The following is a 118486-nucleotide window of genomic DNA, read 5'->3' on the forward strand; positions in this document are numbered from 1 at the left end:
GGGGATAAAAATCCGCTACCCCATAAATTTCCCCTGCTATAAGCCAGACCAGTAATATACAGGTTTGCTGCATTAGGGGCACTGTATTCAGTATCTGCTTCTGTTGTTATTATAGTAGACTACACACACGTTATCACTGACTAGCATAGCAATGAACCAACTAAACAATTCAATCAATTGACTCATCACCAATAGAAATTGTTTACTACTTTCAAAAATAGTTTTCCTCAAATAGGGAAAATCCCTTTGCTTTACTATGCATATATTAGACGCCCTGCCTATAAAATACAATAAAACTACTTTCACCTTAAGACATTAATTTTCATGACAGTATACAATGATTAAAATTATAATTATTGTGTAAACCATTTTAAATATAATACAGTAATCCGGGGCTAAACAGCTGTTTTAAATATAATTATTAATACTTTAGTCTGTTGTTTAAAGTCATATTCCTCATCAGGCAATTTAATCATGGGTATAAAAAACAGGTAAAAATGTAGGAATACCATATATTGTAATGGTATCACTAAAAACCAAGAAACGAAGCTTGAAAACATATTTAACCCTCTACAAGCATACACAACATTAAAGGGGTCCACATTATCTAATTACAGTACCATAGATATTTTAGTTTTTCAGAACTCTATGAATTATACAGTGGTTTCACCTTTTTGTAATCACAAATTGATACAATTTTATTAAAAGAAGTAAATAATTTATTTATGGTTAGTTCAAATTTAATTTTATGAATATAATTTAAAACACTTCATGGAAGAATCATTTTGGGTTGGTTTCATTCTTAATTTAGTCACTTTTAAGGATAAGTATTATGAGGAGAGATTTAGGAGTGGGATGTTTTGAAATCTTAAATATTGTAAAACAACCTAGTGTAAAAGTTGCTGCGATTTTTTTATTTTGAAAGTGTTTAAGCTATTCAAAACCTACATAGGGAAATAGCTCATCCCCCTTATAATAATAATTGATATGCCAGTACTTAACATAAATTAATAACTTTAGTTTGATCTAGTATATCACTAGAATAACAATATTTGTAACAATATCATGCTAATACAATTGGATGTAGAAGCAAATTGTCAACGTAAATTGATTAGTTTGGATTTTACAATAGGAAATTAAATGTTACGTGTTTATGTTTGTGAAAAAGGTAATTATTTTATTTCAGATTGAAATGTATTCCATAAAGTAAGTACATAACTTGTAGTAATATTTGACAATATTAAAAATAATAATTGTATCAATATATTATCTTAATTTAATGCTAAATAATATTGTTAATTTACATTCTAAAATCAATATAGAGTGATATCATTTGAGTGGTATCTTCACCAATTAGTGTGTCTACAACCGTGCAATGAATCAAAACGTGAAATCATTTCAATAACACCAACAATTAATTGTAGTTAGTTTAGTTCTGAAATGAACAATTATCTTATATTACATGTTTTTACAAATAAGTACTTACAAATCATAGTCTTTCCGAATCTTGAGATTTGTTTTGTTTTCTCTCTTCTGTCAGTCATGAGCAGGTTCTAGTTCTTCTCTAGTTAGACTAGACTCAGATTCTACAGGCAGACTAACTATCGTTGGTGATAAGGATGCAATATTTCATCAAGGTTGATAAAAGTTCAACTCGCTTTTAGACTTCTCGGTTTCCGGTAATAGTGGAATGGTGGATTGCGAAGAATCAACACAAAACATTTATATTTTCCTGAATAAGCCTGTTCATTCATATTTATCTACCTGAATTAAATTAATTTAACAATATTGTACAGTTAATGTTTGTTATTAAATACCACGATTTGTGTATATTTTTCTTGAATCCAATATAATTCTACTCTAGATATCTTGTAGAAAAGGAATATTAAAATTACCCCTCCTGAGGCATACGTCAATACTCCGTTTACCTGTTTAGTTTTTCACCAAAATATAGCCAAAATATGTCAGATTTACTCCCTATTAAATAAAATATGGTTTATTGGGTACTCTTCTATGGCCAAATGTTAATAGTTTAGTATAAAACAAATTTGATCAAACTATATAGATATTTATAACTGAAACTATAGTTAACTATATCCACAAACCATGAAAATAAAACGGTCAATTGTTCTCTTAAAAATTGCCTCAGGATTTTAAATTTACATTTTCACCATATTCAACGTACACCAACGCTTAAATTTAGGCTACAAAATTATTTGTATTTTTGAGCTCTACAAAATAAACTGATTTTCCAGACTTCCCTTCTTCTTGTTAAGCCTGTAGATAGTTTTGACATTGTCGAGATTTTCATTATCAGGCACTGCTTTTGTATATTGATGCTGACGAAATTTTTCTTACTTATTTTTTAGAGTAAATTTAATAATAATTTTCATTTACTATTTGGTTGAAAGGCAAAGGTAAAACAGTGTGAACAAATACATAATTCTCTTAGTTGAGATACATTTGAATTTCATAAAATAGTTTATGGATAAAGAACTAATAACACAACGTGCGCAAAGGCACCTAATGGACATAAATGTATAAGGTATTATGATCTATGATGGAATATTCTAATCTAAACTCTTTAAGATATTTTTTGATTTGCAATATTTGACTATTTATAGTGATTTGAAGCAGATTGTAATTTTTATCATGAATGATTCAAATACTTTTCAAAATTAATAGCACAGTTAGTCAAAAATGCTTAAAAACAACGAGGGAAGCACCTAGTAAAAATATGCGGTTTTTTTAGAGTGAAAAATAATTGAGCACAAATTGTTCATTTTGATATTGTGTTGCTATTAACTTGTTTCCAAGGCAAAACGAATCCAATGAAATAACCTTTTACCTTTAAAAGATTATGTTCGTTTCACTCAATTATTAGGTGAATAAAACTTATAACTTATGATAAATTAAATTTATTGGTTGTAGATGTACACCTTAAGAGTGAATTACTTACCTTAATCAGGTTACAATTATCACCTTACCCTTCATTAGCTTACCTTATTATTATTAAATAAGGTAGGCTATTTTAAAATTCATTTTCATAAACTGTTCCGTCTCTTATTTACAACATGACTGTTGTTAAACATATACCTGGGGGATCAGCTGTTAACATTTAACTGGGGGATCAGCTGTTAAACATTTAACTGGGGGATCAGCTGTTAAATCACGATTCAAATGTTAACGTTATAAAGAAACAAAACACAAGAGGGGTGAAGCCCTAAAGAAATCACCTTTTCGTTAGCATTAGTCACTCTGCTACATAATAAGCTTTAAAACGTCACTTCAATCGTAAAGATCGGTCAAGTAGGACAACTGAAAAAGGGGTGTTGTAACATGTTAAATTTCGCCATGACATTTTTTTTTATAAGGAGCCGATTTAGCACCAATGCAATGTCACAAATGTAAATTTGTAAATCCCGCCAACGTTTGAGTCGGCGGCTTCCATTCGCACAGCGCCGGGCGCTCTGCGCATGCCCGACTGGACCTGCGCACAAGCGTCGTCCCCGGCCGTTGCACCACACGCAGCTCCAGCTCTTCGAGACAGTCGAGGCCAGGACACGAGAGAGAGCAGACTTCAAGTTACCTGACAGTCGAGTCAGGGAGTCGACCATACCCACTACGAGGGCACGAGACAGACGACTGTCAACCACGCACGGGTCTCCGAGGACCAAGTACGACGACTCTGTATAAGGTAGTCATCGCCTTGCTTTGAATCAGACATTTGTCATTCCGTTCGTTCAAGTCTAGTACACGATCAAGTTTCATTGAATATTCGGATAAAGTCAGCTTAATGTAAAACCTGCTTGTGCTAATTGTTCAGTATATTTATTCTTCAGTATATTGTTCAGTACATTTAGTACTGATCGAGAGTAAACATAATTGCAGACATACATTGACATTTTGCCTCTCACATAATTCGATACTTTTACATGTAGTTATAGTAATTGAACTCGATTGAACAATAATTACATTCAAAGGAATTTACCGTATCTCTTATCTCTTATCCTCAAACATTGGAGGAAACCATTTAGCTGTTGTAGTCTTATTTACTGTGTGTTGTGTGGTTTTAAATTATTTACTTAACGACTATAACCGAAGATATCTAACGTTTTGTGTGACGAATTATCTGTAGTGTAAACAGGTAAATACTGTGCGATATCAAGTGAAGTTCTATCTCAACTAAACGACTATAATCAAAGATATCTAACGTTTTGTGTGACAAATTATCGGTAGTGTAAACCGGTAGAAGCTGTGCGACATCAAGACGTGAGAGCTGATTGAATATTCGAGATACTAGCTTATTTGTGTAATCTGTGTAAATATCAGTGTAAACCATCCTTTCCCTGTGGTTCGCCCGCAGCATCCCCCGATCCTACCTGTGGTTCGCCCGCAGCAATTAGCTTTAGTTAGCTTTAGTTCCCTGTGGTTCGCCCGCAGCAATTAGCTTTAGTTAGCTTTAGTTCCCTGTGGTTCGCCCACGGCAATTAGTTGTAGTTAGCGATAAACCCCTGTGGTTCGCCCACGGCAATTAGTTTTAGTTAGCTTTAATTCCCTTTCCCTGTGGTTCGCCCGCAGCATCCTCCGATCCTATCTGTGGTTCGCCCGCAGCATCCTCCGATCCTATCTGTGGTTCGCCCACAGCAATTAGCTTTAGTTAGCTTTAGTTCCCTGTGGTTCGCCCACGGCAATTCGTTTTAGTTAGCGATAAACCCCTGTGGTTCGCCCACGGCAATTAGTTTTAGTTAGCTTTAATTCCCTTTCCCTGTGGTTCGCCCGCAGCATCCTCCGATCCTATCTGTGGTTCGCCCACAGCAATTAGCTTTAGTTAGCTTTAGTTCCCTGTGGTTCGCCCACGGCAATTCGTGTTAGTTAGCAATAAACCGCTGTGGTTCGCCCACGGCAATTAGTTTTAGTTAGCTTTAGTTCCCTGTGGTTCGCCCACAGCAACTAGTCTTAGTTAGCGATAATACCCTGTGGTTCGCCCACAGCAATTAGTTATACTTAGTTATAATAACCTTTCCCTGTGGTTCGCCCACAGCATTTAGCTTTACTTAGCGTTAGTTCCCTGTGGTTCGCCCACGGCATTTAGTTATAGTTAGCGATAAATCCCTGTGGTTCGCCCACGGAAATTAGCTGTAGTTAGCGATAATTCCCTGTGGTTCGCCCACAGCTCTTAGCAATAATATCCTATCCTTAACTGTGGTCCGCCCACAGCACTCCCCGATCCTTAACTGTGGTTCGCCCACAGCATGTGTAAATAGGTTACTAATATTTGTGTGCTTTATATAACTATATTTCAGGTGTTGCAGTATAGTAGTGACTATTATAATACGTGTGTGACCTGAATAACGGTATTTTAGGTGATTGTAGTTTCAGCGATTACTAGTGTGAGCGTGTTTTTATTTAACTGTATTGTAGGTGTTTGTGTGAAATAATCATATTTTGCAGCATAGCTTCTTCCCGTTCCCCAAGATCGACGCATCCGTCCTAACTGTGGTTCGCCCACAGCGATCCGTCCTAACTGTGGTTCGCCCACAGCAATCCGTCCCGAACTGTGGTTCGCCCACAGCACTCCGTCCCGAACTGTGGTTCGCCCACAGCACTCCGTCCCGAACTGTGGTTCGCCCGCAGCGCACCTTTCTTTCCATATAGAGAACAAATATGGCAATGATGATAACGAGGGTTCGATTGTTGGAGATTTTATATCTCATACCCTGTGTCTGAGCCATCCGTTCTCTTTTCAGGTTATTAGTCCGCCCTTTACTGTTGATTCGTTAGACATTTCGACCCCTGAAACCGCAACCCAGCGCGACTAGCTATCCGGCAACCGGGTCAAAACCGGACTCGCGTATTTTCCGAACGACTCCCCCGGAAATACGTCGTAGTGTTACATAGAAACCCCTTACTGTATTTAGTATACAGTATATAATGTAGAATATACAGTAGATACTGCAAAATAAGTTGAATATACGATTTTTTATTTTACAAAAAATGTATTTGTGTAGGGTACTAAAATTTGGCGACAACTTATATATTAACAATAGGACAGTTTGAAAAATATATTTAAACGTTACCTTTCTATATCTAGTGTAAAATATAAATACGTACTTCAATTTATTTTTAAAATGAAAAAAATAAGAAATCTTCGGGAAATTAAAACTACTGGCATAGTTTGGCCATTTATTTTATTTCATACAATACAATTGAAACAAATACAGTTATAAGGTTAAGATCTTGAAAATGCATCCAAAATATTTAAATATAACATCTATATCTAAGTCTAGTGTATAGTCTGATATGTAGTGAGTGCATCTGAAGGTGCACCTTATGATATGTATGCTGACTCGCCCCGACTGTAGGACGAACGGAACGCAAGTAACAAGAACAGTAACAGCACATCTACATGCACTTCGGACAGGTCTACACTCATAAATGCATCGGAAACTCAACTTGTATTCTATAAAATATGAAAACTTAACAATAATAAATGCTACACATTGTACTCATTAGTATATATAAATCTTACAACAGAGGTGTATTATAAAAATATCGCTCGAAGCCAAATCAACGTCAGATAAATCTATCGCACTAGGGAAGCTAGGAATAGAATGGGCAGAATATTAATGTCATCACAAATGAATCGAGAATACAAAAATAAACTGTTACATCACCAACAACGATTGGCAGACAGGTTGTCATGAGACTTACTCTATGTAGAATAAGCCTGAAAATAACCTAAAATATTTTCAGTTTTTCAACTATATATCGGTATTGCCCTTTTTAAATTCCCATTCTTTCAACCATCGTGTTTTACATTGAACAGGTCAATTTTATGTTGGTTTTCATTGTCGAACATTTCAAATTCTTTGAAAGTGGTTTTTAACTAGGGATGATATTTGTTAGGTACTTATAACAAATTTCTGACCCATTTCTGACAATAATAGTTAACGAAATCTAAAAAATATTTAGGCCCATACAGGTACTTTGAGGGACTTGAGGACGATTTACTACTAAAACGCCTCTAATTCAGTTTATACTAATATGTTGTAAAATAGATTTTTAAAATAACAAAATACAATAACTTATCGTTTGTTTTTAAAAACGATATTTAAATTGTAGATACTTAACCAGCTCTTCAACAACACCTTCTAATAATATTTTACAAAGCTTTATACTATATAACAGAAGTACAATTTGCAGCAAACTGTCAACATAAGCGGTGAGCAGCCTTAAAGTACTAAACTTTGTGCACATTATTTGAAACCTTACCTTAAAAACTTAACAAGTATAATATCACATAAGTTTTAAACCAGGTAAGCGATGAGATGTAAAATATCGTACTTTAGTCAACACGCTTATAGTCCTTAGTATAAAAGTGTAAAAAATGATACAATGAAGTATTTAAAAGCGGTTGATAGGATTTGAGAAAAAAATTTATAGAATAAAAGACGACACTTTTTGACATCCGTAACTTACGAAGAATGCTTTACCCCGAACAAGGACGTAGGCTTTCCTTTACCAGAACATGTAAAGCACAACGTGGATTAGACTGAACCAAGCGAAATGTAAGTAACTAAGGACAAAGGTATTCATAACCTAAACAGTTACAGAAATAACCAGTTAAAATCACTATTTTAAGTAGGCCTTGGGTAGGGAGTTACATTTAACATAAAACAGTGTATCGGCCTTAACGCTGTATACTGTTGACTAGGAGCTACTAGGTCTCTGGGACCCTCTGAAACAAAGCAAACAAATCAACAATGAAATTTTATATTTCTAACGTTTTAAAAAACGTGTGTAAAAGGTTTTATACTTTCCGAGATACAAATTCCCAAAACTGTGTCCATATTTTTGAATGACCATGTATACTGATACACATAAGAAAACTAAATATAAAATATTTTTTTTTTTTACTTGGTATTTTATAGTATAATATCACAATCATCAGGGCTATAACTACACGCCAATCTACCAGGTGGTGCTTGCAAAGAGCTATAATTAACTCTACCGCTCACAAACGGGAGGTGGTAAGCTGCTCCCCCGTGCCTGGGACGCCAGCGAGTGCGTCGTGCAAAATGCTTGTCTTGACTGTACTCTTCCATTCCTGACCTAATCTCTTAATCCACAGCCACCTCTAATACACTTAATCCCTTCCTTGCGGGTGTGAGTAAACTGTTCTCCCTCTCTATACTGTAAACTGTACTCTGTACTGTGTAAACTGTTCTCTGTTTGATTTATGTTCACTAAACTATTGAGTTACAGACTAGTTAGAGTTCAATTGTGTAATAGAATGTAAGTATAAGTTAAGGTAACAAATAAATTACAGCAACCCATTCTATTTTCCGAACACTATGCTACAATGATTGTCGTACCACTACGCAAATATAGTGCGTTATCAAATTTGGTTTTTGAGCCATGCCACACCGAAAGTACCATGCCCGCGGCGGGAGTTTGGGGTGATTTTCATCACAATTTGTTTTACATAATAATTACATCTTACCTAGGCAAGTTTGTAAAGTTTCTGTAACAAACTGTTTTTAGAAGTAATTTAATTTGTTTTAATAGGGTTGAGAATAAACTATCCACTTTCACTTGTGTTTTCAACGATATTTTTCGGTACACTACAAAGACTAATTACTTTTTAAATAAAAACATTCATTGGAATACTGAATTTCTTTAATCCAGTTAAGAAAGCTTCAAAACTAATGACATATTTTTACCTAGGCCTTAAATAAAAATTCCAAATTTACATTGATTGGACAGTTTTGGTTGTTGAAAATTGAAATTTATCAAACAATTACAAATAATGTTTGTTTGTTTACGTCGACAACATAAAAAATATGATAGGAAACATTAAATTTGCACCGTAAACATTCTTTTCGCATGGAAAACAATAATGCATATTTCTGGTGATAACATTATACGAAAATTGAACACAATTGATTTTGTGTGGTATGTCTTGTGGTAAAACGTCCGTGCGCGTACTCCCGCGGAAACAGCTGACATACTAGAGCACAATCTACAGCATAATCATGACCCCGACGAAAGCAAATATTCAGTCCAAGCGATATCAAATAGCTGCAAAAGAAAGCAACAGAACAGTTGATTGAGAAACCCGAGAAAATCATTAAATTGGAATTAGAATTAAGTAGTGGAAAGGAAACAGTCACTGAAAAAGATATCTCGAAGGCCAGGAAGAATATTTACAATGCGAGAAGAAAATCTTTGCCACCTCTACCTAAAACTTTACTTCAAACTCAACTGGCGCTGGATGGCATGAACATTGAAACCGACCGGTGTGAGAACTTTCTATGAGAAAACGATAAGGAAAATAAAATTGTGATATTTGGAACAGAGAGAAATATAGAAATGCTAAAAGACAGTGACTTTGCTAATGGATGGAACCTTCGACTATTGCTGTGACAATTTCAAGCAGATGTTTACCATTTTTGCAGTGAAGAATGGACACTACATCCCACTTCTGTTCACCCTTCTTCCTCATAAGAAGGAAACAACATATGAAGTTCTTTTTAAGAATATTCAATCTGCAATGGGTGACCACTGTACTTATCTTTGGTTGCAGATTTCATCTGACCCAGAGTTGGTAAGTTGTTTACAAATTTCCTTAATGGATCTAAAGTATTATGATCGTACCAACGGTAGTAGGACCGTAGATGCTGTGTTACTGTAAGTACGCGTGTATAGCCTTTAATTTCGGTATACTTAAAGGCAAAATTATTAATAACATTGATAAACACTATTGATTTTTATACCTACAAGATAATGAGCATACTATTATGATATAGGTACTCAGTATTTTGTTATAGAATATTTATATGTGTTTACCCTTTGTGAGTGAGCTGGTGTCATTCCAAGTATATTAAGATTAATAGTGTGCAAGACAAGCCACGGGAGAATGGAGGGAAACTGTACAGGAAGAGAAAAAACGAAGTAAGAAGTAAAAAAAACCAAGTTATTTGGCTGAAGGCAAATAACCCATTCTATTTTGACACAACCATTAGTGATGAAGCGATACACCAACTACAAGAAAGAAGCTCTTGACCAAACGGTGTAACGTTGGTGTAACGTTAAACCAAACGTTTAAACAAACGAAATGTCAAATACACATCTCTAATAACCATTTATCAATTCTTATTCTTAACTAAATAAATGAACTATCAGATAAATTTGTCATTCTTTAGAACTTAAATAATATCGGGCAAACAAACGGTGAATCTGTTGAAAGGGAAAATATTGTAGGTTGTTAGCTGCTTTAGCCATTGACAATCTTTAAATAATGCTTCGCTCATTTATGCGTCTAAAGTGTTACGGCAGACCACCCTAGTGTATCAGTTTATTTTAGTTAACTACACGGGAACATTACTTGACCAATGAGGGTCAAGAATTAAGAGAAAAAGTAAAATAATTTAAAAAAAGTTAAACAATTATTGTAATGCTTTGAACTTCAACTAACCATCTCTTTACCAATTTAAATGTTAACGATAGGTGCATTTAGTGATTGGTACAACGAGTCGTCGCATCTCTGTCAGTGGCAATGAGAGATTATACATAAACGAAAACATAACCTCTTCTGGAAATCGGGTTTAGTGATTATTAATAATTAAAAACCGGTCGTAGGTAAAGTATTCCAAGAAACTCGTGTAAATAGTATTATTTCTATATTGATACAGTAACTAGTATATGTTTTTAATAATGAGTTTTTATTTTTTCATTTAGTATTATTGATTATAAAGAGAGTTTAATTATGTTCAAGAGTTTATTATAATACTAAAAAAATATTATTATTTCTATATTGTTAACTAGTATATTTTATTTTGTATAATGAGTCTTCAATTTTTTAAAGTATATTATTGTTAACAAAGAGGGTTTAATTATTTTCAACGGTTTATTTCAATATATAAAAATATGATGTTTTTTATTGATAAGAAATCAATGTTTTTTAAGTTTGAGTTTTTGTATAGTTTGGATCTTTATTGATCATAAAGATCGTTTGATTATATTTATGATTGGTCTGAATGTATAGACTATTCGTTAATATTTCACAAGACAAGGAAATACAACATTTTACCATTTAAAAAAGTTTTCAATTATTTAATATATCCCTAAAACTCGTAAACTTTTGAACGTAAGTATTATAAGTGGGATGCTAATGTGTGCATTATTCAAGAGCAACACAAATTTGAGAACGCAATATTTGTTATTTCAGAAATTATACAATTTTAAGCAGTGTTCAATTTTTTTACTTTCTAAAGACTATCATTGGGCCATAGTGTTTGGAAAACTGAATGGGTTGCTGTAATTTATTTGTTACCTTAACTTATACTTACATTCTATTACACAATTGAACTCTAACTAGTCTGTAACTCAATAGTTTAGTGAACATAAATCAAATGTATGCAACAGCCAAGGGAGAACAGTTTACTCACACCCGCAAGGAAGGGCTTAAGAGATTAGGTCAGGAATGGAAGAGTACAGTCAAGACAAGCATTTTGCACGACGCACTCGCTGGCGTCCCAGGCACGGGGGAGCAGCTTACCTACGGCCCTCACAAACTACATTTGGAGTTTCAAAAATCACACAAATAAATCGGTAGCTCCAAATAACCCCATTGCATTAATTATTTTTCAGTAATGCAAATTATATAATTGGATTGTATCAATTTGTAAACATTGAAGTAAAACCCTCTAATCTTTTTACATTTTGGTAACATTTCTTTGTAACAGAAAATTATTCTAGTTTTAAGGATACATTTTAATAAAAGAAGCTCATTTCGTCCGCCTGATGGGAGAGTATAACGCTATACTGTATAACGAGTGTGGGCTCAATCACCTTAAAACAGCGACTACAATGTCTTAGCGCTTGAGGTGGTTGTAACCATTGGCAACGCTCTTGGAGGTGAGTCTCTTCTCACCCGCAGTACGCTCCATCTCGACCATCTTGACCTGGTCCGAGGCCACGGGGCCGATACACACCAGGGGGTCCTTGAAGTAGGAGCAAACCTGCAACACGAATAATCACTCGATAGGCTTAGTTTCAAGTCCATGTTTGATGGTGGTAAGATTATGATACGCCAACAGTTATGTCAATTTCCCCCCTTGGCTGGGTTGGTGTACACATCTGGTATGTTATATAATTTTTCGCATGAGGAGAAGATCAGGTTCAAGATACCGAAACGATGTGAAAGTCTTTATTTTAATAATTGTAACGGAAAATTTCCGTAAGCTAATAATTCCTAAAACTTATTTCTTAGCCTAATGTGGTATCTAAACATAATTAACAATTATAAAAAAAAATATTTAAGTATTCGGATGAACGTGGCTTCTTATTTTACACTAGAAATAGTGCAAGTAGAGCTCTTTGAAGATGTTCGACCGTTTGTTTTACAACATCGGACTGAAATACCTATGTGAATGTGAATACCCTTCTATCAACCTCCCTATACCTTTGGGAAATAAAGTTGATTTTAACAAGTATTCCTCAAAGAGATATTTTACTGGAAAGAGTGTATCAAAGAGGTACTGAGAGATTTGTGGACCGTACAGTCGGTCAGTATTCAATACAGGCATCCACGGGGAGTGCATTGACAGCTTCTCTGAATGACACTGTTCAAGACAGCTATACGGGGAAGAGAATCGAATTTACGCTATCCTGCAATTATTGTACCCTTTCCAACCACTCCTTTGAAATACTGTAATTGTATGCATTATAGCTGCGCAACTTAAAAATAAACAATAGTTGGATAAGTTTTATTATATGCACCAAATCCCTGCAAGAGCTCGATGACATCGTCAGAACGACTATGGAAAAAGGAATAAAACTCACCCGCTATTAAAATGGATTACACACAATGGATGGCTATTGACAAGTTAGGAAAAAGTTACACAAATAATATATTTTAGAGTTCTCTATTAATTTTAAAATTTATTTATTTGAATAGGTCTGTACTACCCAGTATTTCCCGCACTAAAAAAACAAAATTATTGTTCTGGAAAAGTCATAATCTACAGTTGCAGATTGCAAACTAAATATCAAAATATGGCCTGTTTTGCGCAAGGATTAATGAGTAGGCCCTACCTTGCGTGCTGCTTGGCGGTGTCTACGCTGGAACTGGCAACACAACCCCTTGTGGATATCACACTCACTGCTCATCATACAGTCTTCACCTATAAACACAACACATTAAACACAGCAACTGGCAACACAACCCCTTGTGGATATCACACTCACTGCTCATCATACAGTCTTCAGCTATAAACAACACATTAAACACAGCAACTGGCAACACAACCCCTTGTGGATATCACACTCACTGCTCATCATACAGTCTTCACCTATAAACAACACATTAAATACAGCAACTGACAACACAACCCCTTGTGGATATCACACTCACTGCTCATCATACATTCTTCACCTATAAACAACACATTAAATACAGCAACTGACAACACAACCCCTTGTGGATATCACACTCACTGCTCATCATACATTCTTCACCTATAAACAACACATTAAATACAGCAACTGACAACACAACCCCTTGTGGATATCACACTCACTGCTCATCATACATTCTTCACCTATAAACAACACATTAAATACAGCAACTGACAACACAACCCCTTGTGGATATCACACTCACTGCTCATCATACATTCTTCACCTATAAACAACACATTAAATACAGAAACTGACAACACAACCCCTTGTGGATATCACACTCACTGCTCATCATACATTCTTCACCTATAAACAACACATTAAATACAGCAACTGACAACACAACCCCTTGTGGATATCACACTCACTGCTCATCATACATTCTTCACCTATAAACAACACATTAAATACAGCAACTGACAACACAACCCCTTGTGGATATCACACTCACTGCTCATCATACATTCTTCACCTATAAACAACACATTAAATACAGCAACTGACAACACAACCCCTTGTGGATATCACACTCACTGCTCATCATACATTCTTCACCTATAAACAACACATTAAATACAGCAACTGACAACACAACCCCTTGTGGATATCACACTCACTGCTCATCATACATTCTTCACCTATAAACAACACATTAAATACAGAAACTGACAACACAACCCCTTGTGGATATCACACTCACTGCTCATCATACATTCTTCACCTATAAACAACACATTAAATACAGCAACTGGCAACACAACCCCTTGTGGATATCACACTCACTGCTCATCATACATTCTTCACCTATAAACAACACATTAAATACAGCAACTGACAACACAACCCCTTGTGGATATCACACTCACTGCTCATTATACATTCTTCACCTATAAACAACACATTAAATACAGCAACTGGCAACACAACCCCTTGTGGATATCACACTCACTGCTCATCATACAGTCTTCACCTATAAACAACACATTAAATACAGCAACTGGCAACACAACCCCTTGTGGATATCACACTCACTGCTCATCATACAGTCTTCACCTATAAACAACACATTAAATACAGCAACTGACAACACAACCCCTTGTGGATATCACACTCACTGCTCATCATACATTCTTCACCTATAAACAACACATTAAATACAGCAACTGACAACACAACCCCTTGTGGATATCACACTCCCCATGTAGCACAGATGGTTGGGCCAACGTTGGCCAACTGTGGAACAGTTGGTCGATGGTTGGTTGGAGCTTCCACAACCAACAAACCGTTGTCCAACTGTATATCTCGTAGTTGGGCCAACCAATATTTACAACTGTGGACCAACATTGGTTCATTGTTAATGAAATACATTAATATGCATTGCTGGGTATCATACATCAAGCCAACTGTTGTCCAACCGTTTTTCACTCCGCTGGACCAACAAAAGATACTTTTGTTGGACCAACGATGGTCCATAGTTGAGTTTACACGACTTTCATTCTCTGGGTCTAGCTTTCACAACATAATTATAATAAAATATCTGGTTTTACAATACCTTTATCAGTTCCAAAAGTTTCCAAAAGTTTTTGGAACTGATAAAGGTATTGTAAAACCAGATATTTTATATATTACAGTTCCGGGGCTACAACAATGAATTTTAATAATTATAATAATGCAAATATTTTTTAAATTAATATTCTTTAACTTATTTGCAACAATTTAAGGGGAAAGAGTAATTAATCATATAACAGTTAATTATAATAGCATTAATAATCTAACGGTAATTAATTAATCTATATTCAAATACCAGTATCCTCTCTAACTCAAAAAAAAAAAAAAATAACTACTTATGATGCCTTAACAGATTAACAGAATAATATTATACTGTGTAGTATCAAAAATGTTTGAAGTATTGCGACCATTGCAACTGTCGGCTACTCTTTCACCACTTGAAAACTCTCTAAATCAACAATCACAGATAGCTCAGTGGTAAGGTAGGCTCATAAGTCGAAGGACCCGGGTTCGAGACCCGTCTGGGCCAAAAAATTTTGTTCTAGCTTTTTTTCAAAATTTGTTTTTATGAACTATTAAATCAATTTACTCAACTAATAATTATGCTTTTTGTACTAAATCTTTATTATTTTGTGTGAAATAAAACGGTTGGGCCATTGTTGGACAATGGTTGGCTGGAAAACAGTTTAAAGAGGTGACATTTCTACCGTTGGCCAACTGTGTGGCTCCACAATTTACCAACGTTGGCCCAACCATCTGTGCTACATGGGTCACTGCTCATCAATCCTGTATCGAGGGAGCGGATGTTTACATGCTATTCAATTTATATTATGCTATTATATTATGGATTTGCAATTCGAGTGGTGAATGCAGATGAATGGGCTCGTTTCCCGGCGAAGAGGATAAGATAGAAGACGAAGGCTCGCCAATCACAACTCTACACGAGACATCAGCGACATCAGGGTTAGGAGCATCACATGAGCTTATCACTTAATAATTTCGTTTGGAACAATCAGATTTAGTGGAAATCAAAGGTAAATAACCTGGCTGATGTAGAAGAACATAAATCTCTAAGTAAATCATTACCTCTTCTATTGAGATGTCGGCCATCCCGGCATAAATGTGTGCATTAATCAACAAACTATTGAATGTACTACGCATGCTCGTTATATTTACCTTATTATTGAGTGTGCGCTTCATTTACAGCTAATACTTGTCAAGGGTTCAGTTATGTTGCCTAGAGCTTTGTAAAATCATGCTATCAAGGTTGGGGTTGCTTAACATTGTTAATTGTAGTTGATTACTGTATAATTTCATAGTGTTGTGACACGCTGTAAAGGGTATTTAGCTAATGTAACACTTTACAAATGGTAAGTAAAGATGATTAAATATTGTCATAATTATAGTTTATCTTCACTTGAAAATATTTTATCTTTTATGTGAATCCCACCAAAATAAACAGAGGCGAATAGTGCAAACTATTGACTTGACAAGGAATTGGCGTGGGGCGTTTGAAATGTTTGACAAACAGCAACACAAATACTCATTATCGGCTCCGGAATCAATCATACAATGCCTAATGGCTTAACAACATCGCGTCAAATTGCTCAACACTTGCAATCGTTGTTCTGCAATAATCGGCTTCAACATACGCTTCAAACAGTTATTCTTTCTGTTTTGTTCTTAGCTTATTTTGAAAATTTAATGTGTTCAAGTTTTTCTTAACATAAGTTTTCTGTTTGAAATAATTGTTTACAATTCACTATGTTCTATTTTCAAACAATTCACTATTTTCTTCTTAGGAGAGTGTTGGTTGGGTAGGGAACGTATTGGTTTTGTGTGTTGGAGCTGAGGGTTCAAAACACATCGTTTACAAATTACTCTTCGGTGCCCACAACGATATAAGGACTCAGTACAAATTTCAATAAAATAAAAGGGAAACAAATATTTTTGGGATTTTCATTTTGAGCATTCTCTATCATATCCGCTAACAGTGATAACGCATAGTTTGCAAACTCTAAGCGTCAAGTTTTTGGTTTACCCACAAATTATAACTATACATAGCAAAGATAGTTTTTGTTGAACCCGAAGTTCGAAGTTTCCAGTTTCTAAAACGACTATGAATGTTTTTACACCAATCCTAGTATTTGTTCGGTTACGGCTGCAAAGATTAATTTCATAGTTCTGACGTTTTGATAAACGAATGAAAAACCAAGATTCTATGAAAAATGTATATTGATAATTGATAGGTAATTGCTAAATTATAAGCGATGATTTAATTGGGGAATTACTTTAAAATATAAACCCCCTCTACAAGTACCAGATTTTAAATATCAAATTTCGAATTGACATAACCAGTGTGCTACCGAAACAATTTTGGGAATGTTTAAGCTGTTAAATCGTTACAATGATATAAGCTCGTTTATTGGTTAGTTTATCACAGAGTACAGTAGTAGGGTGGGTGGGTTAATTTAGGGAGTTTAACTACTGAGAAACAGTTGCAATGGCTTGCTGGCAATCGATAATAAGGCAGACAATCTGAAAACTTTTGGTTAAATGTTATTTGGGTGTGGCAATTCTTTTGCTGTTAATTTTCTTGTTGTAAAATAGGAATGTTCTTAAAAATGAAATAATTCAAGTTTTTCGATAGAAAATGGTTTCAATTTAATTATGTAACTACCTGAATCCATGTTAGATTTGTTATAATCCCCCTTTAGTCGTAAAAACATTTAAAAAACTTCCACAAAAATATAAAACGTATTGCCATTTTTACAGATTTCATTTTAGTTTGTGGCATGTTTTTCTACTCAAGAGTCTCGAAATATTGACATAAAACATATAATACATACAACATCCATACAACATATAATATACAACGTAAAGTTAGATAGACTATAAAGTATATTTGCTATTTCTAAAATTAAGAGGTTCATGAACTAGGATCCCTACTATAGTCTTTAAAAGTATATTGTTGTGGTCAGATATCGTAAAAAATACAATACAATTTGACATACATTTGATGTTTGGGAAAGGTAATGTGTGTCCTTTAATGATGTTATACCCTGTATCTTCATAGTATAATTATCAGAGTGGTATCATATACGAATCTAGGTGAAACAGCTGATAGTAGAAAAACAGGTTTAAGCCGGATTCACTCAAAGCAGTAATTTGATTGTTTCAATTATGTGTGTAGATAATAGATGCATGGATACTCACTGTATTGTTTGCGACTAGCTACAGCTGGCTGGCAGGACCGTGTGTCTCCAGTATGCATACAGACTAGGCCAGTCTCACACTCACTTATTGTATTATGTGTGTAGATAATAGATGCATGGATACTCACTGTATTGTTTGCGACTAGCTACAGCTGGCTGGCAGGACCGTGTGTCTCCAGTATGCATACAGACTAGGCCAGTCTCACACTCACTTATTGTATTATGTGTGTAGATAATAGATGCATGGATACTCACTGTATTGTTTGCGACTAGCTACAGCTGGCTGGCAGGACCGTGTGTCTCCAGTATGCATACAGACTAGGCCAGTCTCACACTCACTTATTGGATTATGTGTGTAGATAATAGATGCATGGATACTCACTGTATTGTTTGCGACTAGCTACAGCTGGCTGGCAGGACCGTGTGTCTCCAGTATGCATACAGACTAGGCCAGTCTCACACTCACTTATTGGATTATGTGTGTAGATAATAGATGCATGGATACTCACTGTATTATTTGCGACTAGCTACAGCTGGCTGGCAGGACCGTGTGTCTCCAGTATGCATACAGGAGTGAAAATTTAAAAACGTACGTTTTCAGGAAAAGCACTTTGCAAATTTGTTTCCCCTTTTTTCAAAACTTTTATTATTATTTTTTATTTTATTAACATTTGAAGTTTTATAAAATGTCCATGGTAACGCAATATCTTTGGTAGTTTTTTTTTTAAAGAGCATCTTTAGTGGAAAAACACAAAATTCTGTCACGACCATAACGGACGTTTAAATGAATATTAAAAATAGTTAATATTTTTTTTATAACTATGTTTTGCTACAAACTATTTTACTTTTATGACCATTATACAATAAAAAGGTCACTGAGCTTTTGGTATATTTGGTCTTTCTAGAAAAAAAGAAAAAACTCAAAAAATTGAAAAAAAGCCAATAAAATCTTTTTAAGTTTGTATAACTCCGAAAAAACTTACCAGAGACCCGATAAATCGTTATGTTTTATAGAGGTGTGCTTCTTTTGTGTATAAAACATTAAAATATGACGATATTTTAATTTTTGAATTTTTTATGATAGAAATCATAAACGTGATGGTCAGGGACAAGCGGTACGGTCGTGAATTGTCTGGAATAATCTAAATCTTTCTAAACAATCCTTCAATTATACTGTTAGATATAATAAAATTATGTGTTTCAATTGAACTAAACTGTTCAATTTACAATTATATTAAAGTTATTGTCACGACCAAACACACTATAATCCATAAGGCTGGATTGGTCGTGAAAAAAACCGCGATGGTCGTGAAACTTTGGTCGTGAAATTACGTGTTATTTGGCTCTGTTCTGGCGGTAGCCCTGCACCTCATGTTCGAGGATACAAAGTGAACTTCTAGGTTAATCTAGCAATTGAAATATCTTATAAACTAAAAATAACACCATGTCTACTTCATCGAATGACTACGTACGGTCATGGACACACCAAAATTACAAAAAACACAATCTTTCCTTTATTAATCTTGTAATTCCTCCTTTCAACTCGAAACGACCGGCACTACAATCCTGACGTACACCCCGAACTAGTCTCTAAAACCAACTGACTCCATCGACGCCAGGCTTGCCACTGTCGTGCCCCAAAGTTGAAAATTTTTCCCAAATGGTCGTGACGCCAAATCGAGGGACAGACTTATTTTGTCATGGTAGTCAGTTTGCAATTACAATAAAATTATAATATGCTCCTTTTTTGTAAGTTTAATAACCATTGATGACATAATAATATGGCTTTATATATTTCGGCATGAATAATTAGTCTAAAAACAGCGTGAAAGTTGGAAAATGTACCCTAGGGACACGTCATGGTCGTGAATTTCGAGACTTTAAAAATACGAAAAAAATACCTAGAACCTATTTAAAACCAAATAAATGTGTGTAACATGTTGCCCCCGTCCCAAAAAATATTAAAACACATAATAATAAACTACAAACCAGTATCTACGAAGTAAAAGGCTAGGGACATGAAAACGTACGTTTTTAAATTTTCACTCACAGACTAGGCCAGTCTCACACTCACTTATTGGATTATGTGTGTAGATAATAGATGCATCGATACTCACTGTATTGTTTGCGACTAGCTACAGCTGGCTGGCAGGACCGTGTGTCTCCAGTATGCATACAGACTAGGCCAGTCTCACACTCACTTATTGTATTATGTGTGTAGATCTAGACACGAGTGTAGGTAGTAGATGCATGGATACTCACTGTATTGTTTGCGACTAGCTACAGCTGGCTGGCAGGACCGTGTGTCTCCAGTATGCATACAGACTAGGCCAGTCTCACACTCACTTATTGGATTATGTGTGTAGATAATAGATGCATGGATACTCACTGTATTGTTTGCGACTAGCTACAGCTGGCTGGCAGGACCTTGTGTCTCCAGTATGCATACAGACTAGGCCAGTCTCACACTCACTTATTGGATTATGTGTGTAGATAATAGATGCATGGATACTCACTGTATTGTTTGCGACTAGCTACAGCTGGCTGGCAGGACCGTGTGTCTCCAGTATGCATACAGACTAGGCCAGTCTCACACTCACTTATTGGATTATGTGTGTAGATAATAGATGCATGGATACTCACTGTATTGTTTGCGACTAGCTACAGCTGGCTGGCAGGACCGTGTGTCTCCAGTATGCATACAGACTAGGCCAGTCTCACACTCACTGTCCCGCTGACAGAACTCGCCCAACCTCAGTCCAAACACGTACACACAGTGGCCGATATCTACAAACAGGTGAAAGGAGAAGTTTTAATTGCCAACATCCTCCAAAAATAGACAAATTATTTCCTTGGACACTACCTGATGACAATCTAATAATTCGACAAATGCTCTATGCTATTAAAAAAAACACCCTATTCTCCATGTATAGGCTACTACTATGAATTTTGTTAGTTCGAAAATAGTACTGACAATTACAAAATCCTTTTGTTAGTCAACTTTCTGACATTCTTGAACTTCTTCAACTAGTCTGCATTATCTTAAGTATTTTTAACACATAGCTTTTTCATCTATTTTAAGTTAATATTATCCATTCGTGCTTGAAATATTCAAAACCCCTCTAGCATACCACGTGTTAGACAATATATATCAGAGCTGACTGCCGAAACTATGTTACAAGTTGTCCTGAAATATTTGGGTGGAAAAAGTTCTCTCTGGGTGGGAAACCTCTCAAACATGTAAAGCGAAAGATAAATAGTTACGCCCTACAAATGTGAACATAATTTCTAAGAGTGAAACAGTTCTATAATGGCTAGATATGAGGAAACTGTTTACCTATAGTTTATTTAGTTATAAAACATTAACTAATCTTCCTTTGTTTAAATCAGTAAATGAAAAAAAAAAAATGGTATTGGTATTAACTATCTGTAAGGTGTGAACCCGTCGCATCTAAATATTAAATTAATTTATTGCCTTATATTATATAGATGTAATTATATAATATTTATTAATATACCTCTATTTATGAGCTCAGTGACCATATGCATTATTTAATTGATAATGTGTATCCTATCATATTTTACATCTATACATTTCCATCTTCTTATGCAGAAATTGTCGCATTATTTATAAAAACGAACACAAATTGTATGTTGTATCACACTTTGCCGAAAATAAGATAATTTGGTAACCTTCTTTTTCATTTTTACAATCTTTTTACACATCTTATCCCTTATAATGGACCTTAGATTGACGCCAAAGAGGAATTATGTTAAAGGAAGAGATTAGTATAAAACAGATTAGTATAAATAATTTATAAATTTTTTTTTGCATATGAACAAGATTACATTAATTCTATAAGTGCATTGTAAAACTTAACGACCATATTATTTTTCACTTAAACCCGAACTTCGTACCTTAGACAAATGTTTGTTGGAGGAAGCCAAACTTTGAACATTGGTCCAAACTTTGCTATTATAAAAGGGGAGGATGTAGCTTCTATGTTTTACTTTTACCTGACAATTGCTTCCGCTGTTTTAGTTGGGTTGGATAATAATGAACAAAATAAATCAGTTATCACTTAACTATTCTCAAATGTCAAATATGAACATTGTGAGTTAGCAATGTTTAAGATCTTTGTGCATAGAAATAGCACTTGTTGACCAATATCACACTGTTGGACTTGCAGGAATGTTGAAAATAACAAAGCATTTCCAATTTACAACTCAGGCGTCGCACGAGGATTCAAACGTTGTATATTAATGATATGCAAGAGTGCTGTGTCATGTTTTGGAGGAAACAGTTTGTTATTTCCAAAATGCGTCACTTTATCAGAGTAATAAGAATGTATTCAGCTCCAAGCCAATGTTTTGGACGACTTTCTCATTTGAAATCTTTACAATTAATCTTTTTCTACAATATTTTTTAAAATCAAGAATCAATATTATTCAAGCAATAATACTAGGCACCAATTCAGGATATACACACGGAAGTACAATATTTAAAAAAATAAAATGTAAAAAACATTTATCACTGCAGATTGACGAATATAGATTTTAACACTTGCTAAAACATTATACTCGAAATAGATCAGGTACACTATTGAAATTTGTCAAAATAAATTTAAAATAAATACTACAGTGAGGATTAAATATTTCGTTTTCTATGCATTTTTCCTACGCTGTATTTTGATATTTACTGAATATAAAGTCTGTATATTTCACCATACACGGATAAATGTTCACAGCATTTGGTTTTTTTGCTAAATACACAAACATTTAGGACGGATATAGGACATAAATATGTGAATTCGAAAGGTAAAACGACGAAGGAAGACAAGTTATGAGATTTTCTTGTAAATATCATTGATCGAAGCTCCACAGTCACGACATAGGGCAATGTTTGCGGTAGTCACTCGTCCCTGTAGTAGCATCAATGTTATCCATTTTTGTCTTACAGTACATTTAATTTTTGTAACTTTCTATAAAATATTATATATATATATATGTTTGAGAATAACAAATATTATATCAAGTTCAAAATTAAATTAATCATTTGATTGTTTTTTTAGACATAAAAACGTTTCCTACATTTCGTAATCTCGACGTTAAAAATATAGCTTTCTAGAAAAGGGATTCGAAAATTGCCCTGTTAAGGCATAAACGTGTTTAAAAACACGCCTGTTGAACAACCGAGCAAACCTACTGGGGCAAACCTACTGTTTGATGATATATTTTAATTCTTTATTATTTCTATATTTTTAATTCGAGCAGCGTTAATCGGTTTCGTGATAAATTTATTCGGGCTATCTTTCCCATAAACCCTAAATTTGTTTACATGTTTATTATGGTGATTTGGGAGAAATAAAGTTAATTCTAAATATTAACTCTATTCTGCTCTTTTCCTTATTAATTATCTTTTTTTATAATTTTTATCTAGATATGTAAGGTCATCAAAAAATATTCTGATTTTATGAGGGTTTATTATTGAGGTACAAAAAAACAAAAAACAAATGTATCTAAAAAAATTGCAATATTTTGGTTTAATGAAAATATATGGATTCCATATACATATCATAGTCATATGCATAGTTAACAACCAACCACGCAGTTATAAAGGAATAAACATGAATTAATTGAATAATAAACATGACCATAAAAAATAATTACAAAAACTAAGAAGGGAAAAGAGTAAACACGTGTGGGATTCAGAGGAGAGAGAGGAAAAAATGATCAGGAGACTAGGATATAAATGACCAGGAGACCAGGATATAAATGATCAGGAAACCAGGATATAAATGACCAGGAGAGCAGGATATAAATGATCAGGAGACCAGGATATGAATAATCAGGAGACCAGGATATAAATGACCAGGGTACCAGGATATAAATGACCAGGAGAGCAGGATATAAATGATCAGGAGACCAGGGTATAAATGTTCAGGATACCAGGATATAAATGATCAGGAGACCAGGATATCACTTCCCAAAATAAGGTTTACTGTTAGGAATACTGTAAACATGATAATTTAACATCGGGACATTTTCCCCGTTTAGGTTAACATACATGACTCAATTGAATAAATAGTCATGTAATATATATGTACGTATAACATAAGCTTTTAAAATCGGTCTGTTGCAATAAATTCAATAATTTCCATTTTAAAATGAACATTCAATATGGAATATCATTATAAACGTATTGTTTTATAATGTTTTATAAACATTCTCTAAACCAACTAATTTAATTAAACGATTCGAGTCAATTACGTTGCTGGAAAACTAAAACATTGGTTCAGCGTTATTCGTTTAAAAGTCCGTCTAACAGTGATGAAATATCAACAATGTATAAAGATGACGAAATACAATTACAACTCCTCGTTCTAGTCGTTCACGCGCAGTTAACGTGTAAACAGGTTCGTTTCATGATTTATATAAATTATTCAATCCAGAATTTCAATCGGAAGAAACATCTCTGACACAAACGCTAGGTATTATCTTCTCGATCACGGCTCCATCCATATTATCCTCTTCCCTAATACCTAATACTCACATCTTTATTAGTTTGGATCAGAAGATTATATAAAGTTATATTTTCTCACACTTTATACAGTTATATGTAACCTTCAAGTATTGTGAAACGTTTTATTATTGGAACTATGAAGTAATTAAGAAACAAAACGGGTTTTTGACGTTTTTGTTTGCTATAAACAGGTGGTAAACAGAGGCTCATTTCATACGGTTTATTATTCTCTCAGCAATTTTAAGGCAACTTGATATTAGACACTTTATGTGCGGTTTATTCTTAACTAGCATTACACATGTGTAGATTATAATTTAAATGTTGGGCTATTCTTTAAAGTGTTGATAAAATTTAGGTGTGTAAAAAGCTGATACACTATACAGTGTAGTTTGAAGCTGATATAATTGTTCTTGTTGATTTTTCCAACCCATCGCAGGCCTGTAGCATATAGCCTCCCGATGATATTCTCCAGTGGTCTGCTTTAAATGTGGGATATTATGCAAGTAATTAAATCATGAAACATAAAAAAAATAATGTAGACCTATATATTGTGATAATAATGCTAATAATGCAACATTTAAAAAGTTCAAAAAACATTTTAAAATTAAAACGAATTATACCTTTCCAAATAAACTAAGCAGTGCTCAAAATCATTTAGGTAATACCATTGACTACTGTAGGTATATATAGTCAATGGTAATACCCATTCACATTTGAGTGTATGATGTCTATAGGTTGATCATTTATTTAACATTTTCTTACCCCTTAGCCTCACATTTTGTGGGGCACCAAGGTCGGACCAAATAAAATGGACCCGTATATGTTATTGACGTAGATGCGACGTCGAAGCCGAAATGAAATTCTTCGCACGAGCGCTTCCCTCGTATGACGTTGATTTTGCACCAACGTAAAACTTGATATCTTGGCTTCCGATAAACCAATGAAGGTGGTGAAACACCAAATATATTGCTTCGGAACTTGCTGTGACTATAAACTCGATAGGAGTACTTTGTCTTCATTCTGTATCGTCGGTACAAAACTACTCTCACGGTTGGTTATATTTTATTTACTGTATTTACTCTCATATGTTCGAAAAGGGTATAGAATACGACAGATATGATAACAAATGCACAGAAAATTATGATCATAGAGGAATCGTGCAGGACTTTCAGATACTGAAATAATTCCCTAATAGCTATAGATTTTAAATAAGGTGAAAACAACAATGGAAACAAACAAACGGATGACTCTTGTGTATTGTATGCTCTGATCATCGCAGGGAGATTATATATTCTGTTTGGAAATATAACACGACTACTGTATTTACATCATGGGGATTGTTTGGTGGTTATTTGTCTCTAAGCGAATTTCCCTTACAGGGAATAAGATGTTACCGAAGGTCTGGTGGTAAGACCTGGTAGTATAATATAGTATATATACACATTATGTGTGTGTATGTGTTTGTCAGTTAGCATGATAACTCAAGCAAAGATGGTCCAATTTTGATCAAATTTGCTACAAACGTGTGAACCTGCGTTAATTCGGACTATGGGAATGGTGGTTTATGGGTCAAAATTGGGTTTTCCCATTTTTATCCCAAAAACATAAAATTTTGCATTTGATTTCTAAACCATTTTGTAAACATTTAAAAAAACAAATGATTTGATATATCGAAGAATTTTCTTATGCCTGACGCTTACGGAGAAAATTCCAAATAAGTGTAAATTGAAATCTCATGTTATTCTTATGGAGGAAAAGAATTAGTTTGGAGTTTGCTTGTCTTTCAATGTGAATAATGATAATGAAAATGAAATAAAATAATAATGAAAACATTTCTGACAAAAAGTTAATGACAGAGTATTTTAATAAGTTTTTTATTGAGAATCCAACTTCTCTAGCTCCGATACCCTGTGGGACTGGATCTATGCGAAGGCTGCGTTCTTTTTCCCCACAGGTGGCATCTTCAATGTTTCTAGCTCCAACCAACAAAGTCGAGGTGTTAAATGTCATCGGCTCGCTAAAGAGTAAGAACTCATGTGGGTGGGACGGTATCTCTCCAAATATTTTGAAATTTTGTGGTCATCAGTTGGCTTACCCTGTGTCTATTTTGATAAATCAGTCCCTAGAGCAAGGAAAATTCCCATCAAAACTCAAATTCGCAAATATATTCCCTCTTCAAAAAAAGAATGACAGCCACTTGCCAAATGACTTTCGGCCTGTTGCTTTGGTGTCGGCATTATCAAAGATCTATGAAAAGGTTGTTCTTAGTCGTCTCTCTAGTCATTTGTCAAGGTTTAATATCATAAGTCCACATCAATATGGTTTCCAAAAAGGGAAGTCCACTCTTTCTGCTCTTTATGACTTCACGAACCGGATATTGCGATCCCTGGATGAATCGCAGAAGACGATGGGGGTTTTCTGCGATTTATCCAAAGCTTTCGATTGTGTGGACCATTCGATCCTCTTGGATAAACTTTTTCATTATGGTGTCAGAGGCATTGCTCTGCAGTGGTTCCGCTCTTTCTTGTCTGGCCGTTATCAAAAGGTTTCCATAAATAGTTCCTCAGGTCCGATCTCATCGTCCTACATGCTTTCTCGGCGAGGGGTTCCCCAAGGATGCATTATCTCTCCTATTTTATTCCTATTGTACATCAATGATCTCCATTATGAAGGAAATGACTGTCACATGAATTTATTCGCTGACGATGTAGCACTTCTAATCAAGGCCCCAAATGCAACCAGCTTAGAGAACAGATTCACTTCGGTCATCAAGAGCTTAAATAGTTGGTTTGATTACAATGGTCTTCTCCTTAACAAAGACAAAACACAATGTCTCAATTTTGGTCTGATTGGTTCGTCTCAGAATAATCAAAGTAGTCCTGAAACGCAGCTCACTAATCCCTCATTGACCACAAAATTCCTAGGTGTCATTTTTGATTCCTCCATCAAATGGTATGGTCACGTGCAAAGTGTTGTTAACCGCACCAGTTCTGCTCTGTTTGCCATTCGAATTCTCAGTTCAACTTGTAGCAGGGAAGTTCTTGTGGACGTCTATCGTGGATATTGCGAAAGCATTTTGCGTTATGGCATTGCCGTTTGGGGAAGCTCTTCTGATTTGGAAAGAATACTTAAGCTCCAAAAAAAGATTCTGAGGCGCATTTTCGGTCTCTCCCATCGCCATCCTTGCAAGGAAGTGTTCAAAGATTCTGGCATCCTTACAGTACATTCGTTGTACATTCAGCAGGTCCTCATTTTGACCTTTGTCAACAGGGATCAATTTCAACATCTAGGGCATTTCCATGACCACCGGACGAGAAATGGAGGCATCCTCTGTTATCCGAGGCACAGAACTGCGGCCTTTGAGAGGAGTCCGTTTTACAGGGGGATCGAATTTTTTAACAAATTGCCTCAGGCAATAAAATCCCAAGACTCTTTGTCCCTATTTAAGAGGAACTTAAAATATTTTCTATGCTCAAATGCCGTTTATTCCGTCTCAGAATTTCTAAGCCTATAATGTGTATATATGTAGATTCTCATGTTGTATGTTTTAGTTTTAGTTTGTAAATATTGACGATGCATGATATTTGTTACATGTTATTGTATACAAATCTAATGTGCAAATAAACGATTTGATTTGATTTCAATTAAATGTATTTCAATTAAAAATGGTGATTTTTTTTATTTCATACTATGCTATCAACATTTCAATAAAAAAAACACACCATTAATTTTACCTTGCCGGTAGCAGCAAACCCGAGTTTTCATTAAAATTTATGTTATTTAAATAATTAAATAATGTGACAACTTTTAAGGGAATGTTTATTTAAAATCAAGCCAGGTAAACGGAAATTCGCTTGGTATGCAGGTTTGCTGTGGCGGGGGTATTTATTTTTCACGAATATTTTGGGCACTAAACGTTCTAAATGTGATTTTAAACCATAACCAACATCAAAATAAAAATCTCTTTATTGTCTTTCAGCTAAAGAAGCAATTAATTGACCTTGTCAAAAATAATATAGTAGGTAATATAACAGTAGGTATTGTATAAAATTGCATCTTATCGTTAAAACAAATAGACTTTTAACATAGACATGGAATACATAAAAAAACCTTGACCTTAAATTATTCAAACACTTGTATCTAAAACCTCCAAGGACAAGAACTTATCTACAGAGTAAAAACATTTTAATTTTAACCATGAATCAACGAAAGTTTTGAATCTTTTTTAGGAATTGTTTCTGCAGAAGGGGGTAGCTTATAACAAATTGTATAATTAAGATATTTGTAGCTATTTTGTGTAAGTGTAAGTCTTGTAAGTGGTAAGTTGAGATAATGGCTATTTCTTGTGTATGTGCATGAATGTCGGATCAGACACTATTACCAGTCTATATTCTCTTTTACGTATAGTAAGCAATTTAAAATGTATAAAGATACAGGTAAAAATCTAGAATTTGAGCCAATAAAACCCACCAACCATTAACCAAACCATCAGTGAAAGAATGTTTTCTGTATTGAAGATTTTTGTATTCAAAGACGAACATTGGCGTTTGGTAATAAACTTAATATTCTATCAAAACATTAAATCTAAGTGCAATTGACTTAAAAAAAGATTCGCTTATCGTAATCAACGAAAATAAATTGCATGCAAACGTAAAAAATGTGAAAATACTGTCCATTCTAATCAATAATTTCTCAGGTTAAAAAAAATGACAAAAGTATCTTTTTAAATTCCAGTGTCTGAGTTTTTACCGCAGTCTTTCATACAATTTAGATATCAGCATCCACGAAATCGCAGATTTGTACACCAAGACATTTTAGAGTTCTGAATAGATTTACTGTCCAGCTTGTTTAATGTCATCATAGAGTTTGTTGAGGATTGTGGTGCTAATATGTGAAGGCAAAAGCTCGAATGACACGGTTTATGGTGTTCAGCTTGGCGTCTCTGCATCTACTTTCATAATAATTGATGTGTCTGCTCTGCACTTTTAAGTACAGAACCAAAACTTAAGGATTATTAAAATCTGTAATACATCTATAAATATAATAATACTTTGACATAAGTTTTAATATAATATAAATAATAGTTGTTTTAGTGAAATTCTCAAATACTACTCTAACTGAGAGATTTTCTACGCAGCTAGTAAGTACAGATGCAACTCCTTGGTGTTTACACTATTTTTTAAATATCAGAAGATGATGCAAAGGCTTGAAATTCTAAGGAGTTTTCCAAGAATTGGAGACTAAAAAGACTAAGACGCTTAGAAGACATTCAAACAAAAATCCTTTCTTACTATGTCCATGGAAATCCATATCTCTTTGAGAAAAGATCACGTTGTATTCAATCATGTTGTATAAGAATACGTTGTATGGAACCAAACTGTAAACAACTTTGTTGTATGAAAACATGTTATATATGACTAATCTATATAAACCCACATCTTACAAGTCCCAGTTATTTAAAACTATGTGATATGAAACCACATGGTTTGAGGCATATGTACAAATGTATAACATATTGCACTGGTTTTGGAATTCTACGAAGGAGTAATTATTGCTCTCTAATCCAAGGTGTGATTATTTTTTACTTAATACAATCTGTAAGAGTTTAAAAAAATAGTCACCTATTTACAAAGCATAGCTGACGTTCCACCTAGCAAATACGTGACCCCGAAACAGTAATGGATAAATATGTAGCCTATCAGTTATAATAAGAGTTAATTCATGTATTTTCGTCATAAAAATAATATAGATTAATTCCATTAATCATGTGTCCTTTACCCGTACAATAAATCCAGGCGAGCATGAACTTAATATAACAGCAAACAAACAATATAGCCCAGGCAAATTAGACATATGCTCCCCAAAAAATCGTCTAAAGCTGGAAAGTGTTTTAATACCTTTTGGGGGTCCCAAATAAGACTCCTGTGAGTTTGGGACGGATTCTGACGTCTGCTTAAGTTTTGGGAGTCGAAAAACTATGAAAACTTTGCACATTTTTCAGTTTTTCGCTTATAACTCCTAAATAACGAATCCTAAGGAAAATGTTGTTCAAAGGTGTCTTTTAGTGCATTAAAATTCGCGTCGATTGATGTTAAATACGTCAAAATCGGCCGAGCCGTTTAGCCGCTGTAGCTTTTCAAAGTTGGGATATTTTCATCAACATGGCCAAAAGGTTAATTATTTGACCAGTTTTCGGCTTAAAACTCCTAAACGACGCATGCTATACAAAAATGCGCCTGTAGTTAGTTTGGAAAACACAAAATTCGGCGTAGAATTATGATTATGAATGACTAGATAGTGGTTTATTTTATGGTTATCATCCAGAGGTTTATCCAAGAATGTGTGAAGGGAAGGGTAGCAAGACCCCCTATGCAATTTTAAATCTAATATTGTTGAGGGGGTTACAACAATTCTAGGATTCGTCCTAAGCTCCCATTTATACGATCCCATCTCTGGACACTTCCGAATGATGTTAAGCGATTCTAATATAATAAGATATTACAACAAGAAATATTTTATTAAATATAGCAAAAATGTTATTTTTTAGCTTAATAAACGAAAGATGATAATAGGACGGATGTACATAGGTTTACTATGTTTTTAGCCTATTAAAAAAAAAAAAAACTACTGGGATTTTTCGTAGATTTTACCATATAACTTTTCTACTTCTCATCATTGGAATCTTAAGAGTAAGGATTCATTCTTTGCTCTTATTGGTCTTGCCACAAATGGTGACATTTGGTACCATCTTTTTCGTCAGATATCGAATTGAGATAATCGTGCCCCTGGCAAGTCTTTCAGACGGTAGTGTATTATATACCTGCATTTCATATGTAATGGAGCGAGAAAATGTAAACCTTTTCAACATGTACGCGATGGTCGAGATAGGTAGACGTAGTTGAGAAGTTCTTGTCGAACCGGTGGATTAGCCGTAGTGATGGGAGTTAACCCATTGACGTTAATTTTCCATACCTATCTCTCTGAATTAAGTACAATTTTAAATGAGCTCTAAAGGATTGGTGGATGAGCAGCCCCTTTTGTTAGAATCAAAGTCAAAATTAGTTGAAAGTGTCCTCTAGAAGAGACCAACCCTCACTTGATTTGGATATTTTCTGCTCCCAACCATTAGGGCCAACCTGCTTCTGCAACTCCGCCAAGCGTTGTAACCCGTCAGAACACACTGAGATCCACATTGATTGGAGTAAACAGCATGAGTAGTTTTAGGCTACACGAATAGTTAGATTTTCGACTCTTCTACATCACGCTTTCTTCATCAAACTGCGCTAGTTGGTATGGACCTATTTTTAATCCAAAGTATGATTCAAATTGAGGCTTGGATTTAATGTGGAATATCACGTGTTGACTGAGGGGGCAGATTCTTCTTTAACCTTTGCTGTTGCCATCACAGCTCACGATTAATGTCACCACTTCCTTTTATTCTGCACAGTTTATGGTCATTATAAGCTTGCCTATTTACGATTTTCTTGCAAGCTGTGCCTTTCCATTATGCTTTATACATATCTCGCATTGATCATATCATATGGGATAACTGCTGAGCTGATTGACATGAGCGAACTATTTTCAGTAAATGGGTCGTGACAATGGAACCATTTGATGAATTTCTTTTTGATCCCACCGTATCCGTGGAGTTTATATTGTCAACTTGCTGATAATATGTTGAAGATGTGATCCCACAATATACCTTAACTTGATGGGTAGCATTCACTGCGATGGGCCTGCCAGCGAACCATCGGGCTAGATCCCCATCATTGATTCCCCAATCTCGGAAAAAGCTCTCCACAGTAAGATGTTGCTCTCATGAGCACTTGTTCATAGGCCGTGCTGCACGATCCATGACGTCACACTAGTGGGTAGATTCACTGCCATATCCCCTATGTTTTTGGTAATTAGGCTGGTTGTTTGCCAGATTTCAATGGCAAGATTTTAAACTTGACAAGCATCTGATCTAGCGTTAACAATCAATAGTGGTTAAATGGTGAATCCGATCCTAATGAATTGGAAAACATTCTACGCAGACGTTTATGCTCTTCAAACTAACTACAGGAACATTTTTTCTATAGCATGCGTTAGAAGATGTAAGCCAAAAACTGAAAGATGAATACAGGGATAGATCGTATATAATGGGTGGTTGGGATGAACCCTAGAATTTTCGGAACCTCAGACAACAATATTAGACTTAAAATTACATAGGGGGTCTATCTAATAATTCATAATCCATTTAAGGACGGGATCTATGTTGTTACCAATTTTATTAAAATTTCCCAACTTTAACTTTAATACTTTTTTCAATGAAATGGCGTCCATACAAAGTAGGTAACAATCAATTGCCGTTATTGATTAGTAAAAAAAACATTATACGCAGAATTTTGTGTTTTCCAAACTAACTACAGGTGCATTTTTGTATAGCATCCGTCGTTTAGGAGTTTTAAGCCGAAAACTGGTCAAATAATCAACCTTTTGGCCATGTTGATGAAAATATCCCAACTTTGAAAAGCTACAGCGGCTAAACGGCTCGGCCGATTTTGACGTATTTAACATCAATCGACGCGGATTTTAATGCACTAAAAGACACCTTTGAACAACATTTTCCTTAGGACTCGTTATTTAGGAGTTATAAGCGAAAAACTGAAAAAAGTGCAAAATTTTCATAGTTTTTCGACTCCCAAAACCTAAGCAGACGTCAGAATCCGTCGCAAACTCACAGGAGTCTTATTTGGGACCCCCAAAAGGTATTAAAACACTTTCCAGCTTTAGACGATTTTTTGGGGAGCACACCCTATATTTGTTCTAATTTGCCTGGACTAATATGTTTCTGAATAAATTGTAATTTACAATATAACGATAGTATAAAACAGAATAAATTGAAATATAATTATATATTATTTAAAAGGACGATTTACGGTCCAAAATAATTTTAAAGGAAAACGCTCTTGATATTTGGGATCGACCTGAATAAAGATACGGATGTACACCATAGTATCATACTAGACAACAACAATATTCAATATGACTTACTGCTATCCAGGATGATGCAGACTTGTCCAGGACAACATTGGTCGTTGGCGACACACTCCAGGTCGTAGCAGTCTTGCTCGGTGTCCCTCTCAATCTCTTGCAGCTCTTGAAACGTCTCTCGAGGACTCTGTAACAGAAACAATCATTTGTATACATAGCGACACACTCCAGGTCGTAGCAGTCTTGCTCGGTGTCCCTCTCCATCTCTTGCAGCTCTTGAAACGTCTCTCGAGGACTCTGTAACAGAAACAACCATTTGTATACATAGCGACACACTCCAGGTCGTAGCAGTCTTGCTCGGTGTCCCTCTCCATCTCTTGCAGTTCTTGAAACGTCTCTCGAGGACTCTGTAACAGAAACAACCATTTGTATTCATAGCAACACACTCCAGGTCGTAGCAGTCTTGCTCGGTGTCCCTCTCAATCTCTTGCAGCTCTTGAAACGTCTCTCGAGGACTCTGTAACAGAAACAACCATTTGTATACATAGCGACACACTCCAGGTCGTAGCAGTCTTGCTCGGTGTCCCTCTCCATCTCTTGCAGCTCTTGAAACGTCTCTCGAGGACTCTGTAACAGAAACAACCATTTGTATTCATAGCGACACACTCCAGGTCGTAGCAGTCTTGCTCGGTGTCCCTCTCAATCTCTTGCAGATCTTGAAATGTCTCTTGGGGGCTTTGAACAAGAGGTGGTGACCGGGTGCCCGTTAGACCGATAGAATATCGTGTATATAATCAGATTATCTTTACAATACAGTTCTTTATATACTATTAAACAGCAATACTCGAAGTAACTAAAGTTTTATATCTACATTGGTGCAATTTTAAAGTTTAATTTTGGTTGCATTCCAATACTCAGAAAAAGGACTACTTGAGAACAAAGTCCATATAAAACTACCTAAGACCCACATTGAAAAATCGTTAAGCAAAAATTAATTACCTTTTTTGCTGAAATTGGTTTATAGAATGATTCAGATATTAATTTACCTCTTAAACCATGGTTTGTTCAGCTTCAATAGCTTTATGGAAGCTTATTCAATATCCGAAAAAAGGTAATTCTTTCTCTAAAAATGAGCACTAAGTTCGCCACCGCCCTTTGCTTCATAGAAAAATAGGCTGACTCGAGTCGTCAGACTTAAGTGACTTGGCGAAGTTTATTCAGCACCGGGCTCATTTCTCCTTTGATGTTTACTAAGCCGGATATTCTGACTTTTAAACTTTCACCTCAGTTTTGCAATTTTCATTTCATTTTCCTGCTATTCAAACTTTAAAGACGAGTAAAATTATGTTTTAAGTTCCAAATAGTGTTTTATACATTTAATGCCGATGTTAATATTATTAACTCGGGATTAACCGTGTATGACATTTCATAGAGATTGTTTTAAGTTATGAGGAAATAGAGTAGAATTAGTTCAACTCAGCAACAGCGTGCGTCGCTCAACAACACTGAACAAAAGTTGACGCTCGTTAATGGCCTGAAGATGGCCATCTGCAACCAGTCGAAACGTCTACGTCCAGCTCGCCAAGTAGTGACTAGACAATGTTATACCTTGAGGACACCGATGGTGGCATCAGTGTTGATAACTACACTGAACCTTATGATATTAATTCATTTAATATGATTGGGAAACATTTCAGTAATAAGTTTTCAAAATTGAAGGATTGTGTTTTAATTCAAACGAACCGTAATAATAAATGCGACAAAATGTTTTATTCAGTTATGGATAACTTTTACTAGTTTACTCGTACATACTATATGAATAGAAGAATGAGAAGAAGAAATTTAAAAAGAAATCAACCTAAAACTTGTGAGGAGAATTCTTACTTGAATCGGAGAAAAGTGGGTTGACCGTTGTTGATGAGTTTGGGGGAAATGTCTTTTGTACACTTTGGTCACATATAGTCCAAAGTTTTAACACATTGTTCCACCATGTATAGAGCAAACATGGGCCTTAGTGTTTGAAATAGTCGATGTTTCAGTTCGTACATACAATACAGTTTTTATAATTATTCAGTTCAAAGGTTTTAAGAGTTTGGTTATTATTTTATACTCATTGAGAGTCAACAGTTCTTCTAAAAATTGTTAGATTTTTATAATAGATGTTTAAATATTTCGCTTATAAAGAATGTCTTTATTTGATACACATTGTGAAAAAAATCAAATCATTTTTATCACTGACCACAATTTTTTATTTCATATCATTATATTTTGTGCATTTTACCGCCATTAGTACCTTTCTTGTAAGAGAACGGTCTAAACTATGATGTCGTTAATAGCTTACATCAACGATTAAGTAACCTATCGAGAAGGTACAAACTGTGAATTTCACCTTCAACTAAAACAGTTTACTGTTAAAACAAATAGTTCCTTGAAATTACATTCATGCGATTGAAAATTATTTTTTTATACATTTGTCTTGAATTATTATCCTTGTTTCATTGTTTTAAAATTCAAAGTTTAAAATTTATAGTTGTATGTAAGTCTGTAAATTAATAGTTAGATATCAGCTGTTTACCCGCTCCTTTGGTGAAATAAAAAAAAAAAAAACGTGGGCCAAACAGGAACCTGAAAATAAATTATGAAACATTTATTTTCATATAACGCAGAGTCATTCGAGGCAATGAGAAACAATTCCAAACCCTACTGTAACTATAGGAAAGTATTAATTTTAAAATATAAAACTATCAAGATTGCGGGGGAAATGGAATCCTGCGCAATTTCCTTTTGCCCTTCGGGCGGCGAGGGACGTTTAGTTCCCTGATTTACCACAGCACGTTCCATCACAAATCCACCTCGTTGCGTGGTTTTATCTTTGTCCATTTATCAACCAGGTGCATTTAAAATAGTGATGTGACGAGTCGGGTACTTTCCTGACTCGAGTGACTCAACTCGCCAACTGCCGTGAACTCGAGTTACGAGTCGAGTCAGACTCAACTCGAGACGTTCCGAGTTCGTGTGAGTTCGGCATTCTCCGTACGAGTTCGTTAGTTTTGCGAGTCGGCCGACTCGGTACCGGCCAATAGCGTTGAATCTATGCGAGTTGACTCGTAAAGCTGTGACGCTATTGGCCGAAAGCGAGTGCGAGTAAACTCGAGTCAACTCGTTACGTCCCGAGTTCGTTAAGGTTCGGCTTTCTCCGTATGAGTTCGGTTTCTTGACTCGGCTTTTGCGAGTCGGACTCGTAACGTTACGAGTTCGTGTAGCTTCGTCAATCTCCGTACGAGTTCGTAAAAGAACTCGAGTTGGAATTGAGTTGACTCGAGTTGACTCGACTCGGGTCTTGACTCGAGTCAACTCGACTCGCCAACTCAACTCGTCACATCACTAATTTAAAATGTTCCATCCTTAAAGCTTTTAATAGTTTTTACAACTTTGACGTGAAAGATTGATAGCTTTATGTACAAAGTGGGTTGCTGTAAAGAAAGGAAGCACTGATCTAATTTACTGGCCGTTACAACCAATTTCGTTGTGAGTTTGGATATTTATGGAATGAAAAGTGCTTTGTTCTATTTTGTTATTACAAATGATAGCTGGAATTTTCGCAGAATTATTTTTTAAACTTAATTTTGTACCGATTCAAATTCAAATCAAACAGAAAACGCGCGAAGGCAACGACCCAACAACGGCCAATCACGTGAGCGCGGAGTGATATCAACTTGTTGACTTGTGTGGACGTCTTTCTAACGGTCGCTTCACTTGGGAATCAGGCTCTGAGTCGCGATGATCGAAAATCTTTAAATTCTCCTTTTCAATTCGCAAAACTCACTTTTGGTAGTCGTAACGTGTATTTCGTCAACAAAATCAATTGTTCGATTTCCGGGGTGCATTGGTATTTGAACCGTGAAACAGCGTTTGCTAAATTACGAATTGATTAAAGAAATCGAGTCTTTAAGTTCGACGTTGACAGGCAAAATTTGTCAAATTTTGACCATTTTCGTGGAGCCAACCCCAAGTACAGTGTCGTAATTATATGTTTTAAGTGTCGTCAAAGTTGTCTTCTGTGTAAAGTAAATGTTCTGTGTAATTTGTATTTAATTGTGTAAGACGAGCCAATCTGTCCACATTCACATTTGTTAGATCATGTTTCTTGCAGGTTTCATGTCTTAGTATGTAATTTGGTCAGATTGCCTTAAAGTTAGCACCATTTACTTATTTTGAATATAAACTGTGATACATTTGTAGGTGTTATTGGATCAATAATTTGGGTAAATCTTTATATTAATTAAATTTCATATTGTAAATTTTGTATTTAACTTGAATTATATCATTGTCATCTGTCTGTCACGCCATATTGTTACAATTGTTCTTACTTAATATTTGATTTTAAAAACACTTCTAAACTATATAAAGAGATCTCTGAGAGTATTTGATTGTGTACAAATTCAGTTTGAATTAGAGCATTGTCCTGGTTGAAGGGTAGGTTTCAATACAGGCTATAAGGACAGGCTTCCATTAACGCCATAAAAAGTCATTTTATTAACCTAAATCAAACAATCGACTCAGTAGTCGATTTGGCCCAGTTTACCACTGAGCAACAAAGTGTGCTGTACACAGAACTACGAATAGCCCCTTTGCATAATAAGACCAACTGGCCAGTTGTTAATAAATACACTGATTTGGGAAGCCTAATAGCCTAAAAATAGATTAAATAAATCAAACCTAGGTTAGGTTCCCGAGGCTCTGCTGTCAGTATCTCAGTAAAGAAAGTCAAAAACCACAATCAATACTCTCCCCTATTCAATTGAAGTGTTAGTAGAGCAGGAATTTGAATTGTTATTGATTATTTGTGACATTTATGAATATTTAAAGTGACATTATACTGAGCTTATTCTTTCAACAATTTTATTAATTCTCCTGTGTTTGTCTTGGTCAAGGTATTCGGCTTAACCGAACAATTGCATAAAAAAAAAATAATATCAGTAAATTGAATATTATTATACAAATTATTACGTATTTGTTTAATCAGTGTTTGGTATTAACATTTCAGTAATACAGAATCATTGCCATTTCTTAATAAAGTTTCAACAAAGAGTACATTTTGCATTCAGAGTATTGGTATACATTTATTTACATTTTAAGAAGTGTTAAGTTTAAGATCATAGAAGGTATTTACAGGAGGACATATCAGACCTCTCACGGTCCATAAATCGGATTTCTGGGATATATAATTACCAGGGCTCAATACAACATCTTACTTCCACTGCCAGCTCTGTGATTTGTCCTCAGTTGTCTGATTAAATTAATTAAATTTCATTATCAAACCCCCACCAGGGGGCAACTTTTTATAACACTCACACCTGTATGGAATACCTAAATTGTATTACATAAAGGTGTGAGGTGATTTTATTTGATGGAATGATCAATTAAGTAAGGTAATAAGGTAGTTGTTATTCCTTACCCAAAATATAAGTAAAGATTATTTTATTTTTCTTTACAATTTATAAAAAAAAGTTGTAAAACATTATATTAGTTAATGTATGGTTAAAATATAACTACAAGTTAGACCAACCCCCACGGATTGACCAGTCATCGATAACTTCAGTCGTTGGACTGAAGTTTAGTCACAATACAAAACGCAAAATATTTTTGAAATAATCTGATTTGGATTTGAGTTACATAGTGATACTGTATTATTTTCCTTCAGTTTCTTTTCAGTAAAATGTTTTGGCGAAAGCTCACATTGATGTTTGCTTTAAAATACCGGTCAACGTAAACGTAACGTTTGTAAACGTTGAAAGATCTCCGAGTGATATTTGATGACTTCTTCAACTCCATTTTGAACATTGGTTACTTACTACAGTACTTCTTGTTGACGTGGTGAAAACCTTTCATTGTAAAATGTCAAACAGAATATATTGTAAACAATTGTTGGAATTGTTGTTACAATATGGAACTTAATTTGTGATATGTATCGGTAAATTATTCATCAAGGATCGATTCACTTAGATATATTAATATTTCGTATTGATCCAATTTGCCAAAGGTTTGTCAAAGATATATTATTTCAACAGTTGAACTTTTTCCCCTTCGTATCCTTTGTTCAGCAAAGTTCAGTGTTTTAACTATGATGTATTCTAAACATTGCAAAGATCCTTTGTTAGTACATTGAAAAAATGAGCGAAATGCAACTTACAGGAGTAGTCGATGATGCTCGTCTACAAGAGCAAAACGGAGAGCAAAAATGTATGTATTATCTCTTGTATTTGATATCAAAGTGTAATTTACAAAACAACATAACCAAGCCTGGAGATTAAACATGTAACAAGATTTTAAAACATATGCCTTGAACTGCTGACGGAGAAAGCTTCAATCTAGTTGAGACATAATTGAAATTCCAGGGGCTATGTCGATGACGGTGGGCTATGGTTCTACTTTTATTAAAGTAGTACGCATTATTAAAGTAAAATGGTACCTGTTGTAAAAACGGCTGCACTCTGAAGCTACCGTGGCCACCGTAGCCCATGTTGGTCAACATCTCTGGACTGAAGCGGTTAAAGAGACCACCCCAGGCGTGAGCTGGGGACAAGGACTGGGCGGCGACCATGAGTAGACCAGCGAGCACAAACATGGCTGTAACAACAATCACACATCAGCTGACATTGTCAGGCGTGAGCTTGAGACAAGGACTGGGCGGCGACCATGAGTAGACCAGCGAGCACAAACATGGCTGTAACAACAATCACACATCAGCTGACATTGTCAGGCATGAGCTTGAGACAAGGACTGGGCGGCGACCATGAGTAGACCAGCGAGCACAAACATGGCTGTAACAACAATCACACATCAGCTGACATTGTCAGGCGTGAGCTTGAGACAAGGACTGGGCGGCGACCATGAGTAGACCAGCGAGCACAAACATGGCTGTAACAACAATCACACATCAGCTGACATTGTCAGGCGTGAGCTTGAGACAAGGACTGGGCGGCGACCATGAGTAGACCAGCGAGCACAAACATGGCTGTAACAACAATCACACATCAGCTGACATTGTCAGGCATGAGCTTGAGACAAGGACTGGGCGGCGACCATGAGTAGACCAGCGAGCACAAACATGGCTGTAACAACAATCACACATCAGCTGACATTGTCAGGCGTGAGCTTGAGACAAGGACTGGGCGGCGACCATGAGTAGACCAGCGAGCACAAACATGGCTGTAACAACAATCACACATCAGCTGACATTGTCAGGCATGAGCTTGAGACAAGGACTGGGCGGCGACCATGAGTAGACCAGCGAGCACAAACATGGCTGTAACAACAATCACACATCAGCTGACATTGTCAGGCGTGAGCTTGAGACAAGGACTGGGCGGCGACCATGAGTAGACCAGCGAGCACAAACATGGCTGTAACAACAATCACACATCAGCTGACATTCTCTGTTAGTTTAATTTATAATTATTCTGCTAATCCTGTGAAAATAAATTAGTTCAATAATTCCTTTGTCTGTTAAAGTTTAACGGGCGAGTATTCCCGGCCTTATTTTCCACCTCGTAGATTTTTGTTAAAGAGATATAACTACAAATGATTTTACTAGAAATCGAAAAATTATAAAAGAAGTGTATACGTTTAGTTATGTACGTAATAATAGAAGAAATTCTCATACTAAATTAGGCTTCGTACACAAAAGCACAAGACTACCTTTGTAATTATGGTGGGTGGTTTTAACTAAGGCATTGCCAGTTTGTGGTTTAAATCTCAAGTGCACGTTCGAGCGTGACTTCACTCCATTAGCCACAATTTACTGTATAAACTCGCTGCTATTTATAAAACAGGTTGATACTTTTTTCCCGTCCACAGTATTATTGCTTGAGCACGAATAGATACAATAAGCTACCGTAGTAACATATTTGACATATACATAAAACATTTTATACTTGGATTTATCAACGGCCAATGGATGGAAACTAGACGAATAATGTTTGCATGGAAAATATTCGGTAGCTAAACGAAATAGACATAAATTAACATCCCAAATACAATATGCAGAGTTGTAGCCAATCGTTGAAAGCGAACATAAAGTGATTCAATTAATGCGGAAAAAGTATCCTAGAATGTCCATTGTTATTTATGCGTTATGCCCTGGAATGGTTTTGTGACCTTTCCTCTTCTGATGAATGTCAGACAGAGTTAGTGATACTCCAAACTAGTTTTCATTTTCAATCCAACTTTGTACCACAGCGAGCAAAAATTAATCAAAAGAATGTGTTAAGTTAATTGAAAAGAACTAAGGCCTCGTTCACACGTATCGACTTTCTGCCGTGCGCCGTGTACGGCACGACGTCGTGTTTATTTAATAGCATTGCTGTAAATGCAACTGTTCACACGTATCGTCCACGGCGCCGCACCGTCCACGGCGGCCGTGGACATCACGACCTTCTTCAAGCGACGACGCGGCGTCGCGCCGTACTCGACCTCTTGAACACCATGGCACAGACAATGGAATAAACCAATAAAGTAAAGTAAAGTAAAGTAATAAAACATTAAAATATTATATTGTTTGTGACCATGGTCTCTTATGGATGCGTTCACACAGGTCGACGCGGGGCCGTCCCGACTCGGTCTAGGGCATGCGCAGACATTGTTTATTTCAGTGTCTTCCTGGATTCGAGAGGTGTAGTACATCCATAAAAAAAGGCGGAATCTTCCACTTTTGTAAAAAAATTTAAAAATAACTTATGTGAACAGTTCACAAGTTCATAGTATTATTTGCTATAAAACATTAGTTTTTAAACAGTGAAGTCATGCCTTAAGATGGGCCACAAAGCTCGTTTGTAAAGATTAACCAGATTTATTTGGAAATGAAGTCAGCTTACATAGTTTGTATGATACATAAAATACACCTTTTAGCGCTAAACCTGAGAGTTCTGGCCTCGGGTACGATACGAGCGGCGAGTATGCTAAAAATAGCATACTTGTTTGGTTATCCATTTTGATAGACTGAAGAAATGTGGCAAGAAGTAATTTTCGCACGGCCCAAGTCGTGTTGTTCACGGCGCGGTTCAGGAATGCACGGCGCACGGCGAAAAGTCGATACGTGTGAACGAGGCCTATGAGATCGGTTGAAACTATAAAATAATATATATTTTAAAATATAAATTTTTAAGAGAAAAGAAAGCCAAAACAAGGCTATATAAAAACTTGTTCCAATTACATTAAGTCGGTCTAAAAGTTACAAGATTCGTTGTGGCTTAAACAAGGAGTTAATCTAAATGAGCAGTTGATGTATTTATAAAATGTTTTAAATTTAGTTACATGGTAATCAATAATATGACAATTATATCTGTTATTGAATGTTCCGTTTCCTAACATAAGTAATAAATATATCCTGAAATACTACAAAATGAAGCTTTCTCGTGACTCGTTTCTTGATATTTAACTTTTGACCTAAGGGATGAGCTTTTAACTGTACCTACAAATTTACATACATAAATTCTATTTTGATGAATCAGTATGATTCTCATTAACCAAGGTATGTCTTATTTACCAACTAGTAAAAGAGCCCGTTGTGGTTAAATACAACGGTCTCTAGTAAAATAATGGTTATGAAATCCATACACCACTTTACTCACTAATATTAATGGTACAGATTAAGCACATCTTTGATTAAATGTTGTTGTTAACAATTTTCATTTGGGTTTAAAGTGTGTTCCTTATGTTAAGAGTGTGATTCCAAAATGGTATGTGACACACTTGGAACACACTTTAAACCCAAATGAAAATGGTTAACAACAACAATCAAAGAAAAATCAATTCAATAACAATATAACAATAAGCTGTTAAAGTATTAACACATGTTTCGTATGATTAGATTATGCATACTGGTAAACTAATTATTGCCATATATAAAAATTAATGGGTTTTCTTTCCGAGTCGGGTTACCTCTTCTACCCGACCGATTTTCATAATTTTGGTCTTAAAAAAGCTATGCAAGCACATATTTGTCATCAAGCATTATCATTCATTCATCTAATGTATTACTCAACGAAAAATATAAATTTTATTTTTTCAAATTTTTACTTCAATTAAAGATGTATTCCAGCAGTTCTAAATACATTACCCTATATTTTGTGGTCTAAAAACCTTTAGTGAAATACCAGCTTTCATTTGAGCCATTGATTATTTAGATCGGATTACCTAAAACACACTTCTGAATCACGAATAAACAATAATTATAATCGTTTTAGAACTTATCTGCAATAAATTATAGGTAACTCTATTTTTATTTAACTTATTTTATATGTCTTGGTCTTAAAATACTTCTAGAAATAAAGGCTTTCATTTGAGATATTGATAGTTTTAATAATTTAAGTTCAAGATACTGTATCGCTCAATCAGAAAACGCAAATTATTTTATATTTTGGATATAGAATTTAGTTTTAGATTTATTTACTTAATTATAATTACAGTACGTTATCCTATTTGTTTTGACCTAAGAACCTTCAGTGAAAAACCAGCTTCCATTTCAATGATTGATTATTAAGATCGGACGTACCCAAAGCGTGCTGCTAAATCATGAACAACCCAAATTGTAAAAAAATGAGTATATTTATCATCGATTTATAGTCAAACGATATTGCTTGAAACCTCAACAGTAACTGTCTACTTTGATGGGTTTAGCCTAGTAAATCTTAAAAAATCAAACCTTCATAAATATTTGCAAATCTACATGAATTAGGCTTTTCAATAATCTATTGATTAATCAAATCGGTAAAGTAGAACTGTAGATTTAATTGTACAAAGTTTAACAACAACTTCATTAATTCAGAATTTTCTCACCACTATAAATTGGAAGGTTGCTTAACATGTTTGCAAATATCTTTGAAACGGTGAGGAAATCGACCAAAGTGGAAGGTGATATTCTGATAGAGAATAAAATTTTCTACAAACTACCATTATGCATTTCTTGAAAATACTCCATAAAGGCGGCCTAAAGTTGGCTACAAATATAAATTTGTAAATATAAACTTGGGGGAAAAAGGCGTTTTAAATGTATTTTTGTTTTTTATCATTTTTTCACCTCAAATATGTAATAAAATCCAACTTTCATAATTATTTGCAAATCTACACAAGTTATGCTTTCCAACGACCCATTAATTAATAAAATCGGTCGGGTAGAAGTCTAGATTTAGTTGTACAAAGTTTAACAAAAATATATCTAATTCGGTATTTTCTCACCACTATAAATTTGGAGATCACTTAGCTTATTGCCAAGAACTTTTGAATGGAGGGGAAATCGGCCAAAGTGAATGTAATATTCTGAAAGAGAATAAAATTTACTACAAACAACTACTATGCATTTCTTGAAAATACTTAATTAAGGCAGCCAAAATCTGGCTACAAATAGAAACTTGAAAACAGAAACTTGAAAAAAACAGTTTTTAATGTATTTTTGTTATTTTTACTTTTCCCCCAAAAATATTTAATAAAATCACACTTTCATAATTATTTGCAAATCTACATAAATTAGGCTTTCCAATGACTTATTAGTTAACAAAATCGGTCCAGTAGAAGTCTAAATTTAGCTGTACAAAGTTAAACAAAAATATCCCTAACTCAGTATTTTCTCGTTACTATATTTTCGGAGGTTGCTTAGCTTATTTGCAAATGACTTTTAAATGGTGAGGAAATCAACCAAAGTGGAAGGTGATATTCTGAAAGAGAATAAAATTTCCTACAAATTGATACCATACACTTCTTGGAAATACCAATAAAGACAGCCAAAAGTGGCACACAAATAAAAATGCGAAAAAACACCCTTTTTAATGTATTTCTTATGGAAAACATGTTTTTTTTTTACCATAAATCACCATAAATCATGGCAAAAACAAACTTTCATAATTATTTGCAAATCTACACGCATTAAGCTTTCCAACGACCCATTAATTAATAAAATTGGTCCAGTAGAACTCTAGATTTAGTTGTACAAAGATTTTTAAAACTGAATTATGTATAGAATAGATTTTCGACACATGTTCATATTTTTACCTTTCAAATTCTACAGCTAAAACAAATATGTTCATTTACGTAAATCGTGTTGCGTTAAATCAATTTGAGACGATATTATAATCAAATTGCTTATGAAGAACTTGAAAGGTAATTTGTCCCCAGAGGGTTGACGAAGATAAAACTTGACAGTCTTGTAACAAACCCTTGGTAAACTTATAAACTGGGACACTGCAGACTTGTGCATTGTGCATCTAAACAATACTCAACGTAAAGCTTAACTCTAGTCATTTAGTTTATCTGATTGGGAATTTTTACGAAAAGGAGAAGTAGATCAAGAACATGCTGAGCGCGTTCGTTTTTTATGTATCAATATCGTTATTATTTACTCTATTAAAAATCTTGATTTCTTTAGTAAATCCATTCCACACTACTAGCGTTGGTAAAATGGTAAAACCACCGAAAGGTTTTGATTAATTTTCTTAAATGTGACTTTAGTTAAGCTAAGAATAAAGCTTTTAAGTAATACACGTCATAATAATAATTCTCGAATAGGTATGATACAGTTTGTTTCAACGTAGTCCCCTAATAGTCTAGGCAACGAAGACCAAAGGTCAATAACCGATATTCTTGAAATATTGACAAAATGTCCAACAATTTGACACTTACTTTTAGCATGTTGTTTAAGGACCCTTCCCCCTACAACTGTACCAAATCTGGCTTACACATGAATTTTGACTAAATTTACTAACACTAATTATATATTATTCGATATTTAATTGTTAATATTTAATATCGATAGTTAGGAGTGATACAAAAGGTGGATCAAAGATTACAAAACAGACAATAGTTATTTGTGCAACTAGTGAGAAAAGTGAGCAATTAATTGACTCACTCGAGAGAAATCCTTACTCCCGAGCCGTAGGCGAGTGAGGAATGGTTTCTCGAGTGAGGCAATTGTACTTTGAACTCGAGTTGCAAATTATACTTTTCCTACAGTTACGATAAAACAGATAAATTGGCGAAGAAACATAACCTATTTTTACACAGAAGTGAACTTTTAATATAACATTTAACGTGAAGTGAAATACAACAGTACAACAGCTGACCAGCTGATTTACAGCCAGTGCTGCCAACGTATTTCGCGCGCATACGACGTTGCCTGCATGTTACGCGCTCACTATTTCGTGCCTTCACGTTGCAAATCTGGAGTGAGACAAAGTAGTTAGAGTGAGACAATGTAGTGAAAATTAAGATTGTCTCACTTATGAGCGAACTGGCCACTTTGCTTTCTCAAATCAGTGAGAGAACATGTACATTGTTAGGTAACTGTAGGAAAAAGAAGATTTTCTTACATTAGGCTAAATGATCAGATTTCAGGTTCTCTAGATACGTCAACCTTTGCCATTGAATGTAGTGCATATACGTGCCATGATATCGAAAGTTAACTAGTGACGTGTTAGGGTAGTTTAAGCAACATTAGGGCGGGCGGTCATTCGTGGAACCAGACATTTGCGTGAGGGCTTTTCGTGTTTTATTATAACAATCACGCAACCCTCTTATCGCTCATGCAACCCCGTTTCGATTTTAATTTCACCTTGGATTTATTACATAGACCTTCTTAAAGCTTAAAGTTAACTTAAGGAGCGATCTCATATAGCCAATAGTTGTAGAAGACAGTATTGATCGAAGGCCCACCTGCAAATTGATGGGTTTTGATCACATTCTGATCTGAAGAATTGGATATGTTCTTTGATCAAAATACATCTTTACAACCCAAGGGAAGAAGGGGAGTTTTATCAAGTTGGAGTCCAAACATAGTGTCGTGGTGTACAACCAATCGTGTGTAAAACGGAACCGGATACTAAAAATACTTAACAAAATAATCGATCGAATGTTACAATAAAGTATTATTTTAAAGTTTTAATCCCAAGTGGTGTTAAAATTAAATTGTAATTGTTCATACTCTGGCTTTCAGGATCTGTTTCGAAAATAAGAGACGAATCTCAATAATTTCGTAAAATGAAAACCAAATCGTTCCGAACTGGCAATTACGATGTCAAAAACACTTAAAAACACGAGTCTTAGGATATAATATACGGAATGAAAATTAACTCAATGTAATAACAATGTTTAACAGATTTGCATGAAAATAATTATTAAAATGCTCGAAGAAGCTAAAGAAGAGAAATCCAGTTGAGAGTAAACTCGAGAGGGCTGCTATTTACGGTTAATTTGTCCATATAGCGGCTCAGGGGGTGGCTCAAGGGGCACACAGCAGTACTAAACACCGTGGTCACAAATTAACTCGCCCTGAATAATATACAGGACTGCTACATTAGTTTAGGCGACATCTTTAAAACGTTCTGATAAAACCATTTCAATTTATTCATTTAAATTTTTTTTTGTAAATGTATTACAAAATATTAATTAAGACTCTTAACCTGAGTGGTGCTAAAATATAATGGTAGAATGGTCATATCGGTCAAACTTATTGGTAGATGTGTCATTTAAAATTGATCGTCAAAAGTGTTTTTTGTAAGTAGGTGTAACTGATCAAAGGATATTTGGTGACATGTTCGTAGAGACATTATACTAAGTTGTATTCTTACAAATTGCAGTTTAAACTATTTAATCCCTTTTACGAACTCCATTCATCCTTTACTCACACAACACATTTTCGTATTCATAGGCTCTATCAGTTAATTATTCGGCAAGCTAAATCCAACACAGATCAGGTGCTAGTACACTTTATATGGCCAAGGAAAGGAGTAAAATATAACAGGAAGTTCAGATTGATACACTTTTCATATTTATAATGTGTCAAAAATTGTGAAAATAAAAATACATTTTGGACATTGTTTTACCAATGCAAATGTTTAAATATTTGTATTTTTATTTTATAATATTCCCATATTAGTACCGTTGGGGAAGCGAGCTGATCTAGTGGTTAAAGCGCGGGACTCCGGTTCCTGGGGTCCCGGGTTCAAATCCCACCAAATCAACAATGGATTTGAACTAAGTGATAATGCCGTAGCCCCTAGGTCCAGCCTGAAGTAATGTGACAAACAATTCTGGACTCGTGCCTAGCGTCCAATGAAAACATACAAGTACCGTTGAGCAAAACCGGGTTCATCCGGATTTAATTTATAATGTAGCCATTAATGTGTCCAAAGAACAATTCAACATGTTTAATTATACTTACTTTTAGACGTTGAAATATTACATTAGCATCGAAACAAAACTTAATAATTTTGCAGTCGGAAGTTTACAGGGATGTGAATTTTTCCCGAGATCTTTTATTAAATTACAACATTCGCGATGAAGAGTTAATCAAACTGAGTAAAGTTATTTAATCTGGAGCCTTTTACTTTGTAACTAATCCCTTTTGTTTCTGGAGCTCCACAGAAGTTCCGACTTCCAAAATTGTTCAATATTGACAACGGTTTGAGTTGTATAAGTAACATTAGTAAGTGCGTGTGTACATATTTAACTTGTAGCCTAAAACAGAATAATCCCCAACATTGTTCTGTAATAACTTTCATTTTATGGAATTTCCATTTAAATGTATCTTGTTCACTCTACACAGTAGCCTATTATAAATGAAGTTATACAAAATTGTTTATCAGTGAATAACACACATACATGAGTGTTTTGGTTTATGTTTTCATCCCTAGTCCACAAATATATGGTTAAAATCGTAATTTGTAACCTGAATCGTGTTTTGGAATTATATTTAAGCTAATCAGTGCTAAACATAAAAGTCAAAAATGAATATATATAGACTGCAATTCATACTTTTTGATAATATCTGCCAATTAATAGTGAGTCAACTCTAAGCTGCCACTAGCTTCATCATAAGGAGGTATAATAGATAATATTAAGCGCTAGAGATCCATAAAGTGTTTGAACAGCCGCAAATAGTCAATAAAAACAAGCTTCAGTCTACCAAGAGTATTATAATATTATACTAGCTGCTGCTCCCCGTGCTTCGCAACGGGAAGATGTACTATTGACGATTCGTGTATATTGTGTACTAAATGAATAAAGGATAATTTGATTTGTTTTTATATGCTTTATCACCTAATCCAAACACTCGTTAAGTAGTTTGAATTTATAAACAAAAAACCACTAAATTTATACAAAAAGTATAACCTACATTGCAAGTGTCCTACTGTTTATGTGAAATTATATCGAAAATATTATTTTCATAACTTAAAAACTTTAATAAATCGAAAACAGAGCCTGGGTTGATACAGCAACAATTATAGAATCTTTTTTCCATAATCAACGACATAATTTTATACGACATAATAATACCTGCCACATCGGCTAGTTGTGTAAAATATTATACTTAATTTCTTTGGATCAGCTGTCTGAAATAAATTGTGAAACAAGCAATTTGAGAGTTCTGCTTTTTTACATTGAAATATCAACACAAAGGTAAACATTGTGAATTTTCTCATGCTTCCATGGAGACCAATTAATATTTACTTTTTAAACCCCTGCCTCAAAACTTTGGACATCCAAGGGGCGTAGCCCGAGAGGAACTCCAAGAAGTGAATAGGCCTACGATATTCCTAGATATATGGACCATTTATGTGCATAATTTTGGCTTAATCGGTTTAGTATTTTAGTCGTGTCAGCTGCCCAGACAGACAGACACCACCTCAATTTTATAATAGTATATGGTATATACTGTCTGGGGTAAAAGAGGCTATTAAGAAATTGAAACTTTAGCATCTTCCCTTCCTATGGGTAGGGGACGTTATGGATAGATAACTGATATACACCAACCAATAAAGGTATACAAAGTAACTGGATCGTTTTGGTTTTATGTAGGAAGGTAAGAGTTATGAGAGCGGAACCGTTACACTGCCAAGTACAATCCATGTATATGGCCTTCCTAGCTAAAATATGTGATTTACATCGTCTTTTATTCTCGTGTTACGTCCCTAAGATTTAACACCTCGAGCTATCTTATTTATTTGTTTTAAAGGTGAAACGTATTTGTTCAGATTGCATTACATTTTTCAGTCTTATTGGAAGAAAGCATTCTCGAGTAAGACAGTGAAATAAAATAAAATTTACAGTTAATATCTTATAATACATCTAAGTATCTCATTTAATTAATCATTTTAGATTTTGTTGACTTGGTCAAACACTTTTATTCTTACCAATTAGTTTTGTTGATGTAAGACACATATGTTAAATTACGTGAGTGTATGGCATATAAAGATTTTCAATGTAATGTTTAATCAGATAATACTTTGGCTTTTATATATTGTTGATATTTTGCTCATAATAAAACATATTTAACCTTCTTGATTATTATACACATTTAACTAGTAACCTTTGACACATTATTATGCTCAATGCTCGTGTCACTCTACGAGGAAACGATTCGGAGGATAATAAAGTAATAACAAGAGAATAACATAAGTTGAAGTAATACACTTGTTAAACCCAAGTTTATAACATACTTCAGAAGTCTCATAGAAACGTTTAAAATAGAAAGTGTAATAATTGAAAATAATTGTATAAAATGACAATTGTTATAGTATGGTTAAAATAATAGTGGACTATTTTTTGGCTGTTGGCTATTGGAAAAAAATAGTTATAGTTAATGTCAAAGTTTAAAAACTTGCGGTGCAATAGTTATAACTTAAAATAGAGGGTTACATAGTAGTGCTGCTCTTCTACATATTACGCAGAAAAGCTTATGAAATTACGGAGAAAACACAAAGAATAATGAAGATAATGTTTCGTAAGCAAATTCACGTCTCTAAACTCAAAAGAGCGTTCAGTGGCTGTGAGTGGTGGCACATTTGTTGTCACTAACCCCAACCGTCAACCCCCCACTCCCAGAGCTCATATCTTACATATTTTTCTTATGAAATACTTGTTTTGAACATCTTTAGGGTTGAAAAGTATACTGAAAATATAATTAATATTGGATTCTTTACTTTTTGTCAATTCTTTAACTGTTTTATTTTGCGAACATTTGGAATGCGTTGCTTGAAAGAAAAACTCGATTAAGTAAGCTAGTTTCTTAAACAAACAATTTTACTTCATCTGATCCGGAAGTTTGCGCTATTTCTATTTTATAAATGCCAATGATTGAACATCAGGTGAAGAAGCTGAATCTTACTAGTTCCTTAGACTTTTATTCAGTATGAGAAATAATGTATACATAAATCTCGCTTGGTATGGTTAATCTTATACAGTCTCTGACTCTATGATTCAAAATATAGATACTCGATCTATGGTTTTAAATGGCTTTGGTTTATAAGAGCAACGTGTTTGAATACTGTATTTGGATTCATTGTACAAAGGAAGAGTTATACTGTATAATATTCCAATGTTAATTTTAAACATCATAAAACGGAATGCATAATTTGAATTCCTATCAATTTATCAACAAAATATGAAAAGAAATTGACATCAAAAGCATAAACTTGGAATTAAAGTGAAAAGATTATTTCAATGGTTGCCAAACGTGTCATTCATAAAGGAAGTTATGCATTTGAACGATATCATGTGTTCAGAGGGACGTTCGGTGACAGAATGCTGATCATGTATTGAAATACATTGATTCAAGTGAATTAAGCTATAGAAAATATTGTTTTGGTCGTGCGTTTTATACATTTATTTTACATAATGAATAACGTTACCAGCAACTATACTGACGATTCAGATTCGGAAAATATTTTAAAGGATTTTTCATGTTTTCCAAATTAGTATCTCATCGATTCAACTATAATTATTGTTATTTAGTTTGCCTATTCAAAATTAAGCAAGTCTTAGAATTTAAGTTCTATGAAACAAGTGAAGGAAAGACAGACCTTATAGAACTCAAATTTATTATTAAATGTACAAAATAAAACGCAAAATGTAATACATGCGAGTAATGTGGTTTCGTTCTACATGAAACACAAACTGAACTTTAGACTGAACACATCTTGTTAGTTCATGTGAGGATTAATTATGTCAGGGACTGTTAGCTCCCCATGTAATCTGCTTAATTAGCTATGATGAGCTTTTGACTATTTTACGGTTTAACTTTGGCTTGCAAATACACACAGGTACCGAGGAAGATTTTACTAAATCACCTTGCCGAGGGTTATATTACCTTTCAACAGATGGTTTTTGTAGGATTCAATAGCCCGTTTGGATTTTTATTGGAAATAAAAGAGAGAGAGTTTCAGCTGTCCCTACGTTACCGTAGGCGGCACGGTATGACCAAGCCCGGGACCGATTTACTTTTTCATTTTGATGTCTCCAGATGCCAAAACACTATTCCTTAAAAATGTTATATATGTATATGTGTGTGTGTGTGTTCGTAAACGTGATATCTTGAGTAATTTTTTTTCAGTTTTTGATGAAATTTGGCTTGAACGTGTAGGGAGGGATAAACTTTAATGAGTTCGCGAACCAATGATTGGACAATGGGAGCAGGGTTTTATGGGGTAAAAATTGGGTTTTCCCATTTACAACCCTCAGCATAAAAAATTGTCTAATTTTTATCTTAACTATTTTGAAGAGCTTAAAAAATAATCAACTATACTGAAGTTTTGAAGGACAAAAAAAACTATATTGAAGTGTTATTGGACGGTTATGGATTACGGAGAAATTTCAAAAAGTTTTTAAATAATTATCATGTTATTCTTATGAAGAATAACTAAACCGTTGTAGTTTGCTTGTCTATACGTATACATTACATACGTATCGTATTTTGATGAATTTTTATTTTTTTTATACTAACTACCACTATTTTACTAAAACACACACTTCATCAACCTCCCTGTAGCAGAAAAGTTAGGTACTTATTAAACTTAATGTTATTTAAATAGATTTAAGTGAAATTCAAATTAAGTCAATTGAAATTTCCTAGTCTGCAGGTTTGCTCCTGCGGGGGTATTTATAACTACGATGAAAAGTCTAGTTAGTAAAATCTTTGGATCGTTTACAATTTACTCTACACCAATATTTTTATAGTTGCGACGAATTTTCTGCACTGGGAAAAAAAAATATTAAAAGTGCAGTCGGTCGCAACCGTTTGCCGGGATAGCTCAGCCTACTATGGCTGGGTAAAGTTCCAGGGTCTGCGACAAGGTCAGGGAAACCACTAGGCCAAAAGCCGGGTCTAACCGGTATAGGACTGGCTCATACACGGGCACTGTGAACAAGTCAAAAACAAGTCACCAAAACAAACGTGCAATAATCACTACCAGGCCTACGCCGATTCTCCACTCTCCTAGAGGGTCGTTGCTGACTACGCAACTCGGGCTTCGTCCTAACTATCCAATAGTTAAGCCCAGAGTGCCTAAAACACGGTGAGTTACACGACGACTTGCCAATAAAAACCACAACGCGTGTTATCACCAGGCGGGGTCTACTAGGCCACTATAATCCAATACACAACTCTAATGCCCAAGCTAAGAATCAAACAGTTCACTCAATAATCGTACCACATAACAATATACAAGTACACTATAGGTAGAGTGACTACACCACTAGTAGCTGGTCTCAATAAATACCAAGCCAAACAAGCGAAACTAGATGGCAATTGCACTATTAAAATATTGAGCTACTTAGTAGCAGATAAATAAATATTAAATACGTTCCAAACACTAGATAAATATATTATCTGATAGCCGGTACTCCGCTATCCAAGCTACCAAGATAACGTGTTGGACTACCAAACAAGCTGTTCAGGTTAAATTAAAATAATAAAATGAATAAACAATAACAACCCTACTACTGCTACTGCTACTACCAACTTTATGTTACTTAGCTGGGCTTCTGTTAATCGGCTAATAATATTAGCTACTAGCCTACTGGCCTCGTGCTTCCAACTACGCACGCTAAATCGTGCAGCCTAGGTTTGTCGGGCCTCAGAGTTATTAGTAATATAACTAACTCTAGGTACAACGCAAAATAATATCTACTACAGTCAATTAAATTATATTATTTGCGCTCTGGCACCTGCCCAGAACCGTCAGGAATACACTTTTTATTCCTGACACCTGTAAATAAATCCTAACTATCGTCAGGCTTTGACCAGCACGGTTACCACTCTAACTCTCTAACTCTCTTAAACCAAAATATAATAAAACGTCGTCCACTCACCCCAAGTGGGTCACTGTTTCACTACCCAACTTGAATGCCGACACTCACTCCTTGAGCACCAACCTCACACGACACCGATGTCACCACAGCACTCCTCTCTACGTACACCACTGGACGTCTCACTAGACACACGCTATCCTCACTCACTGGGATCCACGACTCGAATGTCCGTTCTCCGCTGTCCAGTAGTCCCGGGATACCCAAGCTTATCCGAACTGATAAGCCGGGTCAAAGAGCGCTAGCCAGGTTCGCCGTCGCCGCTTGCTTACCTCAACAGACGCGCGGCCCAAAAGCAAAAATATACCCCCCTAGGGAAAATAACTCGTTACACCCCCCACTTACATCGGGATGAAAAAAAAAGAAAACGGCCAAAAGAAAAAAAATCTTCGAACTCCGGCCAAAACAAAATACTCCGGCTCTTAACCCAATGATTCCCCTTTTACCACGGGTCTCAAAGCAAAACAAAAACAAAACTACTTGATGAAACAAAACATCAAAAGCATAGCAAGCACAAGCCATGCACACAAACGCTATCTAACCACCCACCATCATGCATAACCAAGAATAACTAGGATTCGGTTCTTTCATGGTAGGTCTTAAGGTCTTTAACATGGACGACGTGGGTCTCTCTCCTACCCTCGTCCTTTACCTCGTACATATTAGGGGCCACTCGCCTCACTACTGTACAAGGACCCTGAAACTTAGGGGCCAGCTTGCCCACTATAGCTTCAGCCGCTGACGACAAGACATGTAGTCTTCTCATTACTTGATCACCTCGATGGTATTGCACCTCACGTCGTCTAAGATTATAATATTTAGACTGGCGCTGGAAAGCTCTCCTCAAGTTCTGTCGACAACTATCGTACAACCTCTTAAACGCCCGCTCCCGGTCACTATATAGCTCGTCCACGGTTCTCTCACGGTCATCTCCAGGCTCCGGTCCTGTGGTCAAAGACGACCCGATTGCCCTAGGTAGCCTGAGATCCCTCCCAAAACACAGTTTGGCGGGTGAAAACCCAGTGGAGTCGTGAACGGCGGTGTTCATCGCGTACTGGAACTCGGCAACGAGTGCATCCCAAGTACGATGATTATCCTGAACAAACTGGGCTATCATAGTTTTGATAACCCGGTTAGACCGTTCAACCGGATTGGACTGCGGGCTGTAAGGGGCAGTCTGACGGAACTCGATTCCCCACTCTTTCGTCAGGTCTCGGAACACCTTAGAGACGAACTGGGTTCCATTGTCACTCATAAGAATCACAGGGGCGCCAAAACGCAGCAATAGCCCGTCCTTGAATGCACTAGCTACAGCCTTGGCCGTAGCTGACCGCAGGGGTCTTATTTCAACCCACTTGCTAAACAGGTCCTGGAAAACTGCAAGAAAACGATGCCCACCTTTGGATCTGGGGAATGGACCCATCAAGTCGACCGACACCGAATGCCAAGGCCCTTGAGGGTTTCGAAAGTACATTTGTCCCGCCGGTTTCTGCTGCAATACCTTAAACTCCTGGCACGTGGCACAGGACCTAACGTATTCTTTCACGGCACGACGCCAACCCGGCCAAAAATAGTTTTCCCCAACCCGGGCAATTGTTTTCTTAACTCCCAGGTGGCCCGCCATAGGAGAGTCATGATTCTCTACCAACACATCCTTAACCTTAGATGGTGGTACACAAGCCCTCCATACTACTCCGCCTTCATCGTTCTTATCTTTCCCAAGACGCCTGTATAACTCCCCATCCCTAATACAATAACTCGGGACACGTCTGGGATTGGACAACACACACTCTTTAGTGAGCTGGTACCATGTGCCATCTTCTGGCTGCAGACCCTCGGTCTCTAATTCGGCCTCTCGTGGGTCTCCTCCCATCACAGCTACGTCAGCCGGGGTATCGTCATCTTCACCACCCACGGGCTGACGGGAGAGAGCATCTGCAACACGATTCAACGTACCCTTACGGTACCGGATCTCGAAATCATGCTGTTGCAACTCCATAACCCAACGAGCAAGCCGACCGGACGGTTCTTGCAGCTTCATCAACCATCTCAATGCCACATGGTCCGTTATGGCCACGAAGCGATAACCCTCCAGATATGGTCGGAACTTCCGCACCGCCCAGACCAGAGCCAAACACTCCTTCTCGGTAGTCGTATATTTCCGCTCTTGGTCTGTTAATAGACGGCTCGCGTATGCAACTACGGCCTCTTTACCGGCCTGGTCTTGCGTCAAAGCCGCACCAAGGCCATCGTTTGAGGCATCTACCTGCAGCACGAACGTCTTCGAGAAATCCGGGCATGCCAAAACTGGTGTTGAGCTCAGGCGGTTCTTCATTGCTTCGAAAGCAATCTCCTGATCTGAGCCCCATTGCCATTTCTCCCCCTTCTTTAGCAACTTGGTCAAAGGCCTGACCAACGACGCAAATCCGTCAACAAATCTCCTGTACCAGCTGGCCAGCCCAAGAAAACTTCGAAGATTCCTCACGCTTCGCGGTGTAGGAAAGTCATTGATTGCCCTGACCTTCTCTGGATCGGTCGCGATTCCAGCATCACTGACTACGTGACCCAGGTATTTTAACCGGGTCTTACAAAAATGACACTTGTCAGGATTCAGGCGCAATCCCGCCCCTCTCAATCTGGCGAAGACGGTCCTCAACAATTCCAGATGTTTCTCAAAAGTTTCAGAAACCAAGACCAAGTCATCCAGATACGCAAATGCCGACGGTTCTAGGTCCGGGCCGATCACCTTGTCCAGCAAACGCTGAAACGTGGCCCCCGCCGAATGCAAACCAAAAGGCATCACTTTAAACTGAAATAAGCCAATCCCGGGCACCGTGAAGGCGGTAACCGGGCGACTCCGTTCATTGAGAGGCACCTGCCAATAGCCACGGTACAAATCGAGAGTACTTATGTACCGGGCCCGCCGAAGCTTTTCTAAAATGGCGTTTATCCTCGGCAGGGGGTAAGCGTCCGGCACGCTGGCCTCATTAACCTTTCGCAAGTCAAGGCACATCCTAAATTTGCCCGAGGCCTTTTTTACCAGCACGATCGGTGAGCTCCATGGAGACGAAGAAGGTTCTATAATCCCATCCTTCAACATAACATCCACCTCCCCATTAACCACAGCTTGCATAGCTGGATTTCTCGGGTAATGCCTCTGCTTCACCGGAACCACTCCCTCTTTCAGCCTAATAACGTGCTCCAAGAGATGGGTCCTCCCGGGCACATCGTCAAATTTTGACAGCTCTCCCTTCAAGAATATCGCCAACGACTGGCTTTGGGTTTCCGTCAACGGCTTTATCACTCCTTCGCCCTTGACGTCATCACAAGCGGGATCATAATCCACGCCACTACCAGCCAACGAAGTGTCAGATACGTCGGCTTCAGGAATAAGACGGGGATCTCCATCGTCAGGGCCTCTGGGGTCTTGGTCGCTAATTTCGACTGTATCTAGGCAGCCCACTTGACCAGAACAGTCCTCACCCACGCCCATTCTTATCACCTCCGTCACGACCGTCACAAGTCCGAGATGTCGTATGACATCCATACCCAAAATCATATCCGTGGTAAGAGTGGGAACGTACAAGGCGTCTCCAACCCACCGTCTTCCCGCAGCCTCCCCTGCCAATCGGAACGAATACTCGGCCCTAGACCGCGACCCATCTGCCATCCTTAGAGGAGAGGGTTTCTTAAAAGGTTCTACCCCCTGGCGTTGAAGATGATCGGCGACTTCTCGCCCAACCAGGTTAACTACGGACCCAGTGTCCAATAACGCCTTAAAAACGCTGCCCATCAGCACAACTTCAACAAAGGGCCTTGTCTCCGAAACCAGCCGGTTCTCGTCTACTCCACCAACCAGGCTGTCTAGTTTTCTGAGCCACTCGGACCACTCTTCTGAGGTCGTTCGTTTTGGGTGGCCTTGCCCAGTTGACCTCCTGATGTCTGAGCTGGCCTGCCGTTTCCCGCACGACATCCACACTGACTCACCGTCAAACCAGGTTTGCCACACCCATAACAGGAGACGGTCCTTGGTTTCCCACATTCTCGGGCAAAGTGACCAATCTCCTGGCACCTAAAACATTTCACCGTCCCCTTTGGACCCTCAGGCGCTCTAGCTGCTGTCACGGGCCGTTGACCGTGGACCCGATCCGACTTTAAAGCTACCCGCCCACGCGACTCGGCTTCCGGAGATGGTCTCCCGAAACTCCGCTTCTCGACGGCGGCAGTTTCGGCGTGCTTCTCCACCTTCTTTTTGGGTGTGTAGGCGGTTTCCAAAACCAGCGCTACGTTCGGAGAAGGAGGAGGTCTAAAGGCCGCCTTCTCTCTCAGATAGGCCTCGTAATCTTCGGCCAACTCAACCATCTCGGCCAGATTGCGGAAGTCCCGCCGTCGCACCATGAGTTTGTACTCTGGTCGCATGTTGTTGTAGATCAAGTCCAATCTACCATACTCGGACAACGTACCGCTACGCCTAAGCAAGGTACTTATAGCAACCACGTAGTCCCGGAAGTGCTCGCCTTCACCTTGTGTCCTTTTCCGGATCTCCTCATCCAAATTCCTCTGATAACCAGGTGGAAGGAACTGGATCTCAAATTGATGCCGAAAAGCTTCAAATGAATACAGGAGCTCCTTGCAATTCCTGTACCATAGAAGCGCTGAGCCTTGCAACAGCTCCGGCAGCGCTCTGAGCAGGTCCTCTGATGTTATAGAGTACGAGACCATCAGCTCTTCAAGGCGCTCCAGGAACGACACAGGGTCTCGTCGGCCATCAAACCTTAAACCCCACTTCCGTACCGTGTTGCATACTTTGGAGCAATCCTTTGGCTCCACCCTGCTGGCCTCATTTGAGAGCATATCCGAGCCTCGTGGCAGCTCCAAGCTAGAAGGCCGGGCTGGTCTCTCAGAAATATCATTGGGCCGCTGCCATCCCTCGGGTCTACTAGGTAACCCAAAGGTAGGCATTGGAGCAGCCACCACAGGGGACGTAGGGTTGGCGGGTCTTTCGAACCCATAGCCGACCCCATTACTCGGCGAGCCTCTCGCCTGTCGCACCACCGATGCCAGATGTTCTCTAAGAGTCCGGGTATCAGTCTCCAAAGACAACCCAAGGATCTCTTTAACCACCTCTAACTCCCTGCTAAGTCCCACTATCTCTGCTTGATTCGATTCCGCATTACCCAGTACCTGAGGTACGGTTCTCAGGGGGTCAGGAAGCTCCACAGTTGTAGTAGCGGGCGGTAAATATGTCGGTGCAGCAGCCCCAGCTGTACACAGCCTATCATCGCTGTACCGACGGGCATTCCGCTGCTTCCAAAACGACGAGAATCGCTGCCGTAATTCCGCAGAAGTACCAGTGGTCACCAAACCATACTGGTCCATCGTCCTCATGAGCTCCCCTTTCGAGAGGTCATAGATCCATCCCACGCGAACGTCCCGGGGCTGCGACCCCAAGGACAAAGTCGCTGGCGCGGAATAGGTCAACGAAGTTGTCACCGTCGTAGCCACTACCGAAGAAATTGTCGGCCAAACGGGCGAAGACGCCGGCCACAATGACGATGTCGTCATCACCGACAGTTCGGAGCTAACCCCAGAACTCGTCGTAGCAATAGCAGACGTAATAGGCGTACCGCCCAGCACAGACGTCGTACTCGTAGTCACAACCATATTTAAAATTCAAAACACCACGACAAATCCGCAAAAATAAGGGCGTAACCAATTAAAATATATTTAACACCGTTATAATAAATCAAACCGATTATAGGTGTGAAAGTCAAACCACAAATACACAATAAGGGTTCTCACTCAAATAATATTCGATGATATAGCTCAATTAATTAGCAAAATAATAAATCAAACCAATTATGGGTGTGAAAGTCAAACCACAAATACACAATAAGGGTTCTCACTCAAATAATATTCGATGATAAAGCTCAATTAATTAGCAAAATAATAAATCAAACCAATTATGGGTGTGAAAGTCAAACCACAAATACACAATAAGGGTTCTCACTCGAATAATATCCAATGATAAGGCTCAATTAATTAGCAAAATTAACATTACTAACTAATATCTATGTATACAACCACTAAATAAATTAGGGTTCACAACACACCACGCTGTAAAAGAAAACAGGTTAGGCCTACCCAACCGACTATAAAATCACAGCAGGTCTGCCTAAAACTCTGCTCAACAGCTCAGGTCCGCAGCCAATCTGCACAAGTCCGCAGCAAATCTGCACAAATAAAATTATTTTGTTCGGGCGCCGTTAATACGTCAGCAACTCAGCACCACTGCCAACCTCAGTCCCTGTTCGCAGGCGCCATCTTGCGACGAATTTTCTGCACTGGGAAAAAAAAATATTAAAAGTGCAGTCGGTCGCAACCGTTTGCCGGGATAGCTCAGCCTACTATGGCTGGGTAAAGTTCCAGGGTCTGCGACAAGGTCAGGGAAACCACTAGGCCAAAAGCCGGGTCTAACCGGTATAGGACTGGCTCATACACGGGCACTGTGAACAAGTCAAAAACAAGTCACCAAAACAAACGTGCAATAATCACTACCAGGCCTACGCCGATTCTCCACTCTCCTAGAGGGTCGTTGCTGACTACGCAACTCGGGCTTCGTCCTAACTATCCAATAGTTAAGCCCAGAGTGCCTAAAACACGGTGAGTTACACGACGACTTGCCAATAAAAACCACAACGCGTGTTATCACCAGGCGGGGTCTACTAGGCCACTATAATCCAATACACAACTCTAATGCCCAAGCTAAGAATCAAACAGTTCACTCAATAATCGTACCACATAACAATATACAAGTACACTATAGGTAGAGTGACTACACCACTAGTAGCTGGTCTCAATAAATACCAAGCCAAACAAGCGAAACTAGATGGCAATTGCACTATTAAAATATTGAGCTACTTAGTAGCAGATAAATAAATATTAAATACGTTCCAAACACTAGATAAATATATTATCTGATAGCCGGTACTCCGCTATCCAAGCTACCAAGATAACGTGTTGGACTACCAAACAAGCTGTTCAGGTTAAATTAAAATAATAAAACGAATAAACAATAACAACCCTACTACTGCTACTGCTACTACCAACTTTATGTTACTTAGCTGGGCTTCTGTTAATCGGCTAATAATATTAGCTACTAGCCTACTGGCCTCGTGCTTCCAACTACGCACGCTAAATCGTGCAGCCTAGGTTTGTCGGGCCTCAGAGTTATTAGTAATATAACTAACTCTAGGTACAACGCAAAATAATATCTACTACAGTCAATTAAATTATATTATTTGCGCTCTGGCACCTGCCCAGAACCGTCAGGAATACACTTTTTATTCCTGACACCTGTAAATAAATCCTAACTATCGTCAGGCTTTGACCAGCACGGTTACCACTCTAACTCTCTAACTCTCTTAAACCAAAATATAATAAAACGTCGTCCACTCACCCCAAGTGGGTCACTGTTTCACTACCCAACTTGAATGCCGACACTCACTCCTTGAGCACCAACCTCACACGACACCGATGTCACCACAGCACTCCTCTCTACGTACACCACTGGACGTCTCACTAGACACACGCTATCCTCACTCACTGGGATCCACGACTCGAATGTCCGTTCTCCGCTGTCCAGTAGTCCCGGGATACCCAAGCTTATCCGAACTGATAAGCCGGGTCAAAGAGCGCTAGCCAGGTTCGCCGTCGCCGCTTGCTTACCTCAACAGACGCGCGGCCCAAAAGCAAAAATATACCCCCCTAGGGAAAATAACTCGTTACATAGTTCTTTATATACATTCCAACTCTCTTGACACTAAAACATCTGTGGATACGGTAAGGTAGGTAAAGCATCTCTAACACCTTCTCCGTAAACAGCCTTATGTCAGTATTAACATTTAGAACATTTTAAATCTATAGATTTAATTTGCTTGGAACAAGCCTTACTAGGTTTATTAGTTTTGTTTATTTTCCCTATGAAAATCCTTTTTACTTTCCACCCGTGATTTAATTAAGAGTACAGTAGTTACCACCAAGCCATCAGCAATAGCGTGTCTTGTTAATTACAAGTGTAAATATAACAGTGTGTCAACTCTATCAATCCAAATGTTGGAGATACTCAGAGACATATGTTTGTAAACGACACACATTTATGTTACTTCAACTAATGAAGACATACGAGAATAGAAATTCAATACAAATATAATTTGTATAAATGCTATTTCTATAGATAACAAACCTTGCATTACCATACACAGTAAATAATTGCATTTACTTGCAATTTAAACAATACTGTTTTAACAAATAGCATTGTTAAAACCAGTCACCAGTCACCAGTCACCAGTCACCAGTCACCAGTCACCAGTCACCAGTCACCAGTCACCAGTCACCAGTCACCAGTCACCAGTCACCAGTCACCAGTCACCAGTCACCAGTTACCAGTCACCAGTCACCAGTCCCCAGTCACCGATCGCAGAAAAAGTTGATTTTGTTCATTGTTCATGAAACTAGTTATTTTCCTACAGTTACCTAACAATGTACATGTTCTCTCACTGATTTGAGAAAGCAAAGTGGCCAATTCGCTCATCAGTGAGACAATGTTAACATTGTCTCACTCTAATTACTTTGTCTCACTCCAGATTTGCAACGTGAAGGCACGAAATAGTGAGCGCGTAACATGCAGGCAACGTCGTATGCGCACAAAATACGTTGGCAGCACTGGCTGTAAATCAGCTGGTCAGCTGTTGTACTGTTGTATTTGTCACTTCACCTTCACATTAAATGTTATATTAAAAGTTCACTTCTGTGTAAAACTAGGTTATGTTTCTTCACCAATTTATTTGTTTTATGGTAACTGTAGGAAAAGTATAATGTGCAACTCGAGTGCAAAGTACAATTGCCTCACTCGAGAAACCATTCCTCACTCGCCTAAGGCTCGTGAGTAAGGTTTTCTCACTAGTTGCACAAATAACTATTGTGCAACTAGTGAGAAAAGTGAGCAATTGACTCACTCGAGAGAAATCCTTACTCACGAGCCGTAGGCGAGTAAGGAATGGTTTCTCGAGTGAGGCAATTGTACTTTAAACACGAGTTGCGCATTATACTTTTTCTACAGTTACCATAAAACAAATAAATTTGTGAAGAAACATAACCTATTTTTACACAGAAGTAAACTTTTAATATAACATTTAATGTGAAGGTGAAGTGACAAATACAACAGTACAACAGCTGACCAGCTGATTTACAGCCAGTGCTGCCAACGTATTTCGTGCGCATACGACGTTGCCTGCATGTTACGCGCTCACTATTTCGTGCCTTCACGTTGCAAATCTGGAGTGAGACAAAGTAATTAGAGTGAGACAATGTTAACATTGTCTCACTGATGAGCGAATTGGCCACTTTGCTTTCTCAAATCAGTGAGAGAACATGTACATTGTTAGGTAACTGTAGGAAAAGATAATTTTTAAGCTGGTGTTATCGTATTTTAGTTGAATTTTAAAATAACTACATAACTTGTACAAATTAAATTTGGTTCAAAATATTTTGAAAGCATCCTAAGAAATGTTGAGAATAGAAGAAGAAAGGATAGGAATATTCTTCAAACTAAAAATTTCAGAAACAACGTATACTTGAATTGGCAATTTCCATCATAACATCATACAGTGACACATTCGTGGTTATTCTATATTTAAAAACTCCTTTCTAAATAAGTTTTTTCTCTTGAATCATATATTTGTTATTGGCGTATAAGATGTTCAAATACATGAATTCTATTCAGAAATTACAAATTGGTTATAATATCAATGTGAACTGATACTATATTACATTATGGTTCTGAGGTAAAATTATAAACAAGAAAATTTTTTCTCTGAGGGTAGTCAATATCTAACGTGGGCCGCATAAAACAACAACGTTCGCAGATGCTGTTTCCAGCAGACATCATTATTTTGCATTTCCTGTTGGTTTTGAGACCTTCCTACTCAGTTTAGCCGATCATCTGTTTCAAAGGAACTTTCCGATCCACATAGGCTGCATGATAAATGTGTTCTTTTAAGTGTTTACATGCATAATATTTTAAATTGCCATAAGTCCCTTATATAATATGAAGTTTGAATTATAACTCTTGAAAATCTAATAGTTTAAGTTTGTAAAAAGAAATGCTTTTTTACAGTTTAGACTTATTTATTTACATGAGAGGATCAACTTGATTTGATATGTTTACTCGAAAGTTAATTCAGTGAATGACAACATGTTAAACGTCGAAGAACAAAATGCAGAATAACTAACTTAAGTTTCGTACTGACCACATTGTATCACCACATTGGTCACCCTGAATACGATAACTATAATATATCATTTTTATTTAATTAAAAATGAAGAAAAAGAGGTGAGTTTCATTATCACAATTGTCCTTGATCAAAAAATCTGTACTTGAATAAACACCGCTCTTCTAGGTTAGTGAATTTAATTTTAATAAACTCTTCGGCAAAACTGACTCTCATATAACATTTTAAATACAAAATTGATGTAAACATGATGCAGTATGAAACAAGCCTGATTCTGAGCTTTTCCGAAGCAAAGCCATGTAACACAAGCAAATCTGAAGTCGTAATCCACATTGAAGATTCGAATCAGGAGATCTCACATATTTTATAAATCAGATGATTCGATCAATCTATTTACCTTAGTACTCGTGACAATTGAATCGTAAATATTCACTGAATCGTTCGTTCTTTATGAGAAAATCCTGTTTTACAGCATTCGCACTATCTCCTATTTGCATTTTAACGAAGCACTTTAGTTTTTTATGTTTGAATTTCCAAATACCACTGTGCTGACGAGTTGGGTTTCTTCTCCGTTTAATATAATCCATTTAAAACTAACCGACAAACCTAGGATAAAACTTTAACGTTGGTTTTAACAACAAATGTTTGAGAATAATGTTACACTTTTAATAAATTCATCGGGGTCGGAATGAATAATGGAGTTCTTTAGCATTGCAATAAAAGCATTGTTCGAGGTAAAATAGGCATTTAATGTGGCTTAGTTAACAAATTAACAATTAACCCCTTCTGAGTAAATAATGCTATTCAACCCTGTGTATTTCACTTTTTATTAGAGAGTTTATAAAATCCTAACGTTCGTGACTCATTATGTAAAAGTGTAGTTATTTCAACTACATTTACATATGTTATAATCCTTCAAAATATTTAAGGGAAATCTGTTCATGGTTTTTAACAGATAAATATCACTTAACGTAGTTAACTACATTGTTATCCAGAATAGTAACAGTTTTATATAATTAAGGTTTTTCCTAACTACACTCATAAAATTCCTTAAAATAGTAAAAATCTCTATTCTGTAAACTAAATAGACTATTTTGTTAAATATGTGTTAAAAATAGTAGTTACCTCGTAACATAAAAAATTGCTATCCTCTGAGGTTTTATTACAATAAGTTAAGAAATAAAAAGTGTTTACATAAAATTAAATCAAAATATTAAATATCAAATATGTAAGATCATTCTATCAAAAGCTGTATCAACTATAAACTAACTCACGAAAACAACATGCTAAGATTGATTAGATGGTGTACTTATGTTAAACTCGACAGCGTACAACACATTACCGGTATATCTTGCTCCAAAATATTAAAAATTATAATTTTTATCCTTCTAAACCTCCAAATGACATGTTTAGACTCGGACCTTAAATGTATTGTTCTAAGCAGTACATAATAAACGGGGCTTTAAACATTTAAACTTTTAAACATTTAAACTGCTTTTCCACCATACTTACAGAACATACACAAATTACCACTTGAAGTTGGCTTTTCTGTTGGGACTTGCTAAATTGGTAGTTATATTTGTTCTTTCAAACTGGTCAAATCCTTTGATCAAAATTGTATAAGCCTTTAACAAATATTTTACAAATATTTACAAGGTTTTAAAAATACAATACGAACATTTCAAACTCAATATAAAATACCTCCGCCATCGCAGCAAACAAGCGAATTTTCCATTCACTAACCAAGCGAATTTCATATTATATATGAATTTGGGACCTCAAAAAGAAAAAGTCAATCGGTTCCGGGTCCAGGTCTTACCATGAGACCTATGGTAATAGCTGAATCGAGTATACCGGGATTGTGCCAGTTATGTGAGGGTTAAAAGGGGTCAGCCTGGCACGCACTGGGATTGCGCCAACGCTACCCCAGGTAGCCGGGTAATTGGGTAATCGGGTGGAAGATGAAATGTAACCTAACCCGATAATGAAGGGAGAAACTAAAGTTGAAATTGAAGTATTTTCTAAACTTGAAGAAATGCCGCATTGGCGTAATCCCGGAGGACCGGCTGAATCTCTATAGGAAATTCGCTGAAAAAACAACCGATTATCGTTGTCTATCAGTTTACAAGCATAACACAGTGGAACCTCAATGATAAGACCCCTCAAACGAGTCATCCTAGCATATATCATAGCATGTGTCATTTTCAAACATCCCTCATTTTGTAGTAGCTATAATCACATGATATTGCAACCTGCGATAAGAAGCCAACCTTGATAACCCCAATGAGAGACTTAGGCCCACTGTACACAATTTAAAACTCCTTTATCAAACGATTCCGATCCTTGAACATCTTTTTAAACATTTTCTAACCATTTGCTTTCACTCTTGTTTTATGTTACAAACAGCGCTACAAAAGATTTGATAAAGTGTAAAGAAAACATGTGCTTAGCGAATCTCTGGCGGGGACGATACATAAGGGGAATGTGTGTTTTTAATATTGTAAAAGGCTGCCTTCACACGCAACTCCTGGCAGTCATGAGGATTGTGGACGGTTGGATAAAACATTACATGCGGTAGACCTCAACTTTCTAGCAAGACCACAACACCAACCGTCATTTTTACAAAGACAAAACTATATTTTCTGTAAAATACTGTGTTTTGGGGAAAGTTCCTATACAAAAGATAAAACTTGAGTAATGTTCACAGTCACAATTGTATTAGAACCCCATGTTTATTATTTTCTCCGATAAAATGTGAAAATAGAAAATATATTCTGTGTTTTAAGCTTGTTTTTATAAAAGAAACATAGAAAATTATTAAAAATAATGTTCATCTTTTAAATTTAGATTTCCAATAGGTCAATTTAATTCCTGTAATTTCTATAATTAGGTTGACTTTGGGCTTGAAATGGATTCGAAGTAATTGTTCTGTAGCACAAGTACAATGATTTTACACTTAATGCGCCAGTGAAATATTTTTGGGTGTAAATAATTATTTTTTAATGGATTTTTTCAAAACAAAATTTATTTTCTAAATAAAAACAACTTTTGTGTCATTTAGTCTTGAAAATAACCCCTAAAATATATGAGGAGATCTTAGGGTTTACAATTTTGTCTAACACATATGTTAAATCGAACTAGGTAAACACGTTTCTAGTATTATTGTAACAATTCTATTTAAAAACAGGGATAAAAAATGATAGAGTTTTTTAAAACTTAAAACAGGGTTTTTTGTAACACCACCCATATTACAAGAAATGTAAAATCACTGTTTAATGGCAAAACAAGGTCATTTTTGGAAACCCTGTTTTTTTTATCTCATTACCGATCACCTGAAATGCATTTGATGTATAGTTATCTACGAGGTTTAGTGTTGTTGAGAATTTATTGTAAATTAGACTTAACATGCAGTTTAAAAAAATAAAAATAAGAGTAGGCTATGTATTTTAGTTCTTCATTTTTGTACAGATCCGGCTTTCTTAAAGTTTTCACCAGTCTATAAGTAGTTGATAATGGTACTGGCATTTCAAGTCTGTCATGGCATAAAACTAATGTTTTACGCATTTATCTAGAATTTGTACTCTTTAAGTTTGTGAAAACCCCATATTGAGAACTATTTGCAATACTTTCAAATCATAAATATGCAACAATGCTTATCAGCTGATCGGCAATGAAATAAAGAAAACAGGATACCAACACACGCTAACATGGTAAACATTGAACAGCTGAAATATTGAACATTGGATGTGTTTAGACGCTAACTGTATTACTTATGTTCAGTCAGTGGAAGTTAAAGGTATATTACTCAGATAAAACAACTGAAAACAACTTCCTGCAGCTTTTGAAAACTTTTCATTCGTATCATAAATACAGCGGGAAGGCAGCACAATGGGAAGAAGTTTTACATAAATTTCAGAAATATAAAAGCTCTTTATAACTTATATGTATGCGAGTTTAGACATCAATTGCGGTTTACCAGCATAATTTAAGTGTTTATGTCTCAACTGTCAAAGATATATTTATAAAAAAACCTATATTTAAAAATTATCAAATACAACTATTTGTGTGATGGCTTTTAACGACACAAAAAATATGTGTTTTTGTTAGTGACGATCCCAGGAAAAACACTAACAAATTAAAAGAAAATTTACAATACAAATCATAAATACTGTATATCGTGAGCGTTGAATACATGTAAATACACTGATCCCCCACACTACAGACTTCCTACTTTGTTATTCACACTTTGCGACTTAAAAGTTGTTACTAAATGGAAAAGTTAAAATCAACTAATCACCAAATACTTTTTATTTACTATTTAAATATAAATTATATTTATTGTTAATTACTTAAAATTTATAATTTTAAGTGAAGCAAACTTGTTCTTGTTTCTTGTTAAAGTGCCTCACGGGAGCTACATGTAAACAGAAGTAGGTATCAAGAGATTTCTGGGCCATACAAACATACAGTTAAATGGAGTGTGAGTCTGGGGAGAGGACTATTCTTGGAGAAAACTTTACGTTGTTTCAATTGTCATTTATATTAAATGTGCTTAAAACCTACACGTTATGTGTAGGCACTTTTTCTCATGAAATAAGTTAGATTCACTCCATTAGCATTAAGTTTACAGTCAAAATATACATTTCCTAGAATACATTTTGAGTGTAGCTAGAAGTAAATGTATTTATCAAAGGTCTTGTCGTAATCCTCTTCTGGGTTTCATGTAGTCTTATTTATTCACTTCTTTTGATGTTTAAAGCTTTATCTATTTTTAAAATCTTCTTCTCACATGTTTTTCACTGAATTTTTAACATTATACTGCTCGTATAAAATGTAAATTTACACAAAACATCTACGATACATTTTGAAATAAGAATATTATTAATAGCTTTAGATATACAGTAATTGCAAATATGTAACCTTCACTTTGCTCGGTATAGTATAGAGTTAAGTTTGTTGTTAATTAGTAAAAAATGTTAATTTAATTTGCTTGGTTAATTTAATATGTTGGGTGATTGCGGAATTTTATTTTTGAATAAATTACCACTTTGCTAAGCAACGCAATGGTGATTTTGAATAATCTTTCATTTATTTTTGAACATTTCTGTGTTGTAACTCAATGTCTTGTTTTGGTTCCATAGTAAGATTGGTAACAAAGTTAACTCTTTGTACGGCTTGTGCTTTTGGACTTCAAAATTCAAAATTCTTTATAAAGTGTTCTTATACAGCTTAACAGCCAATTACATAAGGCACTAATACACAATAACATAAATTACATGCATGACAACTACCCTACAGCAAACAGCATACAACTTTGATGCACATACGTAAAAATACTAACAATTGAAATAGTTTTAAACTGATTTAAAATAACTATATTACTTATAGATAAATAAATAAATTACTGATAAATAAATAAATGTATATACACTAAGAAAGAACCATAAGTGGACAATAAAATGCAACATGCAACCAGCAAACATGACTAATTGTCACTTTTCATTAAACATTATGTATACTATTTAATTTAAACCTAAACATGCTTAAAGAATCGTTAAAGATATCGAATTCTTGACAAGACAAATTATGTAACCAATACATGTTGTTTAGTGGTTAATAGAAGCCTAAATTAGTTTTAGAAAATGGTACAAAAAATAAATTTGCATTTCGTGAGGTGAGGCGAGGAACAGCAAAGCTGATACATGAAGCTAAATCACTATTGTCAACGCTACCATCAAAAAGCTTATATAATGCTTATATATGCCTCAACAAATGTCATAACATGATCTTTAATGCAGGATTAAAGTGCCTATCGTAATGCCTAAAGTGCTTAACGCAACGCCTGAGGGAGGTTAGTGACATCATAGATGAAGCAATATAATATTAAGTAAGTAATATTAGTAAGTAATATTATATTCCTTCATCTATGGTGATATTCTCCAAGTCTGGGACAGGGTGAGAGGTGCATTCTACCGGGGATCCTCAAGTTGAATATAAACGCAACTCGAGCTTCTCTCAGCTGATAATGATTCTTCACCTTCTCACAACATCAGTCCCGTGTTTTCCAATCTGTTAGAACCTGTGAATACATCCTGAGTAAACTGGACACGTTTTTCCGAGTTTATCTAGGGATTTATTGTACATGTACAAGCTTCAAGTAAAGTAAAGGCTTCGAATCGGGATTTTGTAAATAAAACTAGCCGTTTTCTGGTTATATTAAATCATTAATGATAGTTAAGGTTAGTAGTCGACACACAATAGTGTAGGTTCTGTTACACGTATTAATGTCCGATTAATTACGTATGTATTTTAAGCAATGAAATGGTATTCATTGTGCATGATATGTATTGATTTCTCAATTTGAAGTGCATTTTTAGATAAATGTTTATGGTGTCCAAAAGTTAAACTTGAACGTTTCACAACCTCCATTGCTATATTTGTTTGAGGATTTTTTGTGAATTGGTGTAACTAAGTGAAATACATATTGCAGATATAATTTGAAATTTTCGTATTTAATTGAAAACAAACGTTAAGAAAAACAATAGTTCAATAAAGTTTAAGTAAGATGAAAAGTGGGTTTTAATCACAACAGTTTCTTGTATTAGAGGTAATACGTATTTAAACACTGTCATTGCAAAGATTTATTTTAAATATATTTCTAACGATTTTCAAATGGCAATGTAACCGTTACTCCAAAACATGCCCGTGTGTTTGGGAGTTGTTTCAACAACAGTTCACGCTGACACATCACTTTTGGTGGGAACGTATCTCACAGACCCTGGTCTATTATATACCGAGCCAGCCTGGTCTGAACTGGGGCTGACAGTCCTTCAAATGCCTTGGGTTCACGGGTTTTCAAATGTATTTAAACAAAGAAAAAGAGTTGAGCATAAGTACAAATATTTACACAGAAATGTATCTTGTCCTTTGTAATTTGAGCAAGATTCATATTTTTGCTTCGCAGTTTCTATAAAGCTTGAGTAATTTAATTTAAACAAACATTTATTGAATGTGATTTTTATGCAGATTAGTAATTACATTGACATAATGAGATTACATCCAAGCACTGGCTCGAAATTATATTTGATCCGACTTAATGGCAAATGTTAACATTGTTTAATCATATAAAAAGCCAATACATCGCTGTAAAATTATGATTATCTTTTCTTTACACGAACAAAACTTTAAAACTATTTTTGATTCCATACGTGCTTTATATAAAAATTTCCAGCTTCTATAAAATATGTTTATGTTTAGAAATGTAACAACTATACAGTTTAAATATGAAGATTTTCTTTCAGGGGAAATTATAATGGTTGGTTTAAAGCGTGAGTATTAATATCATATTTTTAATATACCGACAATATTTCAGTATCTACCAACCCAACCCAGAATTGGCTTTGTATTTTTATGGATTAATCATTGAAACTTTGCTTCCCTTGTATTGGCTACCTATTTATTTTTAAATCATTGCCCGCTCCTATCTCCAAAAGTGTAACCACTATTTCTCATTCCTTTGCATATTTTAATATCTCAATTGTAAGAAGCGTTAAGCAACAAATCTAAAGCCTTTTGGTAAATCTTATTAATACAGATGGGTTGTAATAAGCGAAATTCCAACACTTGTATTGGATTTTTCCAAATTATCAAAGACGTTTTATGCTAAGGAAGTGGTCTTAGCATAAAATTTTTTTGAGAAACAATAAACGAAACGATTTAACTCGCACAGTAAAAGAGGTGATAAAACAAATTCAAACGTTTTTGTATACATTTTTGATGAATTTCAAATATTAATGTAATACACTGATAGTAAAATGTTGAACTAATACTAACCAAAACTCCATTTTTAATTACACAAATAAGCTTTCCCCTGTCACTAGCGAATTATAGACTTAGTAACAAACTTTATTTACTAATACACTATTAGCACAAAAAAATCTGTTGAGTATTTTAGTAAAAGTTGAATTGCCAAAATTATATAAATAGTTTGAACTATAAGTTTAGTTTATTGTTTGCGAGAAGATTCTCAATAAAGAGCAAAACTCGACGAATTTGGAACAAAGAAAGAATAGCAGAACATGTGGAGATTCAAGGAGTTTTCAAGAGCTTGTTTTAATGGAGTACGAGTCCAATCTCGTCGCTAGAGTGTTCTTTGCCTTAGGTTTGTATGATTCAGATTCAATCTCATACTCTGATACAACCAAGATATTGCTTTATAATTAAGTCATCATAAAATAAAAAGTATAGTCATTGTTGTAAATAAATTATAACTTCAACAGAGACCACGGTTGATAGCTACGCAAAAGTATTGGTTTTTTACTTTATTCACCATAGCGAGCTTAAAAATTATAAACATCTCCTTGGGCTTGGTTGAACTTTTTGTGGGAAAGTTGTGGGTTTAAAAATGCAGTTGATAAGTTATTTTGTATACCTAATTGTATTATACATATGATCTATATTATTAATCGAATACTGTGCATCTATCAACTGCTCTAACAACTTGTATACAGAAAAAATATATAACGGACGATAATTAAGTAATAATTGTAATGGAGGTAATAACGCATAAATAAACACAATGATGCATTTTACAGTTCACCATACAGGATAGAGTGCCTTGAAATTGAACTATTTTACTGTTATTTCATTCGGTATGGTTCCTTAGTCTATGGTTTCTCGAACACCAGTGATTCGTTGGTCTATATTTGTTTCAACACTTTATGGATGACCTTATGAGGACATGTGTTACATACAAAAGTAGTTACATACAAAAGCTATTGAGTGTATTCGTCTTGTAACTTAAATACTATTAAGTCTATGTAAATCACCAGTGCGAAAAGGATTTATTTATAGCTACACTTACTATACAAACCTATAATGATTACAAATCTTTGAATGCTGTATCAAAACAATCCCTTATACATGGCTTGGGTATAATTTCGATCTATGTATTATTACTTTCCATTTATAATGCAATGCAATGTAAATTGTTAATTTATGAGTAATGTGGAAAGCTGCTGACGTAATTTAAGTAAGCTAAGTGATGTATTTTTGGACTAAGGAATGGAAAATATTTTTATCTACAGTTAGCTTCAGAAAAGCCTTGTGGAGCTTTTGCAGCTTGTTTAAAACTACGATTTGTAATAGTATATTTTTGTACTTGAATAAGTACATAAACTTCCTTTTTTGATAAAAGATTGAATAAGTAATTTAATATAACTTGTTTCAACAACAATCGGGTGTTTAAATTATATAAGGGTATTATTGAAAGTGTGTCAATTAATATAAATTCAAAAGTTTCAATATAATAATCTTAACAATTGAAAAGTCGATTCAATATTTTAAATTTTAAACATTTATAATCCAGTCCAACGATAACAAGTATCCTGTCTTTGTTTGACAAAAACTTACAATTTACAGTAGTTAAGCTCCGATTTAAACGAATCCACTTTCGAAATTAAATCAACAACCAAGTTTAAAGAATATGAATCCAATTTGGTAACCTTGTGGGGGGCTGTTTATGAGATAGGGTGAGGAGAAGCTGGTTGTTTTGAGGGCAGGTTTATACTGGGGGGGGGGGGGGGGGGATAACCTGAGACGAGGGCTCTCATGGGACGACCTTTAGATGGCTCAGTTGCTCGATATTGCACTTGAAACACTTTTAATCATTTCATACTAGAGACTTATTTGGCAGGTTCTTAAAGCGAGATAAAATCGCCGATATATCGAACAAAATTCTGACATCAAAAGTCTAAAATAGGGTTGCTGTAAATTTTAATTTCAGTATAATAGAAAAGACGTAAAATTTCCACTTTGGACAACCCGAGTATTTTTTGGCATTTTTGCTGAACGGTTATATTATTTTATACGAATACTATATTTTTTAATATATTCGTGTTGGCCACTAATAACTAAGACACATGGCTATTGTCGATGCATTCAAAATAGCTTCTATTATGTCTAAAATGCGCGTTTTATATAGCAAAAAAATACTAGTTATGGTACTTACGTATTATACTGACCACAAATAAGATTTTAATTAGATTAAATAACAAATCTTCCTAACCTAACTTAACCACCCTTAGGTTAGGTAAGGTTATAATTATTAGGTGTGTTTGGTATAATACGCGTACCCTTGTGTTATCTATCATCTTGTTGATAAGAGTCTAAGTGGTTAAAAAAATACTTGTAAACAAAAAGCCAGCTGATTTCCCACTCAAATAAAATTCATTTAAATTAAAATAGATCCTTTGAAAGCCATTTGGACGAAGTTTTGAAGGAGGATTTAGTCTTAACTCAACAAATGCACATATAGAGAGCAAAACCTTTCTTTATATACCAAACAAATTTACGCATAAATGGATAGAAAATTCCTCGACGAAAATAACTAGACTCTTTAGTATAAAAAACTTACATACTCGTCAACAGAACGCTGTTAAGACTACATTGTTACATCGAAGTGACGTTAACAATGTCGTAATGATAACGACTGCGCCACTTAGGTCACACTTTATTTCCATTTATCGATAAAAGCCCGCATAACTATAAAGTTAATGACTATACCTATATTCTGTCAAGTCTTAAATGTAGGCGAATATAATATCAAACTCAAGATATATATACTACATAAACATGATGTATTTTGTTGTACTCCAGTACAGTTTCGTATAGTTTATTTACTATAATTGTATTTTATTATACGCAAATTCTGAGCACAAACTGTACCAGGGAAAGAGTTAGCAAAATATTTTTGTTTAAAAAGTAAGAACTTCAAGTAAATCATGAGGTGTGGTTAGTTATGCTCATTGGCAGATCAGATAGTTAGATAACAATGATAACGGTGTCTTTAAAGATTTTTTCTAAGAGGAGTCTAAAGGTTAAAAAAGCAACATAAACATTGCTTGGTTAAAAAAGCAAGCTAAAGTACGAGCAACATTCAGTAGATTTTCAATAATAAAAATATTGAGCAATATTCAAAACTGTTTGTAATTGTAAGGATTGTACTATTTTTTACACACAGTTAAATTCAAATATTGAAATACTTATGAGGTTTTACTTCAGGCTAGACCTAGGGGTTGCGGCGTTATCACTTAGATAAAATTCATTGGTTATTTGGCGGGATTTGAACCCGTGACCTCAGGGACCGAGATCCCGCGCTCTAGCCGCTAAACCAGCTCGCTCCCCCCATTTTACGAGGTTTAAGTACATATTATATTATTTTTTTCTTGTTTTGTAATCACTCTAATGAAATGAGTAGTAGTTTTTAACAGAAGATGTAATTATGCAATCACTCCATCAATAATAAATCGTTCATCATAATTATAATAATTACGAATTGTCTGGGTATAGTAGTGCTCGCCTTCAAATCTGAAGGTCCCTGGTTCGTATCCAAACGAGATCGTTTCCAGACCCAGATGCCATTTGTCTTTGGGCTATGAATTAATGATGCTATATGACAAAAAGGTCGACGTAATATTAAGAAGACCACTCTGTCTCCATTTATAATTACAAAAGAATGTTAAAAAGTTTTTAAGGATTAAAGGACTGAAAAAAGAATTTAAATATAATTTTCTGTATTGGAGATCACAGAAAATATAAAATCAAACTAAACTCGCGAGCACGATATAAAAATAAAGAAATTTATGGCTTGGCTATGAAGTTCGTGATTCTTTTACAAAGTCGCTTGTATTAGGTCAGGGGCATCAATGAACATGTTTAAGTCTGGGACAGGGTGAGAGGTGCATTCTACCGGGGATTCTCAAGTTGAATATAAACGGGACTCGAGCTTCTCACAGCTGATTATAATTCTTCACCTTCTCACAACACCAGTCCCGTGTTTTCCAATCTGTTTGAACCTGTGAATACATCCTGAGTAAACTGGGGGATTCAGAAATCTACACGAGCTCTTGAACATGTTTGTACACGCCTGCAGCTTCTAAATCCTCCAAATAAGAAAATCGCATTCGTTCCGAGGTATCTCATATACTATACTGTTATTGTTCTGATTAGTAATATTTATTGGGTTTTCACGTTTATTTAGTGCGCTATTATGTTCTTTAAATTTGACGTTTGACTGAGCTTTTTTAGCGAATTTCCCTATAGGGTAGTAACTATTACCTTAGGTGGTACGGTTAGACCTAGGCCCGGGACCGATTTACTTTTCATTTTGATGTCCCCAGAGGCCAAAACACAATCCGTTCGAAATGTTATACTGTATATGCATATACTGTCTATATATATGTGTGTGTGTCCGTGACCGCGATAACTTGAGTGATTTTTTTCTGATTTTGATGAAATTTGGTTTGAAGGTGTACGGTGTTATAGACTTGAATGAGTTTGCGCGCCAGAGTTATCGGAGCATGGATACGGGGTTTTACGGGGGCTTTATGGGAGTGAAAATAGGTTTTATTAATTTTTGACACTCAAAACACCAATTTCCTAATTTCTCTCTAGATAAAAATCTACAAATATTAATACCAACTAGGGGAAGAGTGGACCTTTGGTCTAACTCAGGGCAAGTTAAATAAAGAATTTGTGATTTGTCATTTGTCTACATAGTATGCCACAATGACAAAATTGGTATAATTACAAACACACAGATGGGAAGATGGTAGCTATTATTGTACAACTGACACTTTAAACACCAATTATTAACAATTACGTAGTAAAGTAACAATTATCGCGGATTTTCTCCCAATTAAACCTTGAAGAGAAGAATATTTTTAGTCGCTTCATTAAAAACAGCATCATGCAATCTTGGGAGTTATATTTGGTTAGATTCTCTCGTAATATTGGTCAGGAATCACAATCGTTGAAGATATATTTATGTTTTCTATAATATCAAAATAGCCACGGAGGAAATATTGACCCGGAGTGGTACGTTGATGAGTACACAAGCTTTAACTACTCTTCAAAGTAATGTACATGCACTATGTATTTTGTATATGTGATGGATGAAAAATATATTTACCGACCAATTAGTTTTATTCGGCTCAATATGAAGAATATTTAAAATTAATTGGGTTTATATATAGGTAAGAAGTGACGTCGTCTTATTTAGTGAACTTTTGTCAGGTTTTCTCTGTATGACTTAGATTGTGTGCCGAGACCGACTTCTCGCCAGGTTTAACCGAATTGTGTACGTTTTGTAGTGCAAATCAAATAGGAATAGTATTGTGTACATTTAATTCTATTTATTCCTTTATTTTGTTTATAAACTTCTTCTTGTGCTCACTAATGATTATTAAAACGTGCATAATTAAAGTCACTGTAAAATGTGTTATATTTGTCAATCGTGCTTATTAAGAAACATTGTTTGACTATAGATGATAAAGTTCCGGAATCATTGAAATGCTAAACCCTAATTGTACCTTTGGGAATACGAACAAAGTTTGGAGCTGTAACAAATTGCCAAGTTTGGGACGTAACAGTTTGAAAAACTTGGAATTGGTAATACAAAGGGAGAACAACAGAATAGTTTCAGTGTTGTGGCTCGATGAGAATTGATTGATTTCAACAGAATGTTTGTCTGAAACAGTCGCAGAACGACAAGATAGTCGTACATCATTTCATTGATTTATTAAAGTTGTAATGTTTGTAATGCGTTTTGTAATGTCCAATGACAAATAAATTATTCTGATTCTGGTTCTAAAGTATCATATATACATAAATTAGGTCACGTATGGTAAGTAAAATATTAACAATAAGTATAAATGATGGTTAAAAGTTAATAGATTAGGAAATTTAAGGTATTTCGTAGTTTAATGACATTTTCACGGACCTCTTTTTTATGATAAGTTAATAATCAGTAATACTTAACTTTAAGTTTCTTGAATGTCTGTAATGTAATTTGCGTACTTTTTAAAATTACTCTGTTTTGGTGAGGAACTACCATGAGCCAAGAGAAAGAAATAGGTTAAAAGGTCGACTTACCTATTTTAATATTTATGGGGGAATCCCCCTTTAATTTTAGAACCGCGATAGTAGATTAAGGTTGTCAAGAAAACTTGTACATCTGATGTAAAAAAGTTTGGATTTTCACTGATTGTACATTTAAAAACGCTTTTGCATTAATTTTTAATTTACTTGGTGCAGTCCAAAATGAATGCAATTGACCAACCTTCCAAATTAAAAATAGTGTTTCGTTTTCTGATTAGTCAACACGAATGCATGAAAGGTCTCAGTATTGAGAGAACTAAAGCATTGTTGTAATGGGGGGGGGGGTTAATGGGGGTGGGTGGGGGGGGGGATAACCTGAGACGAGGGCTCTCATGGGACGACCTTTAGATGGCTCAGTTGCTTGATATTGCACTTGAAACACTTTTAATCATTTCATACTAGAGATTGAAGGTTATTTTAAGCGTTCACCTAGTGCTATAAAAAGGTAAGACCTGATAAAATACCTCCCTTATCCTTAACGCCACATAAACTCCAAGGAACGATAGTGAATATAATCTTGTTAACTTCAATGACCCACAAATGTAACAAAATTTCGAGTGAAAATTTCTCAGAAGCTAGAGTAAATCCTTTTCTCCCAAGGTCAAAAGGTCAGTTGGAGTCGAGGACATCATCTTTTCTAAATACAGTAATAGCGTTCAAATACACATTAAAGTATTATATTGTCTGTGACATTACGTTCATTGTATTCATTTATGAAGCCATCCGGAATTGGTAATCAATCATAACAGGTTACGTACCTTGACGTCCACAATTCCACAGGCGAACTTCCGTTGACTAGATTCGACTACTAACTAGTCATTTTCAAAACGGAACGTTTAAATATTCCATTCATTGAATGTCGTCAAATTTTCTAAAATACATTTGAGGACATTCGATTCATTGAAAATTACTACTTAGTAGTCATCATACTTAGCAGTCATAACATAACTACTACTCAACTTATGTCATTATTTTTTTCATACAAAGATTTTCTGCTAAGTTCTTAAGGTTTTGTATGGAATCTGACTGTGTATCCAGTTACGCGATGTTACTATTGTATTGTTAAAGCTAAGCGGTAGTTACGATGTCGTAAGGTTTAATGTCCTTGTCATGACGCCTGATGTAGTTAAGCCCCTTAGTTACCTGCATCGTATAACTACAACGCACAACACATAAACTATAAAACATAACACGTATCTAGACATATATTACTGTCTGAATTCTGAATTCGGAGGAAATTTTTCATTCGTTTTGGTAACTATTTAATACTGTATGTAACAGCCCACTTTAGGTACTATGGGAGTATTTTTTTTTAAATTTTGTTTAGTATTTTCCGTTGTAAACAAAATTTAAAACACTTTTTAATTTTAAACTTTTTTGTTCGCCCTGAAAAAATTCCCCTGTTTGATGATGAAATTAATATGCATTTATAGAATAATAATTAACCTACTATAATCTAGAAATTAGATTAGCTTTAGCTATGTCTTAATATAACCCATTGGTGTTTGGCTGGATTGTAACTCGGGACCTCAGGGGCCAAAGTCCCGCGCTCTACCACTACACCAGCTCACTCACCTACAACGTTATTGAAATATGCATTTACTAAATCCCAGTTGATGGTATCAGTGTAGTTTTATTTACTTACATGAAGGTATCGTGCAGTTTTCAGAGAAATAATCGTTAAATACGCCAAAAACAAACTTTTAGAAAATAATATTTTCTGGTAGAGTTATCATTATTAAATACATAATTAATTATTATTCTTAATAATAATTATAATTAGTAGTGTCTATGATAACCTTTCATCCACGTATAACTCCAAATATTTTATCGTAACAAATATCAATAAATTAGTAAATCTACTCGATAAAAATAATTGAACAATTCTTCTTTACAATTCAAAATGCTAAATAAGTGAATATACAGCATGTGTCACAATAAACATGCAAGTTGAAATATCACGAGTTATGTGAAAGGAAGGAATATTGTTTGGGTGAGTCTGCTGATAGATGTTTTGAGAAATGTATAGTAATGGATGGGCCCTCGCCGACGTGGAGCTTCAGTGAACCGAAATATATAATACGAGTTATTGCCTCACTATAGAAAATAAACTGTAAGTACTTGGTAAACAGCTACACAGACAATAAAGTAAAATGTGTTTTGGGGTCAACTACATGTCGTATTCCTCATACGATAAAACCTTTTCTTGAAATCCCTTTATATTACCTTTATCCTCTATGGTTCGTGTATCATACGATTTTTCATCCTTTTTATGTGAAAAAAAATCCAAACAATGTTTTATGAATCTGTTTTGTTGTTTTATTTCTTATTCATAGTCTCCACCCCACTACAATTTTGCCTCTAACACTTGCCATGCCGTTGCTAAAGCCAAATAGCAACATTTGAGATATCTCGCTGAAATGTGATAATTAGATGTTTGCTGGTTCAATCCTGAGAAAAGCCAATACAATTTTTGAAGGTTCTAGTGTAGAAATAATTTTGTTTTTGATCATCAGGCTAAATAATTAACCGATCCAAGTCCTACTTCATTCTACACTAAGAAATCTGCCACAAATTCTAATTTCGCATAAAATAAGCCTCCGTGTACACAAAGTCTGTTGCCATCTTGGTAACACAATTAAACGATATCTTGAAGTAAACTGAACACAAATTTACCCATTATATATTATATTTTCTTTTACCCATTAAATTTTCAGCAGGGTTCTTACATCTGTAAATGTTTATCCCTTTCTAAATTGATTTATACTTGCATAATAGTTTTACAGCCAGTAAAAAATAAAATGAAAAAAAAATAACTTGATTTTTTTTATTTGTTCGTAAAATTATATACAATGCATGGTAGAAAAGAGAGATCGGATATTATGAGATAGGAATTGAAAACCACGGGGAAAGTACAAATATTAGGATTTGGAAATAATAAAAACTAAAGAATATTAAAACATAAAGAATTGTTCGGCCGCGAGTATAACACGAAGAGAAAAATACTGTAAACAACTAAAAATGTTCTTATTTCTTACCTTTAGGTTTTCTTGGGCTTTTTTTTACTATTGGTATCATTTTTTATTTGTATAACATTTTTCACTTAGACCTGTTATTCATTAATTATTCTTATTAATTATTCGTTATTCTTTATTCTTTATTTAGTTTATTTACTTATTATTTCCTTAGTTCTTTATATTAGTTATTCCTTATTTTATATTATTTTATCTACGCCCATGTAAGGAATTGGTGTATCATTACACCATTTACACGAAAAATGATCACATCGATTAAACTACCTCTTTTTCAAACATTTTTAAATAACTTTTTAAGGATTGTAACAGCAAATCTCGAAGGATATATTACCATGTAAAGCACACCCTCGACATACAAGATGGCGCATCACGGTTTGTTTAATATGTGTCTCAGTGCAGACTCGGCGAGCTGATTCAGTAAGCTTCTTTGTCATGTTGTACACTCGAGTAATACTAATATAATCATAATTTATGTGCGCAACAGGAGATCGCTTCGGATTTTATAATATTTTCAAAAATAGGCTACCCTTGTAGAAGTTAATTTTAGATCAAGAGTCCGACGTTTGTTGTATGACTTGAAAATACTAACTCTTGTGCATGAAGAATATGTCACAATTTTCTAACTGCATTACATTGCTAACAAAATATTCAGCAGTAACTTTACAATATAGCGGGGATTACTGCGAGTTTTTACTTTTAACTAGTAGGCCTACTACGTGAAACCCTAAATCATATAACGGAATTATTACAATTTCAAGAAATTATTGTATGTTTCTCCAAAGATTGTTCAAATACAGAATTTAATGGTTAAAGGTGTACCAGCACATAGTGCACATAACACATAGTGTACCAGCACATAGTGCACATAACACATAGTGTGTGTCAGTCTTCTTTTTTATTAAAATATCTGTCTAGTTTGTTTCCAAATACAACTACAAGATGGTAAAAGCTGTCAAAAAATCTCTAAACGCGAATGATTTAGTATTTTTGATAACGGGGGGTGGTAAACCTTCCGTATTGGTAATTTACTCGGTAACGATTTTAAGAAAGGGATATTTACATGATATTCCATCATATTTGTATTGAATTTTTTTCGTTAATACTCTATCTACTACAAACTGGTGGATGTTACCTAGATAGATACAGTTTAACATTTCACGCATATTGCTTGTTCACCTACCCACTACCCACTACCCACAGCATCGCAATTATCAATTATTTAGATGTAGCTAAGCTGATCTCCCCCATCCTCCCATCCTCATACTCCTCGTTGCAATGCCAAACAACTGAAGGCTACCTACGCTTTAGCTTTAGATATTTGCGATCAATTGTGTACACGAAAGGTAGTTTAGTATATTCTCGGAATTTCGTATCATATTAAGCTATTTACTGATAGGTCAAATCCACTATGTATGTCCACATTCGCGTTGAGTCCAATTTAAATTATATATAAACATTTTCACAGAAGCCAAAAGAGATTATATGTTTACAAGTATTTAAAATTAATTAAGTATGGTACAACACAAAGCATGCGTTTTGATTTTGTTTTGGAGAGGGGGGTTGTAAGTACCGAATAACACACATTTTCTGTCATAGAACACTTAATATACATTATACATTTAACATTGAACGTCCGTCAACCTTCAACAAAACAATGTTTTGTTTAATGCATTTTAACAACCCACTGTGCAATTATTAGTTAATATTATAGTACACATAGAAAGTAAGACATTCAACATATATGGACAACTTATGAGAAATCGTGTTGAGAGACAAAATTAGATTTTTAAAATACGTAATAGTCGGCTGACCTGAAACTATGTCACACCTTAAAACTTGTCCAGATAGCCTAGCCTACAATTAGATAGTCCAGGACTCTAACGTGTTCGTTAACTAATTATCGTTTCGAGTTTATTGGCTCAGAATATTAATTACAACAATAATGCTTACAATGTCAAGCTTACCTTTATCAAGTGCTCATCATATCCACTCGAAAAATATGTAAAGCTAAATTTAGAATTTTGAATAAAGTATCGTGAACGTGGATAAGCCTAATTAATTGTCAACTTAACCTAAACGTGATTTGTTCGTTATACTTGGTAATCACCAAAGTAAACGTGTCGGGTTAATTTGACTCGGTCGATCCCCAGAGTCGATACGGCGTTTCTGAGATCAAATTAAAGTAATACTGTTCGGGGTAATTGAATAAATTATATGTATATCGTTCCGGCTAATTAAATGATTTCCTAAGCTGGTTAGAGTCAAAAGGCTGTGTGCTCGTTCGTGAAAAAGCGTGCGGGCTGCGGCACAGTAAAATAATAGTAGTTTACGCAACGATTGCGTAAGTTAGTGTTAACGACACGAGTAGAAATTTTAAGGTACGAGCCTTGGCGAGTGCCTTAAAAACTTCTTCGAGTGTCGTTAACACTATTTACGCGAGTTGAGTACACTACTTTACCTACCACAGTGTTTTAATTACAAAAAATGTCTACCCATAACTTCTAAGAGAGGTTATGTTTTCGTTTATAACCTCACATTGCCAATGACAGTGATGCAACGAAACAATGAACCTAACACTAATTTGCACCATGTGCGCCAAAGTATAACCGAACGACAAAGTATAAATATGCAGCTATTAGCAGCTTTCTGTACTATAAACAGTACAATTTCGTTTGGAGTAAGCTTACAGTTAATTTCTGCAATAACTATTCGATACTAAAGTATTTCGTTACAGATTGGATGATATTTTAGCGATGTTAAATTATAATTACACCTCGCCCATCGTATTGGATAAACATCCGTGCATTACCGGTAATTATCATTAAACAATTAGGTGATTGTCCGTTCATCCTGCTGGGCTAAATTACCTGTGTAATTAGTATCAGAGTACAAAAAGCGATTAGGGTGAGAGGAGACGCACGACTAACTTTAACGATAATGAAAAAATGTATTAATAATACTTTCATATTTCATTGTCAATATTTCTTCGAGGACTTCATACGTAAAGTAATACTTTGATAAACTTTGTAACCAAAAACATTTTCGAACTACAACAAAGATAAAAACTTTGAATTCTCGTTTCTAGATAAGTTTATACTTCAATTCTTTTATTTATTTACGCAGGAACAAACATCTGATCTCTTACAATCAAGACGGTGAAAAAAAATGAAACAAAAGTTTCTAATTAAGTTCAGAGAAAACTGCATCTTCCAGTTGGATCTGTCTCGTTTGCAATAAGGCAGAAAACATTATACGTCTCCTTTTAAAATGTCATATAACTTGTTCAACCGTTCTATCTTCTTTTTTAGTCTTATTATTAATATACTTTTTTCAAAGTTTTGGTCAATTGAAGTACTATTGATAATTTTCAATTCAATCTTTAATTGAATTCTCATTTTCAATAAATTTAAATCTATTTCCATCCTTATTACTCATATTATTTTTATTCTTCTATAAATAGTGTACCCTCAGTTATGTGGTGTTTGAGTTTGTGGTAAGCTTGTGGAGTATCTAATACAATCGTTAATACAATCGTCGTAAAGACTGGGAAACCAATTCTTCTACTGGAACTTCACATGGGAGCTATTCATATCGACATACAGAGGCCTACGTGAGGTAAATAAATATATCAACAATCCAGTACGGCAAAATAATGTGTAAGAATTGATTTTTTCGCCAATGGTTACCTACTATTCAAATTTCTATTAGAAACATTAAATGTAATTTTTTAAAGAAATAAATGGCAAACAAACCTACCTACATAAGTGGTAGCAAACCTCGAAACACTACGTCAGAAGAGTTGAACCTTTCAAACGCTCTAATGAGGACACAGGGGTGCTGCTTAGAGTGTGTGCTTTTAAAACTTTACACAATATAGTTCATTCGTGTCTACACAATTGTGCCCATGTTCAAATTTTGTAGATCAGTAAATAACTAAATGACTCTCGTTATAAATTGCAATGAAAATACCCCCACCATAGCAAACCTGCAGACTATGCGAATTTCCATTTACTTGGCTGTATTTCCACTAAATATACCCTTAATTGTCAGATTTATTTCCTATTTAGATAACATTAATTTTAATAAGGAATTAGGTTTGCTGCTAAGGGGAAGGCAACAAGGTGTGTGTTTTATTGAAATGTTGATAGCCTAGTATGAAATAAACAAATTTGCAAAATTTCATTAAAATATATCTATAAGCAAGTAAACTACAACGGTTATTTATTCTCCAAAAGGGTAATTAGGTAGTTTTAACTTTACACTTTTTTGGGATTTTATCCGTAAACGTTAGGCATGAAACAACGCTTCAATTTACGATATTATTTTTTCCTTAAGGGGATCCGCCACCACTAAACCTAATTTTCATATTTAAGCTAATATTTTCATTTTTTCTCTCATTTTTAGTTATTTAGTGTTTATATAATAGGAATATGACCAAAAAATTGTTTATATATACCTACATATATTATATATACCTATATAAATTTCGGGGTGGAGGGAAGAAAAGCTTAAATAACTTTTTTATTTATTAATATATTTGAAAAAGGTAACGATTTCCATGTTCCTTACAACCTACTGTAAATGCAATGGTATAATAACCATAGTAACGCAATTGCTACAAAAATTATAGCAATATTCGTAAAGTGTAAAAAATTTGACCTTAAAACTTTACCAAAAATATTTCAAAATATATTTATTTTTGATTGTATAAGGCTTATTATACCATTAAATATAGTTCATAGTATGGGGATGATGTGGTAAAAATTTGAATTGGCTAGCTCAAATACTTTTGATTTTATTTAACAAAATGTTTAAAAAAAAACACGACTTTTGGGAAATTGCATCTGAAGTCCGCGGACAGCTGGTTTGCCCAAACCAGCTGTTTTCTCAAACAGCTGGTTACATATTATATTCATATAGCTTAGGTGCATTATAGCATTCAAACTGTTAAGTGTTTATATGTATGTGATAAATATGCCATTTTTACAAATGCAAATCATTCTTTACTATATTATAGAGAATATATAGATGATAAAAAAATAAAACTAAAAATCCGAAAATTCTCACTTTTGTTTTGTGGTCAAGGTACCAATAGTAAATATGGTCAGATATACATGAAACTTCACATGGATATTGTCAAAAGCATACACAATAAGAAAATGTAATTTTTGGAAAATTGTAAAAAAAACACCCATTTTAGTGGTGGTGGATCCCCTTAAGCTCTACAAAATAGTTCGTTCGAATAAATGTAGGTTTACACGTTTGTTCATACCAAATGTCATCCTAACGGACACATTTATAAATATCTACTGTATATGAATTTGGACTGATGGTGTTTTTTGGCCTATGGGGACCCCTAAACGAAAAAGTAAATCGGTCCTGGGCCCAGGTCTTATCATAACAAGACATACGGTAATAGCTTATTTCCTGTACAATTACTTCAATTTATTATGAATACCAAAAATTAAGAAATCCTCGACATTACATAATGTCTGAGAAATTCTCTAAATACGAGATTTTTTCCCGCATATGTTTTAAAATATCATGTAAGACAGAACTTAAATGTTCATCTCAAATATAAAGAGTTTACTTGAAAATCACGTTTTTCTCTAAGAGATGCCAAGCAGTATTTTTATGAATCAAAACTTCACTGCACAAGACATCAACTAAAATTTTAAAATAAATATTTCGTTGCATTTATATGCAAAAATTCCCCAGCTAGATCGTTTGTTTATATCTGTTGTTATCAATGCAAACGATTTAAATAAATCTAGCCAGATGTTTACATAAAATTAAATTTAACAAATTTGAATTTCATTGATGTTTTATGACATGTATAGCTAATTTAGTTTATATTATATAAAAATATAAAAATTAAAAAAGTATAATTTAGTGAAAATTATTTGTAATTATTAAATGTTTATCTGTAGCTGGACTGAATGTAGTTTTAAACCTGAATCAAAAATAATGGTAAGGTTGGACATTTATTTAAACGTTAGTATGGTTACATTTGATTGAAAGTATATTCCTTCTACGGTAAAGGCTTAAACCCCCTTACGCATGTTATATAGTGCATATTGTAATATAAAATTGCTGCTAACACTACATAAACACCAAGCTAGTTGGATGGTAAGTCAATAACAATACCTAATTATGGCGAGTGGAAAGGTATTGATGGATAAGAAAGTAAATTACACTATCGTAATGTCCTTTAACAACAATCCAGGAAAGGTCATTTATACATTAGACTCATGAGTCAGACTCTTGAGGTTGAGTTGCTCATCGATCTCTACCTAATGGAAAGACAATTCTTCAAGCAGTGACCAATAGTAGCCACAACGCTTTTAGAGGTTACGGTCATACCATTGTATTAGGTAGAGTTGTTCATCTATCTCTACCTAATGGAAAGACAATTCTTCAAGCAGTGACCAATAGTAGCCACAACACTTTTAGAGGTTACGGTCAGAACATTGTATTAGGTCGAGTTGCTCATCGATCTCTACCTAATGGAAAGACAATTCTTTAAGCAGTGACCAATAGTAGCCACAACACTTTTAGAGGTTACGGTCATATCATTGTATTAGGTTGAGTTGTTCATCGATCTCTACCTAATGGAAAGACAATTCTTCAAGCAGTGACCAATAGTAGCCACAACACTTTTAGAGGATACGGTCATACCATTGTATTAGGTTGAGTTGTTCATCGATCTCTACCTAATGGATAACAATTCTTCAAGCAGTGACCAATAGTGGCCGCAACGCATTTAAAGGTTACGGTCATACCATTGTATTAGGTTGAGTTTTTAATAAATTAATCACTAAATATTAAACTCAGCTTTCCTGACAAATTAAACACTGATGTTTTTTGTGTCTTTATTAGTAGCTGGGAAGCTGAGTGCCTATAATGTTCACCTGGTAACCAAAAGGTCGCCGGTTCGATCCTGAACAAAGGTAATGGCTTTTGGTTTGAAACTCTACCTAGCTCTCCCTCGCTGTCCATGGGGACCCATGCGCAAATCGTGAATTTTAATACGGTTCAAAACTTTATTCCAAAGAAAAGGATAAAATTGCAATACCCTTTTACTTTTCAAAGATCTAGGCCTACAACATTAAGACTGAAGAGTGAATTACCTACCTAAATCAGGTTGCAATTATTGAAATAAAAGTAGTCCATCCATTTTCATAAACCGTTTCATTTTTTTCTTGTTTACCATCTGACTGTGGTTAAACATTCAACTGAAGGATCCGCTGTTAGATTAAAATTTATATTTGAACTGTTATAAAGAAAAATTGTCGGCAACACTGGAAAGTGAACTATAGAATTTATTCGCTCACAAATGGGGCAAAGCCCAAGGAAATCACCATTTTCGTTACCATTCACAGGTGCACTCAATCATAAGCATTGAAATGGTACCTCAATCGTGAAAATTTGTTAAGTTGAGCGGCTGAAAAGGAATGTTACAGAGGAAATTATTATTTATTAAGTTATGGATTTTCTTTAAACTTATATTTTTACTCATATTTAGGCAAATTTCTATCTTTCGGGACATCATGGTATTATGAAGCTGTATATGATTGAAACGTTGGTGAAAGTCGCTGTACATTGTACATTACCTGGACATTGTAGGATTTGGTTTTGCTCAGGAACGAAATATTTTATATAATATATCAAATATGCAGTCCCAGCGATATTTTATTAGATCACTGGGTGTGTATTCTGCGACTATGGAGGTATTGCCGGATCGCAATAAGGTCATCGATTAAGTCTGTCCACACCAACCCCAGCCAAACACTCAATGGTGCACTCGCAATGGTGCATTAAGGTGAAACTATAAGAATGCCGACTGTTGATCGTAATTTGGTATTTGTTTGGGTTTAATTAAACTGCCCCATCAATGTGTTTATAAATTTCGTATTTGGTTTAGTTTAATACATGATGCTCTGATCACTATGCAGTTTTCTGTGTGGCTATTCTATGTGATTTTCTAACTTTCGCTGGATTTGCTATTAATCTTGTTATGTTTTAAGTATCGTCCCACCTGAGGACGGGATCAGAGTCCAAATGCTGAAACGTCGCGAAACATTGTTTTTTACTAATAGTGATGGAACGTGTCCACAATAATTCATCAAAACCCAAAAACCCACCACTGCCAAAAATAAACTTCAACCAAATGCTTTAAAAATGCTATTAAATTGATCTTTATATGGATATAAAATGTTAATAGACTTTATTTATATGGATATAACTTACTTTTAAAGGCTGAGATATGAGAATTTTCCTGTTTAATTTTAATTTAAAGTAGATTTAATTTATATAAAAAGTTAAGTTGAATGAACAGCTTATCCTTTAAATGATAGGCCCCTAAGTTTATTTCAATAGAAGGAAAAATTGTTTTTTTTAGAACAATTAAAAATCCACATTGTGGAACAGAACATTGTAATCAGTAATCATTTTACACATCTTAAGACCTCTAAAGGGCCGACCTTATGTCCAGATAAATATAACATGAGAACGTGAGGCTAGGACAGATTGGTTATCGATATAGAACCTTAATGCTCTATTGTGGTGTTTACAATTCCTTTCATTCCAAATAGGGTAACTCAAATTTGATATAAGATTATAGAAAAAATATAAAACACCCTGTCAGCAAACAAATAGTTACTAAACACCCTGTCACCAAACACACAGATACTAAACACCATGTCACTAAACAAATAGACTTACTAAACACCCTGTCACTAAACAAATAGACTTACTAAACACCCTGTCACTAAACAAATAGTTACTAAACACTCTGTCGCCAAACAAATAGTTACTTAACACCATGTCACCAAACAAATAGTTACTAAACACCCTGTCACCAAAAAAATAGTTACCAAACACCCTATCACCAAACACACAGATACTAAACACCATGTCACTAAACAAATAGTTACTAAACACCCTGTCACCAAAAAAATAGTTACCTAACACCCTGTCACCAAACACACAGATACTAAACACCATGTCACTAAACAAATAGAGTTACTAAACACCCTGTCACCAAACAAACAGATACTAAACACCCTGTCACTAAACAAATAGAGTTACTAAACACCCTGTCACCAAACAAACAGATACTAAACACCCTGTCACTAAACAAATAGAGTTACTAAACACCCTGTCACCAAACAAACAGATACTAAACACCCTGTCACTAAACAAATAGAGTTAATAAACACCCTGTCACCAAACAAATAGAGTTACTAAACACACCGTTACCAAACAAACTATTACTAAAAACGTTATCAAAAGTCACGCTGTTTACTATATCAGTCTATATTCAAATATCTGTATTGGACAGAGGAAACTAAATTTGCAGCCCACGCTGTCGTATTCAATTTTCTCCTGGCAGCACAGCTTGAACCAGACACCTAACAGGTATTGATATCAACTTGTAGCAACATTCCAGATCAACTGTGAATCGCAAGGTTGTTGATTATTCCAAGAAACTCCCCTTTATCTACCCCCCCCCATTCATGTGGCACTTTGCTGACTCGTGTGTGCTTGTATTTCAGCTTGGTATAATTATGTCAACAGCGTGTTTCATCAAAAACAGTTAGTTTAGATTTGATGCGTTAACCTTCAACTTATACAGACTGTCCCAAAAGTCCCGGACCGGTTTAATATTTTCTAAACGACAACAGATAAATCAATAACATTTGGTACATCAACACCACACCTAAAAATCTACTTTTTTTTAGGAAATATCAATTTTCTGTCACATCATGGGGACGTCCCGCATGGAGTCAGAAGGAAATCTTAAATAGAAGCATAGGTTGACATGTACATCAAATTAAAGGTCTTTACTAGCAGAATATAATGCCGCAAATTTGAACTCAAACGGACAACCAAGTCAAGAATGACAGTGGTTCAAAGATTCATTTAATTTGCATTTGGGGGCACAGCCCTAGGAATCGGGAAAAAATTGTTAACGTAAGCATAGGTCGATATGCACATCAAATTAAAGGTCTTCACTAGTAGATTACAATGCCGTAAATTCAAGTTTTAAAGAACGCCTGAGCAAAAAATGGCAGTCGTTCAAAGATTCAAAATGACAGGTTCAAGAAATCTTTGAACGGCTGCCATTTTTTACAAAGGCGTTCTTTTGAGCTTTAATTTACGGCATTGTAATCTACTAGAAAAGGTCTTTAATTTGATGTGCATGTCAACCTATGCTTCTATTTAAGATTTCCTTCTGACTCCTTGCGGGACGTCCCCATTATATGACAGAAAGTTGATACTTCATTAAAAAAGTAGATTTTTAAGTGTGGTGTTAATGTGCAAAATCTTATTGATTTATCTGTTGTCGTTTGGAAAATATTAAACCGGTCCGGGACTTTTGGGACAGTCTGTATATCGTATAAGGCATGGTGTTAGCTTCTCTTTGTTTATTTAGTTTACTTGCGAACATTACTATCCCGAAAAATTAAAATGTAAGTAGTGTTGGGATGTACATTAACTTAACAATTAACGGTAACAAAGCTGAAACTCTGATAATTTTAAACAAAGTAACGGTAAATAAATTTTACTTAAAGATAGGAGCCCGATTCCAAAGCATTGCGGTTCATTATATTGTTAATACCGCCGTACCCAAACCACGTTCCACAGAACTTTCGTCTTAAGTTTTAGCAAAACTTTGCTAGGTAACGTGACTTGAGCTGTTATCCTATAAGAGATACATTTTACTTCCCCTGCTATTTTTGCAGCTATTGCCGATATTTTACATATCTAAAAGTCTTATGCACCAACCAAAATTTGCAATCCAATAGCGTTTGTAATAATTTAAATACATTTTTAATATTGGGTTTAAAAAATCTTTTTAAAGTCAATCAAACTTTTGAATTAACAGTTATGTAGACATCTATGTGAAAAGCTTAATGTTAAAAATAACAATTTCCATTTTAGTATGACTAATAGGTGTAGTTGCATTCCTTAGTAACATGAAAATTAAGTAATAGTATATATATAATAATATACAGGGTGTTTTTTTTAAACTTGCATCTTTATTTATGTAAAAACCGCAATAGATAGAAATATGCAGTTGGCGGGAATCATCTATTGACGTAGGGGGCACAACCTTTTTGAATTCAACGTTACATTCACATTCCCCCCCTTTCCTCCCCTGCCCCCAACTTAATTTTTTTAAATAGCAAGGTACCCCTTGTGACATATCAAATAAAAGAGCATGAAAAAAGAAAATATGTTTGGTGAAAAAAAGTAAAAATCAGCTCATGAATTTGTGAGATTTTCCCCCCCTCCCCCCCCCGGAACTTAATTTTCTTTTTAAAGCAAGGTACCCCTTGTGACATATCAAATGAAAGAGCATGAAAAAAGAAGATTTTCAATTTTTTTTCATCAAACATTTTCTTTTTTCATGCTCTTTTATTTGATATGTCACAAGGGGTACCTTGCTTTTTAAAAAAATTAAGTTGTGGGCAGGGGGGAAAGGGGGGGAATGTGAATGTAACGTTGAATTAAAAAAAAAATGTGCCCCCTACGTCAATAGATGATTCCCGCCAACTGCATATTTCTATCTATTGCGGTTTTTACATAAATAAAGATGCAAGTTTTAAAAAAAACACCCTGTATACATTTTATTCATGCATGGAAACATGACGCATGAGTTTAAGTTAGAAATACAAACTCATGAAACTCTCTTCTAACATAGCAGTCATATGTAGTACGTTGTATGTTGTCCCTATAATGCATACACTGTTCTCTCAGGGTAGAGGGTTATCCTGTAAGTGCTCCACAGATTGTACAACATGAAACCACTTCTCAACTCGTATCTCTCCACAACGATCTTCACGTCTACCACATAACACACACAGATGTACCTTCTTGGTTGGATTATTTAGGACATAAATTAGTGAAATATTTCGAATTTCGGATTGAAGTCTCGGAAAAAATATCAGACAATAAGTTATTGCATTGTTACGATAGAACATTATTTGAGTATATTTAATTACTTTCAATTATAACACGCTAGAACTTTTGATCAATTCTAATAGTAAATGCTAATTTTATATTTAATAGGACTTACAAGGACTTACCGAATTATTTTGCTACCAAGTTTAAACTAATCAGTTACAACATTCTATTTATCGTACAATCGTGTCGACTAAAACACCCAGTTCAACTTGACCGTAAGAATGGAAGGATTATTGTAACTGTATACAAAGTTTTTCCATTGAAAGGCCAACTATGAGTGTACAATTTTATGAGCAATACTAAGCATAAATTATATTCACTAAAATATCAGTTTTTTTATTGATTTAAAAGTAATGTTAACTTTAAAGTTTCTGTTTAAGATACCCGTGTCCGTGTGTGTGTTTACTCATTGTCAAAGTCTACGTAGAGCAAAATTATATCAAGTTCAATCTAAACTGTTTTTAAATCAGAAATATATTTAAAGAAATTTTATGAATTTTGAAAAATATTAGCAGTATAACACTCATGTAAAACTTTGGAGATAAATTTATGTAGGCTAATGGCAAACCTGGGAGTGCAGAACTCTGTGCAAACAAAGGCTGTAGTAATTATTGGAATCCCAATCCAGTACTTGAATACAAAAATGTATTTCGACTATAATAGTTTGCCTATTGGCAAAAAAAGTAAAATCTGTTAATTTTTGAATAACTAATATCTTTATTGCATCGTTTTGTGTTTGTTAGGAATCAAAAAGAGCCGAACTAATATGGATAAAGATTTGTCAAATATCTCAAAAAATGTGTGTTTGAATCAAATACAAAATATAGCATGCCATTAAAATACTAGGTCTCACCAAATAGTAACGAGTTTGAAATATAGAATACGGTTTAATACACGATATTTATACATAAGAATATAATGACTATATACACCGTATAAAGATTAAACAGTTTTTTATGCTAACGAGTTGCAACTTATCATTCTACTTTTACGTGATGGGCCTCTTATTATTTTTCCAACGAGTATCAAAACATGTTATGCAAATATAACATTTTGTGAAATAACCGTTACTCTTTAAAAACTAGTATGAAACCAGAGCAACGTCTACAGCAAGTGCAACAATGTACGGAGTAATCAGTCCTCCGGATAACATCTGACAATCCTTTTGCGATCATCAATTTCCACCCCCATTACCCGGGGCTGTAAATGTAACACTTTGTGAAATAACAGTTACTCTTCAATAACTAGTATGGATCAAAAGGAACGTTACAACAAGTGCAACGATGAACGGAGCAATCAGTCCTTCGGATAACATCTGACAGTAGCAATCCTTGTTACATCAATTTCCACTCCCATTCCTCGGGGCTGTAAATATAACACGTTGTGAAATAACAGTTACTCTTCAATAACTAGTATGAATCAAGAGGAACGTCTACAGCAAGTGCAACAATGTACGAAGTAATCAGTCCTCCGGATAACATCTGACAGTAGCAATCCTTACGATCATCAATTTCCACTCCCATTCTCACAGAAACATTGGCTGTACCTTAACTCACCTTTAGCGAATTGCTACTACTTGTAGGTGGCATCGTAAGACCTAGACCTTGGACAGATTTACTTTTTCATTTTTATGTTCCCAGAGGCCAAAAACACAATTTCCTCAAATATTTATATGTGTGTGTGCGTGTGTTTGTGTCCGTAGACACGACAACTTGAGCAATTATGGTCCGATTTCGGTTAAATTTGGAATAGATGTGTAGAGTTGAATAAACGTGAAGCAGTATAACTGGACTATGGGATCGGGGTTTTATGGAGTAAAAATGTGTACATTCCATTTTTTAACATTAAAATATAAAATTTATCCGTTTATTTCAGAACTGAAAAAAACAAATAACATAGTAAATGTTATTTGTAATATTTGTAATGTATATTTGTGATCGGACCATAGGAACGGGATTTTACGAGAGGTTTTATGGGGTAGAAATTGGGGTTTCAGGCAAATGGAAATTCACTTAGTCGGCAGGTTTGCGGCGGCAGGAGTATTTTATTTTCTCCACAACTATTAAGCATAGAAAACACTTAAGTATATATACTTAAAATACTCCCGCCACGTCAAACCTACCAACTATGGGAATTTCTGTTTGCCTGAAACCCCAATTTCTACCCCATAAAACCCCCCGTAAAATCCCGTTCCTATGGTCCGATCACAAATATGCATTACAAATAATGCTGGTTTGTGAACTAATTCAAGTTTATCCCGCCTTACACCTTCAAACCACATTACATCAAAATCGGACAAAAATTACTCAAGTTATCAAAATGAAAAAGTAAATCCGTCACGGGCCTAGGGCTTGCCATGCGACCTACGGTAATAGCTACTTCCCTAAAGGGAAATTCGCTAAAAATATACATGCATACAATTCCCATTTCGTTCTTATGGAGGATAGGTAAACTTGTAGTATGCATGTTTGTAGATATTACAATTTGGCAAATTTGTTGTTTTCATACTAAACTATAAATATATAAAATAGGGAATAAATCCGACATGTTTAGGGGAATATTTGGTCTTCGGGCATGCTGCGTTAGGGGTATACAGACTTTTCAAAGAAAGAAATATCAGCTGGAATAATTCAAATTGTTTAGTAATACAATGTGGAATTACTCTTGGTAACATCGGTGGTTTGGAGATGGTAAAATGCATGGAATTATATTTTGCACTCCAATTTGAATAGGTTTTATTACGTAGCAGATTTTTTCAGAAAATATTATTAATACATATTACTCCTCCGAAAAATATGACAATAGTAAAATAAAGTGTTATTCATAAAAGAGTGCATGTATTATTCAGTTGAATTAACTTAGTAGAACTGCTTTTATGCTTGTTCATAATCCCACATTCCATCATAAGTCCTATCTTCACAAAAAGTTAACAGTCCTGTTTAGGATTAGCCCGTCCACAAAAGCTCTCTCGAGGAGACCTTTGTATTCTCCTTACTCTACTAGTAGGTGTTAGGTGCTTATAAAGCGATTTGTCGAACACTACCTTTAACATAATAACCTTTTAAGGAAACCATTAAATAAACTTCACTTCAAAATATTTGTAATTTAATTTATTCTCTATTAGTTTATTATTTATTTAACAAGTGTTGTCTGTACATTATCATTATTTACGAGTTCCATTCAAATTGTAAAAAATGTTTTACTTGAGGAACTTCCAACAGTGAAAAATTGCCATAGTCGTATAAAAGGTTTTTTATTTATTTTGTCAATGAGGCAGGTTATTAATTTTATTAAACCAAAATATAATAGTAGACATGAGTGTACTCGAACCTCCACCGTGCATTTAAGTATCAAAATACTTAAACATTTAATGAATTATCGTTATGCGATGGAAACACCACCTAGGTGCGTACTTAAACACCAATATGAGTAAAGGATGAGTGTAGAACGTTGAGAGATGACCTGTGTAGCTTTGTTACTGACTAAGATCAGCTGTTTCATCAGTCAGGATCATTTATTTAAAGTCCAATGATCAGGTGCAGCTGGGTCCAGTTTTGAACCACCAAGAAGCTTTCGACTTTTCTCAGGATCGAACCGGCGAACTTTTGATTGTTAGAGGAGCGCTTTAACCATTTGCCTACCCAGCTAGTGAAACCTTGGTGAAAGGATGTAATTCAAATATTTCAAGCTATCTTCAAATTGTATTTTGTTCGTCGCTATGTATGTTTGCAAGTTAATGTCGAATCAAGCGTATTGCAATGGATTGCAATATTCAATCACATTTACATAAATAGTGTAATACAGTTTGAAGTATAACACTTCTGTTATTAAGTCCATCCCACTTAACAGTCGAATACATTTCAGTAAAGATAAATTAATTTTTAAAGATTTTTATGAACAATGATAAATGTAAGGTGCAAATTTTCTTTTAATTTACATACGTTGTCAAGCAGACAAAGATAAATTAATAAACCAATGTTAAAATTAACAAAATAAATACGAATGTACACAATTTATAAACAATTAGATTTTGAATGAGAACATATGATTGAGAACCGATCAAAGGAGAGATGAAAACATACCAAAAGGGAAATTAAAGTTTTTATTCTTCCTTGGCTTGGTTTATTTAAGGAACACAAGATTTATATTTTACAAAAATTCAAGTTGATAGTATTTAAGGTAGTAGTAGAATGTTAGAGTAAAAAAGTTTCAAAGATTTAGTTCTCTAATGAAAATACCTTAAAATATTTACCAAGCCGCCTCTATCATAATAGAGGCGGCTTGGTGAATATTTCCAGAATAAAATGATATAAAATGAATAAAATGGAGAATAAAATGATTTGAGAAAGAAGTTTATCATTATAAACTTTTTTCTCAAATCATTTATTCCTTCAAACATTATCCAAAGTTATAAATAAGAAAAGGAGTAAGGGATAACTTTCAATTCTGATCAAATTTCCATTTCCGCTGCAAGTGAGATATACGCTATTGTAGCTTGCTCGAGGTTCAGTTTTTGCCGCGTATCGGACCAGTTGGTCTTTGGTTACAAATTAGTTAGCTCCTGTCTAATATATTGATAGCTTTATTTCTAGCTTCAAAGCGTGTAACAACTTCAATTTTAAGTTATTTAGAACAGTATCTGGAACTGTCTAAACACCATTGATTTATATTTGACATAAACATGACCTGAAGTGAGCAAAACAACGTATCTGACTAGGTTACTGTTACAATTTCTCGTTAGTCCAGTTATGATAGTCAAATTAACGATGTAACGTGTGACAGAACTAATCAGGCCAACCACAATTAATTATGTATACATTTTACCATCAATGTAAATAATAAAACATACTCTACGACACTAATCAGCTGTAACATTAACTAGAAACCAGTGTTATTCATAAAATGATAAGGTATGCAATGCATAATTACTAATATGGGTTATATAGTTACTATTAGTACAATTTCATTCACTCCTTTAAAATTAATCAAAGGAGTGAATGAATCCAAATCTTGAAATTCTATAAAAATAATAACGATTTTTATTAATGTAAAAACCAATCAATATACTTTTACAGTAACACCTGACACTATATTTTTATTGCATACACATTTCTTGATGCAATAAGTGTAAATGTTATATTAGAAAACAGCTGAGGCAGAAAATTTAATTAATTATTACAGAATCAGGTGTTTAGGATGTCATAATTATTATTGGAGGCGGGCTATAACTAAACACCTGTATTGACTCTGAACTTACTGTTGTTTACCCGTAAATGTACGTATTTATATACTTTATTGGCCACATTATGAGTGTAAAGTTATTATTGTGGTCTCGTGGTTTGGACTTCTGTCCTCTGTCCAGCAGACTGGGGCCAATCCCATTAATCGCCAATGATTTTCAAGATAATGACTCAGTAGGCTATAATCTCTCATCTCTATTTATAAAACAACACTGTTAAGTTTAAGGTGAGGGGGCCTTTTACATTTTTGAGAATTCCTTTAATCATTGATTTTCAAAGTGTATTGAATTTCAATGTTTTCATTTATAAATACAAAAGCGGTCAAATCGGACTTATTAAGATGTCTTCTGAATCCATCCACATACCTAAACAAAAACTTAATATTTTTCAAAGATTACTTCTCTAAAACTACACCAGTATTTATAAAGATTATTTTTCGGCGGTTAAAGGCACAAACATCTCCCATACCAATCGTTACCTTAATGAAATGAAATGAAAAATTCTTTATTTTAACAGGCAAAGTTATGGCCACATGGCCCTCTCTTACACTTAACCTGACAAACTTAAATATAAATAAATAAAAATACAATGAAATTTCTTAATCTAATATAAATATACACATTTAACACAATAAGCAAAAATTCAATTTATTTAACTAATTTACTAATTAAAAAAAAAAAAATTGTAATTATTATAAATGGAATATACAAAAGAAAACACACACACACACACACGCATACGCACCAGCAATCGCGCAAAGACGCAGAAGCCCTAGGACACGCCAGCCGAGACCATTTGCTCAAATAATAATAATAATAATAATTATTATTATTATTATTATTATTATAATAATAATAATAATGCTTAATATGATTTTTAAGAGGTTGGCAGGGGTATTTTCACTTTGCATAGCCCTGGCCCGTTCACTTGGCCTCGGTCATAGCGAGGGGTGGGCTACTAGTAGTCCTACATTAGTTGAATTGTACTGGTAATATTCAGTGGCAGGCCTAATGTGAACATGTAGCTTGCACTGGCTCATACCTATTACTACTTGTTGGTACATGACTTAACACTATTATTGCACTGTTTGAAATTGCGATTAAAGTCATATGGCTGTAATACATTATTTTTGACTGTCGAAAAATTATAAGGTAGCTGTTTTTCCGATAATTAATTTGTGGGCGATTGTGCGTCTCGCAATGCAATGTCAAATCCTTAAATAGTCACTTAATTGTTACCCCTATCTTCCAATAGATAGGAGATTCCATATTCAGGCGGCGTTTAAAAGTGTATTTGCCATTGTGTTAATATGGTTTTGTTTAATGTTTTAACATGTTAAGTTTCTAGAGAGATAAGATTTAACATACAGTCATCATCTAAAAAATCTTCTAACACTGTTATGATGATTCATAAATTAATATGAGTTTCTATATTTTAAGAGCAAGACTGCTAAGGGACCTGAGTGTCATTTTACAATTTTTCATTTCTTCACTGTGTAGTGTATGTTCCCATTACACAGTGAAGAAATGAAAAATAATAATATAATACATACTTAAACCTCGTAAAATTGGGGGAGCGAGCTGGCGTAGTGGTTAGAGCGCGGGACTTCAGTCCCTGATGTCCCTGGTTCGATCCCCGCCAAGTCACCAATGGATCTTATCTAAGTGATAATACCGCAACCCCTAGGTCTAGCCTGAAGTAATGTGAAAAACAATCCCAGGCTCGTGCCTAGCGTCCTAGGACAAAAAAAGATGTTTCCACACCAACAATCAGCTGAAAGATCTATTCGCCATCCTTTCTTATTACAGAATAATCTGGCCTAGTGTCCGCACCACCCTGCGCTGAGAATACTACCACTAGTACTACCACTAGTACTACCACTAGTACTACCACTAGTACTACCACTAGTACTACCACTAGTACTACCACTAGTACTACCACTAGTACTACCACTAGTACTACCACTAGTACTACCACTAGTACTACCACTAGTACTACCACTAGTACTACTACTAGTACTACTACTAGTACTACCACTAGTACTACCACTAGTACTACTACTAGTACGGCTGTCAACCATCCGCATCAACAAACTCATTGGATCGACAAGAACACATTGGACTTTGGTTTTTCTGCTAAACCAATGCTATAACTTTTGATTTAGTCATACTGCAATCTTAAAAATGACTTGGTTTATATTTGTTTAGTCATATTCTTAAAACTGACTTTGGTTTATATTTGTTCGAAGATGTAAGCAATTATTAGTATTTTTTTTATTAAAATGTTGTTTGCAGTTGTTAAAGTGGTTTATTTTTTGATTCCTGAATCTTTTTTCTACACTTCAATTAGCAATTTAACTCTTCATTTGTGAAAATAGTTAGGTTGGATACAAGAAAACCATGAGAAAGTTCCTCATTACTTAAGATAACAAAAAAACTATTTACGCATTATATTGATCATGGAAGATTTACATTTGTGCATCTACAAACCTTTTGTTTGATTTCCTAAGTAGGACTAATTGAATTGTAACAAATTGAAGTTCAAATAATTTTTATCGTTGTTTCTAAAACAAAATAATGCCACGACTCTGCACGAAATACAAGTCGTTCAATTCGTTAGGCTTAAAATATATTTAAAGTAGAAATGTGCTCTTGGTTTGAAATATGAAAATATTGTAGTTAGTCACGAAGTAAGGGTTTACATCACAACATACCTAGATATATGTTTACACCTTACATCCTGAAATATATATTCATTATTTGTAAAATTGTGATTTATGCCGAGTTTGATATCTGATTGGGGCTCATAAATGATAAATGATCATGCAGATATTCAATTGGCATGCATTCATTGCGCTAACTTACAAATCAAGTTCATTGGTTGGGTTTCAACAGTGAATCTATGTCTGCATTTTCCTATTATATTTTTCATAATTCCAGTGTTCTTTCTTTTTGTTTTTGATTTTATTTAACTTTCTTGTCAGAATTGTTCATCAAATAACAATAATTTATCTGTTCCCAAATACTTACTATACAATTAAATATAATGATTGCAAAAATTAATCTTCGCACCTTTTGCACCGTAAAAAAATATATATATATTATATATTAATTAAACAAGCACACTTAGGAAAATGTATTGTTTCAACTATTGCATAAATGTTGTTATTTTTCCAACCAGAACCAGAAGTGGTTTCTGATGGTCCCAGTATAAATTAATAACTTTTAAACTGTAAAATACAAACATTACATGCGAACGAAATCAGTCAAAACAGAAAACGAAAACAATTAAACGTAATTTTTAATATAATCCGAAACTCATGCCAAGTCAATAATTAATTATATTCATCATCGTGTTACGTATTATCTGATATGATTATAATCACCTAAAAGTGATTATAATTAATTATAATCACTTATTGGTGATTATATTGGTGATTTGGTGATTATAAGTCATGTTGTAGTATGAGTAGTACCCTGTGACTTACGTAATTCCAGAGGAAATTTTTATTAGGGGGATTAAATAAATGTTTGTTGGGATTGTTAAAAGTACTAAGCTCTACATAAAAATACTTCTTACTCATACACAGCGTATAGATCTATATCTCCTTTATTGTCCAAGGATAATAGGACGAGGATTTAATAGAGTGTATAATTGATATTAGGATTTTCCGCAGTTTAAAAAAATACGGCCATTAAATTTTTTCCTTAGCACTCAAAAAGCCGAAACTGCAACATCCTATGAGAAATATTTTAACGTAAAAAATGAGAAGAAACTTGGCAATAATATATTAATAAGCAAAACAATTCTTAATTATATTTTGTATTTTATGTTGCAGTGAAAGAGATACAATTATGAATAAAACATCGAAATAACAATTTTCAAATCGAGAAGTCGTTTTTTAATTTATGATTCATGCCCACCCAAGCAAGTTGCTGGATTTATGTATGAATAAAATAAAGTTGGCACAACATTGTACACCAGAGAAATTATTTGTTATCAACTAAAAGCCACTCTTCCGCTGAAACAAATCCCTAACAGGGAGAACCACGTTCAATCTAAAAATAATATAACGTATAACCCTTTTGGTTTTGAACAGTTAGTTGTAAAATCTACAATGAATCTGGTATAGTATGAATAATTTTTAATGTATAAGTTACAACAATTTATCAAGGTATTATCGTAAATAAATATACTTGTTGTTTTTTAACGAAACTATCCCATTTAGTTTAAATTATTGTATCGAAAACCATTGTAATATCTGCACACGATTCACCAGTAATTCACCCGATGCGGGAGAAACAGTGTTTTTACTCGGCACGGCGCGGCGTTCCTTTGTTTTAGCGGGATCGAAGTTGACACTGAAACTCATGGATCGACCACAGAAATGGCTGTAGGAATAAGTACATAGAGCATGAAACGTTTTACAATTTGTGAAATATCCTCTGTATAGAGCTAGGAAGAGAAAACAGAACAAAACTGGTCTCTTACCTGAGTGAGCAGATAGAGTTTTGATGAGGTGTAGGAGCCTAGCTGACCTAGGGAAGTAAGTGACGCACTGCTCTGCACCGCAAGGCGCGAACCACCCGACCACCCCAAGTACCACCCACACCCACACACCCACACACCTACACCCTCGCACCCACACACCCATACCCGTACCCAACGTTTACTGCTGGTATTGTGAGGTGGGAAACAAGTTTGTCGCAATTATAATGGGTTTCTAATAGTTATTTGTGTAACAACTAGTGGGCGAAGTTGCACACGAGAGAAATGTTTACGCACGAGCCGCAGGCGAGTGTGGAAGATTTCTCGAGTGCAGCAAAGACAGTTTGCACTCGAGTTACACATTATATTTTTCCTACAGTTACTATAAATCATACAAATAATTAGTCTTTCAAACACTGTAAAACACGTTATTAAGTTATATCCAAACATTGTACGGAATGGGAAACGCTGCACCAGCTGATCGTAGTCGTAATATCTTCAAGTGTTGCCAACTTATTTTCAAGCGTACACGGATTACGTGCATAATAAAAGCACGCTGTTTTGTGTTTCTTGTTTTGTGTTTGGTTGGAATACAGATGTGCGCCAAAGTAAGGCTTTCTGTACTATAATCTGTGCAATGAAGCCCACTTTGTCAGGTGACTGTTGGATAATTTTATTTTATTCAATGTTTGTTACATAGAGTAAAACATTAAAGTAAAGGGAAGAACCGCCGTTTCGTGAAGCGTAACTCATTGTTCCCGAAAATGATATTTAACAGAAAAAAAGACGCGTAAATGAACACAAGATATACAAATCTACTGAGATACAGGAGAGAATGCAGAATAAGGCAAGGCGAGTTGTCGAGTTCAGTTACCAATTGGTAAAATACTGGTAAGTAAATAAAATGAATTATTGTAGGCGTTGGCGAGAGGAAATCAAAAACAAAATGAGACGAGAAACTGATAAAAACAATAAGAAAGACGAACTGGGGAGGAATGGAGAATGAGACATTCACGATTGGGCTATGTCATTATGGCTGAAGTAGGCTGTTTCCAGCCCTTGTACTTGAAGCTTAGAGTAATAACCACTCTGCTCTGCACACTTTCCTCAATTATCTCTTTATCTATATCTAGTGATATCACCGTCTTGTTATACATGTGGTATACATATAAAGGTTAACCGTGTTTTAGACTGTGTAATCCCCAGTATATTTAGCTATTTAACAACATACATACAGTCTGCGGTCAATTTATTCAACCAACTACAGTACGTACTTATATTACTTTCTATCACAGAGTCAACGAAATGAGACAAACTGTTAGATCATAAATGAAGATAGATAATGTATCTAGCCTAGGAGATTGGATTGCTAAATAGCTCTATACACAGAAATGAGCGCGATGTTTTAGCTAAAGGAATTATATAAATTACGAAAAAAACTAACTTAAAATCAACCACATCAGACAAATATTATATTAAACTTGTCGTGCCTCTAGATAGCATTATTTAATTGCAACAGTTTCAAAATCGCGTATTTATTTCGCATAGACTCATCTACATGTTTCGTTTACATGTTCATTTCTATGGATAGTTAGGTTGGTCACACTGCTTTAAACATATGTTGTCATTTGAACACTAAGCATTATACTTTAAATATTCTTTAGCACACAACCTTAGCTAGTTAATATTGAACAGATGGTCAAGGTAATTAAAATATCTCAAGCTTCACCATTTCGCATACATGTATTAGTAGCATTACATGTAACCATTATAGGTAATAAGCAATCAAAGTGGGCGGAACAGTAAGGCTTAGACTCGGGACCAATTTAAATACATAATTTTGGTGTCCCGACTCCAAAGAGGCCAAAAACCATTTTCATAAATATAATTATACATTTGTACATGCTTTCCGAAATAAGGAATTTTTAAATTTCCAAAAACTGGTTTAATTTGTTTTTTATTTTTTCCATTAAAACATTAAAATGAGTGATTTTTATTACTGTATGGTGCAAAAAACAAATATTTTTCTTGTTATATTGTATTGAATATTCCCATCTCATTCTTATGGATAGTAAATAAACCGTTGTAGTTTTGAATTTGAAATAAAAACGTCATCAATATTAAATGATTTTTTTATATTTTCATGAGGCCTTTCACCAGCTATACTGTCATCATCAGACACATCACAAAAACTGTTTTAGTTTGCTTATTTGGATTTATTTTGATCATATTTGCATATTCTTTACTAAACTATTAACATAAATTTTTGCTTCCCCGTAGAAGCTTACCTAAGTACTCCTAAAAATTGTGGTTATTTCTATAGGGAATAAATATGACAATATCTGAGTGACAAAACAGACAAATTTGAAATTTGCTTAGTCTGCAGGTTCGCTGCTGTGGAGGTATTTGTGTGCATGTAACTTATTTGGTTATGGCAACTTTGCCGTAAATAAATCATCTATTACTATTCTCTATAGCAAACTGTGTTACGGATGTCTACTGTATTAGAAAAGCCGTTAATGAACTACTTGAAGCTACCATGACATGAACGAATAAATAAATTTATACTGCATCAAAGCGCCATACAAACGCTTGTGTCGTGGGGGTATTTGTCAGGTTAAATATTTTAATCTCACAAACAAACACTGACAGTTAATTTATAACAAAGATCACTCTTCGACTTTTCACTTGTTTGCTGCGTCCATCATCGTGCGATCGTTTTTAACCACCCTCATATCACTTCCAATCCATATATTAAGCCCTTAGAATGTGTAAAATAATAAATAAAACATTCAAAGTTAACTGATGTTGGCTATACATTTGTCACATTGTGAACTATAGGTTTTGCGAGTATCATAAATTTGTGTGCATTTTGCTTGAAAAAGAACGATAGTGCAGATTTTCTTTTTTCGAGTTATAAGAGATTTTTATCGTACGACGATGCCTATTTCATTAATTATGATCAATGACGAGTCAAGATTTCTGATTTCTGATGGATGTAATTGTAGAAGATTAACTCATGGTCAAATCCTTGAGTCATTGTATTTCTGATAAACTTTCACCATTACGATGAATTAAAACCTTTTATGATATTATTGATTATTCTTTAATTAAACGTTAAAATCAAACCATGCGGAAATATTTATCTCAAATTAGTATTATTGTAAATGAAACTTTATGAAAATGTAAGTAAATGTTTAGTTAGAGGAAAAGCTATTCGCACAATTAGTGAGAACTGTTGTCCCCTAAACGAGGCTTGTTGAGTGCCTCAATAGTTAGAGGAAAAGCTATTCGCACAATTAGTGAGAACTGTTGTCCCCTAAACGAGGCTTGTTGAGTGCCTCAATAGTTAGAGGAAAAGCTATTCGCACAATTAGTGAGAACTGTTGTCCCCTAAACGAGGCTTGTTGAGTGCCTCAATAGTTAGAGGAAAAGCTATTCGCACAATTAGTGAGAACTGTTGTCCCCTAAACGAGGCTTGTTGAGTGCCTCAATAGTTAGAGGAAAAGCTATTCGCACAATTAGTGAGAACTGTTGTCCCCTAAACGAGGCTTGTTGAGTGCCTCAATTTTATCGTGTTTAAAGAATACACCTTTAACACGAGCTGCACATTATATTTTGTATACAGTTTATAATATGGAGCAAGCAAGTTTGTAGCGGATGACAACAAAACAAAATTACCAGAAAAGTGAGCAAAGTAATTGCGTTTTGTTTCAAAATAGCTTTTATCCATATGATAATGTCATCCCGATCCGGTTGTACGAAGCTCGATGTAAGTGTAGCTAGAAACAAATAATTATTGCCCACTCATGCAGTAACATCTTCCCCGAACTAGAAAACTTCTTCCATGAACAGCCAAGTATTGCTTTTGATATTTTAAAACCCTCTAATATCAAAGAACAGTAGTTTTGATCATTAATTAACTGGATTATGTTGTAGTATTTGGGTATTTAGACCACTGAGTAGCTGCAAATATTGGACAGTTGCAGATATAATGTTTACCTGGGTAGGACGTAGCATGATAGCCTCAGGGTAGGATCCACCCCATACACCACCACACTCGCCCACTTCAGCTTTCCTCATTTGCAAACATGTTAGCGTTACCTTTGACTATGAATAAAAATATCTTTAGACATATAGTCAATCGTTTTATCTACTTGGTATTTTCATTCTATTGACTTGAATTTGATATTCGTTTGATTTGGTTGCTTCCTTAAGTTGTTAGTTTGAATGAACATTTTGCTTAAAAAAAAAAAATGCGTTGGTTTTATGTAGAGGAAATGACCTTTTGCTTAAAATAAGTAATAGAAAGTATACGGTTACAACAAATTTCAATTTTTTTTTACCTTTGATATTTAAAAATTTGTTGGTCTTTATCAATGTTGATTCTTAACACTGTGTGAATATCAAACCTAAAAAAAAAATCAGGTGGTTGTTCTTTTGATGTATTTTTATTCTTGTATGTTGTGTTTTAATTTACTTGTTCTATCGTAATTTGCCCAAATTTAACACGGTTTACATACTACCTAACTTAGTTTATCTTCGAATTACACGAAGAATCGTTTTTTTCAGATCCCAAAGAGAATTATACACAATTTTCCTTTTACCAAAGATGAATTAATTCAAAGTAATTAGCACGCCACAGCCTGCAAGCACTGTGAGTGTGTGTGCGTGTGTGTTTTGAGTGTGTGAGTGTAGTGATCTGCAGCTGCAACACCCTCATGTAACTTATTAGCTTTGGCACAGAAAACATACTACTATAACCAGTAGTATGTGGCTTTGGGCAGAGTACAAACGACCACTATAAATTGACGTAGAGTCGGTAGTTAGGTTGGACTGTATATTGTAGTATACTGCCACTCCATATACCACGCTATCGATTTATCTATATTTAGGTTCAGTTTATACTTCGAGCATATCGCGGAAGAGGAAATCCATTTCAAAGATTAGACAAGATTGGTAGAGTGCTCCTGGCGATTAATGATTTTTTTTTACTGACAGCATTATTTTACGACCTTTTTCTGGTGAATTCGTCAATAGATCTACTTCCTCATTCGTTCCATTTATTTGAACAGTTTTTAACTCTCTTGCGTGCAAACAATCTTGCCATGTTGTACGTCTGCATTTCTGAAAATCGATTACTTTCCGTCGAAATACACGGTATTAGCTCCACCCTGTTTCGCTATCGGGTGTTCAAGCAGTAGAATTTGATTTTCAACATGTTGTGGATCAATGCACGGAGCTGATTCATTAAAAAAACATTTGATCTTAGACTTATTTTGTTGCAAAAAATACACATTTTAACCAACCGTTTGGTAGTAAAAAATAAAAATTGGAAATCCATACAATTTAATAAAACCTTTGTGATTTAATATTGTTGTCATAAATAGCCACAGTAAATACTTCCCATCTACTCAACGAGGGAACCTTGAGGCACTTTGGACACATGAACCATCTTCCTGCAGTGTTTCACATGAAGCATCTTCCTGCAGTGTTTCACATGAAGCATCTTCCTGCAGTGTTTCACACGAAGCATCTTCCTGCAGTGTTTCACATGAACCATCTTCCTGCAGTGTTTCACATGAAGCATCTTCCTGCAGTGTTTCACATGAAGCATCTTCCTGCAGTGTTTCACATGAACCATCTTCCTGCAGTGTTTCACATGAAGCATCTTCCTGCAGTGTTTCACATGAAGCATCTTCCTGCAGTGTTTCACATGAACCATCTTCCTGCAGTGTTTCACATTAACCATCTTCCTGCAGTGTTTCACATGAAGCATCTTCCTGCAGTGTTTCACATGAAGCATCTTCCTGCAGTGTTTCACATGAACCATCTTCCTGCAGTGTTTCACATGAAGCATCTTCCTGCAGTGTTTCACATGAACCATCTTCCTGCAATGTTTCACATGAAGCATCTTCCTGCAGTGTTTCACATGAAGCATCTTCCTGCAGTGTTTCACATGAACCATCTTCCTGCAGTGTTTCACACTAACCATCTTCCTGCAGTGTTTCACATGAACCATCTTCTTGCAGTGTTTCACATGAAGTATATTTCTGCAGTGTTTCACTTGAAGCATCTTCCTGGAGTGTTTCACTTGAACCATCTTCCTGCAATGTTTCACATGAAGCATCTTCCTGCAGTGTTTCACATGAACCATCTTCCTGCAGTGTTTTACATGAAGCATCTTCCTGCAGTGTTTCACATGAACCATCTTCCTGCAATGTTTCACATGAAGCATCTTCCTGCAGTGTTTCACATGAAGCATCTCCCTGCAGTGTTTCACATGAACCATCTTCCTGCAGTGTTTCACATTAACCATCTTCCTGCAGTGTTTCACATGAACCATCTTCTTGCAGTGTTTTACATGAAGTATATTTCTGCAGTGTTTCACATGAACCATCTTCCTGCAGTGTTTCACATGAACCATATTCCTGCAGTGTTTCACATGAACCATCTTCCTGCAGTGTTTCACATGAACCATCTTCCTGCAGTGTTTCACATGAAGCATCTTCCTACAGTGTTTAACATGACCCATCTTCCTGCAGTGTTTCACATGAAGCAGTCCTTCAGTTTTCATATAAGATAGGATATAGATAAACACTATCCCATTTTATAAGATAGTTACATGGCATAGATTAAAGTTACTCTTCAAAAAGTGGTTTTTAAGTGTACGAATCGGTTAAGAACTGACTTTTGGCCCATTTTCCCACGAGCTGGAAGTGACAAAACATGAATATGAATTTGAAATGAGTAGAGCATTTCGAACATGGATTCTTTTTATAGATTTTTGGGCATAGTGTGAAGTATTTGATACATGTTTACATAACACCTTATAAGAGACTTACTCAGTTCAAAGTTACCCATTAAATGTTTTTTCGTAAGGAATCAATCTGACATGCTTGAGGAAATTTAAATCCTAACAGGCAAATGGAAATTCGCTTAGTCAGCAGGTTTGGTGCAGTGGGGGATAGGAAATACCAAGTTTGATTCCAGATTCTCCTGTACACTGATATTGTATTGTAATTCGTCACTCCTCAAGCGCAAGCGCCAGCTTCGCGGCCAATTGATCCAACTCGCATAACTGACCCCGATTACAAAAATTAACATTCTGTATTTATTTCTCACGGAACTCTTTCTTATCTCCACTCGACAGTAGCGACTAGCGAGTAGCGACCAAAGTTTTTTCCGTGCAGTCTTGGAATCTTGTAAATCTGATGGTTACCGTTGAAAAAATGGTTTGGCTTGAACTTTTAACCGTTTTGAACACGCAAAACGAAACCATCCACGATTCAATTATATGCTACAGTGTTAGGCCTACTCATATGAATACGAGATGACAGAATGAATTCAGTGACACACTAAAAATATTATGAACTAGAGATTAAACACTCAAAAATGCCTATACCGGTAATCGTTATTTCGTCTAGTAGCCTATAGTAAATAAATATGCCATTTAAGATTCTAGTAAATTAGTTCTCGGATTTTGAAAGAAAAACTAAGCAGACAAAAATTTAAAAAAAAACCTAAACTAAATTTAAATAACTAAAAGAGATCGATTTAAGGACATTTAAACGAAAGTTTCTCTTTTTTACAACGCCTGAAACAAAAGTACTTTTTGTTTATTTCACTATTTGTTAGTAGTGGTGAACCCAGAAAGATACCCCACTTTAGACACGTTTTTCCCATGTTATTCTTATGGGGATTATTTTTGGCCACCAAATCTAAAATCCTGATCTTTGCCCAAATATCCCTATAAAAATTGTCAAACCTTATTTCTTAGTTATTCCTCATAAATATATTCGATATTAAGCAAAAATAAAAAATAAACTAATTATTTCATTTATTGACCCATGTATGTGTATATGTATAGTAGTATAGGTTGTCGGTGCCGTTTTTTGTGGTTCGGCATTTTTGTGCCAACTCCACCCCCCTCCCCCCTCACCACTCCCCTCTGCCCCTTGCACAATTGCTAGTACATCTACCATTCCCCTTTCCAGTTGATATATTATATTTCTATTTCAAAATCATGTATGTGCGAACTCGGCTCATGGCGCGGGCGCGCTCCCGGTCGCGGGCATGCTCCCTTGGACATCCTTAGTGGAAATCCATGAGTTCTGGCTACTTGGGAACCCAAGCCATTTGACATACAATAAATCACCTTTTCTCCTAATTACCTTTTCTACTAAATACATGTCTTTATATTTGGTCTTTAACAACTCCTCTGTATAGAAGCCTCCTCTGATTATATTATCATTTTCATCTTTCAAGATATAAGTCACAGGCTTTGTATTCTTAACTTCTACTATTGTAAATAGTTCCCCTGTCCAATTTGGGGTATATCCTTTACTAAACACATGTTTATATTTGGAAATTCTCACGCTATCACCTACCTTATATCTTGGCTTTTTAACTTGCATTACTTTAGAAGTCCTTTCATGCAACCTCTCATGCACATATTTACTATTCTTAATATTCACTTGGTTAGGCTTCATTCCTATAGATCTATGCACCTTATTATTATATTTTCGAATTAACTTTGGAAGTAAATCCAACCATTTATAACTCCCCTGAGCACTAAATTCTCTATATAACCAATTCTTTAAAGTTCTCTGAAACCTCTCCACAATTGCAGCCTTAGTTGTAGAAAATGTGTGATAGTGATTAATATTTAATTTTTTCATTAGTTTGCTAAAATATTGATTAAAAAATTCTTTTCCATTGTCGGATTGAATGTTTTTAACCCCCTTTGGTAGAATGGTTTTAATGGCTTCTGTAACCACCAACCCTGTCTTATTCTTTAGTGGAGCAGCATAAGCTTTTTTAGAAAATGTATCTATTAAAGTTAAAATATATTTATTGCCAGAATTCTCTCTAGCATAGTTTTGCATATCAATTAAATCTATTTGTATGGTTTCGTTTATACCCAATACTTTAAAAGACCTTCTAATGAAATTCTTTCTTGCAGGCTTATGAAGTTCGTATGCAATTTCATTCATTTTTTATAACATCATCCTTTCCTGTAACTCTAAATACATCACAATTAGCCCCAATCAATAGATTATCTTCCATTCTTTTAAATACATAGTTTTCTGGTATATATGGTCTATTATCTATATACTTAAATCCACTCAAAGATGTGGGGTCAGCAACTAATAAATCAGGATTATATTCCATCAAATTAAAAATTTTTTCTCCATATACAAATTTTGATCCATCGTAATGCATAGCTTGTGACATTAGACAAATATCATCCGAATGTTCTCCCTCTGGTAGATTCCTTATAAATTGTTTTTTGGCATCCCAACAGTTTTCTTTTTTATCAAAAGTTATAGTCTGTTCTTTTATAACACAGTCAGTTTCATCAATGGCAGGTTTAACTCGTACTAACCTTTTATTATAAAAACTCCAATAGCCTGCTTCCATTTTTGGAACTTGTGAAACATTCACAGCATCTTTACTATCTGTACCTTCCATCAAATTGCTAAGTTTCTGTTTCTTAGCATTCCAAACACCATTCTCTGATTCTAAAAATTCATAATTATTATCATCTTGTATAAATTTACCATCTTCTTTTCGTATTAAAGTCTGTTGTAAAGTGGGCACATCATCTAAACTCTCACCCTTTTCTACATTAGTAATTTTCCGTTTCTTAGCATTCCAAACACCATTCTCTGATTCTAAAAATTCATAATTATTATTGTCTTGTACAAATGTACCACCATCTGTTCGTATTAAAGTCTGTTGTAAAGTGGGCACATCATCTAAACTTTCACCCTTTTTCACATTAGTAATTTTCTGTTTTTTAGCATTCCAATTTTTATTCTTAGATTCTAAAAACTCATATTTAGTTTTACCTTGTAAAAAGACATCACCTTTTCTAGTTAATGTCTGTCCCAAAGTTGATACATCATCTACAAACTCCCCATCTTTAACATTACCAATTTTACGGTTTAAACAATTCCAACTATCGTCTTGTAAATTTAAAGTAGGTTCACTACTAGCCCTGGGTTCTGCAGGCTTATTATATGGATTATATAAACGATAAAATTTATCTATAAACATATTTTTATTTAATAAATAATTCCACTTTCTCTCAATTCCTCAATAATGGAATCTATTTCATTATCCACTCCTGAGTTACCAGCTTGGCGACTTAGCCAAAGAAGTCTTAACCTATCTACAAGCTCATTAGGATCATCCCAATAAATATAGTCTATTTTATTACCAGTCACTTGTCTCAAACCTTCACCAACAGATTTAAATAGAGGTTTAATTATATTAAGATATTTAGTATGTCTATTACTTGAAATTGGTGCACCATCTTTGTAACTCTTTAAATGTCCATTTGTAGCTTCTAAAATCTCTTTATAATTTTGCAAATCAGCCTGAGTATAGTTCTCAGGTTCTTTTAACGTTAACAATTCCCATAAACCTTTTGTCCCCTTGTAGGTTTTATTTGCAACTGTAACATCATCATTGGCAATATCAACTTCCTTATTTCCAATAAAAAATTTATTTGCTTCTCGTCTAATACCATATGTAGTGTCTGTCATACTACTTTTACTGAGGTAATTTCCTAAATAGTCTGATGCTAAAAGACCAAAATCTAATTTCTGTGGAGTGGATGGTTGTAATGGTTGTAATGGTTGTAATCTTGGTATCATTGATATTCTAGATGGAGTCATTGGGAGTATCTCCATTCGAGGCCTCTCTGATGTGATTTTCTTTAATTCTTGTAATGGCTCTAGTAAAGGTTGGAATGTCTGGAACCTCTCTTCAGCCTCTAGAAACTTGCCACGTTTTAAAGCTCTATATTTCTCTCGTATTTGATTTGCAGAGTCAACCAATTCTTGTTGAATGTTTTTCATCTTTTATTTACATTTTATTTATCTCATTTGACAAAGGATTGTACTCAAACACTTTATCATGTATTATCAAACAATATGCAGATGTATTTGCTGGCACATTTTCTGCAGTTTCAATCTCTAATTTAATATCAACAATTCCTTCCTTCACTGTTTCGTTCTGTCTAGAACAGTCTATTACAATTAGTGGATATTTCTTCATAAACTCAGCCCTACTAATCATAGGATCTGGGATAGTATTGTAGTAAGTCTCTCTAAACCTCATAAACATCTCATAAGCTTTAGAGACATCTCCATTTTCAAAGTCGAGATTTAAATCACTATAAGGATAATATTCAGAGTTTAGAAATACTTTGAGATTTTTTAATTTACAGTGATCAAATTCATCAGTTCTTTTTCGTGCACTATTATCCCTAGCTGTTTGGAAACCAAATATAATATACCTAGGCTTCTCCAAACTTGAAGACATCTTTACTGACCATGTATGTCTTGTAGTATTGGGATATGATGGAAGTTCATGCAGCTCTAAGCTTCTAAATGCAATTTGCAAATTTTTATTTTGCAATAACATCTTTTGTAATTGTAACTTCTCTCCATCTGATGGTATCACATGTGGCATCACCCATTGAATTGAGTTAAGTGTAATTTTGGGAATCGTATCAGCAGTGCCACTGGCTGGAACACTAGCGGTTGTTAATATACAATTCAAATCATTTTTGGATCTTTTCAACACCAATTCTTGTTTGACATTTACTAATACCTTATTAAAATCCTCAAATACACCCATTAACAGCTCTAATGGCAAACATGTACTAAACTTACCACCTTTATGGAACTCTTTTAAATTTGTATCAGAATCAAATGCCACATTTGACAATTTAGTAGTTTTATTGTAAGAGCTCAATATTTTCATAAGACTAGAAATTCCTGGGTTTCTTACAATGTCTATTTCTTTACCTGCGACTTCATATCTAATTTCATCAAATAAGAACGCAAATGCATTATTTATAAAATGACCTTTATCATGATTTTCAATTTCTCCCTTAATATACAGATAACTCCTACATGGGAGAGTTAGCAAGTCTTGATTATTAATACATATTCGAATTTCATCAGAATTATTTATTGCCAAAGTGTTGTGGGGAACATAGGAGTGATTTGTAATTTTAACCACACTATCGTCAAATTGGGATTTCCCTGTAACGTCTAGAAAATCTTCCATTTTTATTAATAGAAAATTTTAACTTTAGTCCTATTGACTTTAGGAACCTAGCATTTTGTACACTTATAGATAAATTCTTATAAATTCTCATATCTTTTTTATATGACAAGTAATTGTAGTTTCTTCTCCGTTAAAGTCAATTGCCTTGTCATGCTGATCGGCAAATGTAATACTGACAACATCTAAACTTCTCTTATTTACAGGAAAATATATAATATTTCTTGGAACTTCAATAATTTTGTAGCCAGGAGGAGCTTCTGGATAAAAGCTATGTATGGTGTGTGATTTGTTGCCATTTAAATAGGACCCGTTTGCAATATTACATTTTACTCTAATCACATTTACATTATTAATGTTTATTTTATTTGTAGATTCAAACTGAACACCAGGAGTAGAAACACCTTTAAATCCCAATAAAACAGACCCTAAACATGGTTTTGTAAAATCAAACACGTGGCTAGAAAGTAGTGTAGCTTTCATAGTTTTATTATTAGCTGTAAGGAAAAAGTCTGGGACTTGCTTTTGAATTTCCTTTGCAAGCTCAACCACCTCATATGTTCCTTCAGAAATTTCTATTGTAACTGGAGCATTGTGGTCATAATAGAAAACATCATCACCTTCACTAATGGTTAATTTTTTGCCTTTAAGTTGATTTAATTTTGGAATAAGCCCTTTGAATAAAAGTTTGGATTTAGTATTAATTAATGCTTCTCCATTTTTATCTATTATAACTTTAAGTTTGCCATTTAATAACTGGTTTAAATCATCAACTAAGATCTCTCCTTTTGGTAATGTTTTTTTCTCTACTTTGTAATATGTTAAAGTATTTAGAGGTTTTTTCACATTAAATATAGAATTATAACTTTGAAAATCTACTAATCCAATTACATAATCATCATTTAATTCTATGGGAGGAAAGAACACTGACTTTAGCTCTGGCTCTGTACCCGAAAATGTTATAGTAAATGAATCCATTTTTATAAAGAAATATTTTTTATGAATGATAAACATAAAATTCCACAAATAGAACTATTTAAATCTTGTATTTGATCAGTTGTATAGAATATTTTATATCCCTCAAAATATTTAATTACTTCTTTTGGAGGTTGGATTCCAAATGGGTCAAAATAAATTACAATATCTTTATTTTTACGATATGCTGTCCAATGTGTGCCAGATGAACTGTCTAAATTAACTATTCCGCACTCTTTTACTCTTGGTGTTAGATTTTTTAGCTCGCTTTTTAGGTACACCCCTCTGAAGTGAGGCACGTCTTTTGCGGCCTCTAACAGCTGGTAGTTGTCCATCTTTTTTATTAAATTTTAATCCCATTCCCATTTTTGCTTTTGCCTTCATCAAATTTGTCACTGCATAAGCAGCAGCTTTTTCAGCAAGACTTGCATCATTGGCTGTAACTCTAGTCCAAGTTAAGTCTGCTAATCTCATGTCTGCTTTGTTCCGAGCAGCGGTATCGGGATTATTCATGTAGAATATGTCATGCTCTTTACAATAAGAGTCTAGTTTATTTTTTGGAGGTACATTTTTAGCTAGATTCTCACGTATATTCGTTCCAGGTCCACAGTATCGATATGATGGTATGTGAAGTGGGAATGGAAGGTTATTTATAAGAGTATTCAATAACCCTCGACCCCTGTAAGGCTTTAGGAATAAACCTTTGCCCTTTTTACATGTTTTCTTATTATCATTTTTTACCATTTTTATTATATAAAAAATGTCTTTTATTCAACAAAAACACAAATTTAAAATAGTACATACTAAGGAAAATATACCAAAGAAGTTGGGTCTATTTCCTACCAATATTCGATGTGTTATTTGCGGTCCAAGTGGAAGTGGGAAGACGGTTGTAATTTACAATTTAATTGTAAGAAAGGAAGGATTAAAATTTACAAACTTATATTTAATATCTAAATCTTTAGAACAAGAAAAATATAAAAAAATAATTGAAATATTTAGTTTGTGTGATGAAGTGAAATTACACACGTTTACTGACTGTGAAATCACACCAAATGATGTAAAATCACAGTCAGTTGTTGTATTTGATGACATAAATAGTCCAAATATTACACAATTTTTCTCAATGGGTCAACATAAAAATATTAACTGTTTTTACTTGTGTCAATCTTACAGCAAAGTACACAAACATTTACGTGATAATGTAAATTTCCTAATATTATTTAAACAAGATGATTTAAATTTAAAACATGTATATCACAATCATGTTGGTAATGACTTTTCATTTGACCAATTTAAAACTCTCTGCCACCAATGTTGGGATAAAACTAAATATGGCTTTTTCGTAATAGACAAAGAAAAGTCAAAGAATAATGGCAAATATAGATTTATGTTTGACCAATTCTATCAAGAGGATGGTAAGGGTAAATAAATAAAAGACTAGAGTTTTTTAACATTTGCATTTATTATATATCTACACATTTTGAACATCGATTTTATAATGACCAAACGCAAGAGTATTGATGCCATCTTCCAGAATAAACCTCTTGTCGTCATCAAAAGATAGTACTTTCTTGTTCATGGTCAAGGTTTGAATATGATGATTTGTAGATTTAATTCTTGTCACATTCTCATA

The 118486-nt window shown here is 34.9% G+C and overlaps 1 protein-coding gene across 1 annotated transcript; it reads right to left on the minus strand.

Moving 5' to 3' along the window:
- Positions 1 to 6173: 6173 nt before the first annotated feature.
- LOC128998034 (ITG-like peptide) lies at positions 6174 to 103886 on the minus strand. Its single transcript, XM_054423975.1, has 7 exons — positions 103795 to 103886; positions 40163 to 40320; positions 33751 to 33877; positions 20835 to 20978; positions 13102 to 13190; positions 11857 to 12026; positions 6174 to 7741 (listed from the first exon to the last, which is right to left on the minus strand). Exons 2-6 carry the CDS (start codon positions 40316 to 40318, stop codon positions 11880 to 11882), a joined length of 663 nt encoding a protein of 220 aa, XP_054279950.1. The 5' UTR covers positions 40319 to 40320; positions 103795 to 103886; the 3' UTR covers positions 6174 to 7741; positions 11857 to 11879.
- Positions 103887 to 118486: the final 14600 nt, after the last annotated feature.

The sequence above is a fragment of the Macrosteles quadrilineatus genome, unplaced genomic scaffold, assembly GCF_028750875.1.
Source record: "Macrosteles quadrilineatus isolate MER2022 unplaced genomic scaffold, UCM_ALF_1.0 Scaffold_7__1_contigs__length_78375512, whole genome shotgun sequence".
Taxonomy (NCBI): Eukaryota; Metazoa; Arthropoda; class Insecta; order Hemiptera; family Cicadellidae; genus Macrosteles; species Macrosteles quadrilineatus.

Bases quoted from the DNA above. Each gene is read 5' to 3' on its own strand.
- LOC128998034 (XM_054423975.1), bottom strand. From the start codon at position 40,318: ATGTTTGTGCTCGCTGGTCTACTCATGGTCGCCGCCCAGTCCTTGTCC. The intron at 33,878-40,162 runs GTACCATTTTAC...TTTCTGTTACAG, and splicing joins TGCAGCCGTTTTTACAACAG to AGTCCTCGAGAGACGTTTCA. The intron at 12,027-13,101 runs GTAGGGCCTACT...TTCGTGTTGCAG, and splicing joins ACCGCCAAGCAGCACGCAAG to GTTTGCTCCTACTTCAAGGA.